This window comes from Agelaius tricolor, unplaced genomic scaffold (assembly GCF_023055355.1).
Source record: "Agelaius tricolor isolate 1412-34295 unplaced genomic scaffold, bAgeTri1.0.p SCAF_31, whole genome shotgun sequence".
Classification (NCBI taxonomy): Eukaryota; Metazoa; Chordata; class Aves; order Passeriformes; family Icteridae; genus Agelaius; species Agelaius tricolor.
Window position 1 is genome coordinate 128,001 of NW_027269291.1, and position 108,461 is coordinate 236,461.

Sequence of the window (108,461 nt, forward strand, 5' to 3'; positions counted from 1 at the left end):
TTTGAATATCTGAATATTGGAATATTCCAATATCCAAACATTGGAATATCCAAGTATTTGTGTTTATTAATGCATTTAATTGGGTATTTATTGGTGTGTGCATCTGGGTATTTGTGCACTTCTGTATTTGTACATTTGTTTATATATTTATATATAAGTTTATATATTTGTATATAAATTATTTTTATTTATTTTAAATTTTAATATTTATATGTAATTTATTTTAAATATACACTTATGCTTTTATACATTATTTATTTTTATATGCATTTCTTTTTTTACATAATTATGCATTTCTGTATTCACGCATTCCCATCCCAGCCCAATCCCTGCTCCCCACGGGGGAATTCCCGACCCTTCCAGGCCACAGGGAAACACCCGGAGGATTCCTGGGAAAATCCCCACCTGGGAAATTCCCCCCTCGGCCATTTGGACCCCAGGAAAGAGGAACTTCATAGAAATTGCCCCAAACCCGGGGGTGCCAGACTTCTTTCCCACCCCCAAGGGGAGAATGGGAGATTTGGGATAAAAAAGGGGGGGAAATCCTGGAGGGTACACGGATTTGCCAGGAAAACCCCCCAAAATGGGATTAGAAATTAATTAGTCCCTTCCCAAATGAATTATTCCCGTTACAGGGAATGGTTTTATCCACTCCCTTTCCTTGTGGGAAGCAAAAAATTATTCCTAAAACAATTTGGGGTAAAATAGAAAAGTTTGGAATACAACTGATAGATTTGGGATAAATTTAAAAATAAATTTAAAACCCCCTTGGAACATTTTGAAACCACAGAGAGTGTGGCGTTACCAAACCCTAAAAGGGTGGAAAAAAATCCCATTTTTTAGGCTTTTCTTTTTTACCTTTTCCCAAGTATTTCCGGTGATAGAGGAGTTTGTTCGGGATGTGAATGGATGCTCCCGAATTCCCGGGATTTTCCAGGGGATTGAGAGCGGAGCAGCTGCTCCGTGACCCGCGGCGACCCCGCTGACCCCAAAGCGACCCCGGCCCCACCCCGGAGCGCTCAGAAATGCAAAGTTGGGGTTTTCGGGAATTTGGGAAGAGCAGCAAGAGTGGGAAGGGAGAGGGGAGGGGTTTTGTTGTCCAGAATGGGGGTTTTGGGGATAAAAAAGGGAAAATCGCGTTTGGAGAGACTCGGCCCTAAAAGGGTCATGAATTCCCTTGGGATGGGAAGCCTTGGAAAGGTTTTGATCCCAAAAATCGATGGATTGGGGACCAAAAAAAAAAAAAAGGGAGAATGCTCGGGGAGTGGAGATTCATCCCAAAATTCCTGGACTTGCCTGAATTCCCCATTTTCCTTTTGAGGTGACACAGGAGAATCCTGTGGGAAGATCCCTCTTTTTGGGGAAAAACCTGGAAATCCTATGGAAAGGTCTCTCCTTTTGGGGGGGGAAGATGGGAATCCTGGGAAAAGGTGTCTCACTTTAGGGGGAAAATACGGGAATGCTGTGGAAATGTCCCTCTTTGGGGGAGAAACCAGGGAATTCAGTGGAAATTCTCTTCCTTTTGGGGAAAAACCTGAACTCCTATGGAAAGGCCTCTCATTTTAAGGGAAATATGGCAATCCGGTGGAAAAGTCACTCTTTTGGGGGAAAAAAATGGGAATCGTGTGGAAAAGCCCATCTGTTCTTGTTGAAAGGGACATAAAAACCCATAAAATCCCGTCCCAGGGATCATCCCGGGGTTATTTTTACCCTAAAACAATCCGAATTTGGGATTTCCCGCTCCCCGGCGCTGCCACCCTGTCCCCACACGGTGGCAATGTCAGCCCGGCTGCTCCAGGAATTCCCAAAAAACTTTGGGAATTTTTCCTCGGAGGAGCTTCAGGTCGGATTTTAGGAATAATTCCTCCCCTGGAGGGCGCTGGAAAGGCAGCGGGGGAGGGAGAATTCCCGGGAATGTTCAGGATGTGGCACTTGGGGACACGGGGCCAGGAAAGGGTCGGGCTCAGGGGTCCTGGGGGACTTTTCCAAGGGAATAATTCCAGGATTTCGGGAATCCATGGAGCCTTTCACCCCGGAAGTGAAAGGGGGTGACCCTGGGGGTCTCTCCCGCCCCGTTCCCAATCCCAGGATTTGCCGCTGGATCCCCTTGGAAGGAGCCGGGAGCTGGACCCAGAGGGACTCTCGGGCACAGAATACAGAGGGGAAAATCCTGGAAAATCCTGGAAAATCCTGGAAAATCCTCATCCAGGCCCCACACTGCCCCTCCAGGGTGGCCGATCCTGAGGGGGATCCCGATCACCCCAAACCCGTCCCTGCCCCGCCCCGGACCCCAAACTCGGATCGGTCCCCTGGGCTGCAAACACGGAATAAAAACGAGAAATAAAAACCAGGAATAAAAACGAAAAATAAAACCCAGGAATAAAATCCAGGAATAAAAACCGAGAATAAAAACCAGGAGTAAAACCCGGGAATTCAGCCGAGAGGGGGAGCGAGGATCGCGAGGAGCGCCAGAGCTCCAAATTGCGTCTCCATGGCAACGCCGGGCGATGCCGCGGCCCCGCCGCTCTCCTGGGGCTGGGGCCGGGTCTCCCCGCCTTCATCTCTCCCCTTCCATCCTTTTTTCCCCGGTTCTTCATCCCCCTTTTACCCTTCTGAAATTTGCCTTGGTGACTCAGCGCGGGCAGAGGGATCAGCGCCCTCTGTTTGTCCTCAGCGCTCTCCCAAATCCAGCCTGGAGCTGGTTCCTTCCCAGGATGGAATTTCGGGGAGCTGCAGGAAGGAGCCTCAGCCCACCCCGGGCTCTGCTCCGCTCCCGGCTGCAGCTGGAACCCAAACGTGCCTTAAAAACCCCAATCCCACGAAATTTAGGAGGGATCCCAGGGCCGGTAGGGCTCCGAGCCCCGGCTGTGGCGGGTCCCGCTCTGTCGCTGTCCCCAGGGCGACCCGGGGTGGCCTCAGCGCCGTGTCCCGGCGCCAGCCCGGGCCCTCAGCCGCGGCGAGGAACACTTCATCCCGGCCCTAGCGCTCCATCCTCCTCTTTTTTCCATTTTTTTCCCTTTTTCCCCCTTTTCCGGCAGCGAGGTGTGAGCCGTGACTCAGCTCCCTCCTCCCGGCGCGGCTCGAGCTGCACATCCCCGCCTCGGCTGGGCACGGAAAATCCCCAGACCCTTCTCGCTTCCCCATCCAGCTCCCGTCTCCCACAGTTCCAGAGCTGGCCCTGTCCCTGTCCCATCCCTGTCCCATCCCTGTCCCTGTCCCTGTCCCATCCCTGTCCCTGTCCCTGTCCCTGTCCCATCCCTGTCCCTGTTCCTGTCCCTGTTCCTGCCCCTGTCCCATCCCTGTCCCTGTCCCTGTCCCATCCCTGTCCCTGTCCCATCCCTGTCCCATCCCTGTCCCTGTCCCTGTCCCTGTTCCCGCTGTTTTGTCCCCACTCTGGGATTGTGGCTCTTCCCAGGATGCTTTTCCCCCTCTCTGCTGCCCTTCCTCCTCCTCCTCCTCCTCCCAGCACAAACCCCACAAACCCGCGGTGTTTTCCCCTCTCTCCCTGTCCCCAGGAGCTGTCACCCCCCTCATCCCTCCTGGGACAACCCCTGCAGTGGCCAGAGGTCCCATGGAGCCGTGCCCAGGAAATCGTGGAATTCTGAGGGGATTTAGGGATCAAAGTGTCACACGGAGCACAAAAAGGTGACAAATTCGGGGTGGAAAGGGACATTTGACCCTGCTGACCCCATTCCTGTCCATCCTCTTCCTCCTATATCATGCACCAACAATTCCCACAGCAGGGAAATTTTATTCCCATACAATTCCCATTAAATTCCCATAAATTTCTGATAAATTCTCTTTTATTCCCATAAAACTCTTCCTCCTGAGCATCTGGAGAAGCCCCTGGAATCTTCCAGGAATTTCTGCTCCCCAAGCCCCTGGGAATGGGGGTGACCTCTGAATTGAAGCCATTCCCGCGTCCCTGCCGTGTCCTTGTCGCTGTCCCTGCTGTCACAGGGGTGTCCCAGGTGCACTTTTCAACCTTTTGGCCTTTCCCAAAATGTCCCGAGGCCGTTTCAGGGTTTTTGGAGGGATCTGTTCCATGGCTGATCCCACAATTCCCGCCTGTTACTGGGGGAATCCTGGGAAGCAGAGGAAAGGAGGGATTGAGCCCAGCGTGGCCAGCCCCAGTTTGGGGTCAGGGCAGGATTTCATGTGGGATCATGGAAATCTCGGTCACCCCCCCAAAGCTGCTCCTTCCCCCGGGAAAATCCTCTTAGGGCCGCCGGGAGGAATCCCAAAGCCCTGGGAAGCAGCTGGGGTCCCTTCCCGGCTCTGTCCCCATTAATGGCCAGGATTTGTCCCCATTTAGGGCCAGATCTGTCCCCATTTAGGGCCAGATCTGTCTCCATTTCTGGTCAGGATCTGTCCCCGTTAATTCTCAGACTCTGGGGGCCACCCCTGGAGTGGCCAAAACCCCATGGAGCAGAGGGAAATAATGGAATTCTGTGGGGATTTAGGGATCAAAGTGTCACAGGGAGCACAGAGAGGTGACAAATCTGAGGTGGAAAGGGACATTTGGTCCTCCTGACCCCTTTTCCACCCCTCTCCTGTTCCCCTTTTCCACCCCTTTCCTGTCCATCCTCTTCCTCCTCCCTCATGCTCCAAGAATTCCTTGCCCACACCACATTTTGGGATGAAAATCCTGCATTTTTGCTGCTGAGGGATAATTCCTCCCCCTTATCCCAGCCCAGGAATGTGACCTGGAAATCTGGGACCACTCCCATCCCATCCTCCTCCTCGGGGGGGTTAAAAGCCGTAAAAATTCCCCATTTCCCAGGAAATTTGGGAATTCGAGGCCAAGGCCACCCCCCCGAGGGACGGCAGCGCCCGGCTCAGGGGACCCAAAGCTGCGGCTCCGGTTCCCGGTCCCTGTCCCGGCTGTCCCCGGTTGCCATGGAGATTTTCCCTCTTCCCGGTGCCCGCAGGGAAGCAGCAGGAGCGGCGGGGACAGGGAGGGGACAGGGAGGGGACACTGCGGAGCACTGCCACCACCGCAGAGCTGCCACCACCAGGACGCTGCCACCATCAGGGCACTGTCACCACAGGGGCACTGCCACCATCAGGGCACTGCCACCATCAGGACACTGCTGCCATCGGGGCACTGCCACCATCAGGGCACTGTCACCACAGGGGCACTGCCACCACCAGGGTGTTGCCACCATCAGGGCACTGTCACCATCAGGACACTGTCACCACAGGGGCATTGCCACCACCAGGGCACTGCCACCATCAGGGCACTGCCACCATCGGGGCACTGCCACCACCACCAGGGCACTGCCACCACCAGGGTGTTGCCACCACCAGGACACTGCCACCACCAGGACACTGCCACCATCAGGGCACTGCCACCATCAGGGCACTGCCACCATCAGGACACTGCCGCCATGGGGGCATTGCCACCATAAGGGCATTGCCACCATCACAGCACCCCAGAGATTCCCAGGAGCGGGGTTGGGTGGTGACACCAGAAATTTAGGGGATTGCGAGGGAAATGTCCTCGCTTTTCCCAGCATTCCAGGTGGATTTTGGGAATATGAGCAAGGACTAGGAGGAATTTTGGAGATACTACTGAGGAACGTGAGGAATTTTGGGAATATGAGGATGGAAAAGGCTCATTCCCAATCCAGCATCGCAGGCAGGACCCTACAGAGTCCCAGGAGCGGGGCTGGGGGGTGACCCCGCAGATTGAGGGGATTGGGAAGGGAATATTCCCAACATTCCTGCAGGATTCCAGGCGGGTTTGGGGTTGGAAAAGGCGAATTCCCGGGATGGGCTGCGAGGGCCGGAGCGTGACTGGGAGCGGTAAAAACGGGAGCGGGGGCGCGGGGCCGGGCCCGGCGGGGACACGGAGCCGCTGCCGAGGGACAGATGGCGGTGGGAGGGATCCGTGAGGAGCTGCGGCAAAAATCCCAGCGAGAACAGCTCGGGAGAGGATCGGGATTGGCTCGGGGAACTCCTCCCGGGAGAGGGAGGGCGAGGAGGGAGAGGAGGGCTGAGCCTGGGGAGCAGAAATCCTCTCCTAGTTGTGGGTTTGGGGTGGGATGGACAGGATTGCAGCCCTAAATTCCCGGGAATCCCAGTGGATGGGCTCTCAGTGGCACTGGTGGCACTGGGAATGTCCCAGCGCTGTTGGAGTGGCACTTCCCAGCCCTGTGTGCACCCCAAAAATACCAAAATCACCCCAAATCTGCTCCTTGGCAGCATTTGGTGCCCCTGGTTTTGGGATTCCAGGCCAGTGCTGCCTCCACAGGGATGGAATCCCACTGGATCCAGGGAGAGATCCAGGATCAGCCCTGGGACAGCCCTGAGCCAGGGAGGGGTGGGGATGGAGGGTGTGGGATATGGGATGGACCCATGGGGGGTGGGATGTGGGATTTGGGATATGGGATTTGGGATGTGGGGTGGATCCATGGGATGGAGAATGGATCCGTGGGGCATGGGATGGATCTCTGGGGGGTGGGATGGGATGTGGGATTAGGGATGGCCCCTGGCACCAGGAGGCCCCAAATTCCCCAGTGGCAGCTCCAGGAGAGCAGGATCTGGGGCTGATGAGGGGTTTTTAATGCCAGGGGGTGGAATTTTATCTCCACATCAGGACAGGGGCAGCACTGGGAGATGATGGGGTGGCACTGGGAGGCTGTGGGGTGGCACTGGGAGGCTGTGGGGTCACCCAGGATCACAGGAGGAGCCGCCCGTGCCCATCGCAGGGCAGGGACACGGGGACACATTGCAGCGGGTGCTGTCCCCGTGCCAGCCCTGGCCCCCCCCGTGTCCCCCCCGTGTCCCCCCCCGTGTCCCCCCCGGCTGGCTGTGGCTCCATGGGGACGCGCTGGGCCGGAAAAGGCCCCGGTCCCTGCACGATCCCATAATGGAGCCCCGGGGGCGGCTCTGCCGTTAATGCAGCCATGGGGGCGGGGGGGCTGCGGGGGGGCTCCTGACCCTGCCCTGACCCCGCCCCTCCCCCCCGGCTCCTCTGTGACCCCTCCCCACCCCCCTCAACACCCCCCGAGCCCCCAGGGCTGGGGCCCCACTGGGTGGGCGGCACCGGGTGTGTCCCCAAGGCAATGGGCACTGCCGGGCAGAGGCTGAGCCCCTGTCACCGTGTGCCCGCCTTGGTGGCATCAAGGGCCGAGCCCCCCGTGGCTGTGTCCCCGCCGTGTGGGTGACACTGGGTGTGCCCCTGCCGTGTGGGTGACACTGGGTGTGTCCCCAAGGCAATGGGCGCTGCCAGGCAGAGCCCGAGCCCCATCACGGTGTCCCCACCGCACTCGGTCACCGCTGTCCCGGTTGGCACCCGCTGTCCCCGGTGCCACCGTTGCCCATCCCCAGCCGCGCCCTGCCCCTCCCACCTGCCCAGGTGCGCTCACACCTCAAATCCCCTCTTTTCCCCCAAAAAGCCACCCCTCCCTCATTGGGGACATGCCCAAGCGCTGTCCCCACCCCACGCCAGCCCAGATGACCCCACCAACAACATCCCCGTCCCCCCCTCACCCCCCCGGCGACCCCAAACCTCCGGGGACGGCTCCTCCCTCCCTCCCTCCCTCCCTGCCTCCCTCCCCGTGCGCGCTCCCGCGGGTCCCCGCTGTCACCCGGCGACAGCGACGCGCGCGTGCCAGCGCTGCCGGCAAATCAGCGGAGAAGGGGGAAAAAACCCAAAACAGCAACACCAGGAAAAAAAAAAAAAACCTTTTAAGAGGGAGAGGGAGAGGCCTTTAAGAGGCAGCGCGGGGCCGGGGGCAGCCGTGCCCCCCTCCCCGCGCGGATCCATCATGAGCTAATGTGTTTTTGCCGTTCGTTCGCTCGCTCGCTCGCTCGCTCCCTTTTGTACCTCGCGGGGCCGCGCGCTCTCCCACGCGCAGCCGGGCGCGCTCCCGGCGCGCTCCCCGCGCCCACTCCCCGCCGCCGCCGCCGCCGCCGCCGCTGCTGCCGAGCTCGGCCGGGCCTGCAGCCCCTTCTCCCCGCAGGAAAGGAGAGGAGGAAAAATAAAAATAGAGGAAAAGCCGCCCCAAAACCCCCAAAAGCGCAGCAACAGCCTCGGCGAGCAGCAATGGGGAATACACCCTCTCAAGGCATGTCACTCTCACTATGTGCATCCATTCTTAAGTAGCAGGTATTTTTTTTTTATTTGTGTGGTTTTTTTGCCTCCCTTTCCTCCCTCCTCCCCAGCCCTGCTTTTCTCGGTGATGCTCGGGGTGCGGTGAGGGGGGCACAAAACGCTGCCGGAGTTTTGGTGGCCGCCCAGCTGTGGCGGGGCTGTGGCGCTCCGGAGGGGCGTGTGACGAGCGCCGGGACGCGGTGACCCCCCCGCCCCTCCGGGGACGGCAGGGCCGCGGTTGTGGGGTCGGTGCTGGCGGCGGGGCCGCTTTTTGGGGGGCGTTGTTGCCCCACCGGAGATGGGGAGCGCTGCGGGCTCTGGGGGCGCTCGGAGGGGGCGGGTTCGTGCCGATGGCCGCTCCAGCCGCCCTGGCCGGGATTTAACCGGGATGTTTTGGTGGCCGAACCCTGCTGGGAGAGGCTGGGCTCGGGATCTGTCCCCAGCTGGGCGCGGAGGGAGCCGCGGGCTCGCCCTCACCTGCTGCGTTCGCTGTTTCTCCTCGCTGCCTCTGCCGAGACACAAAGGCCAGCGCGAGCCACCGGGTGGCCCCTGGGGCGACATTTTCAGCATCCTCGCAGCACGGGAGGAAAAAAAAATCATTAAAAATATATATAAATAAATAAATCTGGCTCATCCCGGGCTGGGCTGGGGCGTGGGGGGAGGAGGCGCGGAGGGAAACTTAAAATAACTCCGGAGGTGGCCAGTCCTGAGCTGGCGGAGCCTCCGCGGGGTCCGGGTGCCGCCCTGCCCCGCGCCAGCCCCGCGGAGGTGACAGCGACACGGGCGGGGGTCCCTTTGTCTGCGCTGGCCGCGGGCAGCTCCGCGCTCCCTCCGCTCTCTTTGTTCTCGCCGTGGCACCGGGGCTGGCGAGCGGCGATGCCGCCGTGCCCCCCCAGCCTGGCACCCCCCGGCGGGCACCGAGCTCCCGGGCAGCGGGGCTGGGAGCGGGGGAAGCACGGCCGGAACGGGCGGCGGCGCCCTCGGAGCTGCGCCCCTTCCCGGCCCCCCAGGGGTGACACGGGGGTCACACCTCAGGGGAGGGGGCCCGCACCGGGAGGGGCGTTCAGCCCTTCCCGGGGACCCCAACGCCCCAGCCCCGCGATCCGGGGGCGCCGGTGCTCCCCAGCCACCCCTTTTGGGGGTGCAGGCACCATCCCGAGGGTTCAGGCGCTTCCCTGTCCCCATCTTTGGGGTGCAGGTGCTTCCCAATCCCCATCCTGGGGGTTCAGGTGCTTCCCTGTCCCCATCTTTGGGGTGCAGGTGCTCCCCAGCCCCTCTGAATGCCCAAAGGATTTCCCAGCGCTGGCAAAAAGGGCGGGGGGGGCGCTTCAAGGCCCCTCCTGTCCCCCCCAAACCCACGCGGGGTTCAGGGCAGCGCAGCCCCGGGGCTGTTCCAGCCCCAGCGGCGGCTGCTGCCGGGTTTTAATGAGGAATTCATTTCCAACGCGTTAATTATCTCCCACCAGGCTGCCCCCGGCAACGCTCAGCCGCCCCGGGAAGGGCTCGGTGCCCCCGGCAGGAGCCCCCTCCCCACTGGGAGCCGCTGGGCGGGACTGGGACCCCCTCGGGGGGGCATTGAGGGGTCCCCGGCCATGGCAGGGCGGTCGCAGCGGGTTTGGGTGGCTTTGTGCAGAAGGAGCTGCGGGCTTTGTCCCCTCCCAGCAGGGTGGGATGGGCAGGGACGGATGCCCACCGTTTTTTTTTGGAAGTGTTGGTTTTTATGGAATGTCCTGGTCACGGTCTGGGGGTGCTGGTGCCCCTCCTGGGACAGGGGAGGGTGGGGCCAGCCCTGGCTGGGGACTGGCACTGACTGGGAGCTGTGGGGCACTGCTGGGGTGTGGGTGTCGGTGCCAGGCTCAGCTCTGCCCCCCACTCAGGAAAAACGCATATTTCCCCCCAAAATGTGGTTTTCCCTTTAGGAAAAGGGGGATAAAGATGCCTCCCTGCCGGGCTGGGGTGAGCCTGGGGCCCCATCCATGCTGGCGTGACACCCTGGTGAGGGTGGCACCTCTGTCCCCTCACACGGTCCCTTCCCTTCCCTTCCCTTCCCTTCCCTTCCCTTCCCTTCCCTTCCCTTCCCTTCCCTTCCCTTCCCTTCCCTTCCCTTCCCTTCCCCTCTCCAAATTTCCCCAAAATTCCCCCAAAATTTCCCCAAAATCCCCCCATTCCCACCCTTCCCATGGCAGCGGGGTGCCCTTGGCTCCGGAGTGTCGCCCGCGGTCCCCAGGCGCCACCTCGGCGGGGCAGCGCCATCAGGGCAGGGTTTAATCAGAGCCATCGATTGTGGCCATCGATCCCCGCGCCCTGGGGACAGCGGCGACACGTGGCAGCCGCGTCCCATGGCAGCGAGGGCCCGGGGCTGGCGGGGAGGGCACAGGGCCGGGCTGGCACCGTCCCTGTCCCTGTCCCTGTGACAGGATGTGGGAGTGATCCTGGGAAGGGGCGGGAGCTCCTGAGGGAGTGGGAATGTTCATCCTGGAGAAAAAAGGGATCGGGAGGGACCTTCGGAGGTCCCTGACAGGAGGGGACAGGAGGGGACATCAGGATCTGGTCCCAAGGGACAGGGAAAGGTTTTGAGCCACTGAGGGAGCTGGGGATGCTGGTCCTGGAGAAAAGGGGGATCAGGAGGCACCTTCTGAGGTCCCTGATAGGAGGGGACGGCCAGAGGGGCTGGGCTGTGATCCCAAGGGACGGGAGGAGAGGGCATGGCCACAGCTGGGATGAGAGGATCCTCAATGGTTGGGATGAGAGGATCCCACAGGGCTGGGATGAGAGGATCCTCCAGGTCCTTGCAGCGCTAATCATTCTGTGACCCCATGAAATTCCATGATCCCACAAAACTCGAGCTCCCCAGGATAAAGAGCTGAGGCCCTTTCCCCAAACTCTGTGGGATTCTCCCATTCCAAACCCCCAAATCGGGGCTCTCACCCCCCAAGCCAGCACCCCCATCCCCTCCAGGCTTTGGGGACATCCCAAATCTGTCCCCAGGAGGATTCTCAGCGCTCTGAGACCCCTCCCTTCCCCTCCCTTCCCCTCCCTTCCCCTCCCTTCCCCTCCCTCCCCTCCCTCCCCTCCCTCCCCGCCCTCCCCGTGCCAGCTGCAGGTGCTGCAGGACTCGAGGGCTCTTCAGGCTGAGCCCTCCCCGATCACAGCTCAGGGACAATGAAACTTTGCTGTCAGCTGGTTTTATTTTATTTTTATTTTATCCCTCCCCCCGCTCGCTTTCCACTTTCAGAATCCATGCAAATGATGGGGTTTGGGTTTTTTCTCAATTTTTTAAAGATTTTTTTTTTTTTTTGGAGATTCATCTCCAGCAGATGATGGAGAGGGTGGGAGGAAAAGGAAGAGAAGGGAAAGGAGGGGGACAAAAACACTTCGGGGTTGTTTGTGTTGTTCTCTCGCTGCTGAAATGTTCTGATTGCGGAGGCAGAGGAGGAGTTCAGTGATCCGGGAACAGCGAAAAGCTGGGAAATGTGGGAGCTGCATCCCAGCCCCAAACTGGGAAATGTGGGAGCTGCATCCCAGCCCCAAACTGGGAAATGTGGGAGCTGAATTCCCGCTGCAAACTGGGAAATGTGGGAGCCGAATTCCCGCTGCAAACTGGTAAATGTGGGAAATGAATCCCAGCCCCAAACTGGGAAATGTGGGAGCTGAATTCCAGCCCCAAACTGGGAAATGTGGGAGCTGAATTCCCGCTGCAAACTGGTCCTGTCAGGGTGCGTCGCTGTCCCCAGGTCCTGTCAGGGTGTGGCGCTGTCCCCTCCAAAGGTGCCCAGGTCCTGTCAGGGGACGCTGTGGCGCTGTCCCCTCCTTCCCCCGCTCCTGCTCCCTCCCCCCGTCCCTCCCCGCGGTCCCGGCCATCAAATCCAGGAGCACTCGGCGATTTTCAGCCCTTCCCGAGCCGCGAGAGCCTCCGAAGGACTCTCAAGGACACGGCCATGGAGCCTTCCCTGCCTTCTCCTCCTCTTCCTCCTCCCCCCTGCCAAGCCCCGCTCCTTCCCCCGGGAATCTCCCAAATCCAGCCCCGTCCCCACCCCCGAGGGGCTCAGGTGGGCGCTGGGCTCCTCCTCCCCTCCAAATCCCACAAAATTCCCTGCAGAATCCCGGGAATCAGCACTCACAGGGAGCCCGGGCAGGATGGATTTTCCATGCGGTCACATTCCTGGAATTTGAGGGGATTTTTGGCTGCCCCATCCCAGGAAAAATAACTCAGGAGAGTGAAAATTGGGAGCTTTCCCCAGCTTTTATCTCCCTTCCATCCAAACTTTGGGAAACCTGGGTGTTCCCAGGGCAGGTCCCAGCCATGAGGTCATGCAGGGGAGGCCAAGATCAAAGCTTGGGAATTCATGATTCCAGTCAGGAATTCACGATCCCAGCTGGAAATTCAGGATCCCAGTTGGGAATTCACGATCCCAGTTGGAAATTCAGGATCCCAGTTGGAAATTCAGGATCCCAGTTGGGAATTCATGATCCCAGCTGGGAATTCACGATCCCAGCTGGGAATTCACGATCCCAGTTGGGAATTCACGATCCCAACTGGGAATTCATGATCCCAGCTGGGAATTCACGGTTCCAGCTGGGAATTCACGATCCCAGTTGGAAATTCACGGTTCCAGCTGGGAACCCAAGCTGGGAGCACCCCCGGCCTTCCCCTTCCCTCCAAAATCCCGAGGAGAGGATTGGAGAGCTCCGTTCCCCCTGGAAAACCAAAGGAGCCACCTTTGGCCTCCTCCTTTCTCTTTTCCCCCTAAAATTCCCTCATTTTCACCTCTCAGGTGTCACGAGGGAGAGGAAGGAGATTCCCGCAGGTTTTCCTGGCAGGTTGCAAAACGTGGCATAAATAATTCATCCCCTCCTCAATTATCAAAACAAAGGAATGAAGTGAGTTTCCGAAGGATTTTCCACTCACATTCCATGGTTTTTATTGGTTTTTTGTTTCCCCGCTTTTCTCACGCCTCGGAGATGATTTACTCACAGCGGCCGTGAAATTCCTTCCCAGTTTTCAGATCCATCGCCAGGAGCCTCCAAAATCCCTCTTTTTGGGGGTGAAACTGCCCCAAAAATCCAGGGAAAATGGGGATAAGAGGGCTTGGTCAGGTTTTTTATCCTCTGGGGGGATTTTGGGGTGTAGGAAAGGTTGTGGGTCCTTTTCCCACCCTATTCCTGGCAGAAAAAGGGATTTTTGTGGAGTCTGTGTCCCCTCTCGCCCTGTCCTGGTTACCCCTTTCCCACCACTCTTTTATTTCAGGCTTTTTCTCTGTGTTTTGCTTGTTCTGATTAATTTATTTCTTTCCCCCCATCTGAATTCCTGGGAAAACAAACAAACAAACAAACAAACAAACAACAACAACAATAATAAAAAATTCCCAGCCGGAATTTCCCAAATTCATGAATCTCCTCCTTTCCTGTCCCTACCCAGGGCTCCATGGAATTGCGGGCGGGAAGAAGCCAGGACTGTGTTCCCTTTGTTTAAAGTCTCCAGGTCAGTACCGGGGGCCAGCAGCATCCTCCCCTTTTCCCTGGATTTCCCACAATTCCGTGATTTTCACTCTTTCCCTGCCCCTCTCCCCGGAGCCGGGCCCGTGGTGGGTGAGGGCAGCACCTGCAGCCCCAATTTTGGGATGGTTTAAAGGGTCCCACCTGTTTTTTGGGATGTTTTATTAGAGGGTCGTGCCTGGATTTTGGGATGTTTTTAGGAGGCTCCTGCCTTGATTTTGGTTGGCACCTGTGGTCGAGGCGTCGCTTCCCAAACTTTTGGTGGAGGACAGGATGGATTTGTGGAGTTTTGTGGTCCTGGAGGATCCTTGGTGCTCCTGAAAGGATCCTTGGTGATCATCGCGAGGTTTTTGGTGTTGCTAAAAGGATTCCTGGTGCTCCTGGAGGGATCCTTGGTGCTCTGCCTTTTTCCATTATTTTTGGGATTGTTTTTGGGATTGTTTTTGGGATTGTTTTTGGGATTCAGTGGTGATGGGTTTTTGGGATTCAGTGGCTACTTTTTTTGGGATTCAACAGTGATTTATTTTGGAATTCGGTGGTGCTGCTTCTTTGGGATTCAGCTGTAATTTTTTGGGGGATTCAATCGTGATTTTTGGGGGGATGGAGTGATGATGGTCTTTGGGATCCAATGGTGATGTTCTCTTGGAATTCGGTGCCAATGGTTCCTTGGGATTCAGTGGTGACTTTTTGGAACTCAGCGGTGATTCTTTGGGATTCAGTGGTGATGTTTTTTTGGGATTCAGTGGCGATGGTTTTTGGGGATTCAGCGGTGATTCTTTGGGATTCAGTGGCGGTGTTTTTTTGGGATTCAGTGGTGATTCCTTGGGATTCAGTGGCGATGGGTTTTTGGGATTCAGTGGTGATTCCTTGGGATTCAGTGGCGATGGTTTTTGGGGATTCAGCGGTGATTCTTTGGGATTCAGTGGCGGTGTTTTTTTGGGATTCAGTGGTGATTCCTTGGGATTCAGTGGCGATCCTTAGGGACCAGTGGTTGAATGGCTCAGGCAGCTCCTGGAGGTGTCAAACCCAGCACAAGGGAGCACAGCAGAGAATTTGTAGGATCCGTGGGGTTTGGGGAATCTTTTCCAACCAGGAAAGCCCCTCCCGACCCCTCTTTCCCTGCCAGCCCCACACCGGGGCCCACAAACCCTTGGTGACGCCTCCCGAGTCACGAGCGCCGGGGTGACATCCCGAAGGACGCTGATGTGGGATCAGGAGCGAGAATTATGGAAAAAAACCACATTTTCCCGACCCTTTGGAACATTTTCCCTGCCTCCCGTCTGCTTTTCCGCCTCTGTCTGGGGGGATGAAAGCGCCGCCGCGTCCTGGCGGAGGTGACAGCGCCAGCGAGGCCACCGCTAATGGGGACATTAATGAGTTTTGTCTCCCGGCCCCAAAGCGCCTCCTGACCCTTCCCGAGGGTTGTGAACACCTGGAGGAAACCGGCGCCGCTTTCATCCAGCCCGGAAAAACCCTGGAGCAGCCAGGGAGGGGGTGGAGGTGGCTTTTGTCCCCAAAAGTCCCCTGGTTGTGTCACCAAAGTCCTGCGGAAGGTGACAGGAGGGAGCTGGGATGGGATGAGCCGGGAATTCTGTGTGGGAATGGTGGGAATGCTCGTGGCTTCCCAGGGGAAGGGGTGGTGGCCACAGGTGTCCCAGGGCAGGGGACAGGGGAAGGGACCCCTGGGATAGGGGAAAGTGTCCCCATCCCGTGGAGACAGGCTGTCCCCATCCCAGTGGGACACAGAAGGGCTGTCCCCATCCCAGTGGGACACAGAAGGGCTGTCCCCAACCCCGTGGGACACAGAAGGGCTGTCCCCAACCCCGTGGGACAGAAAAATGTCCCCATCCCCTGGTCCCCACTGCCCTCTCCCGTTCCGGGCCACCGTTTGCTTTTTAATTACAATGATCCAATTATTGCTTCTCCCCCATGGGCTTTTTCCTCCCCCTCTTGTAAAATTGGGGCACAACCAGTGGCACCTTCATCCTCCTCATCCTCCTCATCCTCATCCACCCTGTCCTCATCCTCCTTCTCCTCATCCTCCTCATTCTCATCCTGCACATTCTCCTCATCCTGCACATTCTCCTCATCCTCCTCCTTATCCTCACCATTCTCCTTATCCTCAGTCTCCTCTTCCTCCTCCTCCTCCCCATCCTCCTCCTCCTCCTCCTCCTCCTCCCGGATCTGTCTGAGCTCCCCGTTCCCTCTCTGGGTCCTGGTCCCGTTGCCACCCTCGCTGCAGAAGCTTCAGACGCTTCCCCCTGGGAATTCCGGGCGCATCCACAGGTGATCGACCCCGGGAGAAGCTCGGGGTGCAGTGAAACCAATTCCCCGGTAAAAATTCCCCTGTGGAAACAATTCCCGGTGGAAATTCCCCGGGATCCGCAGCCTGGAGCCGCTTTTCCATCCCGGAGAGCGGGCTGGGGCCGGCGCTGGCCCTGAGGGATGAGCAGGTGTCCGGGGGCCGGGGCAGCGCCGAAAGCTCCCCAAAATAGAGCCGGGAGCGGGGGGAGAGGATGCGGCCCCGGCTCCCCGCGGCTGCTCCTGCCAGAGCCGCCTGACGGCTGCAGCGTCGTCAGAGCTGTACCTATAATTACTGCACCTATAATTACCGTCTGATGTGCCGCAATTAGAGCCCCCGCCGGCAGAGGAGTTGGAGCAGACAGGAGCGGCCTTGGCTGCCTGAGAGGGCTTCCAGCCCTTACTGGAGCCTTCCAGCCGTTCCCAGGTCCTTCCATCCTCTCCCGGACCCTTCCAGCCTTCCCAGAGCCTTCCAGCCCTTCCCGGAGCCTTCCAGCCCTTCCCGGAACCTTCCATCCTCTCCCAGAGCCTTCCAGCCCTTCCCGGAGCCTTCCAGCCCTTCCCGGAACCTTCCATCCTCTCCCAGAGCCTTCCAGCCCTTCCCGGAGCCTTCCAGCTGTTCCTGGTTCCATCCAACCCCTCCGGCTTCTCCCATCCCTTCCCGGTCTCTTCCATCCCTTCCCGATGCTCTCCAGCCCCTCCTGGTGCCTCTTTCCAGTTCCTTCCAGCATTTCCCAGTCCCTTCCGTCCCCTCCAGGTGCCTCCACCTCTCCTGCCCTGCCGGGAGATGAATTTTGGGAAAGGTGCAAAACCAAACCCTGTACCCGGGATCTGTGGTGTTGGTGGGGATGAGATCTTTATGGGATCTTTATGGGATCTTTATGGGATCAGGGAATGGTTTGGGATGGAAGGACCTTCAATCCCACCAGGCACCATCCCAGCTGCTCCAAGCCCTGTCCCAACTCCTGCTTCACCCCTAAAACCCCAAATCCCCACTCTCAGCAGGGATCCCTCATCCCCAACCACAGGGCTGAGCTTCCCTCCCTCCAAACACCCCAAATTTTGTTTTTATCAGTGCAAAATCCTTACACAAAGCCACAGAAATCCCCAGGAGGGCTGTGAGCATCCCCCAACTCCCCCATTTCCTTCTTCCCTCTCCTATTTTTCCCCCAATTCCCGTTTCCTCACCCCCATCTGCCCGTGCCCAGTTTAAACCACAACTCCCAGCCCAGTTTAAGCCACAACTCCCACCCCTAGGCGAGGTTTTAAAGCTTTTATCGGAGCCCAGGGCCTGAAATTCACAATAAAACCCAACAAATAGCAATGATTCAGAACCTCTCCGCTGCAAAGAGCCAGACCAGGACCTCAATTAAGCCATTTGCAAATCGTTAATTTAAGAATTGCTCTCGGATGCCTTTAAACCGCTCCCTCCTGCCGCTTCCAAACGGGTAAAGAGCGCGGGGATATAAACGGAGAGGTCGGGAAATGCTGATTTAACGGCTGATTTTGGCACCGGCAGCAGCTCCGGGCGTGACTGAAATCCCGGGGCTGCCTTGGGAGGAAGAGCAGAGGTCCCCAGGTGAGGTGGGAGCTGCTGGGGCGTCCCCAGGGGATGGAGCTGGAGATCCAAACCTCACCTGCCTTGAAAAATTCCATTTATTTCCTCTGGATTTAACCCTTTCCAAACCCCCAGCGATGCCGAGGCTTTTCCAGGGATGTTGGGGGTTTGGAAATGCTTAAATCCAGAGGAAATCAATGGAGTTTTTCAAGGCAGGTGAGGTTTGGCTCTCCAGCAGCATCCCGGGAGCGGGGTGGTCCCGGGGCTCGGAGTGACCCCCTGGATTTATCCCATCCTGCCCATTGTCCCCTGGGAGCAGGGGCAGCCTGGCAGTGGCTCAGCCAGGAGGTTCGACACCTCTCCTGTGGCATTTTGGGATCTTCCTGCACGAAAAGGGGAGAAAATCTGCGGCTGCCTCATCCCTGGAAGTGTCCAAGGCCAGGCTGGAGCAGCCTGGGGCAGTGGGAGAGGGTGAACCTTAGGGTTCCCTCCATCCCAAACCCTCCTGGGATCCTTCCAACGACCCCAGAGCTCCGTGAGGAGAGAATTTGTGCCCCCAAACCCCAGCGCTGCCCCTGCTGAGGCTTTTCCCTCTCCCCTCTCCCCAAATCTGGGCTCTCCTGGCGCGGACCCTGCTCCCAGCGCTGCCGCAGCCGCTCCTGGCGCTCCTTCCCCTTCCCCGTCCCACAGGTGGATTTTGGGATATTTTAAGGCAGAACCGGGCACGCATCTCCCGATGCTGCGGCCGCTCTGAGCGAAGTGAGCAAAGGGAACGGGGAGGAGGTTCTGGAGCAGCGGGTTTGGGGCCGTGCCAGGGCGCCGGGTGCAGGCGGTGGGTGCCGGGCGCGCCGGGCGCCAGCCGGGCCCCGGAGGTGTTGCTGCAGCCCCGGGAGGCTGTGCCAGGCTCCGCTCGGCTCGGGGAACAAATCCTCGCTTCCCCAGGAGGGGCTGGGTTCCGCCACCAGCTGGGGAGCAAAACCCCGAATCCACGGGCTGATCCAGAGGGTGCTGCGGGAACAGCTTGGGATGAGAGGGCCGTGGGAGGCTGGAGGGGACCTGCGGGTGCCAAAATTCCCTCGGCTCCACCTGGCACCGCTTGGCAGCTCCCGCCTGGGAGCGGCGCCGGGCACTGCCAGCGCCGAGGGCGATGCCAGGCTCGGCAGATGTTGCCCGCGGATCCGAGCAGGCTGAGCCATCCCCGCCACACCTCCGGCTGCTTCTGCTCGGGCTTTGAGGAGTTTTTGGTGTGATTTGAGAACTCAGCAGCCGTCACTTGGCTGGGTTTGATCAGGAGCCGCATTTCCGGGCCCTTCAGCTGTGAAAGGCTCGGAGCTGCGCGGTGCCAAGAGGTTTTTAAGGGTTTTTTTCACTGCTTAACTCAGTTTCCTCCCGATTCGATACCTCACCGGCACTCACAGCCTTCTTTCCAAGTGGAAAAGGTTTTTCTGTCCACCTGGAGAGGGGTTTTGCTCATTCGAGACCCCCCGAGGGCTGGGGCTGGGTCTGGGTGTCCCGCTGGGGTTGGCTCTGCCTGTCCCGCTGTCCCTGCGGTCTCCAGTGCTGCCACCTCCGCCTGGGGGCACAGCTCGGGGATGGGGGCTGAGGAGCGGGAATTCAGGAATTCGGGAATTTGGGGAAGCACCTCCTGATCGGGCTCTGACATGGCAGTGCCAAGGGAATGGGGCACAGCCATCCCCACCTGGGAACACCATCCAAAAATGGGCACATCCTGCCCCACCTGGCGCTGCCTACGGGAATGGGGCACATCCATCCCTGCCTGGCACTGCCTAAGGGAATGGGGCACAGCCATCCCTACCTGGCACCACCCATGGGCCCATCCATCCCCACCTGGCGCTGCCATCCAGGATTGGGCACATCCATCCCCACCTGGTGCCCCCGCCCTAAGCCATGCTGGGCACGGCTGATCCGGCCACGGGCCGAGCTTTGTTGGCCTCCCAGCGTCCCTGCCCTCCTGGGTAACCCCTCTGTGCCATCCCCGCTCGTCCCCCTCCAGCGCTCTGTTTGTCCCCATCTCTGGTGGCCGTGCTGGTGACACAAAGGCCCCTCTGTGCCGCTGTGAGGGCACCGCCTGTGTGAATATTGCTCTATAGACTGGGTGAGGGCACAAAGCCCCGCTGTCTGCGCCAGCTCTGGGAGGGGGCCCGCATTCCTGATCCGTGACTGTCCCACTGTTCCCGACCCAACCCCGATCCGTGACTGTCCCACTGTTCCCGACCCAACCCCGATCCGTGACTGTCCCACTGAGTAAAACAGCACAGAATCTGAAAAAAATATAAAACCTAAAACTTAGGGCATCGTGAGGAGCGCCGGGATTCACCGAGGGATGGGCCGGGAGCGGGAACGGAGCGGGAATGGAGTGGGAATGGAAGGAACGGAGCATCCAGCGGCTCCCCGGGAGCTGCTGAGAGCGAAATCGTGTCCTGGAGCGCAGGTGTGAATGCGGATGTCTCACCCCGAGTGTCGGAGCTGCTTTTAGCAGCTTTTCCCCGGGAATTGCCTCCTGGACACGCTGCGGCTCCAGCGGTGTCACCAGCAGTGGGTGACACCTTTGTCACCACCCTGACAGCTCCGGGTTGTGCCGCAGGGAAGTCACCACCTTGGGAGAGCCCAAAGTGGGGGGAAAACGGGGTTCGGATTTAAATCCGGGCGTTTCCCTCCTTTCCGGGGGGTTCAGGGTGCAGGGAATGGTGCCGCTTCCCCTGGGGACAGCTGGACCCTGCTGGGGACTGTCCCTGCGCTGGCACAGCAGCGCCAGGCACGGGTGATGCCGGCTGAGATTTATCCCGGGATAAACCTGGGTGCTGGAGCTGCCCTCGGCTCCTTCCCCCATCCCGTGGCATTTATATAATACATTAGTTTACGTTTTTTATATTTCTGTCCACGTGTTAATAAGAGGAAATGGATCTTGTAGTCTTGTTTTGTAATCTTGTTTTGATTGGAGCGTGGCACCTGCAGTACCTGTGGAATGGGGGCCCGCGGGGACAATGGGTGACAGCGAGGTGGCAGCTCATTAACCCCTCATCAGCAGCGCAATCGCAATTAAAAGGTCACCGCATCCTCCCAGCCGGGTTTTCAGGGAAGGACAATTAATCCCAGTCGCGTTTATCTGACGGCATTTTCCCGAGAAAATCTCCGCTCTTTCCGAGTTTTTCCAGGGATAGGGAGCGTCTTCCCTGGAGCTGCGGGTCCTGAGAAACCTCCCGGCCCTGTCCCTGTCCCTGTCCCTGTCCCGGCCCTGTCCCTGTCCCTGTCCCTGTCCCTGTCCCTGTCCCTGTCCCTGTCCCTGCCCCTGTCCCTGTCCCTGTCCCTGTCCCGGCCCTGTCCCTGTCCCTGCCCCTGTCCCTGCCCCTGTCCCTGCCCCTGTCCCTGTCCCTGTCCCTGTCCCTGCCCCTGTCCCTGCCCCTGCCCTGCTGCGTGTCCTTGGTCACCTCTCCTCGCCATTTGTGCATCCAACCTTTCTGTCTCCTTTATTTTTGGAGCAATTCCCGCCTCTCCTCCAGGCAGGAATCAACCTCGCATGGATAATATTGGATATTAACAGGGAAAGATTCCGCCGGCCCCAAAGTGAGGGAGAGGAGGGGGGAAATCCCCCGCGGTGCGTGTGGGGTGCGGGAACCGGCCCAGAGCGCTCAGCTGCGAGGAGAAGGAATTTTTTGGGAAGGTTCCTGGTGTCGTGAGTGCCGCCTGTGCCAGCTGTGACTCACGGCTGCGGCTGCTGGGGAGCCTGGAGAGGCTCCAAGAGGAGCTCAGGGCTCTGGAGTTTCTCCCTTCTTGCCCTGGGCTGGGAATGGGGAGAGCACCTGGCCCTGCTCCGTCCGTGCCTCAGTTTCTCCAGTGTCAAAAATCGGGAAAATCCAAGGGGGTGTGAGCATTCCTGGGTTCCCAGCTCTTCCCACCTGGAGCCACCTGAGCTGCCCGGGGAGGTGTGGGGTCACCGTCCCCGCAGGGGGTTAAAGGTCACCTGGAGGTGGCACTTGGGGACACGGTGACACATCAGCACCGGGGGAATGCTTGGGAGGCTTTCCAGCCTTATTGATCCCAAGATTCCAGAATTTTTAATCCTGTGGCATCAGCATTTGGACTGAAATAAGCCTGGAGGGTCACGGCCCTGTGGGGAGGGGTGAGGTTGGGTTTGGGGTTCCTTTGGCTGGGGCAGCGTCTCCCCGGAACCCTGGGGATGGCACCGTGTGAAACCCCCAAAATGTGGGGGCAGGGATGGGGTTATGGGTGCGGGAGGAGCGGGGGGAGCGGGCTGCACCCCTCGGGTGTTCACGGCTCCTCCTTCCTTCGGAATCATCCCCTCACCCTGGGAATTTTGGGAATGGTCAGTTCCATCCATGGGGGTTGTGGCCTGACCCTGCCCGCAGTGACCAGCGCCGTGTCCTGGGGACAAACACGGAAAACCACTGGGGACAAACCCAGAAAACCACTGGGGACAAACCCGGAAAACCACTGGGGACAAACCCAGAAACCTCTGGGGACAAACCCGGAAAACCACTGGGGACAAACCCGGAAAACCTCTGGGGACAAACCCAGAAAACCTCTGGGATTCCTTCCCGAGCTCCCCGGGGAATCGGCCGCGGGCTCACAGCGGGGACATTTCGGGGTGTCAGTGCCCAGGGGTTGGCAGCGCGGTGCCATCAGGGACATCCTGGCTCACGGGACCCTCGGGGCTGGCTCCGGGGCTGGTGGCAGCTCGGGCAGAGCCCCGCGGTGTCACCGGCGGGGACACGGGGAGGGCAGCGCGACAATCCGGGCGCTGATGGCTCTGCCCGGCTGCTGGCACTGCCCGGCCCATGTGATGCGTTTGAGGGGGCACGCTGACATTTCCAGGGGAAGGAGGGGGGGAAAAAATCCCCGGGGGACCCGCAGGGAGCTCCGGAAAGGCGGAAAACAGAGCGAGAACCGTCCGCGCCCAGCGGAGCGAGCGGAGGGACAAACCGGGGGGAAAGTTGCCAGGGCAGGACCAGGATGTGAGGGGAAGCGATGGGAGCTGGCGGAGCGGCGGGAGCGGGGAATGCCGGCCGTGGAGACGAGCCTGGGAGCCGCTCGGTAGCGCGGGGAGAGGAGCGGGGAGCGCTCGGCAGCAGCGCGGCCTCGCTGCGGCTCCGCTCCCCGGCGCGGAGGACTCGGCGCTGGGTTTGAGGTGGCGGCGGCGGCGCTGGGTTTGAGGTGGCGGTGGCGGCGCTGGATGCGAGGTGACAGCCGCCGCACGCCTGCGAGGTCAGAGCTGCGCGATCAGGTCGGTGCCACCCTCCCCTCGCTCGGTAACGAGCCCACCCCGCGTTTAATTAGCACCGGCAGCCAGCGCCGCCCGATCCGGCTGCTCGGAGCCGACCCTGCCGGGCCCGGAGTGCGGCTTTAAATGCCGAAATGCTCATGGAGCCCGTGCCCGGCCCGCGTTAAGCAGATGCGATGAGCTGCGTGTGTTTGTCGCGCAGATCGGCGAGCCGCGCTCCCAGCCGAGCCGCCTGCCGCTGCCCCCGCGATGCTGCCCCGCTGGGCAAAGCAGCCCCCTGGAGCTTCCCCCCGAGCCGCCGCCAGGCTGCGGGAGCCGGGCAGAGCCAGCGAGCCCGGGGACTACCGGCTGCCAGCGCTGCTCGTGGGTATGGACCGGGGGGACGCGGGGACGGGGGGCGCAGGGTCCGCAGGCTCCGGGCATGAGCCGTGCCCCGGGAGTGATGGATGGGCCGGGATGGGGTGGTCCCAGACCCTCACAGGGGGCTCTAGAGTGGCCAGGGAATGGTCCCAGACCCTCACAGGGGGCTCTGGAGTGGCCTGGGGGTGGTCCCAGACCCTCACAGGTGGACAGTGCCCAGGGAAGTGATGGATGGTGGTGCCAGCCCCTCACAGAAGGGTCCTGCCCCAGGAAGGGACAGAAGGCCCAGCCTGGGCACAGTCCCAGCCCCTCACAGGTGGGCTCTGGGTGGCCTGAGGGTCCCGGTCCCACACAGGTGGGCTCTGCCCAGCAGCTGATGGATGCTGTGGGCCGGGGGATGCCCCAGCCCCTCACAGGCGACCTCTAGGGTGGCCTGGGGTGGTCCCAGCCCCTCACAGGTGGGCACAGATGGCGTGGGCTGTGTCGTGCCCGGCTCTGAAGGGAGAAGGAGGAGGAGGAGGAGGCAGAGGGCTGCAGGCAGCTGCTGCTGCCCTCCTTTTGCTTGACTAAACCCCGCTCTGGCTGCCGCTGGTGGGAGGCGGCGGGCGGGGGGGCCGTGGCTGCGCCCCCGATGTGCCGGGCAGGGCAGGATGGGGCAGGAGGGGACAGCAGGGCGCACTCAGCGGGCCGGGGGTGGCACGGCGCTCGGCCTTGTCCTCGTGTCACCCGCGTTGTCTCGAGGTGGGAGGTGCCACCACCCTGCGAGGGACCGGCTCGGTGTCGCCGTGCCCTGCGGCCAGGGGGATGTGTCACATGTCCCCGCAGCGTCCGTGTCCCGTGGCTGCTCAGGCTGACAGCGAATCCTTGCAGGATTTCACCCCGTGTTTTCCATCCCTGAGCACGTTTTCCTGCCGAGGCTCTGAGATATTTTTCTCCCAGCTTTTCTGATTTTTAACGAGCTGTGACTAACCGGGCTGGCACGGCAGGCGGTGACCAAGCACCAACGTGCTACCTGTGCGCCCAGAAATAGGGGCTGCTCTCCCCACCCCCGCCGGGAGCATTCCCGGCCCCCCCACGGGACACCCACCCAGCCTCTCCCAGCCTCTCCCACGCCTGGCAGGGCCCAGCTGCCAGCAGGAGCCATCCGAAGGGGCAGCGCCACCCAAATCCTGCCTGGAGGGTGCGGGAGCACAGCTCGGTGCTGTGGATGGAGCTGCTGAGCGCCGGGGTGGGCTCCGAGCCCATCCTGGGGGTGGCAGAGCCAAGATTTGGGCGAGTTGGGTCTCCTGTGCCAAGGATGGAGCTGGCTGTGGGATTGCCGTGGTCCTAAACCCTCTGAGCCAGGAAAAATCCCCTCCCCGAGGGCTCCCTCGTGGAATTGAGCCCTCTGGAGATCCAGCCTGGTGGGGCAAAGGGTGGGCCTGGCTTGGATCCCTCCCCTCGTGGCTTCCCTGAGAGGATTCATCCCTCATGGAGTGGGATTTGGGATGCCAAAGGCCCCGTGCCCGGCTCTGGGCTTTGCCCTGGCAGCTGCTGGTGGCCACAGGCCAGGCTGGAAGGTCTCAGTTCCTTCTGCTGCTCCTTCCCGTTCCTCCTGTCATGGAAGTCTGGATGGGATTTTGGGAAGGAATTCCTGCCTGAGAGGGTGGGGAGGGGCTGGGCTGGGATTCCCAGAGAAGCCGTGGCTGCCCCGGATCCCCGGGAGAGTCCCAGGAGCAGCCTGGGGCAGGGGCAGTTGGTTCTGCTTCTCCAACCGAACTGACACGGCTGAGTCACGGCCCCACATCCTCACCTGCCCCACACGGAGCCTGCCAGGCCCCAAAATCCTGGGAAAATCCTTTCAATTCCGACCATTCTGGGTTTGACCCCCTCCCCTCTCAGCAGCCAGACCCGTGTCACTCCCTTCCGTGCCTCAGTTTCCCTGTGCCAAGGGAGGTCCCCGGGCCATTCCCATGGCAGCTGCCAGGTCCTGGCTGTGCCGCGGGGGTGGGGACGAGACCACAAAGCTCCTTCTGTGGGAGCCGCCAGGAGCTGGCCAGCCTCGCCTCGCCTTTATTTTTATCCCGCATCCCCGGGCTGCTGGCGCGTCCCCAGCCCTGCCAGCCGAGGATGTCACCATTGCCAGGGCACGCAGGGCTCCGTCCTCCTCCTCCTCCTCCTCCTGGCTCTGCCCCGGGCAGGGAAGTTTTCCGTGCTCCAGGAATGCCCCGGCTCAGCCTCTGGCCAGCGGCCGGACACGGAGCCGAGGGCAGCGGGAAGATTTTCCCCAGCTGGATTTTCTCCTTCCCTCATTCCCTCTGCCCCTCATCTTTCCTTGGCTTTCCAAGGGAAGCAGGAAGATTTTTCCCGGCTTTCCCAGCTGGAATTTGCCCTTCCCTCTGCCCCTCATTTTCCCTTGGCTTTCCGAGGGCACTGGGAAGATTCTCCCAGCTCTCCCAGCTGGAATTTGCCCTTCCCACCCTCTGCCCCTCATTTTCCCTTGGCTTGCTCCTGGCTGCACGGCCCCAGGCGAGCATCCAGGTGTGCCGGCCCTTCCCTTGGCACTGGATCCCCGGGATTTTGGGAGGTGAACTCGTCTCCCGTCTCCATGTGGGCGCGTGGGCGCGATCACACCCGGCGAGGTGGGAAAAAGTGGCGGCTGCTTTTTCCAGGGTCGGCCAGATGGGATTCCTCCCCTCGCTCCGGTTCTGACAAGTGACATGCAGGATTTATCCGCGGGAAGGAGCCGCCTGGCAGGGCAGTGCCACGGGGCGATGCCAGCTGAGCTCCTCCAAGCTGCAGCCTCGGGCCGAGCTCCGCGTCCCGGAGCAGCTCCGGGGCGGGAATTTGCGGGGTGCGGGGGGGAGAAGGCGGCGCCCGGGGCTGGGAACGGGCAGGATCCCAGGATTTCACGCGGAGAATCCGGACTGGCACCGTGAGCGGGCACGGTGCCCCTGCCCAAAGCCAAGCGGGATCTGTGGGGTCCCGTCTGGGAAGTTCCCAATGGAGCTGTGTGTTTGTGGAGCAGGGGGATGTTTAATTTTCCGCTGTTCCGCTGGAATTTGGGAGTGAAAGGCGCGGCGGGGAGCCCGCTGAGCACCGGCAGGGATCCTTGGGAAGGGGGGGATGAGGCGGGAGAACAATTCCCGCATCCCGGGGGACATCCCGGAGAGGTTTGTCCCCTGCTGGGTGCTCACGGTCCCCTGCGAGTGGCCTTGGCTCTTCCCAGGGGATTTGGTGGCCGCTCCATGAGCCCGGCAGCGAGGGGAGGGTGGGGGATTCTCACCCCGGTCGCCGGCAGCTTTCGCTCCTGCGTCGCTGTGAGAGGGACAAGGACACCCTGAAGTGCCCTCACTTTCACATGCCCTGGGACGGACCCTGGGTCCGCCCCGCTCCCGGCAATCCCGCAGCCCCAAGGCTGGAATTCCCTGGGAATTCGCTTTAAGTGGCCAGATCCGGCCAGGGTTGGCCCTGTCGGGGTCGTGGCGGTGGCAGGAGAGGGGACACCGGTGTCTCCCCGGTGTCACCTGCCGTGTCCACGCTCCTGGGCTTGCGTTTGCTGGGATAACTTGAGCATCTGGGCAGCTCCCAGCACTTTTTGGGTGTGAGGGCAGGTCCTGTAAGGCGCTTGACCATCCCAAAATGAGTGGACACCACGGTGGCCGAGCCAGGGACAGGGACAGCAATGGCTCTGCCGGTGACTCTGAGCCACCTGGCGTGGTGGGATCTCCCTGCCCATGGCAGGGCTGGGATCTGGCTGATTTTCCCACCTCAAACCACTCCATCATTCCCTGATTTCCCACAGGCCCGGCTCCGGCAGTGCGCGCATTCCCAGGGCCGTCTCTGCAGCACCACACGAGTTAAACCGCGCGGCGCAGGAGCTCCCCCCGCTCTCCCCACGCCTCCTCCCGCCCCCGGCGGCGCGGCACGGAAGGGGTTAGCACCGGGCAGGGCTCCGGGAGCCGGGCGGGCTCGCTGGGCGCCGGGCAGTGCGGCAGTGCAGCCTCCGGGAGGAAGCGGGAGCATCCCGCTCTTCCGGCCGCGCTAATGGCCGGGCGCGGGGGAGCCGCAGCGCTCCGAGGGGCTGCCGCCCTCCCGGCTGCCTCTCTCCCCAAATGCACTCCCCGCCTCCCCTCCCCTCGCCCCTTTTTGTGCGAGCGCTTTCTCGGGCGATTTTGCACGCTCCGCTGATCGCTCGCCGCGACCCGCGCGAGGTTTCGCTGCCTCATGAAGATTTATGGGACTGCAGTAATAAACTGGGTTTGAGACGTTCCTCCGGATGATAAAACCCCGCCGAGCCGCTGCTAACGGGGGGATCCCAGCCGGATCCCGCAGCCGCTCCGGTTTTTGGGGCCTTTCCCTGCCCTGTCTCTCAGGAGCTCCTGCCAGCGCCGCTCCTGAAGATTTCCACCCAAACCGGTCTCTCCGGTCTCGCTGTTTTCCCGGGAAGGACGCGATGGCCGTGCCCTGCTAGCAGCCCGGGGCTCCGGCCCCGGCACGGGTGACACCTCTGCTGGCAGGTGGGGACGATGGGTGGATGAATCGGCAAAGAGAACCGCGTTCCCTCAACCTCCCTCTGCTCGGAGAGGGGCTGGCCCGGATCTACCGCGGCATCCTGGCCGTGGTGGGAGCCCTGCGCCCGGCCAAGGAGCCGCCCGCAGCCCCCGCCGAGCGGAGCGCTGCCCCCTCCGTGCCCCCGGAGCCGCTGCCCGGCCGCCGTGGGAGCCGCGCTGCGCCCGCGGGTAAGCGAGGGGACGGTCCCGGGGCGGGGGACGCGGCCCGCAGGGTGTCCCCGTGGGCTGGGCCGGGCTGGGCAGCGCGGGCAGGCTCCGGGCAGGCTCTGCCACCCCAGTGACCTACTTGGAAGCAGCCTCGGGAAGCACTTTCCAGGGATCTGCTGCGGCCGTGTGGGAACCGCTGCATTCCTCAACTGCTGCAGGAGGAGGAGAAAAAAACTTTGTGGGGGATTTGAGGTGGAATTATCGCCAGGAGGGAAAGGTTAACAGCCTTTCCTTCAGCCTGGCCCTGAGGGTTTTCAGGTTCATTTCCCCAAACGAGCCCCCCAGGCTGTTTCCTTGCGGGACCATCCCTGCCCGCTGCGGGTGGGACCCCCTCTGCATGGGATCTCTGGTGGCATCTCCGGAGCGCTGACACGAGGCCAGCGCGCGTGGCTGTGGCGACTTTTCCTCCCCTGGATCAGAACCTTTGCGATGCTGCGGGGTCGGGGCCGCCTCGTCCTCGCCGGCCCCGTGTCCCGGGGATGGATCGCGCAGCGGATGCGGCGCAGCGCGGGCTGGAAGCGCCCCTGAGGGGGTCCAGCTCCTCCGTGCCCCTGTTCAGATCATCCCTGGGAGCGGGCGAGCGGAGCTGGCGCGTTCCGCTCGCGGAGCGTGTGATTAGGGAGCGGGGAGCTGCATGCTGATGGCGGAGCGGGAGGGGCCGGGAAGGAGCTGCGGACGCGGCCTCAGCCCCGCGCTGCTGCAGCGGGGCTGGGGCGGGCACCGGGAGGTGGTGGCGGGAGCAAACCCCCTCTGTCCCCCCAAAAATCCCCGTCCCGGCTCGGCTCCGGGAGGGAGACGCGCTGCAGCTCCTTCTGCTGCGGCTGCGGCTGGCGGGGCTCGCCTTCATCCCCATCCCCGGGCACAGAATTCCCGTGGGACGGGAGGAATCCGCGAGTTCTGCGGCGCCCCAGGGATGGTTTTGGTGGCCTCGGAGCACAGCGGGGCTGGCCCCGGCTCCGATCCCCCACCCCGAGCAGGCTCCTGGCTGCTTCCGAGGGTGCTCCGGACCTTTCCAAGGGCTCCGAGGCTGTGGCTGTGCGGGGTGTCGGGTGCTGGGTGCAGCTCCTGCCCAAATTTCTGCTCTGGGGTCGCGGAGCCGGTGCTGGGGAGAGCGGCCGAGGCGGGGGAGGAGTTTCCCAGTTTGGATTTGCATTTCCCAGTGAGGACCGCACGCTGTGGGGCTGTGACGGGAGCGGGGAGAGGGGCAGGCGGGGTTCAGGACGAGCTGCTCCAGCGGGATTGCCCATCAGGGCTGGAATTCGGCAGCCGCTGGGAGCCGGGGCGATGCCCTGCCCGTGTCCCCTCGGCCAGCAGCGTCCCCTGATGGCAGAGGGGACCCGGGGGCGTTTGGCATGGTGGAGGTGCCACTGTAACCTCCCCGGTGCCACCTTGACCTCCCCGGTGCCACCTTGTCCTCCCTGGTGCCACCTTGACCTCCCTGGTGCCACTGTGACCTCCCCGATGCCACGGGGACCCGGCAGAGCGAGGGAGGGACGGGATCTTCAGCTCTTGCCACATTCCAGCTCCGTTTTCTGGGAAAAGGGGGGGACAACCCGGCCAAGGTGACATTTGGTGGCAGAGCTGGGAGGGACGGAGCTGCACCGGTGGATTTCGGAGGAGGGAAGGCTTTGGGATGTCCCCGTGGCATTTACGAGCACGTGATGTCCCCGCTGGGCTGGTGACAAAGCCGCTCGTGCGACCTTGAGTGGAGGAATCGCGGCCGTGACCCCGCTGATAACGCTTTCTTATCAGTTTGATATCAAACTGATCTGCCGGGCTCATTAATAATGGAGGGGGGGGAAAAATAAGGGAAAAGGGGAAAAAACCTCGCTGTGATTTGTTTGCCGGGAGCCGAGGAGGGAAGGCACAGGCAAAAGCGGGAGAAGAATTGGATGAATTATGGATCAAGGTTAAAAGGGGAGCAGGAGGAGGAGGCTGAGCCCCGCAGAACGAGCTGCGAGATTCACCAGTGGTGGCAAAGCCAGGCCCTGGCCCCGGGCCAGGCTGGCACCGCTCCAAGGACTGGGGACAGCGGCTCCCGGATGGTGTGAGACCCCCAAAGTGGCTTTTTGGGGTCCTGGAGCCGCCCCGCAGCGGGCACGGGGCTGGGCAGGGGCCGGGGGCTGCGCGGTGGCCTCGAGCTGCGGGCACCGAGGCGGTGCCAGGCGCTGGCAGCGTGCGGGGACTTCCAGGCATCTGCAGCTTCCCTGGAAGTCAGATCCCAGCGTGCTCGGAATGAGTTATTAGCGAAAGGACGAGTCCCTGTCACCTCTCTGCGCCTGGGACCCTCTGTCTGTGCCCTCTCCTGCCTGCCTGGGCCGGGCTGAGCCCCGGGAAGGGTTTGGGATGGGGCAGAGCATCCCAGGGATGCCGGGGTTGGTGCACAGGGCTGGGCTGAGCCCCGGGAAGGGTTTGGGATGGGGCAGAGCATCCCAGGGATGCCGGGGTTGGTGCACAGGGCTGGGCTGAGCCCCGGGAAGGGCTGGGATGGAGCAGAGCATCCCGGAGATCCCGGGTTTGGTGCACAGGGTTTGGGCTGAGCCCCGGGAAGGGCTGGGATGGGGCAGAGCATCCCGGAGATGCTGGGTTTGGAGCACAGGGTTTGGGTTGAGCCCCGGGAAGGGCTGGGATGGGGCAGAGCATCCCAACAATCCCGGGCTTGGTGCCCGCGGGCCGGGCTGGCCGCTGTGAGCGATGGCTGCGGGATGGGCACTGAGCCCCCGCCGGGGTCTCTGGGGGGCCATGGGGGTCCTGTCCCCCCTCCCCGGTGCCTGCACACACCACCTTCCCCCCCCCCGCCTGGTTTCATTTTCTTTTCGCTCTGTCCTGTGTCCGTGTGCCCCCGTGTGTCCGTGCTCCGGAGCCGTGTCCGTGTCCCCGTGTCCCCCGTGTTTCCCTGTGTCCCCCGTGTCCCTGTCCCGTGTCCCGTCTGTGCTGTTTTCAGTCGCCCAGCGCTGTTTCATTCCCGTTTCGCTCCGATCATCGCGGCTTTGGTGGAATCCCAGCCCCTGCACCCCCCGGCCCCTCCATCCCCGCTGTCCCCTCATCTCCTGCCGCGTGTCCGGGAGCGGGGACAGCGCTGCCACCGCAGGGGGACGAGCCCGGCACCCACCTCCTTCCCCGGGCACCCCTCTGAGGGGCGATCCCACTGTGTGCACCCCACTGAGGGATGATCCCACTGTGTGCACCCCACTGAGGGGTGATCCCACTGTGTGCACCCCACTGAGGGCCGATCCCACTGTGTGCACTCCTCTGAGGGGTGATCCCGTTCCCAGCAAGGCTCTGCCATCTTTCCTTGCTGAAATCCCCCTCCCCAACCCCAAATCCCAACCTTCAACCTCTGCCCCATGGCTGGGACTGCCCCTATCGCTGCCCCATGGCTGGGGACCGTCCCCCTCCCTCTGCCCCATGGCCAGGGATCATCCCCCCCTTTCCCCATGACCAGGGGCCCTCTCCTGACCCCGCTGTGCTCTCCTGGTGCCCACGCAGATCCCGAAGGGACAAATCCCCCCCCGCCCCACGGCTGGGACCGTCCCCCCCTCCTGCCCCATGGCCAGGGACTGTGCCCTGACCCCGCTGTGCTCTCCCGGACCCGCACAGATCCCGACAGGACGAGCTCGCACATGATCTCCGCGGACGATGCCGAGTACCCGCGCGAGTACCGCACCCTGGGCAACGGCACCCGGCGCTTCTCCAACGTGGGGCTGGTGCACACCTCGGAGCGCCGGCACACGGTGATCGCCGCCCAGAGCCTGGAGGCGCTCACCGGCCTCCAGAAGACGGAGATGGAGCGCAAGCGGGATGCCTTCATGGACCACCTGAAGAGCAAATACCCGCAGCACGCCCTGGCGCTGCGCGGGCAGCAGGAGCGCCTGCGGGACCAGGTGAGGGCCATGGCCCAGAACTGGGGGGTGGGAGCGCTGGGAGGGGCGGGATGGAGGGGAAGGGGAGCGAGGGGGCGGTGGGTGTGTGTGAAAGGGGGGGTGGGCGCGGCAGTGATGGGGGAGCGTCCTCCGGGGGTGAGGAAGGGAATGGTCCTGCGGTGAGAGAGGGAATATTGCAGGGGTGAGGAGGGGAATCCTACAGGTGTGCGGGAGAGGATTCTCCAGGCGTGAGGGAGAGAATATTCCAGGTGTAAGAAGGCGAATATTACAGGGGTGAGGAAGAGAATATTCCAGGGGTGAGGAAGGGAATATTACAGGGGTGAGGGAGAGAATTCCCCAGCCCTGAGGGAAGAATCCCCCAGGTGTGACAGAGAGCACTGTGTGTGGGGAGCAGAACCCCCAGATGTGGGGAGCAGAATCCCCAGGTGTGGGGAGCAGAACCCCCCAGGTGTGGGGAGCGGAGCCCCCCAGGTGTGGGGAGCAGAATCCTCCAGGTGTGGGGAGCAGAACCCCCAGGTGTGGGGAGCAGAACCCCCGAGGTGTGGGGAGCAGAACCCCCAGGTGTGGGGAGCAGAATCCCCAGGTGTGGGGAGCAGAACCCCCAGGTGTGGGGAGCGGGGCCCCCCAGGTGTGGGGAGCGGGGCCCCCCAGCATCTGGTGGCCTTTGCTGAGCGCAGCAGAGCCCTGGGGAGGGACTGTTCGGGAGGGGGTCCTGACCCTGTTTTGGGTGTTCCGGGGACCCCAAATCCCTTGGGGTTGGTGCCTTGTCCACCATGCTGTCCTTTGGCTGTGTCCCCTTGTTCCTATCCTGTTTTGGGGTGCACTGGGGACTCCAAACCCCCTGATTTGGCTCTGGTGACACCAATTTGGCAGGAATAAATGCCCACCTCCCCCTGGGCAGCAGAACCTGGAATTCCTTGACAGGAAACCTCGAATCATCCCAAAAATCCCCAGGGGACAAAGGTCCCAAAATTCCCCAAATTCAAAAATTCCCAAAACTCCCAGAACTGGCCTGCTGGAAGGGAGTTCAGCTTTGCCAGGAAAACCGGGGCCATCGGAGCTGCTGCCCCCCCAAATGACTCCAAACACCCCAATTTTGGGGAGGGGACAATAATTGATGGTGGCTTTGCTGTCACAATCCATATTTGGGGCATGTCCAGGCACAGAGCGCTGCTTCCTGGTAAATAAATGGGATTTTTTTCCCCCTATTATTACAGGGATTTAAAGACTTTCCTCTTTTTAAATAAGCAGCAGCTCTAAAGGAAAAAAAAAAAAAAGGGAAAAATCCAGCTGGGGTTGGCTCAGGTCTGATAAACTGCTAAGGATTTTTATAGGTGAAGGAATTATCTGGATTTGGGAATTATCTCCTTTATTCCCAAACCCAACCTGGATTTTTGGGCTTGGCTGCAGCTCATTCCCCACCCAAACACCCTAAAAGCCTACCAAAATCTATTTTTTTTTCCTTTTCCTCCCTTCTTTTCCTTCATTTCCCTGGCAGGCAATAAATAATAACAGGAATCCAGAAATCCTGGGAAGCTCAGGTGCCAACCTTTAAATGACATTGGGATCCAGGCCTGCCTGGAACGTTTGAAAATCACTTTGATATTCCAGAGGAGCCTGGAAGGGATTTCAGAATCCCAGGCTTTGCTGTTTTATTTGGATTAAAAAAAAAAAAAAGAGAGAGAGAGAGAGAGAAAAAGAAAAAAAAAATTTAAGGAAGAAAAGGAAAAAAAAGAAAAAAATACATTTGAGGGAGTTTGGAACACCAGAGGTGAAAAGGGACGTTCCATAAATGTCAACATTCCCTCCAGCCTGGCAGAAATCCGTTGCTCCCGGGAATCCTCTCCCTTTCCTGATGGCGCCGTTGGCTCTGGGCTGTGAGGGCCGTGCAGGGGACACGGGGGGCGCTGGGCACAGGTGGCAGCGGGCGCAGGTGGCAGCGGGCACAGGTGGCACCGGGTCCCACAGGGGGCTCCTGCAGAGCCCGGGCACAGGTCTGGGTCTGTGCTGGGGGTGATGGAGTGTGGGAACCCAGGTGTGAATGCAGCTGTGAATCCAGCTGTGCGCGAGTCCCCATGTACATCCAGGTGTGCACATCCCTGCGTGTGCCTGCGTGTGTTTCCAGGAGTGTGTCCCTGTGTTATCCCTGCCCATATCCCTGTATTTCCATGTCCACATCCATATCGACATCCCAGTATTTCCCTATCCATATCCACATCCCTGTACTTCCATACCCATATCCATGCCCATATCCCTGTCCCCATTCCTGCCCCTAGCCCTCTATTCCCCTGTGTTATCCCGGTCCCTGTCCCCATCCCTGCGTTGTCCCCGTCCCTGTCCCTGTCCCCGTCCCCATCTCCGTTATTCCCCGTTATTTTCCCGTTATTCCCCCGTTATTCCCCTGTAATTCCCCCGTTATTCATTATTTTCCCGTTATTCCCTCACGTGCCCCCCCCCGCAGGCCCCGCCCCTCCGCGCTCTCAGCGCCCCCTGCCGGCGGCGCGGGGGGGCGGGGTGCAGCCGCGGTTGCCATGGTGACGGCGCCGCGGGCGGGGCGGGGCGGGCCCGGCGGCGGGAGGGGCGGCGGGAGCCGAGCGGGGCCGAGCCGAGCCGAGAGCGGCCGAGCGGGGCCGAGCGGGGCCGAGCGGCGCTGCGGATCCCGGCCCGCAGCCCTCACCTGCCGCAGGTACCGGGCGGGAACGCGCGGGATGGCGCGGGATGGCGCGGGATGGAGCGGGGCGCATCCCTCCGGGCGGTGACGGAGCCGGTGTCCGCCACCCGCTGCTGCGGCTCCCCCGCCGATCTCCCCTGCCCCAGCTGTCCTGCTGTCGCTCCTGCCCACCGCAGTGTCCCCCTCCCCAAAATCCCCACCCCGAGCTCCCGGTTCCCGGCGGCAGCCGGGGGTGTCCGTACCCCGGCCCCAGACCGGGGGCAGCCCCTCCACCGTCCCCTTTCCTTCAGCATCCTCCTGTCCCCCATTCCCGGGGGTCCCCCCCGTTCCCGGTGTCGCGGCGGGGAGGGGGTGGCACTTTGAACGCTGCCCTTCGGTGCCGCAGCCGGGGGGGCTCCCCTTGTCCCCTCGGGGGTGCACGGGGGTTCCTGCAAAGCCCTGGCGGTGCCCGTGCCACCCCCCTGCGCACCCCCCGCTGTCCCAGGGCCGCTCCGCGTTGTCACCCGAGCCCCGGGAGGGGACACCGGTTCCCTGTGCCCCCCTCGGGCCGATGGCGGCCAGGGCGGGCACCGTCCCCGCGCCCTGCGGGCGCTCCTGTCGCCTGCAGCTCACCTAGCCCAGCGTCCTTCCCGCGGGCTGCGCCCACAGCTGAGCCCTGCGGTGGCAGGAAAGGTTTGCCCTCACCTCCAAACCCCTCCGAGGGGCGGCACACGGCCCTGGCACCTCGGGGTGCCCGCTGGGCTGGGTTTGGGCACGGGCAGGTTTGGGGGCACCGGGGCGCTCGGTGGGGACGGGGAGCGCCGGCTGAGGCGGCGCGGGAGGCGGCAGCGCGGTGGCAGAGGGGACGCGGGGTCCCTCGGGGCTCTCCCCGCGGTGTCATCTTGGTCTCCAGAGGTGGAGAGTGACGGGAGGCGCTGGGAAGCGCTGAAATGGAGGAGCGCGGCTGCCGGGAGTAACACGAGCGCTGTGTGCGTGTCCCTGGGACTGCAGCCGGAGCCGGCCCTATCGATTCCCTCATTCCCCCCCCCGCCAGCCATTCCCGGCTCGTTCCAGCAGGGCTGGCTGGGAACGGGGGCTCTGGAGTCAGGCGGAACTCCGCGGGGCACCCCGCTTCCCCTTGTTTGGGGGTTTTTTGGAAGGGGTCTTTTTACGCGGGAAGTGGGTAAAAACCCGTCTGGGGACAGCGATGACAGCCCCGGGGGGCAGAATGGGTTCGGGGGAGTGGGGCAGGGAGGTGCCCAGGAGGTGCCCAGCAGGACCTGGAGGGGGACGCTCCCCTTGGCACAGCTGGGCTACCAGCGCTCCCCCGGCAGGGCTGCGAGCGTCCCTGCTCTCCCTGGCACACACGGGCAGGGTGAATGTGTCCATCCGTCCCTCCATCCGTCTGTCCGTCCATCTGTCCATCCATCCACCATCCATCCACCATCCATCCATCTTTCCCTCCCTCCCTCCCTCCCCTCAAGTTTCCCGCCGTTCCCAGCCCGAATTTCTCTCCTTTTCCCCGTGACCCCGGGGCCGAGCCGCTGCCCGCCGTGTCGGGGGTGGCTTTTCGGGGAGGGGCCGCCCCAGCCCTGCAGCAGCCGGAGCGGCGGCTCCGCTGTCCCTGCGGCTCCGCCAGCCCCGGTGCGAGGGGACGGAGGAAGGGCAGGGCGGGCTCCGTGGCGGAGTCTTCCTCACCCCCATCTCTGCCGGGAACGGGGGTGCTCAGCGCCCCCCTCCCGCGCTGCCGCGACCCCCCCGGGGACCCTGCGGTGGGGACGCGGCTGCCGTGACCCCCTCCGAGGGGACCCCGTTGCTTGTCCTTGGCGTTTCTCAAAGATTTATCCCTCTTTGCCGGGTTTGGGGGTGCGGATGCGCCGGGGGGTCCCCCTGGAGCTGCCGGGGTCGGACGCGGTGCCGAGCGCGGGGGGAGCGGAGCCGCTTTACCTCGCGCGTCCCTATTGTGTTTGGTCCACCTACGCCGTGCCGTTGCCATGGCCACCGTGCCATCTGATCTGCCCAGCTCCTGCCAGCTCCCCCTGCCCTGTCCGTGCCCCAAAACCTCCTCAGGGCCGCCCTGACCCCGCTGCGGGGCTCCGGGGCGCTCCCGCGTCCGGCAGCGATGGATCCGAGCCCCCCCTGCGCTGGGGAGGGCGCGCTGAGCGCGGAATGCGGCCTCCGCGGCACCTGCGGCGGGGACGGGGCTGACCTTGGCCGGGGCTGCTGCAGGAGGGAGATTTCGGAGCCCCAGCATGGCTGCTCCTCGGCACAGCACGTCCTGATGCACTGCTCCGAGCCGGCGCTGCGCATTCGCCGCCTCGCTCCGGGAGAGGAGGGGGCTGGAGCCGGGGCCGGGGGGGAAAGGTGCCCCCGGGGCTCCGGTGTCACCTGCGCTGTCCCCAGGGACCGCGGAGGAGGCCAGGGCTGTGATTGGCGCGGGTGGGCTCGGGGAGGAGGGGGTGCGGGGGCAGCTGGAGGGGCCGGGAGGGGGAAGCTGGAGCTGGGGGTCTGTGGGGGAGTCCTGATGCTGAGTCGCCGCGACAGGCGGCGGTGGCGTCTCTGATGTCGCCTCGATGACCGTCAGAGCCCGCTCTGGGTGGAGGGGCAGCAGAGCCCAGGGCTCTGCCTGAAAGAGGAGCAGCAGAAGCTCGTGGTGGGGCCTCCTGAGGAGCCCAGGTGTGACAGGGATGAGCCCCAGCCCTCCTGCGTCCCTTCCTGTCCCCGCTGTCCCCCCCCGGTCACGTTTGAGAGGTGCCTGCAATAATTGTGGCACTTCAGGTGACAAAATCTGCAGCCCCCGCTCTGTCTGGTCACTGTTTGCATTCTTCTCCCTGTCTTGTCATGCTGCTATTTCCACTTTAATTCACTTTCGCTGGCGCTGAAAAGCATTTAAAAAAACCCAAAACCCAAACAAAACAACAACAAAAAAACCAACAACCAAAAAACTTTAATAAGCAGAAACAGATTAAATTCACTCGGCTGTTATTTTTCAAGGAGATTTTTGTTTGTCAAGACGCGGTGCCTGAGGGTGGGGGACTCGATCGGAAGCTGGAACTCCTGGAAATGAGTTAATTAAAAAGCCGATGAAGCTGCCTCTGTCCTCCCTGGGCGTGCAGCGTGCCGGGGCGGCGGCTGCCGCTGCTGCCCTTTCGAGAGGGACACGGCCGTGCCTCGTTAATCACCAACAGATTTGGGATTTAATTGCCATTCAGGGGAAGTCCCCCTCGGTCAAGGCGCTGACTCACTTGGATTTCATTTCATTTACCTCCCGTCTCCTCCTGGGACAACCACAACCATTTAATTTATTTTATTTTTTCAAAGTTAAGTCCCAAAATATTCCCGATTACATCACTCCAGCCCTGCTTTCCTGCCTCGTCTGTGTGTCCGTCCCTCCGAGGGCTCCCGGCAGCATCTCCGCCCTCCTCCCCGCGCTTTGGGGACCCTGAGCTCCTCGTTATTCCCTCGTTTGGCAGCACCGCGGACATGACTCTCATTGTAATTATAAATCACAGCCTCTGTAATTCCCCGCACCTTTTGCAGGGTTGCTGCTGCAAGGAGCCGCCTGCTTTATGGCTCGGAACGCGGCTGTCGCTTCCAATCCTCTCCCGGCCCATTATCTCCCTTTGATGCTTTTGAAGAGCCAGCGAAATGTTAATTCCAGCTCGGTCCTCTCCTCTCCCCCTCTCTCTGGGCAAATCCAGCCTGGAAGGGGCTGGCAGGTGATGCCTCAGGTTTAGGTTTTGTGTTTTTCGGGTTCTGTGCTGCTTTAGTGTGTGGGTCTGGGCTCCACATCAGGGGATGCTGAGCTCTGTGCACAGAGCAGGGAGACAAAACAATTCCTGCTCCAGCTGGGACCAAGGACAAAGGATCCAAATCTCAGCCCAGGAGCACAAACCCCGTGGGCTGGAGAGAGAAAAACAAGGATGGGACTGCATGGGCTGAAGCTGGAATGGGACAATGAACTGCAAGATGCAAATGGTGCAGGACTTGTCAAAGTGAGAGACCCCGTGCCTGGTCGTGTATTTTGGGACCATTTTGGGTTCATTTTGGGTTCATTTTGTGATCTTTTGGGTTCATTCTGTTTTCTTTTGGGTTCATTTTGGGTTCATTTTGGCTCATCTTGGGTGCAGCCCTGGCTGGGCTCTTGTGCTGCCCAGGGTGGATCCATTGAAGAGATCCTTTAAACAGATCCCTGCTTTATTCTGTAATTCTGGCCTCAGTTCCAGCTCAGCCCTCACAAGGCCTCACCCCCAGACAGTGCCCAAAGTTCACAAGTTCACAAGTTCACAAGTGCCCAGCCAGGGCTGCACCCAAGATGACCCCAAATGGTCACAAAACGAACCCAAATGGTCACAGGGTCTCTCACCTTTTTAAGTTCTGCTCCATTTGCATCTTGGAGTTTATTGTCAGTTCCAGCTTTAGCCCCTGCAGTCCCATCCTTGTTTTTCTCTCTCCAGCCCGCGGTGTTTGTGCTCCTGGGCTGAGATTTGGATCATTTGTCCTTGGTCCCCAGCTGGAGCAGGAATTGTTTTGTCTCCCTGCTCTGTGCAGAGCTCACCATCCCATAACAGGAAGCTCAGAACTCCACACCGAAGCAGCGCAAAATCTAAAAAATATAAAAACTAAAACTCGAGGGCCGTGGCTGTGCCTGACCCCCCCTGCCAGGGCTGCACCCTCTGTGGTTTTGGGGCATTTGGGGTGGGCAGGGCGGGCGCTGGGGTGGCAGCAGCGCCAGCAGGGACAGATGGAGCCACCAAGTGCCACCACGTGGTGCTGGCCACGGCCCGCCTGGCGCTGCCACCCGCGCCAGATTGTCAGCCCTGGATGGTCCCGGAGCCCTGCAGGGACGGGCAGCGTGTCCCTGTCCCCACGGGCGGTGCCACATCCCCGGGGCTGCCAGGGAAAGGTAGAGACACATTATTATAAATTATAATTATTATAGAGACACATTATTATAATATTGTACATATTGTGTTATAATACATGTTATAATATTGGCTTTTGGCAAATACTAAAATACTTTAAAATATTAAGCATTTTAAAAATATTTAAAATAATTTTAAAATATAAAATACTATAAATAAATATATATATTTCATAAATGTATATTTTTTATAAAATGATATTTTATAAATAAAATATATATTATAAATATTTAGTATAATAAATATTCAACAAGCTAATACAATAGAAATAAATATATAAAAAGTGTTTTTTTCAAAAAATATAAACATATTAAAAGTGTTTCCAAAATAGCAAATGTGCTCTTGGCTGAACGCCACCAGCCTTTGCTTTATTGTCTTTATCTCCTATTGCCCCTTGTTAAACTTTTAAATTGTTACAATAGGGTTAAAAAATGGGGTTAAAACCTTGTTTTTCCTAGTTGGATCTGCTGAGCTGGGGTAGGGATGGCTGCTGTGCCATCCTGTGCCCACAGGTCACAGTGCCCACCACAAATGGTGCCAGAACATTCTGGATTTGGCTGTGATTTATGGGCTCGGTGAGGAGCTTGTCCAGTCATCCCGAAATAATAAATAAAATCCACACTGTCATCCCAAAATAATAAATAAAACTCACAGCCGGCGCTGGCAGCAGATAGGATCAGCAATATCAGGGGAGGGAAAATTACTGAGGGTCGGAGAGAGAGAAGCGAGGAGAGAGAGGGAGGGAAAAGTTGGGGGGGGAAAAATGGGGAAGGGAAAAGTCAGGATACACATCATTATCCTGGTGGATTATCCTTCCAGCCAGGTGGATCCCACTCCCTGTCCCTGGATCCCACTCCTTGTCCCTGGATCCCTCTCCTTGTCATTGGATCCCTCTCCTTATCCCTGGATTCCATTCCTTGTCCCTGGATCCCACTCCTTGTCCCTGGATCCCTCTCCTTGTCATTGGATCCCACTCCTTGTTCCTAAATCCCACCCCTTGTTCCTAAATCCCACTCCTTGTCCCTGGATCCCATTTCTTGTCCCTGGATCCCATTCCTTGTCCCTCAATCCCACTCCTCACCCCTGGACCCACCTTCCCTCCTGCAGGGGGTCGGATGGGGCTGGGAACAGCCTGGGATATCGGGATCCCCCTGGAATAAAAACGCCTTTCAATCCCTTCCCACCTGAACTCTTCCAGAACTCTGCAAGGCCCCAAGGCCCCCTCTGGGACCCCAGGCTCCCATCCCATCCCATCCCATCCCATCCCATCCCATCCCATCCCCATCCCCATCCCCATCCCATCCCCATCCCCATCCCATCCCATCCCATCCCATCCCATCCCATCCCATCCCATCCCCTCCCATCCCATCCCATCCCATCCCCTCCCATCCCCATCCCCATCCCCATCCCCATCCCCATCCCATCCCCATCCCCATCCCATCCCATCCCATCCCATCCCATCCCATCCCATCCCATCCCATCCCATCCCATCCCATCCCATCCCATCCCCTCCCATTCCATCCCCATCCCATCCCATCCCCATCCCATCCCATCCCATCCCATCCCATCCCATCCCCTCCCATCCCCTCCCATTCCATCCCCATCCCATCCCATCCCCATCCCATCCCATCCCATCCCCTCCCATCCCATCCCATCCCATCCCATCCCATCCCATCCCATCCCATCCCATCCCATCCCCTCCCATCCCAGCCCAGCCCAGCCCAGGAAGGGCAGCTTGGGAGCGGTGCCAGCTCCTGTCACCGGCGGTGCCACATCGCGGTGACAGCGGCGACACCAGCGCGCGGGGAGGGGGCGGGCACAGCCGGGCAGGGCTGGAAAATCCCGTGGAAAATGAACATTGCTGTGACTTCCAGCGCCGCGGCAGTGCCAGGAGGGGCTGGGCGTGCCAGTGGCTCCAGTAGCCATGCCGGGCTGCTGTGCCAACCCCTCTTCCCTCCTTTTTCACCCCGATTTGCTTCAATCCTCACCCCTTGCTCGCTCCCCGAAACCCCAGCGACCCTTTGGGAGGGGCAGGAACCAGAGCAGGTTTGAATCCGAGCTCAGAGATTCTCAAAGGGAAAAAACCAAAAGTCAAACCAAGAATCTTAATGGTATTTTTTTGTTTGTGTGTGTGTGTGTGTGTGTTCTCTTCTGTTTTATCTTTTCTTTGTTGTTAGCAACCCAACTACTGGAGCTTTAAGGTCAGTATTTTGGATTTTTCCTGCTTTCTCTCTGAAATGCATGTGCTTGGCTGTGGCTCTCGAGGGGGGTGGGAGCCCAGGGTGGGATTTTTGGGATTTTTTTGGATGAGGATTCCTGAGCTGAAGTCGAAGGTGGTGAGAGGGAATTTTGGGGTTTGGGGTGAGCCGTGAGTGGTTCTGTGAGGCCTCGTTCTGAGCACCCACCCCACGGCCAAATCCTGCTGCTCTGGGGTTAATTCTGAGACTGAATTCTGGGAAAAGGATGGGAAGAGGTTGGTTCAGGATGGGGTTGGAAGCTCGGAGTGGCCGCTCAGGCAGGGGGACTCTGGTTTCCAGCCTCCTCCTCCTCCTCCTCCTCCTTGCCCGGTGACTCCCTGGCTGCCCTTCAAGGTCGCCGCCTTGCCGGGTGACCTTGGCGCCTTGTCCCGGGTGGATTCGCTCTTCCCGTGGAAAAAAACCCCAAAAAACCAAAAAAACCCCAGGGAATGTGGGGCCGGGAAATGCGGGATACGAAAATTTGTTCCCGAGTTTTCATTCCCGGAGTGGAACGGGGGTGGAGCCGCGGCTCCGGGAGGTTCAGCTGGCCCCGGCTCCCACGGGGCATTCCCGGCGCTGCCAGGGGAGGGAAGGCGCGAAATCCTCACTTTTTTAAATCTTTTTCTCGGATTTTTCATCTTTTCTTCCGATTTTTTTGCGACTAAGAAATAAAACAGGGCTGAACTTTAGGACCTTCCTGGCGCTTTGAGGGGAGGGAAGGCAAAAAATCCTCAGCTTTAAAATATTTTCCCGATTTTTTGCGCCCTTCCCCCGGGGCATGGCATCGATCTGCCACCCCCGTGCCACTGTCACCTCTGTTCCACCGTCACGCTGCTGCCAGCCCAGGCTCCAGGCAGGTTCCCGATCCTCCAGGACACCCCGGGCTGTCTCCAATACATCCCAATCCTCCCCGCACTTTTCCCTCCCCTCATTCCTGCCCTCCCTGCCCGAAAATCGCGCCCGGGGCCATCCCAAAGGCTCGCGGTGTTTTTGGGACATCCAGGGTCACATCCAAGGGGGGAAAATCCCGCGGGGAAGTTCAGTGGAGAGGGCCGGGGGCTCCCGCCGCGCTGATGCGAGGGGTGGGGTGGAATTTGGATTCCCGGAGGAGCGAGGAGATCCAAGGGCTCGGCAGAGCTCCTTTGGAGCCGGGACTTTGAAGGAACATCAAAGGCAGCCGAGTAAAAGATCCAGAAGGGCAAAACCGGCGGGGGACACACAAAGGACGCGCTTGTCTTAAAAACGAGCGTCAGGAGCGGCTTCATCCGCACCGCGCTCCCGCTCCGGCCTCGGGCCCGCGGCTGCCCGGAGCCCCGCGTCTCCTCGCGGGAAGCCATTTCCCCCTCGGCGGCGCTCGGCCAGCCGCAGTGAGAGCAGGAGCTGAGAATTTACTCGCAGGAGATGAGCAAATAGGAGGCGGCGAGCCCTGGGCTGCTGTAATCCCGCTGCTCCCGCTGCCGCCTCCCGCCGGCCCCGCCGAGGGCCGCGCTCCCGAGGGCCGCGGGGGCGTTGATCCCGGGCGTTGATCCCGGGGGTTGATCCCGGGGGTTGTTCTCGGTGGGAAGGGGGGTTTAGGGTGGGTAAACAGTGGGGAGAGGCTGCTCCAACCGCCTCGCTGTGGTTTTTGGGGTCCTCGCTGGTTTTGCGGCATGGCCGGGAGATGATGCTCGTTGTTGTCCATCGATCGCGGGGCTGTCGATATTTATGGATGGGTTATGTGGGAAAAGCGATTAAAGGTCTCCTGGTCCCACCCCCCTGCCCCTGGCGGGGATGGCGCCCACCCCATCCGGGTGCTGGGAATGGAAGCGGCATCCTCAGCGCAGGAACGGGGAAACTGAGGCACGGCGGGAATGGACGGGGTTGGGGAAGGTGTGGGGCGAGCAGCAGCGTCAATATTCATGAGGCTGCAGAGGATCCAGGCTTTTAAATATTCATCAGCACGCGGAGCTTCTGCTGCCAGCAGGAAAATCGGGGAGAGAGGATGAGAAAGTCCCCCTTTTTCCTTCCTTTCCCCTTTCCCCTTTTCCATTTTCCCTTTTCCCTTTTCCTTCTCCCTTTTCCCTTTCCCCCTTTCCCTTTTCCCTTTTCCCTTTTCCCTTTTCCCTTTTCCCTTTTCCTTTTCCTTTTTTCCTTCTCCGTCTCCAGGGACAGAGAGGTGCCTTTACCTCAGGGACATCCAGGTGCTGTCACCTGCAGAGTGTCGGGAGTTTCTGGGATCGGGATCAGGGGTTGGGAATGGCCCATCCCGGAGCCCATCCCAAGGCGGGGAGTCCCGCTCTCTCCGGAGGGGGCGGCCCCTTCCTTCAGTCAAGGGGTCCGGTTTAAAAACCCTAATCCGATTTGAACGCTAATCCTGTTAACATTGAGATCGGGATTAATTCTGCCTTAATCGGGATAATCCTGACAAAATGTTCAGCATTAGACGTGGGATGAGTTATTGCTGCCGGCAGCGGCAACGATTTTAATTTGGGGGCGGGGGGAGAGGGGAGAGGGCCGGGAGGGCGGCGTTGGAAAGGCCACAACCCCTTCGATGGGGGAGACTCCTGGAAAAACCCTTTGGGTGCCTCTCAGACCACCCCGGGCCTCTCATTTCCTCCACTTTTGCCCCAAATTCCCTCCAGTTTTCCCCATTTTTCTTCCCAGATGGGCATCCCCCGGCTCCTCGCCTCCAGCGGCAGGAGCTGGGACGTTGGAATTCCTTCCCGAGCGGAATCCATCGCTCCTGGCTGGTGCAGCTGAGGGAAAGGGCGGAGCAGAGGGGTTGGGTTTCGCCGGCCGGGATCAGGTGTCCGAGCGGGGCGGCACCAGAGCCGGGCCCTGGGGCAGAGCAGCCAGGCTCGGGATGCTGAATTCCCCTTGGGAATGCTGGGTTCTGCTGGGTTCTGCTCAGGGATGGTTTATTCGAATTGGGAACTATAGTTTCTCATCAGGGATGCTGGTTTCTGGTCAGGGATGTTCTATTCCAGCTGGGAATGCTGGTTTCTGTTCAGGGATGCCAGTGTCTGTTTGAGGACACTGCAGCCCAGTTGGGAAAGCTGGGTTCTGGTCAGGAATGTCCTATTCCAGTTGGGAATTCTTGTCAGGGATTCTGGGTCAGCAATGTTGGGAATGCTGGGTTCTGGTCAGGAATGCTCTATTTGAATTGGGAATTATGGTTTCTCATCAGGGACGCTGGTTTCTGCTCAGGGATGTTCTATTCCAATTGGGAATGCCCACCCCGTGGACCCCACCCCATGGACCCCACCCCATGGATCCCATCCCACCCCACGGATCCTTCCCAGGGCTCAGCACCAGATGGGGCTGGGCGGGACCCCGGGATTAAGCGATGAGAGGGGGATCAGCAGGGATTAATCCCGATCCGTGTCCAGCCCGGGGCCGGAGCCTCGGTAAATAACCGTGCCCGGGGCGGTGCCAGCCGTGCCAGCTGTTTTCCAGGGATTTCAGGGCTCCCTCGCCTTTATCCCCATCCTGCGGAGGAGCTGCAGACGGGCAGCGGAGGGCAAGGAGCTGCCAGGAGCTGCCAGGACCCGCCAGAACCTGCCAGGACCCGCCAGGCCCCGCCAGGGCCATGCCCGGCCGCGCTCCGGAGCACCCTCGGGGCCCATGGGGAGCGATTCTGGGGGCTCTGGGGGCTCCTGGAGGGCGCGGCCCCCGCCCCGGAGCTGCCCAACCCAGCCCGGGAGGCTCCTCCCGGTGGCGGGAGGGGAGGGGAGGCTGAGCTCGGGGCCAGGCGCCGCCGGTGGCACTGGCACAGCGAGGGTTTGTCCATCCCAGGTCTGTTTTGGGGCTGGTCTCGGGGCTTTTGGGGCTGGTCTCGGCTGTTTTGGGGCTGGTCTCGGGCTGGTCTCGGCGGTTTTGGGGTGCGAGGGGGTGCGGAGCTCGGGGTGGGGCTGGGAATTGGAGCTCTGAGTGTCCCGGGGGGTCAGAGGGGGACGGAGCCGCTTCTCCTCCTGCTGTTCCTCTCACCTGCCGTGGCCTGGACGCCCCTCAGGTGTGGAATGGACGGGGGGGTCGGGCAGGACCCGTTTTTCGCTCGGGAGGGCTCGGGCAGGGCCCTGGGAGCCTGTGGGGCTGGGACAGACCCCGCGTCCCCTCCGAGGCCCCTGGCGGGGCCGCAGGGTGGAAATCTGCAGCTGTGGGGTGGCTCCGGGTGCTGTTGGGAGCAGCTGCTCCATCCCGGGGCAGGATTCCTTCCCCACGCATTCTTCCCTTGTTTTTTTTCCCCTCCTGTCTGCTTTGAAGTGACCTGTGGGAGGTCCAGGGCTGCTCCTGTCACCTCTGTCCCTCTCCTGACCCCTCTGCCCCTCTCCATCCAAGCGGCTCCACCGCCTTTCCCCATCCAGAGGGGTGACCCCGCTCCTTTCACGGATTCCCAAAAATCCGCCGCGTCCTTTGATCCTTCCCTGCTCCTCGCCGAGCATTCCGCCCTCCCAGCTGGGCCGGGGAATGTGCGAGAGGGGTGTGCGAGGAGGATGAGGATGAGGATGAGGCAGGAATGAGGAGCATCCTTATCTCCAGGCAGAGATAATGGAGCTGCTTCCGCAGGGATGGTCGGGGCTTTTTAGGAGCTCAAAGAATCCCTTAATTGTGGCTTTTTTTAGCTCTGGGGAGACAAAAGGAAAAAATAAATTCGACATTAAAAAAACTCCCTCCATTCCCCATCCCACCGTTTTTATATAAAACTCCCGGGGACGGGGGAGGGGATGGGGACGTTCCTGGCCCTGCTGGAATTGGGGATTTTTCCCAATTCCTCCTCCAGAGGCTCTGGGGGTGCTCCTGGCCCTGCTGGAATTGGGGATTTTTCCCAGTTCCTCCTCCAGAGGCTCTGGGGGTGCTCCTGGCCCTGCTGGAATTGGGGATTTTTCCCAATTCCTCCTCCAGAGGCTCTGGGGGTGCTCCTGGCCCCGCTGGAATTGGGGATTTTTCCCAATTCCTCCTCCAGAGGCTCTGGGGGTGCCCCTGGCCCCGCTGGAATTGGGGATTTTTGGGGTCGGGTTTTCCCCAGGACCCTCACCACGGGGGCACTGCCAGGGTTCCAAGCTTTGCTCCAGCGGGATTCCCTCGGCTCGGGAGGCTCCCAGGGGGCTTCATCCGAGCAGGTTTAATCGCGGGGGGACGCTGTGGGCATCCCGAGCTCGATGCCCTTGGCCCAGCCCCCTCTGCCTCGCAATTCCAGATTTTTCCCGGCGCGGCCTCCCCGTGGCCTTGAGCGGTTTTTGTTGTGGCTGCTCTCCCTCGCTCCTGTCCCGAGCGTTCCCCGCTGGAATCCCCACGGGGACCAGCCGGGAATTCCAGGGTCCAGCTCCGGGATTGCCGCTCTGGGGCTGGCTCGGCGGGAAATGGGTCATTTCCCAGCTGGGGACAGGCGCAGGGCGGCCATGTCCCCTCCCTCCCTTCCCTGCCACCACCTCGGATCCCGCAGGGAATTTTCTCGGTGCCCACGGGGAATGTGGGGCTGCAGAAGCCCCCAGAGAGGGGTCTGGGTGTGGATGAAAGGGTCACCTGGGGGGCAGGACGGAAAAATGAGGGGGCACGAGGTTTTTATGGCCACGCTGGGGATTTTTAGGATGGGGTTTGGGTTTATCCTGAGCCTTTCCCAGCTGGGAGATGGCCCCTGCATGCCCTGGTCGGGCAGGGGTGGCAGGGGTGGCAGGGGACATCCAAACTGGCACACCTGGCACCCCGAGGGCAGGGTCAGGAGCGCTCAAAACACCTGCAGTTCCAGAGGGATGGGCAAAGCTGCCCCGAGGTGCCACCCTTGGGGTCACCATGGCCAGGGGGGCCCTGTGCTCATCTGGGGGGATCCTGAGCCCATCTGGGAGGATCCCGAGCCCCAAGGGCTGCCCTGAGTTTAGGAAAGGGAGGCTGGGGTGGCGCTGCCCCGGTGCCGGTGACAGTTTCGGGGGTTGGGGACAGCAAATTGCGCAGAGCATCAGGGCAGAACGGTCCCTTCCGGGCTGAAAACCCATTAACGCTCATCTCGCCTGGCTTGGTCGGGGTTTTTTTTGTGGTTTGACTGATTCCATAAATTATCCACAGCGGGAGCTTCGGGGCCCGAGGGCGGCTGCAGGGCCGGGAGGGGGCTGGGCTCACCTGGGGCAGGGAAGGTGCCCCTGTCACCCCCGGGGGGCGGGAATGGGGTGGATTTGGGGTGGGGTGTGGAAGGGATGGATGCAGGGACGGATGGATGGACGGATGATGGATGGATGGAGGGATGGATGGATGGATGGATGGATGGATGGATGGATGGACGGATGATGGATGGATGGATGGATGGATGGATGGATGGATGGATGGATGGATGGATGATGGATGGATGGATGGATGGATGGATGGATGGATGGATGCAGGGATGGATGGATGGGTTCAGGGATGGATTTGGGGCAGGGCGAGATCCCAGAGAACAGGAACAAGGCAGGGGAAGGATCCAGGAAGGCAGAGCCAGGCAGAGCTGCAGCCCTGGCTCACATCCCCACCAGGAGCTGCCGGCCCCGTCCCTGTGCTTCCCTAAGAATCCATCCCGGGCTGGGATCTGGGTGAGCATCACCCCAAACCCAGAGCAGGGTACCCAAAACCCACGGCCTTGAGGGCGGGGAGCACCAAAATTCACCTTTTCCACCCCAAAACCACCCCCACGAGGGGTCAGAGCTGCGTCCCACGGCCCCAGGGATGGGAGCAAGGAATGTTTCCCTCCATCCCTGCATCCCTTCCTGATGTGAGGCTCTGCCAGGGCTCTTTGTGCTCCAACAGCAACAACCCAGCCCAGCAGTCAATTTTCCAGCAATTAACTACAGCGAGAACATTTCAAGTCCTCTCAAACCCCGCCTCACAGGATTAATTAAATCTTCCAATTAATGTCTCATTTAAATGGCGATGATGGCTGTTATCATTTCATATTGATTTCTTTCTTTTTTTTTTCCTTTTTTTCCCCAGTCTTAAAATAGAGCTGTTGTCCCTTTCCACAGCGCCGCCTTTTCCACACCCTGGGAGCTGTTTGTTCCCTCTGTTGGGTTTGCCAACCTTCAACAAGTGCCTGGAAAATCCAGGCCTGGGTTTTTGGGGTTATTAACAGGCAGCAGTTCTGGGAATGGCCACAAATTTGGGGATATTTGGGGATATTTGTGGATATTGTGGATATTTGTGGATATTTGTAGATATTTGTGGATATTGGGGATATTTGGGGATATTTGGGATATTGGAAAATCCACATTTTCCATGTCTGTGGTGCAAACTTTCTGGCAGCAGGCTCCTGTGAAATGGGGATCCTGGAAAATTAAATCCTTCCAGCTCCCAGAGCCATAAACCTTCCCAGTGCTTTGCTTCCAGAAGGATCCGGGCATTTAGGATTCCCGGGAGTGGAGTAATGGATGTGTAACCTCCGGGAGCAGCCAAGGTCATTCCAGTGCTCGGCTCTGGCAGCCTTGGCTCCTTCCTGCAGGGTTAAATTCCAGGGGTTTGCCGGTGTGGGAGCCCAGAGGCACCGGGATGGAGCTGGGAAGGTTTATCCTGGAGCGGGGTGGGATTGGGAATGGGAATGGGGTCTGTGCTGGGAGCAGCAGGCGGAGCAGGCATGGAGTGGGGAGTGAAGCACGTCAGAGCCTGAGCTGGGGTGGGAATGTAGCGTGGAGCATCCCTGGATGAGGATGGAGTTACCTTGGATGTGGGATGGGAGATCCCTGGATATGGGATGGAGCATCCCTGGATGAGGATGGAGCATCCCTAGATGAGGATGGAGCATCCATGGACAAGGATGGGGCATCCCTGAATGAAGGATGGGGGATCCTTAGATGTGGGATGGAGCCCCTGGGTTTGGGATGGAGCCCCCTGGATTTGGGATGGAGCCCCCTCAATTTGGGGTGGAGCCCCTGGATTTAGGATGGAGCCCCCTGGGTTTGGGATGGAGCCCCCTGGATTTGGGATGGAGCCCCTGGATTTGGGATGGAGCCCCCTGGGTTTGGGATGGAGCCCCCTCAATTTGGGATGGAGCCCCCTGGGTTTGGGATGGAGCCCCCTCAATTTGGGATGGAGCCCTCTGGATTTGGGATGGAGCCCCCTCAATTTGGGATGGAGCCCCCTGGGTTTGGGATGGAGCCCCCTCAATTTGGGATGGAGCCCCCTGGGTTTGGGATGGAGCCCTCTGGATTTGGGATGGAGCCCCCTCAATTTGGGATGGAGCCCCCTGGGTTTGGGATGGAGCCCCCTCAATTTGGGATGGAGCCCCCTGGGTTTGGGATGGAGCCCCCTCAATTTGGGATGGAGCCCCCTGGGTTTGGGATGGAGCCCCCTCAATTTGGGGTGGAGCCCCCTGGATGCGGCCCAGCCCCACCCTCAGGCACAGGGAGGGATTTTTGGGGGTGTCCCAGGGGTTGCACTCGCCAACCTTTGTGTCTCCCTCCCATCCCAGGCCATTCCACGCTCCCACCACCCTCACCAGCCTCTCCATCCCAGCGCCACATTCCTGAGGAAAGCGGGACCAGCCTCACCCAGGTTGCCCATCCCTGCACCCCCTGACCCGTCCCTGTCCCTGTCCCATTGCAGACCAGGAGCTCCCGGCACTCCCAGGGCTCCCAGCCTGGCCTGGCCGACCAAGCCAAGCTCTCCTTCGCCTCGGCCGAGTCCCTGGAGACCATGTCGGAGGCGGAGCTGCCGCTGGCCTTCAACAGGATGAACCGGTTCCGGCAGAGCCTGCCCCTGTCCCGCTCGGCCAGCCAGACCAAGCTGCGCTCCCCAGGTACCCCCGGAGGCCCCAAAACCTCCCTGGTGCAGGGTGGGGTTGGTCTCCACCTGCCCAAAATTCCAGACCAAGCTGCGCTTGGCCGGAAGTTCCTCATCCCATTTTTTTGGGTGCCCCAGAGCCCTCAGGGAACACATCCCCTCACCAGGGCCAGGCTGGGTGGCCAAACATCCCCCAAACCCTTTTTTTGGTTGCCCTGGACACTTCCACCTTCACCAGGGCACTGTTGGGTGTCCAACTCCTTTTTGTGGGTGCTCCCAAGCCTTGCACCTTCAGCAGGGTGAGATTGGGTGGCCAGAAGTTCCCCAACCCCTTTTTTTGGTTGCCCCAGAGCCTCCCACCTTCACCAGGGCGCTGTGGGGTGGCCAGAGCTCCCCAACCCCTTCTTTTGGCTGGGCAGACCCTGTCACCCCCATGGAGAAGGGGCAGGGTCAGAGCTGACTCCGGCGCGCCTCCTGTGCTCCCAGGGGTGCTGTTCCTGCAGTTTGGGGACGAGACCAGGCGGGTGCACATCACGCACGAGATCAGCAGCATGGACACCCTGCACGCCCTCATCGTGCACATGTTCCCCCAGAAGCTCACCATGGGCATGCTCAAGTCCCCCAACACTGCCATCCTCATCAAGGACGAGTCCCGGAACGTCTTCTACGAGCTGGAGGATGTCCGGTGAGCAGGGAGGGATCAATTCCCACCCGAGACTGGTTTCCAGTCCTTCAAATCCGTCACAAGATGGGAAATCTGAGGGACTGTCCTGGTTTGAAAAGTCAGGTGTCCGCTAAGGAAGGCAGGAGTTTCCCTTAAAATGGAAAATGTAAACCCCCTCTCTCCAGGTTGTTATAATTTTAAAATTAAAATGTTCTCGGGCAAGCTGCCCCACCTCTAACAGATAATAGAACACACTCATATCCTGAAACCCAGGACAGGGATGAAGGAAAAAAGGAGGTGGTGGGTGCAGTGCTGGTGTTTTGTGGGGTCTGTCCCGGGTGTTCAGGCTCTGCCTCTGCTTCCAGAGATATCCAGGACCGAAGCATCATTAAAATCTACAGGAAAGAGCCGCTCTACGCCTCGTTCCCAGCCTCACACATCACCAACGGCGACCTGAGGGTGAGAGGGGACACGGGCACAGCCCAGGGGAGTGGCGGGGCCTGGTGGAGAGGGAGCAGTAGGAAGGGAAAGTGGCAGAGATTGGGAATTGGGAGCTGTGTGTGGCTGGGATCCATCCTGCCTGCTGCCAGCACTGGGTGGGAGCTGACAGCGGGGTCGTAAATATGGTTTGTAGGGAATTAAATCATGGGGATAATTCATTAGCATAAATCATCAGGATAAATCATCAGGATAATTCATTAGGATAAATCATCAGGATAAATCATCAGGATAAATCAGCCTGCTGCTGGCTGGGAATCACAGAATCACAGAATCACAGAATCACAGAATCACAGAATCACAGAATCACAGAATTACAGAATCACAGAATCATAGAATCACAGAATCACAGAATCACAGAATCACAGAATCACAGAATTACAGAATTACAGAATCATAGAATCACAGAATCACAGAATCACAGAATCACAGGATCATAGAATCGCCAGTCCTTGGTGGGGCAGAGGGCCCAGCAGCGTGGGGCTCACTCAGTGCTGATCCCCCCGCCCCATTCCCACAGCGGGACATGGTCTACACCTCCCGGGAATCCTCTCCCACCCGCCGGCTCAACAACATCTCCCCAGCCTCGCACCTGGCCTCGGGCTCCCCGCCGCCCGTGCTGCAGTCCTCATCGCCCTCGCGCTCCCGCATGTCCTACAGCGGCGGCCGCCCGCCCTCCTACGCGGGCAGCCCCGTGCACCACGGCGAGCGCCTGTCCAGCCTGCCCCCGGCGCAGGGCGTGTCCCCCAGCCCCAGCGCCATCCTGGAGCGCCGCGATGTCAAACCCGACGAGGACCTGGCGGGCAAGAACGTGGTGCTGGTGAAGAACGAGGGGCTCTACGCGGATCCCTACGGGATGGTGCACGAGGGCCGGCTCAGCATCACCTCCACGCAGTCGCTGGCGGGCATGGGGGACCCCTTTGGCTACTCAGGGGGGCTCTACAAGCGGGGCTCGGTGCGGTCACTCAGCACCTACTCGGCGGCCGCGCTGCAGACGGAGCTGGAGGACAGTTTGTACAAGCCCAACGCGCCCATCTACAGCGACACGTACGGCCCCGGGCTGGGCTTCCGCATGCCGCCCTCGTCCCCGCAGAAGATGGTGGAGCCCGGGCAGAGCCCGCACAGCCCCTACTCGGGCCCGCCCAGCCGCTCCTCGCCCGTCCGTCAGTCCTTCCGCAAGGATTCCTGCTCCTCTGTCTTCATGGACGGCCCCGCGGGCAAAACGCGCAACCCCAGCTCGTCCGGGCCCCCCGAGCTGTTCCCCGGCCCCGCAGAGCGGCCGCTCTCGGGCTTCGGATCGCCCGGACCGGCCAAGGACACGGAGACCAGGTGAGAGGAGGCGTGGAGTGCTTGCACCAGGGGTGCTCCGGGTTGTGCTTGTACCTGGGGTGCTCCGGGTTGTGTTTGTACCTGGGGTGCTCCAGGTTGTGTTTGTACCTGGGGTGCTCCGGGTTGTGTTTGTACCTGGGGTGCTCCAGGTTGTCCTGGATTTGTGTTTGTTCCTGGGATGTTCCAGGTTTTCTGTTGCCTTTGGATTTGGGATCCCCGGTGGGTTTGAACTTTGCGACAGGGGGATTTTGTATGGACCGGAGGGGGAGGAGGAGTGGATTGGGAGGAGGAGGAGGAGGAGCAGAGGAAGGCGCTGCCCCGTCGCCACTGCAGTGCTGGGGTGGGAATTGGGCGCCGGGTGAGGGCTAGGTGCGAGCACAGACAGGGAATGAGGAGCTGCAGCTGGTGACAGCCGTGTCCCCAGTGTCCCCAGCTCCCGGGCTGGCAGGGCTGGGCTGGGAGCGGGGCCGGGAGCGGCCGGGGGTGGCCGTGGTGGCAGACGCAGCCCGTGACCCGTCCCTGTCCCTCTGCCGGCGCAGGGAGCGGATGGAGGCCATGGAGAAGCAGATCGCCAGCCTGACGGGGCTGGTGCAGAGCGCGCTGCTCCGCGGCTCCGAGGCTGAGACCCCCAGGTGAGGGCAGCTGCGGGACCCCGGGGGCCAGGATGTCCCTCCTGGGGGTTTGTCCCCCTCCCAGGGGCACCAACCCCGCCCACACTCAGCCCCCTCCGCTCTTTGGTTTCAGTGAGAAGACAGAGGCCACCAACGGCGGGACCCCCCCATCAGCGTGTGAGTGACCCCCGGCCCTGCAGGACCCCCGTGGGTGTCCCAGGGTGGGCTCTGCAGCCCCCCTCATGTGCTGGTGATGCCTTTCTCAGGCTGACCTAAAACCAGAATTAAGAGAATACGGGTGGATCTATTTAATGAGGGGCCTCCAGGTACGTTAAGGTCAGATGAAGCCTCCCTAAGGGGCTGCACCCAAAATGGATGATGGTCATGAGTTTTTCAGACAATTATATGTTTGGTCCACTTATGTATCAATTAATTGATATTAATTGATGTAATTTGGGTTAATCCTCCAATTACAGATTCAGGTAATGAAGACATTTACTCACAGTTTGTTTCCCCCCCCAATTCACTTTTTTTAATATTTTTTTGGGCCTGAGGTAGTGAGGTGTCCTTGAGTTACAGGCCTGGAGAGGAATTGTTTTGTCTGAATAAAACAAGAGAGCAGCAGCTGACAGGCCATGGACTTTCAGAATTATTCCCTAAAGCAGTACAGGATTTGAAAAATATAAAAGCTGAAGTCCTGAGGCATCACTGGCAAGCAGTGGGATCCCCCCATGCTGCTCTGGGGTGGCCTCAGAGGAGGCAGGGAGGACTCAGCGTGGATGGGGGACTTTGGAGACCCCCAGAGCTGTAGGATCGGGTGGGGAAAGAAAAGAAACGGGCACCAAAGCCCCTCAGCAGCCTCCGCTTTCCCCCCCAGCCACCAGCCGCAGCGGCATGGGCACCCCAGTGCCCGCGCCGCCGCCGCCCTCGGCCACCAGCACCCCGGCGGGGCAGCCCACGGCCATCACCCGCCTGCACATGCAGCTGCACCTGCACGACCTGCAGCAGAACGCCAGCGACCTCCGCAACCAGCTGCAGCAGCTCAAGAAGCTGCAGGTGGGCACCCGGGCAGAGGGGACCCCGAATCTGAGCCAGCTCTTACTGGGTTGGGATGGGGAAATGCCCTTTGTGCACTGGGGTTGGTGTGGGGGGGCTCAGGGATCTGTCCTGGAGCTGAGCTTGGGGATCCTCTCCAAATCCAAACTCGGGCATCCTGCCTGAATCCAAACTCGGGCATCCTGCCTGAATCCAAGCTTGGGGATCCTGCATGAATCCAAACTCGGGGATCCTCTCTGAATCCAAACTCGGGGATCCTGCCTGAATCCAAACTTGGGGATCCTGCCCGAATCCAAACTCGGGCATCCTTCCTGAATCCAAGCTTGGGGATCCTGCCTGAATCCAAACTCGGGCATCCTGCATGAATCCAAGCTCAGGGATCCCTCCCAAATGTGAGCTCAGGAATACCCTCCCATTCCATCCCCAGGGATCCTTCCTGAATCCAACCCCAGGGATCTTTTCCAAATCCAACCCAGGCATCTTTTCCAAATCCAATCCCAGGGACCCTTCCCCACTCCAATCCCAGGGATCCAACCCCAGGGATCCCTCCCCATGCCCAGCCCAGGGATCTTTCCCAAATTCAGGCTCAGGGATCCCTCCCCTCGCCCATCTCAGGGCTGCTCCCTCACCAGGACCCGTTTCCCATCTTGAGGGGTCTCTCCCAGCCTGACCCCTCCTCCTCCTCCTCCTCCTCCTCCTCCCCACAGCTGCAGAACCAGGAGACGGTGAAGTCGCTGCTGCGGCGGACGGAGACGGAGCTGAGCGTGAGGGTGACGGACACGATGCGCAAGCACGAGGACCCTCTGCAGCGCCAGCGCAGCTTGGTGGAGGAGGAGCGGCTGCGCTACCTCAACGAGGAGGAGCTCATCACCCAGCAGCTCAAGTGAGCCTGGCCAGGGGGCCCTGGCAGAGAGAGGGGGCACGGAGCAGCTCTGCACTGCCCGGGGCACGGCACCAAATCGGGGGGTTCCTGTGCAGTGACCATGTCCCCAAATCAGGGGGTCCCCACGCAGTGACCATGTCCCCAAATCAGGGGGTCCCCACGCAGTGACCATGTCCCCAAATCAGGGGGTTCCTGTGCAATGACCATGTCCCCAAATCAGGGGGTCCCCACGCAGTGACCATGTCCCCAAATCAGGGGGTCCCCACGCAGTGACCATGTCCCCAAATCAGGGGGTCCCTATGCAGTGACCACACCCCTACCTGAGGAGGGGTCCCCAGCCCAGCCTGAGGAGGGGTCCCTATGCAGTGACCACACCCCTGAGTGAGGAGGAACCCCCAGCCCGGTGACCACATCCCCAAGTGAGGAGGGGTCCCCATCCCAGTGCTCCCCTCTCCTGCTACCACCCTCAGGGCTCTCCACCCTCCTGAGCCAGCAGTGACCCCCCCAGTGACCCCCTGCCCTCCCCCTGCCCTCCCAGTGACCTGGAAAAGTCCGTGGAGAAGATCCAGAAGGATCTGGCGCACAACCACCGGCTGATCCCGGCGCAGGAGCTGGAGGAAAAGGCCGTGGTGCTCAAGCAGCTGGGGGAGACCCTGACGGACCTGAAGGGTGAGGAGGGGCTGGGGAGGTGCAAACAGAACCTTCTGGCATTTGCCTGCTCCATCCCTGCCTGGGGATGCTCCTGGATTGGTGTTTGCACCTGGGATATTCCAGGTTTTCCTTGCCCCGGGATTTGGGTGTTTGCACCTGAGATTCTCCAGGTTTTCATGGATTTGTGTTTTCCCCTGGGATTCTCCAGGTGCTCCTGGATTTGTGTTTTCCCAGATTTGTGTTTTCCCCTGGGATTCTCCAGGTGCTCCCTGCCCTGGATCTGTGGGTTTGCCCCTGCCAGGGGGGTCCCCTGCCCTGCCAGGTGCCCATCAGTGCCACACCCTGTGCCCACAGCCGTGGAGGGGACACCTCCACCCTAAAATCGGGATGGAGCCATCAATCCAGACTTTCCCAGGATCCACCCTGCCCACAGCACAGGGTCCTGGCGGCCCTGGCGGTGCCAGCTGGGCGCTGGGAGGGACACGGGGGTGACAGCAGTGTCCCCTGGCAGCCCAGTTCCCCAGCCTGCAGAGCAAGATGCGGGTGGTGCTGCGGGTGGAGGTGGAGGCCGTCAAGTTCCTCAAGGAGGAGCCCAACCGCCTGGACGGGCTCCTCAAGCGCTGCAAGACCGTCACCGACACCCTGGCCCAGATCCGCAGGTGAGCGCCGGCCCCCGAGGGCACAGCCACCCCCTCGGGGTCCCTTTGTCCCCACTGTGCCACCTCTGTGCCCTTTGTGCCACCTCCTCTCTGCGCATCCCAAACTCTCAGGGCGGGAGCGGGTCCGAGGGGTGTGCACAAAATGATCATTTTTCTGCTGAAGGACCCCAAAAAAAGGACCCCAAAAATACCCTTAGTTCTTTCCAGGCCCCCCCTCTTTTGTTAAAACCCTCCTTTTTCTGCTAAAGCACCCCAAAAACACCCTCACGGTCCTCTCCAGGAGTGAGTGGGAACCCTTTTTGGTAAAAGCCTCATTTTTCTGCTGAAGGACCCCAGAACCACCCTCAGTCCTTTCCAGCTGTGCATGGGACCCTCTCTTTTGATACAAACCTCATTTTGCCTTGGTAATAAAGCAGGATTTTACATCAGGACAGACACACAGCCCTTGGCGTGAGCAGAAATCTCTTTCCCAGGGAGCAGGGAGCTGTTCTGTGGTGGAAAAATCCTCAGCCAGAGAAAAATCCTCTCCCAGAGCCGCTGCGGGGTGGATTTCACCTGCCTGATCCCATTAGGATCCCATTAGGATCCCATTAGGATCCCATTAGTGATGGCTCCTGGCTGCCCTCAGGATGGCCCCGGGCTCTGCTCTAGCCCGGTTTCCCAGGGAAAGGAGCCTGGGATCCCGCAGTGCCCTCATCCCAAATAAATCCTCAATCCCAAGGGCGGCTCCAGCGGGATCTGGAGCAGGGGAAGGGTTTGGAGGGATCCCATTTCCCGCTGGGCTCATGAGAGCGGACAGGCCCCCAAAGCAGCACCAAGCCCAGCCCAGAGCACCTCAGCCTTGAGGAAATGAGGATTTTGCACCCTCCCCGTGCCCCTCAGACCCTCAGTGCCTCCGCTCTGCCCTAGACAAGTGGACGAGGGCGTGTGGAGCTCGCCCAGCAGCCTGAGCCAGTCGCCCAAGAAGGTGGCCCCGGAGACAGATTTCAGCAAAGGGCTGGAGCTGGAGATGCCCACCAGCCCTCCCGTGAGCCTGCACCACCTGACGGGCACCCCCGAGCCCCTGGGCTTCCCCGCCCAGCCCCAGAGCCACCCTGGCAAGAGCAATAACCCCTCACGAGCCCCCGAGATGGTGCCCGCCAAGACTCAGACGGGGCCCGAGACCCCCAGCAAGAAGAGCGCGGACAAAGCAGTGTCTGTGGAGGTGAGAGCCCGGCCTGGGGGGGTCAGCTCGGGGGGCTCCTCCAGAGGGTCTGGGAAGGCGAAAATGGGGATGGGAGCAGTGCCCACCCTGCTGCTCCTCGGTGGAGGAGCCCTGGACTCAGGGGTGCCCCCTTCACTCTGCACAGCTCCTGAAAGGGGCCTGTGCTCAGCTGGGGCTGGGCTCTGTCTGCAGGAACTGACAGAACCAGAGCACACAGCCTCGAGCTGCCCCAGGGGAAATTTGGGTTGGATATTGGGAAAAAGTTTTTTACAGAAAGATGATAAAGTTCTGGAATGTTCTGTGGTGGAGTCACCATCCCTGGGTGTGTTTAACAAAGCCTGGATGTGGCACTGGGTGCCAGGGTTGAGTTGAGGTGTTGGGGCTGGGTTGGACTCCATGATCTTGAACGTCTCTTCCAGCCGGTAATTGTGTGAAATGTGGGGATGGGAGCAAAAATCCGCCCCCCAGCTCCTCGCAGCGGGTCCGGGGGTGTCAGGGGGCTCTGGGGTCACGTCCTGCCCGCCAGGACGGGGCTGGAGCCGGCGCTGTGTCCGCAGGCGGCCGAGCGGGACTGGGAGGAGAAGCGGGCGGCGCTCACCCAGTACAGCGCCAAGGACATCAACCGGCTCCTGGAGGAGACGCAGGCCGAGCTCATGAAGGCCATCCCCGACCTGGAATTCGCAGCCAAGCACAAACAAACCCCGGGCAGCGGCAGCGCCGCCTCCACGCCCGAGCACAAACCCTCCAAGCCACAGCACACCCCCAAATCGGGGGGCAAAGGGGACCCCAACGGCCGCCGGGGCTCAGGTACGGGGTGGGCAGGGACGGGGTGGCCTCCAGAGGCGAGGCCGGGGGTGCGCGGTGCTGCCCCCGAGGCGGGATGGGAGGGACACGGCCGGGCGCGGTGCCCTCAGAGCCCCCTCTGTGCCCAGACGAGCTGACGGTGCCGCGGTACCGCACCGAGAAACCCTCCAAGTCGCCGCCGCCTCCGCCGCCCCGCCGCAGCTTCCCCTCGTCGCACGGGCTGACCACGACCCGCAGCGGGGAGGTCATCGTCACCAGCAAGAAGGAGCCCGGCTTTATGAAGGTGAGGATGGTGGCTGGGCTGGGATGGGCAGCGCGACCCCTCCGGGTGTCCCTCCGTGTCCCTTCGTGTACCCCGGTGCCTCCCGGTGCCCCCCGGTGCCCCCCGGTATCCCCTCGGTGCCCCCGGCCCTCACGGCGCGCTCCCCCCGGCAGAAGGCGGAGTCGGAGGAGCTGGAGACGCCGAAGCCGCAGGTGAAGCTGAGGCGGGCGGTGTCCGAGGTGGTCCGGCCCGCCTCCACCCCGCCCATCATCGCCTCGGCCGTCAAGGACGACGACGACGAGGACCGGATCATCGCCGAGCTGGAGGTGAGCGCGAGAGGGGCAGGAGCCCGGGACCCCGCCCGCAGGTGACACCGGCCCGCAGGTGACACCGGCCGCAGGTGACACCGCCCGCAGGTGACACCGCCCCGCAGGTGACACCGCCCCCCAGGTGACACCGCCCCCCAGGTGACACCGCCCGCAGGTGACACCGCCCGCAGGTGACACCGCCCCCCAGGTGACACCGCCCCCTAGGTGACACCAGCCCGCAGGTGACACCGGCCCGCAGGTGACACCGCCCCGCAGGTGACACCGCCCTGCCCTTCTGCTCGGGGGGGGTTCGGGGTGTGACATCCCCGGCACCGGCACCGCCCTGGGGTCCCTGCTCTGCGCAGGGCCACGGGGACGGAGTGGTGGCACTGCTGGGGACAGGTGTGCTACACCTGGGTGACACACAGCTGGGTGATGAACATCTGCAGTTCCTTCTGCACTTCCCTCCCACTCTGGGATTTAAGCCAGACTCACCGGGGTTTGAGCACGGTTCAGGTGCTCCAGTGGGGACGGGGGAGCTTTTTCATGGATGGTTTTCCTTGGATGGGTTTTCTTGGATGGTTTTTCCTTGGATGGTTTTCCTTGGATGGTTTTCCTCCAGGAGGGAGGAGAACTGGGCATGGTGCAGGTGTGGGACAGGTGATGCTGCAGGTGTGGGACAGGTGAAAATGCTGCAGGCAGGGGAACTGGACCGGTGATGCTGCCAGGCTGGGGCAGGGACCCTCCTGGCGGAGGAGCAGTGATACTGATGGCCGGGGACGGGCGACTCTGCTGGCTCTGATGGCACAGCTGGCCAGGGGACAGGCGGCCCTGCCAGCAGCACGGGGGACAGGCAGCCCTGCCAGCAGCACAGGGGACAATGCTGCTCTGTCCCTGCCAGCCGCCACCAGCCCGGCTGCTGTGAGCCCCACTCAGGCCGTGGCCCCGCTGCAGGCCCAGGTCACCCCTCCCTCGCTCCAACGGCCGTGTTTGACTCCCCAGGTGTTTCAGCGGAGCTCAGCCTCCCCTTTCCTCCCCGTGCCCCGCTGTGACCCCCTCGAGGCCGTGTCCCCAGGCCACTCCGAGCCGTGGCCCCTCGGAGCCGAAGGATGGAAGGTAACGGCTCCACGGGCTGCGCTCTCACCTTCCTCCTCTGCCTCCTCTCGGCTCACTTCTGCTGCTTTTCTCTGATTTAACCGACTAATCACCACCTTCTGTCCTCACCGCCTCGCTCCCGGCACTGACGCGGCACCGGAGCCTGCACTAACCCACGGCCGCGGCTCCCGGGAGGCTCCCGGGCCGCCCCCGCACCGCACCGGGCACGGCACGGGCGGCGCCCGCCGCTCTCACGGCACCGGGGGCGGGCGGTGCGGGGGAGACCCCGCCCCGAGTGCATGGAAAGGGAGGGGTTGGAGAAGAGCCGGGTGGGTGGGTTCTGATTTGAAGTTTTTTGGGATGTCAGGCCTGGACAGGAGGGAACTGAGCTTCCCCTCCATTCCCTGTCTGTGGGTCTGTGTGTCCTGGCGGATGTGTGGGATTTCTACATCCCTTTCCAGCCCGTGTCCATTCTGTGGGTCCCGCTGGGACGTCAGGGCTGGAGAAGGGAGCTGAACACCTCCTTCCATTCCCTGTCCATGCTCTGGGTCCCTGTGGGGTGTCAGGGCTGGACAGGGATGCTCATCTCTTTCTCTGTCCATGGTGCAGTGGGATGTAGGGCTGCACAGGAGGGAACTGAACATCCTTTTCCAGCCCCTGTCCATGCTGTGGGTCCCTGTGGGATGTCAGGGCTGGAGGAGGGAGCTGAGCAATCCCCTCCAGCCCCTGACCATGCCGTGAATCCCGCTGGGATATGTGGGATGGGCCGGAGGGAGCTGCGCCTCCCTCCCTCCCCAAACTCCCGCCTGGAGCTCTGCCATGCCCGGAGGCGCCGCTCTGGGGGGACCCCAATAATTTGTGGCGCCCCGTGGTGCCTCCCCAGGCAAACCCCGCTGCCGCCTGGCCCCTAACCTGTCTGAATTCTCTACCTAGGAGCCGCTGGCGCCGGCAGCCCCGGCCGGCCGGGCGTTCTCCCTGCCCCAGATCGTGCTCACCGAGTGGGTGTCGGAGCCGCCGTCCCCCGACGCCGAGCCGGAGCTGTGGGCGGCGCCGGGCAGCGCAGCACCAGCAGGGCAGCTGCCACCCGAGGGGACAAAGAGAGGCCGTGTGGCGGCTCCCGGCAGCTCCCCAAAGTCCCCGCTGGCGCAGGAACCCCCGCCAGCCCCGCAGCCCCCCGGCAGCGCATCCCGGGCGCTTCCCTTGGCAGCCCCGCCTTTCCCGAGGGATAAAATGGGGGGACAAAGAGGGGACGCTGCTCCGGACGCTGCCGGCAGGCCAGGAGGCGGTGGCAGGGCTTGTCCCCAGAGTCCCGAGGCTGCGCAGCCTCCTCGGAGCCGCGGGGAAGGCGCCGGAGCTGCGGAGGCCGCGCTGCCCTCCGCGGGTGCCGCGACCGTTGCCCAAATTCCCGCTGGCCTTGGGGACTCCCAAAGAGGAGCCAGGCTCGCTCCCGGACACTCAGCTGGGGCTCCCAAAGCTGCATGGAGGGAGGAGAGCCCTCCGGCCCGCCCAGGGACACAGCCCGGGGCTCCCGCGGGCAGGGACCCAGCCCCGAGGGCAGCGGGGCCTTCCCGGGTGGAGCAGCCGCCCCTGGAGCGGGTCCCGGCCCGCTCCGGCCCCGCCGCGGCACCGCCGGGATGGGACCGAGGGGCTGCGGCTGCCGGGGGCGGCCCCCGAGCGGCGGGGAAAGTGGCAGAGGGGCTCTGCAGAGGCCGCCTGAACCCCGCGGGCCCGGGCAAGAAGGAGATTTACGAGGACACCTACCAGAGACTGGACAGCCTGGAGGAAACCATCCGCGAGCTGGAAATGACCATCAGCGAGATCAGCAGCCACCCCGCCGTGGAATTTGCGTTCCCCAAGGACGCGCCGGGATCCCAGGAGGCCGGGAGGAGCCTGGGGGACCTCGGGCACGGAGGCGGCGACGGTGACACCGCGCTGGACCTCAGCCAGGCCAAAGACGGCGCTGCCACAAGTCCCTTTCCGAGCAGGACCAAGCCAGCGCTGCTCCCCAAGCCGCAGCTGCCCCCCGGCACTCCCCAGGTTCATTTTCTCTTCTCCCCCGTGCCCTGCTCTGCCCTGGATTCGCTCTGATGTCTCTTCCTCTGCCTGCTCCCTCTCTGTGACTCCACCTCCAGGCAGAGCCGAGCTGGAGAACGAATCTTCCTCTTCTCCCTGACACTCGGAGGGGTTTGGGAAGGGCAGGAGCGAGGCAGGAGCTGGAGGGGAGATGGTGCCAAGCGGTGCTGGCTGATCCCGTCCTGGAATTAGACCCTGGATGAGGGGGATTCTTCTGCCCTGGCAGGATTTGGGAGCACCAGGCACAGGATGGGCATCCCATGGGATCTATGAGAATCCCACGGGATCCACAAGTGTCCCGCAGGGTCCATGGGCATCCCACGGGGTCCAAGAGCATCCCACGGGGTCAGCCAGGGCTGGTGCAGAAGCACCGCTCTCAGTTTCACCATTTTCCATAAAATCCCTCTCCTAACGAGCAGCAGCCGGAGCCTGGCAGATGTTTCTCCTAATTAAAGCACAGCACGAGCTCCCTGAAGCCATCCCAAATTGCTTTCTGCTGGAATCCAGCTGAATATCTGAGGAAAAACAGGGAGGGGAAAAATGCCCTGAGCTCCTCTGCGACGACAACCTGCTCCTTTATTAACAGCCAGCGCTGGGGAATAAATCTCCTTTTCCATTTGGAGCCGTTCTCTCCCTCCTCGGGGGCTGGAGCTGCAATTTTTCCCATTTTTTTTTCCCGGAAACGGGAAGTGGAGCTGCGGGATGGATTTATGGCTGGGGCTGGGGCGAAGCCAGGCTCAGGGTTAGGCTGGGATGGGAGAGGCTGTGATGGGTCGGTCCTCGAGCAGGGCAGGGCAGGCCGGGGCTGGTGTCACATTCCAGGGAAGATTCCCAGCGCTGGAATGCCGGGGATGGTGCGGCACAGGCACTTGTGGGGCTCTCCAGGGCTTCACCTGAGCCATGGATTCCCCAGCCCGGGCTGGAACAGGACAGGGGACCCTGGCACGGAGGGGACCCGGGGGGGTTGTGGCACTGCCGCCTGTGTATCCTCACCTGTGCACAGTGAATAAACTCCTCTGTACTCCCACTGCCGCCGCTCCCTCCTGGAATCTGCTTCTGCCTGCCGCCGCCTCTTTCCCTCTCTCTTGGCCCCGCGGGCTGTCCCGTCCCGCCCTCGGTGTCCCGGTGTTTGCCGTGTCTCCCTAAACTCCCTCCCGGGTGCCTCCCGGTAAGTGCCGGCGGGGTTCGGAGCTCAGGGCGAGCCGGTGACCCGGTCCTGGCCCGGCCTTGTCCCCTCGGGCAGCGCTGGCAGGGGTGGCGCAGCTCGGGGCACCCAGCGGTGCCGCCCAGGGCTCCACCGGCCGATTTTAACCCTTTCCCCCTGGATTTTGTGTCCCGGCAGAGCGGCGGCGTCTCCATCCCGGCCATGAAGATGGTGAATCCGGCGTCGCGGCTGAAGCAGGGCCAGCAGGGCAGCCCCGACAAGGGCAAGCACATCAAGCAGCGCATGGAGTACATGCGGATCCAGGGCCAGCAGCAGGTACTCCACCCCTAGAGCCGCCCCGGGGCTGCCCGCCGCCCTGGCACCGCCCAGGGCACGGCCCGAGCCGGGCACACCCGAGCCGGGCACTCCCTGAGCCGGGCACACCCGAGCCGGGCACACCCGAACCGGGTACGGCCCGAGCCGGGCACGGCCCGAGCCGGGCACACCCGAGCCGGGCACTCCCGAGCCGGGGACACCCGAGCCGGGCACCGCCCAGGGTACGGCCCGAGCCGGGCACACCCCGAGCCGGGCACTCCCTGAGCCGGGCACTCCCGAACCGGGCACACCCGAGCCGGGCACACCCCGAGCCGGGCACACCCGAGCCGGGGATGAGTTCTGGGACCGCATTCTCCCTTCCTTGGTGCCTTCTTGGCTTCGGCTGAGCCCGGCGGGGCTGGGGACAAAGGGACGCGGTGGTGGCGGTGCGGGAGGGGCTCTGGTCACACTCTGAGCCCGCCCTGTGGCTGGAGACAGGGACGCGAGAGAGTCACGAACTCATCCTCGCTGTGGGGTGAGGCTGAAGGGTTTGTCCCCAGCGCTGGGTGTCACCTTGAGGGGTGGCTGAGCCCCAGTTTTCCCCTCACAGGGGACAGTGCCACCTCTTTGGCCGTGCTGATGAACGTGGCAGAGCCACGCGGGGGTGGGGATTCCCTGCCTGGGGAGGTTTTGGGGAGCCGGGACCCCCCCGTGGCCCCACAGAAGCAGCTTGGGGTGTCCCAGGCAGGCTGGTGGCACTGTGGGGACGGTGAGCGGGCACAGCAGCTGGAAGAGAAGCGTTTTGGGGTGCCATGGAGCGACCCCAGCGGCCAGCACGGACCCTCCCCACCCACCCCGGGGCAGCCCCGGGGCTCCCCGCCCTGTCCCTGCTGTCACCCCAGTGCTGGCCGTGCATTCCCACAGGCCAGGGCATCACGGACACTTGGGTGCCTCCCTCCCTCCGTCCCTCCCTGCTGCCTGTCCCCCCTCCAGCGCCCCTTTCCCCCCGGCTGGGCAGCAGCGCCGCGGGCGGGTTCGCCCTGAGCTCTGCTCTGCCCCCGCTCTGTGTCTTGAGCCCTTTCCCGCCCCCAAACTGCGCAATAAACCCAATTCTGCTGATCCTCGTGCATCCCGCAGCCCCGCCGGACAAACCGAAGGATTTCCCAGCTCCTCGCAGCAGGGTTTGGGGGGAAAAATGTGGAATGAGAAAACGGGCACCTGTTGGCAAACAGGGTCAAACCCCACCTTGGCTGCTCCCTTCCCAGTGGAAAACCATCCCCAGGGAGGAGTTTTTTGAGGGTTTTTTGGAGGTTTTTGGGGTTTTTTGAGGTCCTCAAGCTCAGGGTGTCCCTGAGTGTCCCCTCTGGCGTGCGGGGTTGTCCCACCCCATGGGATCAGGGAGGGGCAGGGGGCTCCTTCTGGATTCCCCCTGCACTGGACCCCGGGCAAACCCTGAGGGGTCGGGAAGCGTCTCCTGACCCCGTGAGGCCACCAGGTCCCCTGCCCTGGAGGCCACCCAGCAGCACAGCCCTGCCTGCTCGGTGTCACCGCCTTGGTGACCGTCCCCGTGGCCCTGCTGGCGTGGTCTCCTCAGGACTTTTCGGTGTCACTTCTGTCCCCGTGCAGGATTTGGGGGTGTCCCCCCCTGTCCCCCGCAGCCCAGCCCCTCACTGGGGGCAAGGTGGGGCTGGGGGACCCCAGATCCCGCTCCCCATCCCTGGGGCATTCTCAGCATCACTCCCGAGCCGGGTCGGGCCGTGCCCGCACGGCGGGGACAGGGACAGGGACAGGGACAGGGACAGGGACAGGGTGGGCATGGCCGCCCTCGGGCGCTGCCCCGGGGGCTGTGCCCGCTCTAACGCTGCCCTTCTTGTCCCCCCTGTGCCTCCCCCGTGTCCCCTGTGCCCCCCGGCTGTGTGTGCCTGTGTGTCCGCGTGCCCGTCTGTCCGTCCGTCCGTCCTTTCCTCTCGGGGCCGTCCCCTGCCCGTGCAGTGACACGTGGGACCCGCTCTTGTCGCGCTCTTTGTGGTGGCCCTTTTCCAGCTGCTTGACCTCAGGCCTGACTCAGTGCTGCTTCTGAACGAACTCCCTTTGCTTCTCGGTTGTTTTTGGGTTTTTCCTGTCCTCGTTTTTGTTGGTTTTTTCCTCTTTTTGTTTTATTCCTTTCTTTCGTCTTTTTTTTTTTGTTAAGCTTTTTCTTTATTTTTCTTTGGACTTTCCACCCCTTTCTCCTCCTCCTCGTCCTCCTTGAATCTTGCTTTTCTTTCCAGGCCACTAGACCATCTAAAGAGGCCAGTGAGACCTCCCCCACGGTCTCAGAAAAACCCGCAGCTGGCAGAACATCCATCCCCGTATTGACTTCTTTTGGGGCCAGGAACTCCTCCATCTCATTCTGAGCGCCCCGGCCAGCTCCGCCCGGCCGCTCTCCTGCTCCGGGGGGCTCCTCCTCTCTTCCTCGGGCTCCTCTTCCTCCCTGGGACTTGGCTTCTCCTTGAGGCGCTCTGGAGGGAATCCGCCACCTGTGTCCCCTCCTCTTTCTGTTTGATCCGTGTTTTTGTCGCCTCCGCTCCGCCAAACGAACTTTTGTTGTCTCGCCTGTGCCGCGCCTCGGCCCGACCTCTGTGTCCCCTCCCGCTCCGCCATGGCCAACCAGCCACTTTCTGTTTCTCTCTCTCTCTCTTTTTTTTCCCCTCCTTTTCTCCTTTTTTTCCCTCCCCTTTGGATCGCTGTTGGTTTGGTCCCCCCCCCTCCTCTTTTTCCCCCTTTCCCCTCCCCTCCTTTTTTGTTTTTTTTTTTGGGTTTTTTTTCTGTTTATTTAAGAGCTCTCAGAGCTTCCCCCCACCAGCGTCCAGCCAGGAGCAGCCTCCAGCTCCCACCGGGCGGAAAACCGGGAAGCAGCGGCGGCCGAGGACACCCCCGGAGCGACCCCCGGAGCGACCCCCGGAGCGGCCCCCGGAGCGGCCCCCGAGCGCCCCGGGAGCGGCGGCGGTGCCCCCGCAGGAGGAGAGCGCGGCTCCGGCCCGGGCTCGCCGGGGCGCGGCCGGCGGGGCCGAGGGCGCGGGGACACCCCAGGGACACCCTGGGCCCCGCGCCGCTGTCAGCGCCGCCGCCACCACCGCGTCCCCTCCAGGGGGGCCGGGGGGTCCCCGGGAGTGCCGGAGGGGCCGCAGGGCGCGGGTGTGAACTGGGGAGGGGTCCGGGATCGAGCGGGGCGCGGTGATGCCGGGGGGGGCACCCGGCCGCGGCTCTGTCCCCTCCCGGCGGGGACGGGGCCCCGGAGCCCCGGCGGAGCAGCCCCGGCCCTGCCCGGCCCGGGGGGAGCGGGCGGGGGGCCCGTGGCCACCTCCCTGCAGCGTGGCTGGGCCAGGTGTGCCCAGGTGGGCTCTCGGTGTGCCCAGGTGGGCTCCGGGTGTGCCCCAGGTGTGCCCAGGTGGGCTCCGGGTGTGCCCAGGTACACTCCAGGTGTGCCGTAGCTGTACCCACCTGTGCCCAGGTGGGCTCCAGGTGCAGCCAGCTGTGGCCAGATGTACTCCAGGTGGGCCCAGGTGCTCCACAGGTGGTGCCAGGTGCACTGGGCTGTGCCCAGGTGCTCCCAGGTGTACCCAGGTGTGCCCAGGTGTGCCCCAGGTGTATCCAGCTGTGCCCAGGTGTACCCAGGTGCGCCCAGGTGTGCCCAGGTGTACCCCAGGTGTGCCCAGCTGTGCCCAGGTGCACCCAGGTGTGCCCAGGTGTGTGTGTGCGTGTGCTCTGTCTGTGCAGCACAAGATCCAATCACTCCTTCCGTTCTCTGTTTCGTCCTTGGGTTGATTATTTTCGGGTTTTTTTAAATTTCAATTCCTTTTTTCTTCCTTTTCCCCCCTCCTCTGGTTTTTTGTTTTGTTTTTTTTGTTTTTTGTTTTTTGTATCTCGATCATTTTTGTACAGAAGAAATGAGAGCCTTTTTTTGAATAACAAAGAGAAAACACACACAAAAAAGAACAAAAACCAAAAAAAAGACCAAAAAAAGAAAGGAAAAAAAATGAAAAAAAAAATCATGATGCAATTTCTTTGGATTGCAAAAAAAGCAACTCTTTACATTTAAGTGAAGTGTCTTAACATTTTATATTGTTTTAAAAAATATATTTACATATTATATATATATAATATACGTAATATAAATCTATATATAAATATTTAAAGAGGGGAAAAAAAACTAAAAAAAAAACCTAAAAAAAAAAAGGAAAAAGAAGAGAAATAAATAAATCACGTCCGGTATTATTTAGGGGATGGATTTAAAATCCCTTCTTAGGTTTAGAGCTCCTCGTGGTTCCCAGAGCGGCTTCGTCGCCCTCGCGCTGAGTCCCCGCCCTCTCTCCTTGTCCCCAGGTGTCCCCAGGTGTCCCCTGGTGGCCCTGGAGACCCCCGCCCGCCCCCAGTGCCAGCAGCAATAGCAGTCACTGACGCGTTTGGAATTAATTTCGTTTTTAATTAATTTCTGTTCTCGGTACCAAAGTGAACTCTCTGTAGCAAAGCCGCAGCTCCCGGGGCCGGGCGGGTGGTGGCACCTGGCGCTGTCCCCTCCCCTGCCCCCGGTCACCCCCGCGCTGTCACCTCCTGTCGCCTTGTGTCACCCCAGGGGGGCGGTGACAGCGCCCGAGCTCTGCTGGCTGGAGGTGACAATGCCACCCCTTGGGGACACCCTCATGGAGGTGACAATGCCACCCCCTTGGGGACACCCACATGGAGGTGACAATGCCACCCCCTTGGGGACACCCACATGGGGGTGACAATTGCCACCCTTGTGGTGACACACAGAGAAATGACATGAGGAGGTGACAAGTGCCGCCCCCTTGTGGCCACCCCCAGAAATGTCACAGGACGGTGACAAGTGCAACCTCCATTGGGACACCCACGTGAGGAGGTGACAATTGCCACCCTCCATGGGGACACCCCCAAAAATGACACGGGAGGGGGCTGTCCTCAGTGTCCCCACCTTGGTGTCCCCAAGCTGTCACCGATTTTGGGGGGGGTTGTCCCTTTTCCCACCCCACTGGGGTTGTCCCCAGGCCACCCCTCCCAGGTCGGTGTCACTGGCTCAGAGCAGGGGGGTGACAGTGACAAACCAGGGGGTGACAGCGCCAGGTGAGGGGGTGGCAGCTCCCAGGCTGTCCCCAAACCCCCCCAGTGTCCCCTTTTCCCGGCTGGTGTCCCTGTGAGCGTGGTGTCCCCGTGTGCGTGTGCGTCCGTCCCCTTCATGGCATCGTGCAAATCTCTCACTGAAGCAAGAAGACAACATCAAAAAACAACAACGAAAAAAAATCAAAATTAACAACGAAACAACTCAATTCTGGTTCAGACCAGGAAAAACATATTTTAAAAATGATTAAAAAAAAAGAGGAAAACGTGTAAAAATGACAAAAAAAGCCCAAACGCAAGCGCTGCCTGCATCGTGCATGTGTCGGAGGCGCCCGCTGCATGCGCTCCCCGCTTTACTCGTCTGGATGTTGTTTCAAAACAAACAAAAAAAAAGGCTACGACTCTGAAAAGGACAAAAAAAAAAAAGGACAAACTGAGAAGAAAAAGCAAAAAACGCCAAAAAAAAAGGAAAAACAAGGAATTTCTGGTTCTCCTTAGAGGCTGTTTTGGGGTTTCTACGCCGTCGTGTGTCTCTCTCTCTCTCTCTCTCTCTTCCGCATGAATTTTCTCGTGAACTGTTTTAAAAAGGAAATAAAAGGAACAAAAAGTACAAAAAAGAGTAGAAAATGGAGGGAAAAAAAAGGAAAAAAAATGAAGAAAAATGTAAAAAAAAAAAAAAAAGCCTCGCACAGGGGAAAAGCGGGGGAGGGGAGGGAGGGGACGCCCCCACCCTGTGCCACCCCCCCCCGTGTCCCCTGTGTCACCGTGGATGCCATGGGTAGTTGTGTGTGACCGTTGTAATTCCCGTGACAAAAGGGTTGCTTTTTATTATTTTCCTTTTTCCCTTTATAATTTTTCTTTTCTATCAGAGTGTCTGGCTTTAATAAAATTACTCTTTTTTTTTTTTTGCCTCTTTTTCTGTCTTTTTCTGGCGATTTTTCCCCTCATTTTTACCCCCTCTCCCCGAATTTTGAGAAATTGAAAATTGAGAAATTGACAAATTTGAGAAATTGAAAATTGAGAATTTTAATGGGAATGGGGCCTCCCCAATTCTGTTATTTCTTCCCCACAGGCTCAGAGAAAAATGAGATTTATCCTCACATGGATAAACCCAGGAATAAAAACTCCCAGCACCAGGAATTTGAAGTTCCTGCCCACCAAAAAAAAAAAAAAGGGAATTAATACCAACAAAACCTTGAATAACCAGTTTATTTCCAATATATAGACTGGAGGTGGGGGGGCCAAAGCAGGGGGGATTTTTTGGGTTGGTTTGGGGTTTTTTTTGCAGTTTTGCAGATCCCGACAGGGCTGGGAACGGGGGTGGGAAGGGGTTTGGGTGGGACATGCAGGAGGGTTTTAAAAAGTCACCACTGGTCCAGCACGTCCCCTGCTTGGGGCTGGCCTTTCCGCTGAGCAAAACTTCTTAAAAAATCCTTATAAATCCTTTGGGATATGTTACACGGGCAGGGCCGGTATTTACAGGGGAAAACGAACAACAAAAACCAAAAAACAAAATCGAAAAGAAAAGAAAAACCAATGACTTTACAGCAAATATTTGCATAACGTATGAGAACGACACGGAGAGACGGTGACAGGGTGTGACACCAGGCCACCGAGGTGGTGGCACTTGTGTCCCCGCGTGGCCAGGCCGGGGGTCCCCAAACTCCCTTCCTAAAGTGCTTCTGGCCTGGGGGCAGGAAGGGGACAGCGACGGGAGGGGACAGGGACGTCCCAGGATGTGCCACACGCGGCTCGTGGGGGCTGGAGGGTGGCAGTGTCCCCCCCGCCGCCGGTGTCCCCCTCAGTGCCACCCCCTCCCCGGCTCCCCCCTCTCACCAGAGCCCCCCCAGGTGAGGGTGACAGCGCTGAGGTCCCCAGGTGACCCCAGCACAAGGGGGGGTCTCTGGGATGGGACCCCCAAGGTCCTCAGGGCATGGAGGGTCCCCAGGGCAGGGGTCTGTCATGGAGGTCACCAGGGCAGGGGTCTCTGACCCTGATGTCCCCAAGGTCCCCCAGAGCAAGTGTCTGTGACACCAAGATCCCCAGGGTCCCCAGCAGGTTTCTGACCAGATCCCCAGGGTCCCTCAACACAGGGGTCTGTGACACCGAGGTCCCCAGGGTCCCCAGTGTCCCCAGGGTCCCCAGGGTCCCCATCCCGGGCAGGTCCTGGCCGGAGCAGCCGCAGCGCCCAGGGAAGTGCCCGCACTTCGCTCCGCCGCGGCTGGGGACAGCAGTGCCACCACTGGGGACAGTCCCCGTGAGCCCCCACGCCCCTCCTGGCACTGCCTGGGGGCTGGGGCACCGTGCGGTGGCACCGCCGCTGGTCCCCAAAGCGGGGGGACGAGGTGGCTTTGTCCCCCCATGGCACAGGGCCACCAGGACCTGTTAAATAACCCAGCGGCTCCTCTGGAGGGCAATTAAATACGGGGACAAGGGACAGTCCTTAAATTAAACACGCCCGGGGGGGTCACAGACACTGTGGGAAGCGCAGGGGTGCCGGGGGGCCGGGGCTGCCCGGGGGGCTCCGGGCGGCCGTGCCCGGGCCGGCGGTGCCAGGGGGAGCCGGGGCGGGAGCCGCGGGCCGGGCTTTGGTGGACTCCAGGCTGCTGAGCCCCGAGTCCTTGTCGCGGCACGGTCCCGGGGTCCCCTCGAGTCCCCGCGGCTCCTTCCACTCGTTGAAGTTGAGGTCCTTGAGGCCGCCGGGCACCACCACCGTGTGCCGGCGCCAGCTGCTCTTCTTGCGGCGCGTCTCGGGGGAGTGTGCCCGGCGCAGCCGCACCCCCATGTCATCGGCGGAGCCCCGCAGGTGCTGCCGGAGCTGCTCCCGCAGCGACGCCCGCCCGGGGGCCACCCAGCCCTGCTCGTCACCGCCGGCCGCCGCCGCCGTGTCCCGCGGTCTCCCCAGCCTCCTGCGGGCCAGCGTGTCGCACTGGATCAGGCGGTGCGAGTTGAAGGAGGGGCGGCCCGGGGGTGACTTGTCCTCGTCGCCCGTCCCCAGCCCGGCCTGGCCCGGCCGCGGCCGCGCTCCCTCGCGGCTCTCCGTGTCCGTCTCCATGTGGCTGAGCTCGCTGCGCTCGTCATCCGCCTCCTCCCCGCGGCTCCCGGCCACCGAGTGCACCTCGGAGCACAGGCTGCGGTCCATGGTGGACAGCGTGGAGTAGCCGGACACGATGGAGCGGGCGTCCGGGGCCGGCTCGGAGCCGCTGCCCGCGGTCTCGGCGGGGCATTCCCGCTGCGTCCCGGCCGGCTCGGTGCTGGTGCCGCGGGGCGCTTTGCCGGGTGTCCCCGCGGGGCCCTCCTGCTCCTGCTGCCAGCCCGGGCCGTCCCTGCGCTCCGCGTCGTCGTCGGTGCTGCTCCCAACGCCTTCGGCCTCTCTCCTCTTCTTCCTCTTGCGGGCGGCGGCCGAGACGAAGGGGATGGCGAGGAGCTCCCGGTGCGGCGGCGCTTTGCGCGACGGCCACGTGCCCTGGGGATGCGGGGACAGCGGGGTCAGGGGCGGCGGTGACACGGACGGGGACAGGCTGGGTGTCCCCAGCCCCGCGTGCCCACCCTGCCGGCCCCAGCCCGGGATCCCGCTCACCTTCGGTTTGGCAGAGCCGCTGCGGGTGGAGCCTGGAAAGCAGAGGGGAGAGGGGGGTTAAAGGGGTCCTGGCGGGGGGAGTGTGCAGGGAAGGGGTCTGGGGTCTCTTTGGGGACGCTGCTCCATGCCCCCAAACCAGGACAGGGACATGCTAGGGCTGTCACACCGGCTGGACCTGCCAGGAGGGGCTCCGGTGGTCGCGGGGGGGTCCCTGGCATTGCTCACCTCACCCAGGGTGAGGAATGGGGACAAGGGGGGCACACGCAGGCACACGCAGCCAGGACACACAGTCGGGACCCCCGCGGTGGGACCCCAACCCTCCCACAGCCACAGGGCACAGAGGGGACAGGGACAGGGCGCTGCCACCACCGCGTCCCCGGGAGAGAGGGCGGGGAGGTGGCTCCGTGCCACAGCCAGCCTCAGAGAGGGCTGGGATAGGCCGGGGTTACAGGGTAAGGAGGGGACACAGAGGGGACACAGAGAGGACAGGCAGCCCTGGCCCTGCTGCCGCCATGTGAAGGACAAGGACAGGACACAGACCCCTCTCCCGCCCCGCATGCCCGGGACGGGGTTAGCAGTGCTGACAACGAGAGAGGGGGAGGCAGAAAGGGGGTGCTGACCCTCCCCAGGGCTTTGGGAACCCCACACCCCAGAATGTGAGGGCTCTGGGACACCCCACACCCATCCCTGCAGTGGGGTGCCATCACAGGAACTGGCCAAGCAGAGTGAGAAGGATTTGGGGCTCCTCTGCCAGTGTTGGGGACTCTGGGGACAGCGCCAGGCAGGACAGTGTCCCCTCCCCTCCCGGTGTCCCCCTGCTCCCCCTCTCTCGCGTCCCCCCGAGGGTTAGTGCGTGAGCAATGCACCCGGGATCAGACTGTACCCGCTCTAGCTCTCGAGGAGATCCGCTGCAGGAGGAAGAGGAGGAGGAGGAGGAAGAGGACAGCACAGAGAAGTTCAAGGAAAGAACGTAAGAAATCAGTCCAACGTCAAAGGCTCCCGGTCTCCAGGTGTGGCAGCGTGGGCAGGGGCGGGGGTCCCGCAGGGTGGGCGCTGCCCTGAGGGACAAGGAGTGGCCACCGGAGAGAAGAGGGGTGGGACAGGGTGGGCAGGGGCTCCTCGAGCATCCCCAGGGCTGTTCCCAGTTTTGGAGAGGAGGGAGATGGGATGTCCCATCCAGCAATCACAGGCTGGCCGTGGATGTGGGCAGGGGGGCACAGAGAGTCGGGAGGGGCACTCTGGGGTGCCAGGAGTGCGGGGGACAATGTCACAGGTGCCACCCCTCACCTGCGGCATCGCCGGGCGCTGCCGTCCTGCCAATGTTGGGCAGCAGGTACTCGATGTTGGGCACAGACTGAGCCTCCTTCTCATCCACGGGCGTCTGTGGGGAACAAACAGGGATCAGGGCACTGCCCAGAGCCCCCCAGCTCCCAGCTGCACCCCCCTGAGCCACAGCAGGACCCCCTGAGTGGGGACAGGACTCACCTTCTCACCCTTGTCCTCCTTGTCACTGAAGAACCAGTCTGACTGTGGGGGAGACAGGACAGGGGTCAGGAGCTCCGTCCCCCTTTTTGGGGGATGGGTCCCGTCCCCCTGCCCACCCAGGGGTGCCACTCACGTGCTGGATGAGGGTCTCCACGATCTTGTAGCGGTCGGGCATGTGCGTCACCATGTCGGTCATGTTGTCCTCCGACGTTCGCACCAGCGTGGGGCCGAACACCAGCGCCAGGTTCCGGGGCTCCATCTGCACCCAGAGCCGGCTCAGAGCTGCAGCCCAGCCCGGGCAGGGGGCTCCAGGTGGGGCAGGAGATTCCCGGGGAGGGGGGGGTCCCTACCTTGTTCTTCTCCGAGTGGTCAGCGATGGTCTTCAGGTGACCCACCAGGAATTTCAGGGTCTCATAGTAGTGGCCTGGCAGGTCCCGGATCTGTGGGGACGCATTGGGTCACCTCTCTGCCCTCTGTCCCCACCCAAGGGGGACTCCAGGGCGGTGTCCTCACCCCAGCCCCTGTCCCTTGTCCCTACCAGCTTCCGCAGCGTCCTCATCCTCTCGCTGGCATCTTCAATTCGGTTGGCTTCGATGAAGTCATTGTATTTATCTGAAAGTGGCACATGAGGGTGTCACAGCAGGGTGGAGGGGACAGGCCACCACCTCCCCAGAGTCAGAGACCCCCGGATGAACCCGCTGGAGATACGGGGGAAGGGTCTCAGGGCTGGTCCTACTGCAGGGCAAGGAGGGACAAGGACACGTGGCCTTGGTGACAGATTGTCCCCCGCCATGGGTGGTTGTGTCACTGGGTCTGGGGACAGGTCCCCAGCACAGGGGATGGGGTCTGGGCTCTGGTGGCCTCGGGGGACAGGGACTCACCGTCGGTGAACAGGGGCTCAGGCAGCTTTCGGAAGAAGGATTTCAGGAGGCTGCTGATGACGTTCAGGTCCTGCCACCGCTGCGGGGGACAGAAGAGGCTGCTCAGAGGGACAACCAGGGACACCGAGGGGACACCAGGGACACCAAACCAGGCACAGCCCCGGCGACAGAAGCGTCCCCAGGATGTCACCGGCAGTGCTGGCAGCGACCGCCAGGCGGCGCCACCACTCCAGGGGATGGAAACGGGGATGGAGGGGACAGGGACGATGGGGTCAGGGATGGTGGGGACAGGGACAATGGGACAGGGATGGTGGGGACAGGGACAACGGGACAGGGAGGATGATGGGGACAGGGATGACACTGACAGGACTGGGATAATGGGGACAAGGATGATGACAGAAAGAATGATAATAATGGGGATAAGGATGATGCCAGAGACAGGGATGATGGGACAGGATGATGACGGGGACAAGGATGTTGATGGGGACAGGGGAGATGAGAGGAACATGGACGATAACAAAGATGGGGATGATGATGGGGACAGGGATGATGACACAGACCAGGAGAGCATTCCAGAGGCATGATAGGGATGGGGAGCAGGATGGGGCCAGCCATGGGGATGATCACCTGCCCTGCCCTCACCTCGTCCTGCAGGTTGATCTCGGTGGCTCCCTTGTTGAGCTGCTCCTGCAGGCTGGACACCACCGCGTTGTTGCCGGGCACGCGGTAGATGCCCATGTACTCCAGGCCCCGGTCCTCCACCACCTTGCAGCACGCTTCCACGATCAGGGGCACGTTCTGCAGGGACAGGGATGGGCTCAGGGCGTGCCAGGCCTGGGCAGAGTCCCCGAGGGCCGGCAGTGGTGGCACAGCCCTACCTTGTTGTCCGGGGCAGGCTGACAATCCTCCAGCCTCACGCCAAAGGCGCGCGGGGCAGATTTCTTGTTCTTCTTCATGATGTTGATGCCCCACGGGGCTTTCTGGGAGCTGCTTTCATCTGGGGAGGGGGAAAAACCCACAGGATCACTTGGGTAAGTGGGAAGAGCAGCCCTGCGGGGATAAGCACCACAGCAGCCGTGGGGGACACAAAGCACCCCGGGTTTGTCCTTCTGGGGTGTCCCACGTACCTTTCGTGACAGCCGCGTCCTGCCGGGGGGACCGGGGCGCACTGGTTCCCGTCTGCTTCAGGAACTCGGCTCGGATCCCCAGCCCACGAGGGCCCTTGGGCGACGAGTCGGGCTTGGTGCCCGCAGGGCTGCAGGGAGAGCGGGGAGGGCTCAGGTGGGGCACGGCCAGGGGCACCAGCCCGGCACAAAACCTCCCAGTGAGCGTGGCCAGCACCACTCCCAGGCTCCCCGGCATCCTACAGAGAGCCTGGGCAGCACCGGGCTGCTCCGCCCTCGTTACAAGGGCCAGGTGCCGCTCTGGCTGACCCCAGGCCACGCCGGGTGCAGGCGGCTCTTCCATCACTGCCCCATCCGGGAGCCGCCGGCTTTGCTCCGTCACCGTCACACCAGGGTGACCAACGCCCCGGGGCTCTCGGTGCCCACCACCCCGGTCCGTACCTCACTTTCCGGTAGTCGTTTAACTTCTTGCTGATAAGGGCTTGGCTGGCAAAACCGGGGTCCTGGGGAGGCAGAGAGAAGAGGGGAAGGGAGAGCTTGAGCAGCGCGTCCACCGGACACCCCCGGGCAAGTCCACGCTGTGCTGGGCGCCGGGCGGGACCGGGTGGCACCAGGCAAGGGCAGCACCAGGTCCCCGCTGCCCCGGGACAGCCCTGCTGCTGTCCATTGCTCCAGGCCACAGAGCAGGGTCTGAGCTGGACACAGGTGTGTCCTTCCACGGCACGCACACCTCTGCTGACCTGCGCCGACCACGCACACCTCTGCCTGCACTGCACAGTCTCCATGGGCACGGAGCCATCCCTGCAGGATGCTCCCACAGTTCAGCCTCCACAGGCACAGAACCATCCCTGCACAGAACCATCCCTGCAGGATGCTCCCACAGTTCAGCCTCCATGGGCACAGAACCATCCCTGCAGGATGCTCCCCCAGTTCAGCCTCCATGGGCACAGAACCATCCCTGCAGGATGCTCCCTCAGTTCAGCCTCCATGGGCACAGAACCATCCCTGCAGGATGCTCCCACAGTTCAGCCTCCACGGGCACAGAACCATCCCCTGCACAGAACCATCCCTGCAGGATGCTCCCACAGCACCACAGCGCCGTGTTTGCCCAGACAACTCTGGATGTTCCAGCCTTAGAGCACCGGTTCTGACCCAGCAGCACCGTCCAGTTCCAACCAGGCAGCACCGTCCAGGTCCAATACCTGGAGCACCATCTGGGTCCAACCCAGCAGCAGCACCATCCAGTTCCAGCCCAACAGCACCATTCGGTTCTGACCCAGCAGCACAGTCTGGTTCTAACCAGCAGCACTGGCCAGCTCCAGCCTTGGAGCACCATCCAACTCAGCAGCACCGTCCGGTTCTGACCTGGCAGCACCGTCCCCACCGAGCCCCCTGCGCCCTCTGGCACAGGGCTGTGCCACAGACAGCCAGAGACCACTCCGAGCTCAACACCAGAGCCTGCCACAAGCCCAGCATGACCACGGCCACCAAACTGAGCCACTGAGCCACTGTGACACCGCGACACCGCGACACCGCGACACCGCGACACTGCAGCCAGCCCAGCGCTGGCACGGCCACCCCACAGATCCACCGCTGCAATCCAGAGCAGCCCCAGAGCAGCTCTGCCCATCTCACACCCCAGTGACCTCGCACAGCCACGGCTGCCCAGGGAGGGCTCAGCCTCGGCAGCACCACACGGGCACCGTGCTCCTCTCTCCATGAACAGAGCCATGTCAGACCAGGCAGAACCACATCAAACCACGGCAGAGCCACACTGCACCATGGCAGGGACAGGCCACACCACAGCACGGCCATGTCAAAACACAGCAGGGACACGTCAACCCACAGCACAGCCACATCACGCCATGGTGGGAACACATCACACCATGGCACAGCCATATCACATCATGCCATGGTGGGAACACATCACACCATGGCACAGCCACGTCGCACCTCACCAAAGCCAGGCCGCACCCTGGCAGAGCCACACCAGACCCTGGCACAGCCACACAGGCTCCTCTGCCACCACACAACCAAACACTGACACGGCAGATCTGATGCCAGCCCCGCCTGCAGAGCCACGGCCCCTCTGCCGAGCGTCCCGCGCACCCTGCCCCGCCTGAGGCCATGGGGCCACGCTCTTCTTGGGAGCCACGAGCCCCCGCGCACCCCTGGGAGCACGGCACGGGCCTGGCCGTGGCCTGGGGAAGCAGCACAAGGCAAAGAGCCGGAGAGAGCCGAGGCGGTTAGTGCCGGGAGAGCCAGAGGCAGCCGGGAGCCCCATGTGGCTCTCACCTCGCCCTCAGCCTTGCTGTTCTCCCTGATGACTTTGATCCAGGCCAGCATGTCTTCCCGATCCTCTGCCTGAAAGAGATATTCACAGAAGTCAGCGGTCGTCAGGCGGAAGACGTGCTTCCTCTTGGTCTCGCTGTAGGAGATGTCCACCAGGCACGCTTGGATGCTGATCGGCGGCTCCTCCTCACCTGGGGCCGGGGCGCAGGTCACCGCCTCCCGCCTGTCCTTGCACAGGTACAGCGAGTGGGTGCGCAGCACGGCGAAGACGCGCTTCCACTGCCGGATGCCTCCCCCGACCTTCTGCGGGGAGAAGGGATGGAGCGCCGGCCTCAGGGAGCGGCCCGCGGCGCCACGGGGCTCCGGGCTGGGGGCAGACCCCGCCTACCTTCCCCTTTTTGGTGAGGATCTGCTTGCAGTGGAGCCAGCCCTCCTTCCTCACGGCGCTGAACGGCACGTCCGAGAGGTCGGAGGTTGAGTGTCTTTTGGAACGGGCGTCTTCCGACGTGCCCAGGCTGTCCAGAGACTGCGAGGGGCCGGAGGGAGGCGTTGGGGTGAGGCCATGGGCACCCCTGCTCCACCAGGGAACCCCCCCGTTGTTTTGGGGCAGCCCCAGCGTGGCACTCACCCCATCGGTGAAGAAGCTCCTCAGCATGCGGAGGCTGGGGACCCGGCTGGGCATCCTCCTGGGGGGAGAGAGCCCCTGTCAGCGTGAGGGGGCGGGAGCTGGGGGGCAGTGGGACCGGGAGGGGGCTCCAGCCCTACCTTAGGATCTTCCCCTCGTCCCGAAATGCGTTCAGGCCATCGTCGCAGGACTTGGAGCGCTCGGTGGTGATGGCCAGCAGGTAGGAGGAGCGGCGGCCGGCCTTGATGCTACCTGCGGTGGGGAGGGGGCAAACCCGCCCTGCTCAGCCTGGGCGTGCCAGGCAGGGCTCTGGGGCGGGGGCTGCTCCCCTCCAAGGCTCCCAGGGTGGTTCCCCCTGCCCAGAACTTACTGCAGTCCTGGGAGTAGTGCCGGGACAGGGCAAAGGCGAAGGTGGGCGACGCGGGGCTGGTGGCCATGGCGGGCGCCGAGTTCATGGCGCTGGACACCACCGAGGAGGCTGGGACGTGCTTGGCCTTCAGGTCGATGCTGGGGCTGGTGGGTTCGTCTGTGAGGGGGGTGGGCAGTGTTGGAGAGGGGTTGGGGCAGGGGAAGGCCCTGCTGGGACCCCCCAGCGCTTCTGAGGGTGGTGGGTTTGGTGTCAGGGCTGGGCTGGGGACACACTGGCACCCCCAGGAGCTGATGGGGCACCTGGACCCTCACCCACAGCAACCCTGAGACCCCCATCCCCACTCCATCCCCTCCCCATCCCATCCAGTGACAAGGCAGAGCTGTGGCTTCCTAAACCCAGCTGGGTCAGGGCAGGGAGCTCCCAGGTGAGACAGGAACAGGGACAGCCCTGTCCCCACCTCTGAGCGGGGCAGGAACGAGCAGGGCTCCAGTTCACACCAGTAAGGGGCCCCAGCAGCTGGGCAGGGGGTGCAGGGCAAGAGGGAGGGGTGAGGGTGCTCAAACCCAAACTGTGGCACCACATCACCAACCCCGGGCCTGCCTGGGGACAGAAGATCCAGAGGGGCACAGGACACGGTGGGGTATGGGGCACTGTGGGGTGCCAGGCATTGAAGGCGCTGCCGGCCCTTCCCATCTCCACGCTGGCCACAGATGGGTGCTCCGGACTCCTGACCCCCAAACGTGCCCTCCCCGGCACAGGACCCCCTAAATCCCTTCCCGGAGGTGACCAGCAGGCCCCCCTGCACTCACCGATGAAGGGGATGGATGCCAGCGAGTCCTCGGGGGCCGCCAGGGGAGCCACTCGCCGGCCCGGCCGCTCGCTGCCCGGCCTGTCCCCTCTGCCCGCGGCCGGGTCACAAATGTCCGTCTCCTTCACCCCCTCGGGGAACACAAAGTTCATCTGCCGCAGCGGCGCGGGCATCTTGCGGCCCGTGGGCGGCTTCTGCCGCAGCACCACCTCCTCCCGGCGCTCCTCCGGCTGCTCGGACCCGCGGCCGCCCTCCGGCCGCGGCTCCCGGGGCGCGCTGGGCGCGGCCGGCGCGGCCGCGGGGGGGCTGGCGGGGCTGACCGCGCTGTCCCTGAGCGGGGCCACGGCCCGCTGCGCGATGCTGAAGGTGGGCAGCCCCCCGAAGGCAGGGTCGCGGCAGGACAGGGCGTGCAGCAGCCCAGTGCGGCGCTGGAAGGACGGGCTGTAGCTGCGGTAGCCGATGTAGCCCGAGTCATCCGCGCTCGGCAGATTGGGCTGCGACGGGTGCTTCTGCACTGGCTCACGCGATGAGGAGGAGGAGGAGGAGGAAGCGGCGAAGGAACCGGGCGGGACGGGCGGCCCGGCGGTCGCGGTGGCAGCGACGGCGGCCCGGCAGAGCCTCTCGGGCGGCCACGCGGAGCGGTCGAGGTGCGACGCGAGCAGCGCGCCGGGCTCCAGCGCCTCCATGGAGCGCCCGTACCTGCCCAGGTAGTGGTCGGAGCGGGCGCGGGGCGCCCAGCCCTCGCGGCTGGGCTGCAGCAGGGTGTCGTGCGAGGCGCTGTGGGGCCAGCCCCGCTGTGGGGCCGCGGGGCCGGAGCCGCCCAGGCGGTCGTGGGACACGCTGCGGTAGCGGGGCATGGCGTGCCGCCGCTCCTCCGAGGCGCTGCGCCGCGGCTCCTGGCTGCAGAACCAGCGCGACAGCGCCTGCTGGCACTCCTGGCGGCCGGGCGCACGCTGGGCTCCCGACACGTCCCGGGGCGGCCGCCCGGTGCCCTCCTTGAAGCCGCAGTGAGTCCGGTGCTCCGGGAGGTGCTTGGGGACGCCGTAGCAGGAGGCGGTGGCGGGGGCCATCCCGTAGCGGTCGGGCACGGAGGATGGGACGCTGGCGGGGCAGGCGGGGCGGGAGAAGGAGCCGGGGTGCCCGTGGGGTGCGGCGGGGCGCGGGGGGGCACCCCCGGGCTGCGGCTCCTCGGGGCGGTGCGCGGGGCTGCCGCCGGTGTCGCTGCTGCGGGCGCCGAGAGGGGACGAGGGACCGGTGGTGGCCGAGCGGGGGGCGCGGGGGTCCGGCGGCTGGCCCGGGGCGGGCTCGGCACCCCGGGCCTGGAAGGGGTACGTTTTCCGTGGGTAGCAGATGGGAGGGGGCTCGGGGATGCTCTGAGCCCCCCCGGAGTACGGCTCGTTGCCCTTCAGGTAGGCGTCCTGGGAATAGGCCTGGGGACGGGGGACAGCGGGTCAGGGAGGGGGACGGGGTCACAATCCTCCACACGCCCACCGCAGGGATGCTCTCCGCATGCCCCAACTCCTCAGCAAACCTCCAGTGGGGTCAGCTGGGCTGGATGCAGCCCCCCACACCCCTCCTACTTTCCCACGGGGCCCCCCCGGCTCTGGGCAGCGCTGGCAGCAGCCGCAGCCCTTCCGCTGTCCCCTCCCCTCCTTCCTAAAATACCCCGGCATTGCCGTCCCGGCTCACGGCCATCCCGGCTCATTTTTCACGTGCCCCTGGCTCCACGCTGGGGGATTCCCAGAGACCAGAGAGGCACAGAATGGGACCCTCCTGTAAAACCCCCCAGCCATATGGGAAGGGGCCCCCAGGCTGGGCACAGGCAGTGGCGGACCCCAAAAGCCACCGAATATCCAAGTTGGGATGGGAGGGGCACCAAGAGGAGCCCCAAGCACGGCCCTCAGCTCAGGCCACCCTGCCAGGGCCACTGTCACCCCCAGATCCTGGCACACCCATGGCAGAGCCACTTGAGGGAGTCCAAGGACAAACCAGACCCCAAAACCTGGGACAATTCATCCTCCAGCTGTGCCTGAGAGTGCTCCCCCAAAAACCACAGGGCCCATACCCCCGTTCCTTCCCCAGTACCCCCAGTTCTGCACCCGTTGCTCCCCCATGGATGCTGGTGGAGCCCTGTCCCCAAGTGTCCCCAGGTGTTCCCCGGTGTCCTCCAGGCACCTGCCCAGCAAACTCACCAGCTGGAGGATGTCCTCATCCTTGGGCATGATGGAGAGCTCCAGCACATCATCGCTGTGGGACAGGGGACAGAGGGGTCAGCCCCAGCTGTCCCCAGGCTCACACCTGGCTGGATCCCCCACGAGATGAACGTCCCTGTCCCCACGCGATGGTGACAGCACCTTGCTGCCTGTCCCTGGTCACCCACGTGCCTCAGGGCCCCTGCCATCCCAGTGACACCCAGAGGGACAGAGCCTGCTGTGACCTGTCCCCATGCTGTCACCTCCCCTCCCAGGAAGGGCGCTCACCTGTTCTGGATCAGGGCGATCACCTGGGAGTAGGTTTTCCCGATGATGCTCTCCCCATTCACCTTGACCAGCCGGTCACCTGCAGAGCCCGGGAAGGGGACAGTGTCACCACGAGGGACTGGTGGCACCTGGATGTCCCCGCGGTCATCCAGGGCAGGGTGTGAGCCAGACCCCGCCGGGCAAAGGGAGCAAAGGGGGACCCCAGACCCAGAGAACCCCCGGGGACCCCAAGGCTACTCTGAGCACCCCAAGACGAGAGAGAGCAGAGCGCTCTCAGAACCAGAGAGAAGGGTCAGAAAGGAGCAGGAACGCCAGAAAAAGAGCAGAATAAGCAAGAAATTCCCCGGCAGAGGAGGCGGAGCATTCCCGGGATCCCGCGAGCAGCCGGGAGCCGCCCCCGGCTCCGCGTCCCCGCTCACCCGTGCGCAGCCCCGCCTGGTGCGCCGGCCCGTCCTCCCGCACGTTCTTCACGAAGATCGTGTCCATGGGCTCCAGGCGGCTCCGGGGGGGCCCTGCTCGGCGGGCACAGCGTGTCAGGGAGCTGCCGCCGCAGCCAGCACCGTCCCCTCCTGTCCTCCCGCAGATCGCCGGCCCCACCACCCCCGAGAGCCGAAGCCCCCAGGAGGGCGCGGTGCCCACCGGGGATCCCAAACCCCCCCTGGAGCGAGGTCGGGCCCCCCAGCCCGGCTGGGTACCGGGTGCCCGGTGCGGCAGCGGCTGCCCGGGCAGCACGGCCCCGGCGCCGTGTCACCGCGCCAGCGCCGATCCGTTCTGACACCTTCACATTCGCTCGCGTCACCCTGAGCCTCCCGGAGGGGACAGCGACACCGCGCCCCTGTCCCCAGAGAGCCCGCGCTCGCCCGGGGCCGGTGCTGGCCACGCCGCAGCCCCTCCGGGTGTGACATCCCGGGGGGATTGGGGACACCGAGCCCATGGCCGGCGCCAAGGGCCACCAAGCTGCCACCAAAGCGCCGCGTGGCTTCACCGCCAGCTGATATTCAGGGCTGCGGTGACAACAACAGCAACACCCACTGCGAGCTGTGACAGCCGCGTCACCCCCCTCTCCCCTGTGCCACCCGCTGTCCCCAGGGTCCCCATGCCGGTGCTCACCTGCTCGGTTCCCATTCTCCTCCTCCTGCCAAAAACAGAAAGAGAAAAGCATTGATTTGGTGGCGGGGCCGTGCCGAGGGGACCGGGAGGGGACCGAGGGGGTGGCGGCCCCGTGAAGCCCCTGCGGGACCGGCGCGTCCCTCTGCCCTCGGCCGCCCCCGACTAAAATTACCGCCCGACACCGGATCCCGCCCACGGGACCCGCGCAGCCCCCGCACCCAGCTGCCGGTGTGGGGCCGGGTTTGGGGCAGGGGAGCAGGAAGGGGCCCTGGCAGCCCCAGGGTGGCATCTGACCCTTCCCACCGGGCCGCCGAGCCCGGCCCCGAGAGCCCAAGCCCTGCCGTGGGGTTCCAGGGGAGGGATCCATCCCATCCTGGGTGAATCCTCATCCCTGTCCATCCCTGCAGCCTCCCGGTGCGCGGCGGGGGCTGCCATGGCTGCAGTGGGCGCTGGTCTGTGCCGTGGGGTGGGAATTGCACCAAATCCCTGCCCTTTTAACCCAAACTCCCTGCGGGGAGCCTCAGCAGAGCCGCGCTGCCCGGGCGGGGGGTGCCAGGTTGGGGTGGGGCACAGGGTGAGTCTCACATTCCCCCAAGGAGGGGTCTGGGCACCTGGAAGGGAATTCTCATTTTCCGTGCCCGGCTGGCAGCACAGGCCTGGCCACAGCCCCCAGCCGGTGGGGACACAGCCCTGATGTCCCCAAGGTGCCAGGTCCCCGCAGGGTGCCGGGAGGGCACCGGTGTGCGACACTGCCGGCACAAGGAGCAGCAGGTGCCCAAGGAACAGCCACATTCCCCGGCCACAGCGAGAGCCCCTGCGGGCATGGGCTCAGCCCCTCCCTGCCCGTCCTCGCCCCGCGGCGCCCCAGAGCCCTTCCCGGCCCCGGGGGCACCGCAGAGCCCTTCCCGGCCCCGGGGGCACCGCAGAGCCCTTCCCGGCCCCGGGGGCACCGCAGAGCCCTTCCCGGCCCCGGGGGCACCCCAGAGCCCTTCCCGGCCCCGGGGGCACCGCAGCAGCCCCGCTGCCAGGGCGATGAGCACGGCGAGCGCTGGCGAGCGCGCTCCCGGTCCCCTCCCTGCTGAGTCAAGCCACCGAAACTCAGCCCCCGGAGCTGGCGGGGTGCCGGCCCCCGCGGCTGCTGCTGCTGCTGCTGCGCCAGCCCCACCGCGCCCTGCCCCGCCGGCACCGCGGCCGGGAGCTATTCCCAGCCTCTTTCCAAGAGCATCTCCAGCTCCCGGCGCTGATATGGCTCCATCCCACGCGGCCCCGGGTGCTGCCGCCCGGGCAGGGCTCAGCCCGGTGCCCAGAGGGGCAGGAGCAATCCTTCGGAAGGCAGAGGAGATGTGGGAGCGGGTTTGGAGGAGCTTGAGGCCGTTCCCATGACAAATCTCTCGCCGGCAGAGTCACGCTGGCGGGGACGGGGCCGCGCTCCGGGCGCAGGAAGGCAGGAAGGGGTTGGAGAGGCAGAGTGAGGAGCCTGGGAAATGCCGGAGGTGCCGGAGGATGGCGAGCGGGGATTGCGGCGAGTCGGCTCTCCCCACCCTGTGACTCACTTCCCACGGCACTTCCCTGTCTGCCAGGGCCCGGCCGTGGGGCAGCCGGGGCCGTGGGGCAGCTGTGGAGCTCCAGGGGTGATGGGGTGATCCAGGGGTCTGCCCGGCCTGGAGCAGGGAAAGGGGTGTGTGGGATCACACAGATCCCAGATTATCCTCTCTTGTCATCCACAGAAAGTGGGGAGAGAGGGGGTTCCGGATTCCAGAATTCCAGGAGTTTGGAGCTGGTTCATGCCTCGGGGTGTGGAGGGCTCTCCATCCATGCTGGAAGCTGCTGCTGGGAGGCTCCATGGGATCTCTCCATCCTCGAGGGGAAAGGCTCTGCCCAGATCAGGGCTCAGAGGTGCCAAGCCAGGGTCGTGTCCTCCCAGAAAACGTCACCCGGAGGGGTGACCAAAACACAGATCCCTGGGCAGATCCAGTTGGAAAATCCCCACCAACAGTCAGGAAAGTGAGAACTAAAAATCTGCCAGCCCTGGTTGGCCCCGGGGGCTCCGAGGTGCCTTTTCCTGCCGTTCCCATGATGCCAAAGCTTCTGGTGGGAGCTGATGGATCCTCTCCATTCCCACAAACAATCCCATATCCCAAAAGGCTCTGGGATGTCTCCAGAGGTGCTGCTTGCCCAGAGCTCATCCTCCAGCAGCTCCAGCAGCCCCATGGGCTCCTCCATCCCAGGGTGAGATCCCCACAGGGGGGTGATCACCAGGAATCCCAACAGAGCAGGCAATGGATGCTGCACTCCTCACTCCCTGCCCACCCCAGCCCTCATCCCGCACCCAGCGCTCCCAGAGCCACATTCCAGGACGGACCCCGGCCCTACCTTGGCCGAGTGCACGGCTGACTCCGGAGGGTACACGATGAAGTGGCGCAGGGTGAAGCCGAAGCCGCCCTGGGGGCTCTTGCGCAGCGCCACCGTCCTGGGCCCCACCCAGGGGAAGGACCCCCCCTCCGGGGGCGCGTTGGCGTTCGGGGACGCCCCATCTCTCCGGCCCGGCGTCGGCTGCAGGGACAAGGACAAGGTGTCACCCCCACGTGCTCCCGAGCCCCGGGATGGGGCTGAGCCCTGCCCCAAAAGCTGCCCCGTTCCTAAAACCCCCCCCATCCCTAATCCCAGCCCCCCACCAGTGAACTCCAGCCCCCCCTCCCCGACTCCTCCTGTGGGGCCTTTGGGAAGGAGATGAATGGAAAGGAAATCAAAATAAATGAGCTGTGCCTGGGGGTCTGGATGGGACCCAGGAGGGGAGATGAGGGGACGGGATGTGGCACTTGGGGACAAAGGGTCCCCGATGCCACAGCAATAACCTCGGGCAAAGGCGGAAAGAGCTTCCTGGGGGGTGGTGGGATGAGTGAGGCTTCCCAAAACGGGGCAGGGACCTGGCAGGGGACACTGCCCAGAGCAGTGCCAAGGGGATGTGGCTCCATCCCACAGCTCCCAGTGCCAGTGCTGGGACAGGGAATGGGGCAGTGACACAGCCGGAGCAGCCACGGGCACCTCTCCTGGCATCGAGGAGCAGCCAGAGTGCCAACACCTGGGATGAACTCCTGGGTTCCGAATTCCAGGAGCTTGGAGTTCGATGGGATGGGTTTGGGAGGGCTCAGCACAGCCCCGGTGAGGGCCGAGGCTGCTCCCTGTGGCTGCACATCTGGCAGCACATCTGGCTGGGGTGGGAGCAGCTCCAGGGCCGTGGGGAGCAGAGGGCGCTGCCTGATGTCCTGGCACCACCCAGCTCTGCCAAATCCAGGGAAATTGGGAATGTGGGAGCCGGAGGGACAGGCAGGGATCCAGGCAGGGATCCACAGGGACCCTGCCCCAGCCCTGGCTCCTTCCCTGCTGCCGGAGTCAGCCCGTGCTCGCACGAGGGTGTTAAAATTCAGGGGCTGTCTGGGTGGAAGCGATGGATGGGAGGGGACGGGGACAAGGGACACAAAGGGACAAGGCACAAAAAGCCTTTGTGTGTGCCTGTGCTGAGTGGGCCTTTTCGCTGCCGGTGGGGAGACCAGACAGCAGGGCCGGGCTGTGCCCCCGGTCCAGCACGTCCTGCACGGAGCCTGGGGTGGCCACGGGGGTCTTGTCCCCCTGAGAACGGGGTCCCTGTGCTGAGCACGCACCTCTGCCACCGCCCTGACCCTCTCCAAACACCGGCTGCCCCCCAAACCACGCAGAACCACCATGGGAAAGCCACAAGACCCCTCTGCCAGCACCACGACCCCTCCCCGCCCCGCCGAATCCCAGGGGATGACCCCAACCCAGCTGGCAACAGGCGCCCCCCGCTCCCGGGGGACCCCATCCCGCGGCCCCGGCAGCATCCCGGCGGCGCCCGGCCCCATCTGCGCCCTCCTTTGTGCCGGCCCCGGCTCGCCGGATTATTTTTAAGCTGACAGCTGAATGTGCCCCGCTGACGGTAACCGGCACGGACAGGCCCGGCAGCAGCGAGGGCTGCCGACACCAACGGCCCGCGGGGACAGGGACGTGTCCCCGTGTCGCGGCCGTGCGGGCGGCTCCAGATCAGGGACGCGTCCCCAGGTGTGAGGTGAGCCAGTCCTGCCTGGCTGCTCTGCCTCAGTTTCCCTCTCCACCACCTGGATTTGGAGGTTTTGGGTTTTGAAGCGTGCGGTTGTGGCCTCGGGCAGCCGCCCAGTGCTGGCTGAGATGCTCCAGCTCCGCCAGACAGTTTGTCACCTCAGCCGTTTGTCCTCAGAGCCCTGTCCCTCCTCCCAAATTTCTGTCTCGATTCTGGCCTCGCCCCGGTGGCTCCTGCTGCACTCCCCCAGCTGCATCCTCACCCCAGCAGCCCCAAATCCCCCTCCCATCAGCACTGCAGGGATGGGGCAGCCCCTTGATCATCCAGACCCCCCAGCTGGGTCACCCCAATGAGCCCCTCCACCCCCAGCACAGCTGTCACCAAGCCCCTGTCCCCCATGACACTGAGCCACCCCCGTGGGGACACCGTGGGGACAGGTCCCTCCTGCCAGTGTCCCCCTCCTGCCAGTGTCCCCCCCTCCTGCCAGTGTCCCCCCCTCCCCTGCCCAGCCAAGGAGCGCTGTGTCCCCCCCCCGAGGCTCGGCATTTGTCCCCACCCCGGGCACGGCGCAGCAGGAGCAGGACCCGGGAGCCGGACCCTGCTCGGGCGCAGAGGGGACCAAGGGGAGTCACGGCCACCGGGGGCTGTGACAGACACCCCCCCCCCCACCCTCCTGCGACCCCTCCGCACCGTCCCGGATCCTCGGCCCCTCCGCGGCTCTCACCCGGCGGCACCGCTCGGTTCTCGGCCCGGGCCCGGCGGCGTGGCGGCGCAGGCTGCTCAGCCAGATGCAGCGGGGCTCCGGGGAGCTGCAGTCCACCCCGACCGGCCGCTCCAGGCGCCAGCCCCTCCCGCAGCGCTCCACGCTCCACAGCCGCTTGGGGCTGGGGGCCGGCGGGGGCCGGCAGCGACCCCGCAGCGCCCGCCGCGACCCCCGCGCCGCCCCGGCCGCGCTCTCCTGCACCATCCCAGCGGCGCTCGGGGCTCTCAGGCCGGGCTCGGGACCCCCATGGGGGTGGCAGCCGGAGGAGCCGCCTCACGCCCGCATCGGCGCTCGCTCGCTGGCTCAGCCCCCCCGAGCGCCGCAGCCCCCACCCAGGCACAGCCACCCCCGGCCCCGGGCGGAGGGAGGGAGGGAAAGAGGGAGGGAGGGATGGAAGGATGGACGCAGGGAGGGCGGGCAGCCACAGTCCCAGCTGCTGGCAGGGATCAGTGCCCAGCCCACCGCCCCCAGCCAGACCCCCGCACCCAGCGCCCCCGCCCGCCGCCCCCGGGGTCACTTTGCCAGGATCTTCCCTTTTTTCTTCTTCTTTCTTTTTTTCCCTTATTTTTTTCCGTTTCATTTTTTTCCCTTCATTTTTTTCCCTTTTTTTTTTTTTTAATTTTTTTTTTCAATCCGCCCCCTTCTTCCTCCATCACCCCGGGCAGCATCCCACCCTCCCCGCTTCCTCCTCTCCCTCCTCCCGGCCCCTTCCTTCCTTCCTTTCCGCAGGGCACCGGGCGATGCTGGGGACACGAAGAGAGTTGTCACCCTCTGTCACCACCGCGGAGAGCTGGGGGGGCTGCGGGACACCCCAGGTGCCCTCTCTGTCCCCCCCCGGCAGTGGGGGCTGAGGGGGACACATGCGCTGCACCCCGAGGATCAAAATCCCCCCGGGAGACCAAAACAGCCCCGTGGAGGCCAAAAATGTAAATATCCCCCCAGAGACACACACAGCCCCTCACGGCCCTCTCAGTGCCTGTGGCAAAAAGGAGACAAAAAAAATTTAAAATATATATTAAAAAAAAATTAAATTAAAAAAAATAAAATCAATTTTAAAATTTAAAAAAAAATGCTCCAAGGACTATTCCCAGCTGGAATTAAACCGAGAGCACCCCCAGCCCCACCTCTCATTTTGGGGGACACCCAGGGGCGGCGGGTCCCCTGTTGTCCCCCAGGCACAGCGACACCGCCACCCCCCGCGGCAGACAAAATCTGGGAGGGATCAGGAAAAGAGCGGCACCTCGGGGAGCCCGGCACAGCTCGGCCTGGGGCTGGCAGCGTCCCCTGCGCTGTCCCCTCCCGCCCTGCCCGTCCCCGGCCCCGCTCGAGGGGGTCCCGGCCGCATTCCTGCCGTGCTGGAGGCCACGCCGGGAAATGCCGGGCATTGCTGGCATTGCAGCCCCGCGGGCCCGGGCCGGGCACCCCCGGCTGTCCCCGCCCCGCCAGGGGGATGCCCCACAGCCCCAGGTGGGCACCAGCGAGGGGACATGGAATGCGGGGACACGGGGACATGGCGGGGACACGGAATGCGGGGACACGGGGACATGGTGGGGACACGGAATGTGGGGACATGGGGACATGGAATGCGGGGACACGGAATGCGGGGACACGGGGACATGGAGAGGACACAGAATGCAGGGACACGGGGACACGGAATGTAGGGACACGGGGACACGGAATGCGGGGACACGGGGACATGGCGGGGACACGGAATGCGGGGACACGGAATGTAGGGACACGGGGACACGGAATGCGGGGACACGGGGACACTGGCTGCCATGGCCAGAATGTCCCCAGTGTCCGCCCCAGGTGACGCAGATCTGCCCCAAAACAGCTCCAGCAGCCACCCTGAGGCCGGCTGGGTGGCGTGGCCTGGTGGCAGCCGTGTCCCCAAGGACCCAAGGTGTCCCCAGGCACCCCTCTGCGCTCCCAGGGCACCATCTCGGTGCCTCCAAAGCTGCACAGCCGCGACAAACCAGGATGGGGACACGGGGGAGCCAAACCCTGCCAGCAGCACCCCCGGGGCCACCGCTGTGTCACCCGGGTCTGTCCCTGAGCCAGCCCGGGGCCATCCCGGTGTCATCAGGGTCTGTCCCTGAGCCAGCCCGGTGTCACCAGGGTCTGTCCCTGAGCCAGCCCAGGGCCATCCTGGTGTCACCAGGGTCCTGTGCCCGGGGTCTGTCCCTGAGCCAGCCCGGGGCCATCCTGGTGTCACCAGGGTCCTGTGCCCGGCGTCTGTCCCTGAGCCAGCCTGGGGCCATCCCGGTGTCATCAGGGTCTGTCCCTGAGCCATCCCGGTGTCACCAGGGTCTGTCCCTGAGCCAGCCCAGCGGCCTCACCGCAGCCCGGGGACAGGCGCTGCCTTGTCCCAGCTCACAGAGCTGCCCAGCTGGAGCAGTCGGACCAGGCTGAGAGTGCAAACAGCCCTGGGGGGGCTTCGCCTCCTGGCTCGGTGGGGAAATCCAGCCGGGAACGGGGGGCTGGACCCACCCGGGACAGCTGGGGACAATGGTGCCACCCCGGCACTGCCCCCTGCCCCTCGCGGTGGTGCTGAGCTGCCCTGGCCGCCCGGAGGGGACAGGGAGGGATCCCCGAGCCCTGGTGGGGGACAGGGAGGGGACGGTCCCTGGGATTGTTCCCGCAGCCCAAAGCGGGAAAGGTCAGGCGGCGCTGGCGGGGGCAGATTCCACCCCGAGGAATGCGAGCGGCCTGGACGCCTTCCAGAACGTTCCGTTTGCACAGGAGTGTCCTAAATACGCTGCAAAGGGAGCTCCCGGCATGCACAGGGACACGGCCAGGGGACACGGACAGGGGGACATGGACAGGGGGACACACGGACAGGGGACACACGGACAGGGGACACGGACAGGGGACACATGGACAGGGGACACAGACAGGGGGACACACGGACAGGGCACACGGACAGGGGGACACACGGACAGGGGACACACAGATAGAAGGACACGGATGGGGGACACATGGACAGGGGACACATGAATGGAGGGACACATGGACAGGGACACACAAATAGAGGGACATGGATGGGGGACACACGGACAGGGACACACGGCCAGGGGGACACCCGGCCCTGCTCCCCGTATTGAGGGATGCCCACATTTGACCCCGATGCCACCCCCTGTCCCCCCCCGCCCGGAGCGCGGTGACATCGCGGGGCTGCAGCCGCTGCTCCCAGCTGGGGACATGTCACCAGCTGTCCCTGCCAGCAGCGCCATCGCCCTGGCACGCGGCGGGGATAACGTCACCCTTTGGGCAGCGACAGCGACGGCGACAGCGACAGCGACAGCGCTGCCACCACCGCGGCCACAGAGCCGCCCCCCTCCGGCCGCGCCTCTCCCGCACGGACCCAGCGCGGCCGGGGCGGGGGGAACACGACCACTAATCCGCCCCCCCCAGAAGGGCCAGCTGAGATTAGGGTCAGAAAAATGAGGTTTTAATAGGATTTGGGAGGAGGAGAAAGCCCCGCTGAGACAATAACCCACTTCCAGCCCTTTTATGGCAAAGCTGCGATGGGGAAGGGGGTCGGGGGTCCCACACGCCCTCCCCGGGCTCCAGGCAGCGTCTGGGCGGGGCTGCACCCCCAAGAAGAGCCGAGATCGATGCTCCCCTGCAGGCGGGAGCCGGGCAGGGCGGGGATGCTCCGGCAGCCGGGCCTGGACTGGGGAGCGGGGGGTGAAGTGGCAGCAGAACGGGGTGGGGACAGGTGACCACGCCGGGAGCATCCGGGCACCCCTGCCGGCCCTGCCGCAGCCGCGGGGATTAGGGATCGGCGGGAGAAAGCATTTTAATTCTCTTTAACTCGAACCGGGGCTGAGGAGCTTTGCAGCTCAGCGGGGATTTTGGGGGGGTGCTGGCCCCGCTGCAGCGCCCCCCGGGACGCTCCGGGCCCCTGGAACGCCCCACCCCAATTCCACACAGCTGGGACTGGGGGGAAAGCAGGGTGGGAGCCCTGGGAGCGGGAGGCACATCCCAGGCAGGAGCAGCAGCACCGGGGAAAGGAGGAAAAAGGAGGGACAAGGAGGAAAAACCACCTCAGTCACGGAGAGAAACGCCCCAGGTGCCTCCCTGTGCCAGGTGCCAGCCCGGGGAGGACCCCTCAGGATGGATGCACCAGCCCTGGGAGGGTGGGAGTGCTGGGGTTGGCTCCAGGCATCCATGGAGATTCCCAAGAGCCTCTTTTCCCACGGCCTGGCTGTCACCAGCACCCCCCGAGCCCCTCACGGCACCACTGGGACCCCAAAACCCTCTCAGACATCATGGGGGACATGGGAAAGCCACCGGGGCCCAGGGCTGGGTGTCCTTGTCCTCACTGCCACCTCTGAGGACAGCCCAGGACGGGGATTCCACAGGAGATCCAGCACTGAGGGTGGATGGGCACTGCCCTGCCCCCAAATCCACCCCACACCAGCCAAGGACCCACATCCACATCCTCATCACCCCAGAGCAGCCGGGAGTGGGGTGGTGACACTGCCCGGGTGACACCGGAGCCGAGGAGAAGCCACCAACCGTCCCTGTGACATTCCTGGGTGTTAACACAGGCAAGGAAACCCACCCTTCCTTCCTTCCTTCCTTCCTTCCTTCCTTCCTTCCTTCCTTCCTTCCTTCCTTCCTTCCTTCCTTCCTTCCTTCCTTCCTTCCTTCCTTCCTTCCTTCCTTCCTTCCCACACCGATTTTTCCCTGGACCGCGTCCCCTCCCTGGCCCATCCCTGGTGGCTCCATCCTGTCACCAAACCAAACTCAGCTCCCTCCTGGCACTGTCACCCCAAGATGCCATCCCTGGACCCACAGGAATCCCGTTCCTCACACATCTGGAAGCAGCAGCTCCTGTTCACCCGGACAGGGGGTCCCTGCTGCCATATCCAGGGAAATTTGGGAATCCCAGAGCCCCATTCCCTTTCCCGGCCTCTCCTGGTGCCCGTTGTGGTTCTCTGGCCACGTGGCACTGTCCCCATGGCTGCTGGCATCCCTGGTGGCATTCCTGGGCTGCGCTTGTTGGATTGTCCCTGTGACAGCCCCACAGGTGTCACCAGCCGATGTCACCGCGCTGAAGTGACGGCATCCACGCGGATCCTCCCCGTCACAACTCCAGGGCAGGCCCTGGCTCCATCCCAGCCCTCCCGAGTCCCACGGGAGGTGGGGACAGGGGACAGACCCACAGGACACATCCCAGGACAGCCAGGGCCAGCTCTGGGGACACTTTAGGCAGCCACCCCCTGTCCCCAGCACCGTGCTCTGTCCATCCCCACATCCCAGCCCTCCCAGCTCCTCACCCCTCCTGGATTGTCCCACACCCAGTGCCAGCAGCCCCGAGGCAGGGACAAGGCTGGGGACACACCAGAGTCAGCACAAGGACGGGAACCACGGAGCCAGAGCCACTCCAAGGAGGAGTTTTCACCCCCCAGCCCAGGAGGAAGCAGGACCACCAAGGCCATGCTGGGGCTGCCTTCATCGCCAGCTCCTCCTCCTCCTCCTCCTCCTCCTCCTCCTCCTCCTCCTCAGCCCCATCCTACAAACGGCGTTATCGGCAGTGGGCCCTAGAAAAGTAACAGGATTCTGTTTCCTGTTTTTCCCATGCAAACCCTCAAATAGAAGCTGGCCTCATTAGGGCCGTTTTTTGGGTCTCTGTTTTTTTCAGCCGGGCTAACAATGAGCCATTTCCTCCGGCGGCTCCAGAGGCACCTTGCGTGGAAAACCCAGCCCACGGAGGTCAGGGGGAGGCTGCAGCTCCTTCCAGCCCCTGCCCCCTTCAAGGATGGGGGGCCTGGGGTGGGGAACCCCCCATGAACCCCCCAGAGATGTGAGGGACACCCTTGGGGTGACACCTGAGAGCTTGGGAGGGAGCACAAACCCCACAGCCCTCACTGGATGGTGGAAATAAGGAGCCAAAAGGGGCCCTGAGCTTCCCCGGGCCACAGCGTGGACAGGAGGCGGCTTTGGGGACACGGCCTTGGGGACACCGAGCTCCAGCAGCACCCCAGCAGCGTTTCCCTGGGATTCGGAGCAGCCCAACATTTTTCCTCATCCCACACGCATCCATGGCCGAACGTCCAGTCCGTGTCCCCTCCCCAGCCGGGGACATCGATGTCCTGCCCCTGCTGCCACACCAGTCACCGCCAGCCCCGCTGGGGACCATGCTTGGCCCTGAAAGCGCTGGCACCGCAGCCCGGCCCCCGCCCGGCTGCACAGAAAGAGCCACTATGTGCCACAACGATGTGCGACAATGGCCCGATTGTCCCCCGGAGCCACCGCGCTCGTCCCACCCGCCCCGGGGCTGCCCCACGCGCTCGGCCCCATCAAGGGACCCTCTGTGGCCCTCGGGGGATGGCGGGGGGGGGACGGTCACCGTGGGCACCCCGGGGTGTGCGGTGACAGGTCGGGGGGTGCCACCGGTGGTGGGTGACCAGAGGGGCGATGGGGACATGGCCGGTCACTGAAGGGGACACGAGCCTGGGGCTCAGGGCTATGGCAGGAACCTGTTCCCTAGCCTGGCTCCCGGAATCCCAGATCCTTCCTGCTGTGTTTGGGAAAGGGATTCTACTGGGCAAGAGCAAGGTCCATCCTCACGGTCACCAGGACCATCCCCGTCATCATCAGAGCCGCCCCACGGCCACCAGGCCCCATCCCCACGGTCACCAGGGCCTTCCCCATGGTCACCAGGGCCATCCCCATGGTCACCAGGCTCCATCCCCATGGCCACCAGGGCCATCCCCATGGTCACCAGGCCCCATCCCCATGGTCACCAGGCCCCATCCCCATGGTCACCAGGGCCATCCCCACAGTCACCAGGGCCATCCCCATGGTCACCAGGGCCATCCCCATGGTCACCAGGCTCCATCCCCATGGCCACCAGGCTCCATCCCCATGGTCACCAGGCCCCATCCCCATGGTCACCAGGGCCATCCCCATGGTCACCAGGCTCCATCCCCATGGTCACCAGGGCCATCCCCATGGCCACCAGGCTCCATCCCCATGGTCACCAGAGCCATCCCCATGGTCACCAGGGCCATCCCCACTGTCACCAGAGCCATCCCCGTCATCATCAGAGCCACCCCAAGACCACCAGGCTCCATCCCCACAGCCACCAGGCCCCATCCCCAAGGTCACCAGGCCCCATCCCCACTGTCACCAGAGCCATCCCCATGGTCACCACTACCTCATTTTGGTCACTTTGGGACAACTCACCCCCTCTTCCCCAAGGCCAGCCCAGCTCCAGCTTCACCCCCCAAAGATCGGGGCCAACCCCACACCCCAACACCCCCCACCCTTAAAACCACCCCAAAAACCTCTCCCCAGCCCTGGTGACACCGAAGCCATGGGGAATGCGGCCGATCCCGGCGCGGCCGCGGTGGCACCGAGCTGGGACCGCGCCGCCGCGGCTCTTGCGCCACGCCAAGGAGTGCCGGGCTGGCAGCTGGCGAGGCCTTAATGAACTCCTGGGGAGAAAGGAGCGACCGCTCCAGGAGCTCCAGGCAGGAGGTCGGTGGCGCCTTTGAAGGAACCACCTGGGGCATCCTGAGCTGGGCGGGTTTTGGGAGAGCCGGGCAGGTTTGGGGAGAGCTGGGCGGGTTTTGGGATGGCCAGGAGGGTTTTGGGAGAGCCAGGAGGGTTTTGAGAGAAGTGGGAGTGTTTTGGGATAACCAGGCAGGTTTTGGGATAGCCGGGTGGGTTTTGGGAGGTCCAAGAGGGTTTTGGGAGAACCAGGCAGGCTTAGGGATATCCAGGCAGGTTTTGGGATAACTAAGCAGGCTTAGGGATATCCAGGAGGGTTTAGGGATATCCAGGAGGGTTTTGGGAGAGCCAGGCAGGTTTAGGGATATCCAGGCAGGTTTTGGGATAACTAAGCAGGCTTAGGGATATCCAGGAGGGTTTAGGGATATCCGGGAGGGTTTTGGGAGAGCCAGGCAGGTTTAGGGATATCCAGGAGGGTTTTGGGAGCGCGTTGTGGCCCAGCTGGCACAGCCGGCCCCGCCGCTGGCAGGCTGGAGGCAGCCAGGTCGATATTTTCCAACTTGAGAGCTTAAAATAGGTCATCTATCTCCATTCCTTTTTAAATCAGGTCTTGCTGCCTTGCCGAAGACAAACTTGGTTTATTAATGGGACGGCACCGACTTGAAACCTAATCCTGTTTTTTTCCCTTTTAATGAGAATAAAAGGCCATCCCAGGGCTCGGCAGCTTCCCAGGACAGCCGCCCTCATCCCCGTGTGCTTTCTCCCAGTGAGTGGCTCCGCCTGAACTGGGGAGAGGCTCCAAATTCCAGTTTGGAGCTGGTCCCACACTCAGCATCCCCCACAAGCTGTTCCCCCCATGCCCAAGTCCCCAAACCCAAACTCCCCAAACCCAAAGTCCCCAACCCAAACTCCCAAACCCACCGGCCCCAAGCCCCACATAAGGCCCAGCCTGGCAGCTGACCCTGGATGATGGCACCGGGCAGGGCTGCCAGCCCCGGGGGGTTTGGGATCTCCCATCTCCCCCCGGTGCCCCTGCCAGCAGTGGCGCGGGACACGCCAGGGTTAAAGCACGGAGCTCAGAGCCCTGGCAGGGACAGGCCCAGGGTGCCCGGCGGGACCCCGGGGTGGCACCGCGTGGCCCAGCCCGGTGCCCGTGCCAGGTTTCGCGCTGGCGAGGCGGGATTGCGGCAGCAGCCCCGAGCACAGGCTTTTCCTGTATTTCAAGTTCAGGGTTCAGAGAGAAAGGGGGTGGAGGGGGGGGGAAAGGGGGGAAGAAATTCAATTTGTAAAGCAGAGACAGCAAAAAGGGTTCGGGGGCAGGAGCCATGCAGGGGTGAGGGCCTTGGGGACAGTGGGACACCGTCCCTGACACGCAGCCCTAGGGCGGCTGCCGGGCAGGATTTCTGCTGGCACAGCACTAAATCCTCACGGGAGGATGGCAAAGAGCCTTCATCCCCACACGTGGTGAGTAATGAACCCCTCCAAAGTCACCCCAAATGCCCCAGCAACCCAAATCTCCCAGCGCCCCAAATCACCCCAAATCAGCGACTCGAGCCCTGCCCCCGGTGCCGCCCCCCAGGAGGGCACATTTCACCCCAAAACGCAGCAGAAAAGCCGATTCCAAGATTCAGACACACACACACACACACGCCCATCCCAAAATTCCGAGCGCCGGCACTCAGCGGTACGGGGTAAGCAGGGACGGGTCCAGGAGGAACCATGATTAATGCTCAGCAGTTCCTCATCCCCGGGCCACTCCGCACACCCCAATTAACCCTTTCAGGCCGGTTAATTCCCCCATGGCCGGGGCCGAGGAAGCCGAGCTCAAAAAACCAGGAACTGAGGGACAAACGCAGCTCTGGGGCCAGGATGTGCCAGTCCCACACCGTGGGGTCCCCACGGCCACCAGACCCCCGCCCCAGGTCCCCCAGCGCTGTCCTCATCCCCACGCCAAGGTTTCGCCAGGATCTGGCATAAAACGGGCAGGAAATGGGGATTTAGCCAGGGCTGGGCTGGCCTTCCTTGGCACCACCGCCGGGAGACGGGAATCGCCCTCCGGGGCAGCGGCGCCGGGCGATGCCGGTGCCCACCCGCGGGTCAGCAGATCCTGGGGGGCTGCTCGGGGCCGGGGGGGTTGGATTTGACCTCCAGAAGCTCCTGGGCACGCCGGGGGCTGCTGCCTGCCCAGAGGCGAGCGCTGCCGGGGATGGACCCGCCGGAGCCGCCGGAGCCAGCCCGGCCGGGAGTTTCGGAGGAAGTGCGTGGGTGTCCGTGGGCCCGTCCCGGGAAGGGGCAGCTCCTTCCCGGGGTCTCCCCCTCGGCTCCGGGGCCGGATCCAGGCGCCGCAGCCCCTCCGCCCTGCCACGACGCCGCCGTGGCTGCGGCCAGGCCACCGCGGCCAGCAGCGCCTGTGGCGTGGCGAGGGTGGCCGGACACCCCCGGTCCCGCCGGCCCTGAGCCACAGTCCAGCCCCGCAGAACCGGCTCGGTCCCGGTCCGGTCCCCGAGGGGCATCACCCAACACCCGGCCGCGCTGCCAGACCTCGGCGCCATCCCAGCACTCCCAGTCCCGGCCCCGCACTCTCCCAGTACCTCCCAGTTCCCCCGGTCCCCGTTCCCCCAGAGCTACAGCTCAGCGTTATCTCCATTTCCTCCCAGACCCCATTTCCCCGAGCCTATCCCTCCCCAGTCCGCCCAGTATCCCCCAGTTCCTCGCAGACCCCGCTCCGCCGAGCCCACACCCGCCCAGTCCGCCCAGTTCCCCCCAGCGCCGCTCCCGGTCCCCGCTGCCGCCTCCCGGTGCCGCCGGTGTCGCTCACCGCGGGGGCGGACGGCGGGATCCCGACCAGGCAGAAGGCGATCCCATTCATCGGGGCGCGGCGGGCTCGGCTCGGCCCGGCCCGGCTCCGCACGGCTCGGCTCGGCACGGCCCCGCACGGCGCTGCCCGTGCGCTCCCGCTGGTTCGGCCCGGCGCGGCCCCGCACGGCGCGGTCCGGCTCGGCTCGGCTGGGCTCGGCTCGGCTCGGCTCGGGCTGGGCCGGCGGCGGCCCCGGCCCCGGTCGCGGCTCCGCCTCCTCCGGGCGCCCGCGGCGGCGGGCGGGGCGCGGGGCGGCTCGGTACGGCCCGCCCGGCGGGAGGGACCGGCACGGCACCGGCACCGGGATGGCGGGGTGGGAACGGGAACCGGCCCCGGGACAGCGGGACCGGCACCGGGACAGAGGGACCGGGAACCGGCACCGGGATGGGAACGGGAACCGGGACAGAGGAACCGGCACCGGGACAGCAGAACCGGCACCGGGACAGCGGGACCGGCACCGGGACAGAGGAACCGGCACCGGGACAGAGGAACCGGCACCGGGACAGAGGAACCGGCACCGGGACAGCAGAACCGGAAGCAGGACAGCTGGAACCGGCACCAGCACCGGGGTGTGAACGGGAACCGGCAGCGGGACAGTGGGGTGGGAACGGGTACCGACACCGACACCGGGAGAGCAGGAACCAGTACCGAGCTGGCACCGGGATGGGCACCAGAGCAGGCACCAGGGATGGGACCAGGATGGGCAAGGGACCCCCCAGGAACAGGGAGGGACATCCAGGGACCAGGACAGGACACACGGGGACCGGGACAGGAGTGGGACACACAGGGACAGGAATGGGACAACCGGGGATGGACAGGGGACATTCCTGGGGACCAGGGCCACACAAGGGACACCCAGAAGCCAGGCCAGGCATGGAGTGGGATGGGGATGTGGACAGGGATGTGTCACCCAGCCATGGGCAGGGGACAGCCAGGCCAGGAGCAGCCAGGACAGAGGGACAGGGACCGTGAGCTGAGCAGGGCAGGCACAGGGCAGCTGGCACAGGGACACCAGGAGAGTCAGGGCAGGGGAAGCCGGACAGGCAGCAGCAGGGCGAGGCCAAGGCCGGGCACCGCCGGACACACGGACAGGAAACGCCAGGACAGAGGGACAGCAGTGACGGGGACTGGCACAGGCAGAGAGGGGGACGGAAACAGCTGGGTCGGGGCCGACCGACGGACAAAGGCTGAGACAGAGCTGCGGGGAAAGGAAACAGCGAGGGTGGGAAACAGCTGGACAGACGGACGGACAGAGCCTGGCCTGGCAGACAGACGGATGGGGGCAGCCAGCATGGGGGCAGCCAGCAGGGCCTGGCCTGGACACAGCAGAGCATCCCAAAACCAGCGTGGAGAAACTGCTGAGGAAACAAATCCCACAGCCGAATTCCAGGGTGCAAATGGCACCTGAAAGGCTCTGCGGTGGCAGGAGGTGACACCAATGCCATGACACGAGCCCTGAGTCACCTGAGTCACCTGTGGCACAGCCAGGACCCAGCACCAGCCCTGGGATGGTGTGAGGGACAATTTTGGGAGGGAAATGAAGCCACGTGTGACAGGAAAGTGGGAGGAGGTGAAGAAAACCGGGAGGAATGGCGGCCACAACCCCTGGGGACACAGGGACAGGGCAGGAGGGGACAGAGCCACCCCAGGGACAGGGCTGGAGGGGACAGAGCCACCACAGGGACAGGGCTGGAGCCAGCAGGGCCCATCCGGGGCAGATGAGCCCAGGGAGGGGCTCAGGGCAGGGCACAGCGGGATCGTCTCCCATTTACCCCCACAGCGCCCCGAGATGGCTCCTCCGCTGCTGGCAGGCGTCATTGTCACCTCTCTGTCCCCAACAGGGACACAGCTCCACGTGTGGCACAAAGGTGGGGGTTGGAACAAACCCCCAGAGCACCCCAGAATTCCAGGGGGATCCAAATCCTGCAGGTGCCAAGGGCTCCGGCACCCCCAGGCGATGTCCCCGCGTCACTGCCGGCCCCAGGCCGCTCCCCGAGTCCCGAGCGAGCGGGCGTTCCCTGCCTGGATCCCAGCTTTGCCCTCAGGGACGCCAGCCTGTGCCGAGCAGCATTCCTGGGAATGCCAGCCCACAACACACCATGATCCCGGGAACGCCAGCCCGTGCCAAGCAGCATTCCTGGGAATGCCAGCCTGTACCACACAGCATTCCTGGGAATGCCAGCCCATAACACACCATGATCCCGGGAACGCCAGCCCATGCCAAGCAGCATTCCTGGGAATGCCAGCCCGTGCCAAGCAGCATTCCTGGGAATGCCAGCCCATGCCAAGCAGCATTCCTGGGAATGCCAGCCTGTACCACCCCACATTCCTGGGAATGCCAGCCTGTGCCACACAGCATTCCTGGGAATGCCAGCCCATGCCACCCCACATTCCTGGGAATGCCAGCCTGTACCACCCCACATTCCTGGGAATGCCAGCCCATACCACTCCATGATCCCGGGAATGCCAGCCTGTGCCACCCCGTGATCCCGGGAATGCCAGCCCATGACACCGCGGCTGCCAAGCGCGAGTTTTCCGTGACACCATTAAGAAAATCCCGTGTCAACAACAACTTCCTGCGGGCTCCGGGGCAGGCGCGGCGCCCCCAGAACAAATAAACGCCGGAATTCGGGGCTGGAGCGAGGCCACGGGGGCTGGACCCGCTCACGGGGTGGCAGCTCCCACTTGTGTCACTCCAGCCAGGACGGGCAGGGGACACCAGGGACAGAAGCAGGGATGGGACCGCCAAGGACATCCAGGAAACAGGGGGGGACAGGGATCACCCAGGGATGGTGCCACCCACAGCACCCAGGGGTGGGATGGGGGGGTTTCCCTCTGGAAATGTGGGTGCCAGCACTGAGGGGTCCCACAGGGTCACTGCCACCTCTGCTGTCCCCTGTTGGCCTTGGGAGCAGGAGGGGACAAACAGTGGGATGGGAGTGATGGGAATTTGCTCCCCACAGGGCACAGCCAGGCCCCCTCAGCCCCCAAGTGTGGCACCGCCAGGACCCACAGGGGGTGCACAATGTCCCCAGACCCTGCATGGGACACGTCCCTGTCCGCTGTCCCCTCCCTGGGGTGTGCCCGGCTGCCCTCTGCCTGCCCGGCCATGCAGCACTGCCCATCCCAGCTGCTCCATCCCGCTGGCCACTCTCCAGAGGGACTTTCCAGGAAATGTCCCCTCGGGCTGGGGTTGGCACCGCGGGCCAACCTGACCAACGTCCGTCCGTCCGTCTGTCCCTGCCCTGAGGACAGGCCGTGGGACGAGCAGAGGCCTCCTCCAGCCGTGCCACCCGCTCCCATCCCCTGCGGCAGTGCCACTCCTGGGGTCCCTCCTGACGTGTCCCCCGCGAGGGGACACAGCCACGTCCAGCCCCGACAGCCCCGGCAGGACCCAGCTGTGGATCCCGGCACCCCGAGTGCCCTCCTGGTGTCCCCAGTGCCACCCAGGAGGTGACACAACCTGAGCTGGCCCTGCAGGGACAGGGACTGACCCTGGCACGGGGTCAGGGACAGGGACACAGCGAGGGCTGAGCCCCATCCTGGGGCGCACAGCCAGGGGGGCTCCAGGAGAGCCCCCAGCCCCATCCCTGCCCCCGGGCACCTTCCCCACAGGTGTCCCCAGGGCGCGGGTGCCGCCGTGCCCCAGACGCTCCCTCCCCGCCCCAAGGAATCCCCGTTCTTTGTCTCCTGAGCCGCACCCCGCAGCCCCCCGGGGACACCGCGCCCCTGGGTCCCCACGGGCGGGGCGGGACCGCGGCTCACGCCCGCCAGGGCTCCCCCACGCCCCATTCCGTGACCATCCACCCGAAAACCACCGCCCTGCCTCCCTCCCGCGGCCCTTGGGGGGCACAGCCATCGCTGCTCGAGCCCCCCACCCCAAATCCCGGCGGCCGCAGGAGCGGGTCCGGGGGAGCAGGAGGGGATTTGGGGGAGCAGGAGCGGGTCCGGGGGAGCAGGAGGGGATTTGGGGGAGCAGGAGCGGGTCTGGGGGAGCAGGGGTGGAGCAGGAGCCCCCCGCCCGCCGCTCCCTGCGGAGCCGCTTCCGCGCCGCAGACAAAGGCAGCGAGAGGGGAATCCAGCCTGGATGGAAGATGGGTTTTAACCTAATCCCGGGAATTAAAATGAAGAAAAGCAAAAGCGGGGCGCGGGGAGGAGCCGGGGGGGCGGCGGGATCGGGCGGGGCGCGCAGGGTGACCCCGCGGGTGCCCAGCTGGGGGGGTCTCGCCGGGTGTCCGCTCCCGGCTCCAGGCAGGCGCTTCCAGCCGGCAGCTCCCGTTCCCTGGCGGCGGCTGGGAACCGAAGCCATTTTGAGCGGGCGGCCAGACCAAAGGGTTACGGCCCCGGCCCCTCCTTCCCTGCCCGCCAGCGGGGCCGTCGGGATAAACAACAGCGAGGCCAGGGGGGCTCGGGGCCGGCAGCGCCGAGCCGGGAACGCCGGCAGCGGGGCAGCGCCGAGCCGGGCGGGGCGGCGGGGGGCGCCGAGGACTTACGTGCTCATCCCACATCAGGGAGGGGCCGCGATCCTGCCGGGATTCGGGGAGCCCCGGGCGCTGCGCAGCATCCCCGGTGCCGCGGGCCGCTCCCGGGAGCAGGGAGGGCGGCCGGGCAGCGCTGCCGGAGGAGCCGTGCCCGGTGCCGGCGGGCACATGCCAACCTGCTGCCGCTCACGGCCTAAAATTACCACGGCCCCTTCCAGAGGCGTCGCCGCCAATCAGGGCGGCGGGGAAGGCGTGCGGGCGGCTCGGGAGCTCCTCTGCATTGCAGCTGGATGTGGGAAGAGATGAGGGGATTTTTGCAGCGGGGAGATCGCAGCCGGCAGCGGGGCCCCCGGGGATGCTGCACCCCGCGCTGGCTTTGCCGGGGCGCGGGGGCCGTGCCGGGGGTCCGGGCTGGGCGCGGGGGCGGCGGTGGCGGGTGGGTGACGCGGCCACGCTGGGGCGCCCCGGCTCCCCCCGCCGCGGCTCGGGAGGGGGGGTGGATTTTGCAGCACGCGGTCCCCAACGTGCGGGCAGAGCTGGGGACGTGCCGTGCCCGCAGCGGCGCCTCCGCGCGGGCCCCAGCGCTGCCCCAGCCCCTCCGGAGGCTCGGGGGGTGCGGGGCACCCACGAGGCATCAGATCCTGCGCTGGGATCTGCGCTGAACCGGAGCGATGGCGGAGGCGGGGGGAACACGAGGCAGAGTCCCGGGGGCTGCGGGGAGCGAGATGGACCCCGGAATTGGGGAGGGATGGTCGGGAGGGGGTGACCCCCGCCCCAGGGACCCTCCTGTCCACGCAGAGCCACGGCACGGGGGTCCGAGAGACCCCCAGCCCCGAGTGGGCGGCGAGGAGGGGCAGCACAGCCCGGCCGGAGCGGGACGGGGGCTGGAGGCGGCGGCCGGTGAATAACGGGATGGGGACACAGAGCAAAGGACCCCCCCGGGGTTTTTCCACACCCCACGGCGGCTCCAGCCCCTTTCCAGCAGAAACCCCCTCCCCAAATCGCGGGCGGGACCCACCCCGGGCTGTGGCAGGAGGCGGTGGCAGGGCAGGGCAGGGACAGGGACAGGGTCCCGCGGCACACCTGGGCTGGGTGAGGCGCACGGGGGGCGCGGGGCTCTCAGGGCGGTGATACCGAGGGTCCCGGGTGGGCGATGCTGCGGCGGGGCTCAGGTGCTGCTGGGGCAGCAGGCGGGCGGCGGGGACGCCGGGGGAAGGTGGGTGGGGCAGAAAGCAGCAGGTGGGGAGCGCAGCGGCCGCAGGTGGGGAGCGCAGCGGCCGCAGGTGGGGAGCGGTGGGGTCCCTCCGCCGGCAGGCGGGGTCCCCGGGGGTGCCGGACCCCCGGAACGGCGCCGCGCCTGTGGGTGCTGGACCCGCCCGGTCCCCGCCGCGGCGGCTCCGCTCCCGCTCCCGCTCCTTATCCCGGTCCCGGTCCCGGTCCTGGTCCTACCTGCTCCATGGGGCCGCTCAGGGGGCGGGCGCGGCGGTCCGGCCGCGGGCCATGGGCCGGTCCCGCTGCCGGTGCTGGTGTCGGCGCCGGTGGCGGTGCCGGTGGCGGAGCCGGCGCGCCCCGGTGCGGTCCCGCTGCCGCCGCCTCTCGCCGCCGCCGCCGCCCACGCCCGGCGCCGCCCGGCGCATCCCGGGAGCGGCGTCATGTGAGCGGCGACGGGAGGGGGCCCCGGCCCCACCCGGACCCCGCCGCCGCCCTCCCCTCCCGCCCCTCCGCACGGCCCCCCCGGGACCCCGCCAGCCCCATCCGCTGCTTCCATCATCCATCATCCATCCATCCATGGATCCATCCATCCTTCTGTCCGTCCATCCATCCATCCATCCATCCATCCATCCATCCATCCATCCATCTGTCCGTCCATCCATCCATCCATCCATCCATCTGTCCGTCCATCCATGGATCCATCCATCTGTCCGTCCATCCATCCATCCATCATCCATCCATCCATCCATCCATCCACCTGTCCGTCCATCCATCCATCCATCCATGGATCCATCCATCCATCTGTCCGTCCATCCATCCATCCATCCATCCATCCATCCATCCATCCCTCCTCCATCATCCATCCATCCATCCATCCATGGATCCATCCATCCATCCCTCCATCATCCATCCGTCCATCCATCCCTGCATCCATCCATCCATTCATCTGTCCGTCCATCCATCATCCATCCATCCATCCATCCATCCCTGCATCCATCCATCCATTCATCTGTCCATCCATCCATCCATCCATCCATCCATCCATCCATCCATGCGTCCATCCATCCCTCCCTCCCTCTGTCCATCCATCCCCAATCCCTCCCTCCCTCCCTGTCCCCATTTCCCAGGGCCCGTGGCTCTCCCTGGCAGTGCCAGCGCCGGGCTGGCACGGTGGCAGTGCCAGTGTCACTGTCTGTGTCCCCAGGCTGGGTTGGTTGGTGGCCCCTGGCCTGTCCTTTCCCGGGGTGGCAGCCAAGCCCTCGGGGCTGGGTAAATGTTAGCTCGGAGCAGCGCCGGTGCCAGCGCTGACCCTGGGGCGCTGCCAGCGCCCGGCCGGGGACAGCAGGGACAGCAGGGACAGCAGGGACAGTGGGCACCATGCCCACCCATCCCCTGCATGGCCCCGGGTGCATTGGCCCGGGCCGTGCCTCAGTGTCCCTTGGATTGATCCCGTGCCGTGCCTCAGTTTCCCTTGCACTGGTCCCGGGCCGTGCCTCAGTTTCCCTCATTCCCTCCCCACCCCGTGCCTCAGTTTCCCTTAGACTGATCCCACCCCGTGCCTCAGTTTCCTTTGGATTGATCCCACCCCGTACCTCAGTTTCCCTTAGACTGATCCCACCCCGTGCCTCAGTTTCCCTCGTTCCCACACTCCCCTCAGCACACTGGGCAGTGCCCACACCCCGCACAGGTCCCAGCCCCAAACTGGGGGTTTGGACACCCCAGACCCACCCCCGTGGCTGGGGCAGAGCTGGCCAAGGGTGGGATGTGGGGATGGGATTGAGGGACGGAATTTTGGGGTGGGATTTGGGATGGGATGTGGGGATGGGATTGAGGGACGGGGAGCAGCACCCCGCCACCCAACGGGATTTTTTCCACAGGGTGGGCACCACCAGCGGCCGCCCCTCTCGCTGACCCCGCGGGGGCCGGGGCTGCTCTCGGGGGTCCCGGGGGCAGCAGCACCCGCGGGACTGGGGCTGGGGTCGGGGGCGGGCGGAGCGGGAAGAAAGCGCCCTTTGTCCGGGGCCGCGCCGCCCGCGGGGGCCGCGCCGCTTTCTGATGCTAATCAGGAGGTAAAAATAAAACCCCGGCCCTGCTGGGCGCTGTCCAGGCCCGCTCGGGGGCGGCCGCACAAAAGCGGCTTTTTCTGGGGGGCCCGGGGGCAGCGAGGGGGTGCCCCGGGTCCCCACGGGCTCCTCCGGGCCGTGGGCGCGTCCCGGGGCCCCGAATTCCTGGAGCATTCCCGGGGTCCCGCATTCAGCACGGCCCCAAAGCTTCCTCGGGCTGTGGGCACCCCAAATCCGCCTCATTCCCAATCCTGGGCATCCCAAATTGGCCTCGCCCCCCATCCCTGAGACCCCAAATCTGCCCCATTCCCCATCCCAGGCACTCCTAATCTGCCCCATCCCGGGAACCCCAAATTTGCCGCATTCCCCATTCTGGGCACCCCAAATCTGCGCCATTCCCAATCCCAGGGATCCCAAATCCGCCTCATTCCCTATCCCGGGGACCCTAAACCTCCAAAGGGACCCCAAATTGGCCTCGCCCCCATCCCTGAGACCCCAAACCCACCCCCATTCCCAATTGTGTCACTCCAGCACCTTTGGTCTGCATGGCCCGAGGGGGATTTGGGGGGACGGGAATGGGGAAGGGGCTGGAGAGGGGGTTTGGGGGTCCAGGAGGGGAATTTGGGCTTCTCCAGCCCTTGGGGTCTCAGCCCACCCCACGGGGATGCGGGAACTGGGAGCACCAGGAGCATCCCAGTATCCGTGGGGGAACTGGGGGCACCCAGGGGTTTGGGTTTGGGGTGCCTGGAGCACCCAGGGCTCCCCCCGAATGGGTTTTGGGGTGCCAGGAGCACCCAGGGCTCCCTGATGGGTTTTGGGGTGCCAGGAGAAGCCAAGGGCAGCAGTCGGAGCTTCCTGATGGGTTTTGGGGTGCCAGGAGCAGCCGGGGGGCACCCAGAAATCCCCCAAATTTATTTTTGGGTATTGGGAGCAGCCATGGGGGCATCCCAAGGTCCCTGATGGGTTTTGGGGTGCCAGGATGCCCCAAAAAAGAGGCAAAAGGGGCCTGGAGGGGGTCAGGGACTCGGAATTCACCACAAGAAACATCCAACAATTTCCAAGGTTTTTATTTCAAACCCTTTCTCTCTTCCCTTCCCGCCCCTCCCACAGCAAAAAAATAAAACCCCAAACAGCCCCAAAAAAACCCGCAAAAATCGACGCTAAAAATGAGTTTTACAAACACCAAGTCAGCTCTTCCTGGCTGACCCTGTAGGAAAAAAAAAAAACACCCAAAAAAACCCCCAAACCCCCAAAATCCAGGAATTCCACGCCAGCAGTTCCTAAAATCCCCCACAAGAGGCCAAACATGCCTATAAATACAATATTTACACACAAACCCCACAGCTCCCCACCCCAAAAAATAACCAAACACACCCAAAAGTGCATTTGTGGTTCATATCAAAACCCATCATTATTAATATTATTATTATTAATTAATTTTTTTTCATTAAATCTGAAAGATTGGCCTGCAAAGTCCGTTTGGTTTTTTATTATTATTTTTTTAACCATTTAGTAACTTTTCTCATATATTTATGAAAATAAATTATACAGCCACTATTTGAATAAATTAAGCACACACAAAAAAAAATAAGATTAAAAATTAAAATTAAAAATTAAAAAAAAAAGGGGGATAAAAATAAAAATAAAATTAAGCAAAAGCTGCATTTTTTTTTTTAATTCCAAAGGGTGATTCCCAAAATCCTGGGAATCTCCTGCCCTGGGAGCTGCTGGAATCTGCTCATTCCTCCTCCAAAGGTGAGGCTGGATCCCGTGAAATTCCTGGGATTTGGGGTGAAGCCCTGGACTGGGAGCACTGGGAGCACCCCAGGCTGGATTTTTAAGGACTGGGATTTGCCCAGGTGGATTTTGG

General features: G+C 63.0%; 2 protein-coding genes across 30 annotated transcripts; one reads left to right on the plus strand and one right to left on the minus strand.

Annotated features, from left to right (window-relative positions):
• The first annotated feature begins 7,820 nt into the window (after positions 1-7,820).
• Positions 7,821-69,824, plus strand: SRCIN1 (SRC kinase signaling inhibitor 1). 27 transcript variants are annotated; one of them, XR_011682983.1, is made up of 22 exons: positions 7,824-8,075; positions 13,521-13,583; positions 31,437-31,720; positions 41,473-41,496; positions 50,071-50,263; positions 50,734-50,932; positions 51,277-51,370; positions 51,930-52,738; positions 53,278-53,370; positions 53,483-53,526; positions 54,227-54,405; positions 55,113-55,288; positions 55,827-55,957; positions 56,451-56,598; positions 57,508-57,802; positions 58,360-58,609; positions 58,735-58,889; positions 59,042-59,194; positions 63,687-63,824; positions 66,624-67,170; positions 67,224-67,254; positions 67,297-69,824. XR_011682983.1 is itself a non-coding variant. In XM_071450859.1 (21 exons), exons 1-21 carry the CDS (start codon positions 8,054-8,056, stop codon positions 66,984-66,986), a joined length of 3,780 nt encoding a protein of 1,259 aa, XP_071306960.1. In that variant the 5' UTR covers positions 7,821-8,053; the 3' UTR covers positions 66,987-69,824. The 27 variants fall into 27 exon arrangements, 12 of the variants coding, with proteins under 12 accessions (XP_071306960.1, XP_071306968.1, XP_071306959.1 ...); XM_071450859.1 differs by having other exon boundaries at positions 7,821-8,075; positions 56,451-56,516; positions 56,550-56,598; positions 66,624-69,824; XR_011682988.1 differs by having other exon boundaries at positions 66,624-68,491; positions 68,529-69,824.
• A 284-nt stretch (positions 69,825-70,108) lies between these two features.
• ARHGAP23 (Rho GTPase activating protein 23) lies at positions 70,109-88,801 on the minus strand. Of its 3 annotated transcripts, XM_071450872.1 has the most exons (24): positions 88,473-88,797; positions 86,047-86,226; positions 83,674-83,698; positions 82,983-83,075; positions 82,564-82,642; positions 82,276-82,330; positions 80,085-81,513; positions 79,276-79,431; positions 79,046-79,157; positions 78,909-78,966; positions 78,669-78,806; positions 78,284-78,583; positions 76,430-76,491; positions 75,992-76,119; positions 75,743-75,861; positions 75,507-75,662; positions 74,865-74,943; positions 74,522-74,595; positions 74,334-74,423; positions 74,117-74,242; positions 73,984-74,025; positions 73,786-73,879; positions 72,499-72,530; positions 70,109-72,384 (listed from the first exon to the last, which is right to left on the minus strand). In XM_071450872.1, exons 1-24 carry the CDS (start codon positions 88,713-88,715, stop codon positions 71,386-71,388), a joined length of 4,869 nt encoding a protein of 1,622 aa, XP_071306973.1. In that variant the 5' UTR covers positions 88,716-88,797; the 3' UTR covers positions 70,109-71,385. The 3 variants fall into 3 exon arrangements, with proteins under 3 accessions (XP_071306973.1, XP_071306972.1, XP_071306971.1); XM_071450871.1 differs by lacking the exons at positions 70,109-72,384; positions 72,499-72,530 and adding an exon at positions 73,415-73,556 and having other exon boundaries at positions 78,284-78,580; positions 88,473-88,801; XM_071450870.1 differs by lacking the exons at positions 70,109-72,384; positions 72,499-72,530 and adding an exon at positions 73,415-73,556 and having other exon boundaries at positions 88,473-88,800.
• Positions 88,802-108,461: the final 19,660 nt, after the last annotated feature.

Excerpts from the sequence above, each read along its gene's own strand:
- SRCIN1 (XM_071450861.1), top strand. The coding sequence starts at position 27,593 with ATGAATCGGCAAAGAGAACCGCGTTCCCTCAACCTCCCTCTGCTCGGA. Across the intron at positions 52,739-53,277 it reads GCCAAGGACACGGAGACCAG|GGAGCGGATGGAGGCCATGG; the intron begins GTGAGAGGAGGC and ends CTGCCGGCGCAG. Across the intron at positions 59,195-63,686 it reads GGATCATCGCCGAGCTGGAG|AGCGGCGGCGTCTCCATCCC; the intron begins GTGAGCGCGAGA and ends GTGTCCCGGCAG.
- ARHGAP23 (XM_071450872.1), bottom strand. The coding sequence starts at position 88,715 with ATGGTGCAGGAGAGCGCGGCCGGGGCGGCGCGGGGGTCGCGGCGGGCG. Across the intron at positions 83,076-83,673 it reads GGAGAATGGGAACCGAGCAG|GGCCCCCCCGGAGCCGCCTG; the intron begins GTGAGCACCGGC and ends CCCGCCGAGCAG. Across the intron at positions 78,584-78,668 it reads TCCTCACCAAAAAGGGGAAG|AAGGTCGGGGGAGGCATCCG; the intron begins GTAGGCGGGGTC and ends TTCTCCCCGCAG.